We start from the raw sequence: 132,568 nt of genomic DNA, 5'->3' as shown, positions 1-132,568 counted from the left end.
TGTCTGTTCTGCCGGACAGTCGGAATCAAAGGACGCCTCCAATGAATCCGCCCAGCGCTCCACATCGCTCTGGCAACCCAGCAAATGGCCATAGCCGGCCGCGCTGCCCCCCCCCCCCCCGCAAGGGAATAAGCGGACTTCAGGCAGATCTCCACCTTGCGGTCCGTAGCATCCTTAAGGGAGGACATGGATGGCATCGGCAATGTGGCACTACGGACAAGACGTGTCACATGAGAATCCACCTGTGGAGGGGATTCCAACTTAGCAAACTAATTATCCGCGAACGGATAAGCCACCGCCAGGCACCTCTGCTGCTGGCATCGCTTGCCAGGCTGTTTCCACGCCTCCTCTAAATGGTCCACCAACTGACCCGAAAGAGGAAAGACTGTGGCGTCACCCTTCACATCCTTAAAAAAGGCATACTTGGATTTAGCCGCTGGGGGAACTTCGTCCTCAATCACCAAGGCTGTGCGGACTGCCCGAATAAGTCCAGGAATATACACCTTGGACCTGGCGTCAGCGTCCTTAGTATGGAGAGGTTCCTGATCGTAAGGTGCCAGAATCTCCCCATCATCAGACGTCCCTTCGTCATCCTCATAAGGAGCCGACAGAGACGCCACCGGCCGTTTATGTGGCCGCATCACAGCCTCCCCCTGCAACACATCCGACAAGTGCTGTACAGAACTCGTCAGGGAGTTAACCCACGCCGGCTCCTGAGAAACCGGGAGAGGGGAAATAGGGAGACTGTGGGGTACCACCAATTGTCTTGGGAAACCCTGCATGGGTGACGACACCACGGATTGCTGGAACAAACCCATCTGCGTAAACGCGGGTTGCGGAGCTAACTGGCCCACTAAGGTTGTAAGCGCCAGAGCGAAACAAGCCCAGGGCGGCTCCTGTACCGGTGCTGTAACCGTAATAGGCCGCGCCATAGACAAACACTGCCGGCAGAGGCCCTCCGCGCTACCCTCCCCCTCCGCTAAAGGTACTTTACACGTAGTACACTGTAGCCGGAGAGGAAAATCACTTTCAGACATGATGGTACAAAGTATGTGACCCCTCTCACCAATTGTTTTTGAAAAAGGCGAGAGACCACCCTGCAGCACTGCACCGCAAGGGCTTAGCAGAAAGAACAGGGACAGTAATAAGGCTGACAGTCAGAATAGAAGATACAGGCAGCAGCGCTAGCACAGTCACATACAATGCAAAGAAAATCAATTCCTGCACTAACCAGCGCTGACAAATCAACTACACAGACACAGAGTCTGGTAGAACATAGCACTGCATACACAGACCTGACCACAGCGGAGAGGTATGCAGGGGGACCCAGACCAAGATGCCTCCGTCCAGGCTTCCAGCAGCGTTCACCATGCGTTCTGGAAGATGGCCGCCGAGGAGCAGAGAGGAGGCTGGCCTGGGGAGGAGCGCTGCCACAGGGCCAGTCGGCGTGTTGCAGAGAGGGCTGTGTGCAGCGGGGGAGGCGCTGGCTGTGAGACAGGGAAGGCGCGCTCCCCTGGCATGCATTTAACCCCCGGGACGCCGCAGCGCTACCGCTCTGCTGCGGTCCGCTGTCCCAGGGGGGTAGTGGAAGCGCAGGTTATATGCCTGGCTCCACGCTGCAGCCAGTCCCCAGGGAGCCCCCTGCCTGGGGACTCTGGACCATGTAACAGCGGGGACCCACCGCGGGACCCCGCTGCTTACCTTGCTGTCCCCCTTGATTCCGGCCATGGTCCGGAACATCTGGGGTCACCGCTAGCTGCGACCCCAGATGCTCACCAGCATCCCCGGATCGGTACCGGCGTTCTGGTACCGGCGGGGGTGTAGTGAAGACAGCATGGACGTCAGGACTGACTGTCCATGCTGTACTTCCAGATGTGCAGCCACAGCTGCATGTAGAAAACTTCAGGGGCTCTTCTTAGCCCCCACTCCAACAGATGCACCCGACTCTGGCCGGGCACCAAACTAAACTGAGGTGCCTTGGCTTCGGGGCGGGGTATAGGAGGGGGACCCTAGTGCATCCTGGGAGGCTGAAAGCTTAACTCTATGGTGCCCGATGACTGACGTCACACCTATACCCCAAGGTATCCTGTGGATACCCTATGGACCCTGAAGTAGAAAGGGACATAATATAGTGCACCTGAGAGAGGGCCATGGCCTCATGGGGAAGGGCCAGGGAAGAGATAGGGGAGGCCAGGAGACGCTGGGGATAAATAGGGACAAAATATAGTGCACCTGAGAGAGGGCCATGGCCTCATGGGGAAGGGCCGGGGAAGAGATAGGGGAGGCCAGGAGACGCTGGGGATAAATAGGGACATAATATAGTGCACCTGAGAGAGGGCCATGGCCTCATGGGGAAGGGCCGGGGAAGAGATAGGGGAGGCCAGGAGACGCTGGGGATAAATAGGGACATAATATAGTGCACCTGAGAGAGGGCCATGGCCTCATGGGGAAGAGATAGGGGAGGCCAGGAGACGCTGGGGATAAATAGGGACATAATATAGTGCACCTGAGAGAGGGCCATGGCCTCATGGGGAAGGGCCGGGGAAGAGATAGGGGAGGCCAGGAGACGCTGGGGATAAATAGGGACATAATATAGTGCACCTGAGAGAGGGCCATGGCCTCATGGGAAAGGGCCGGGGAAGAGATAGGAGAGGCCAGGAGACGCTGGGGATAAATAGGGACATAATATAGTGCACCTGAGAGAGGGCCATGGCCTCATGGGGAAGAGATAGGGGAGGCCAGGAGATGCTGGGGATAAATAGGGACATAATATAGTGCACCTGAGAGAGGGCCATGACCTCATGGGGAAGGGCCAGGGAAGAGATAGGGGAGGCCAGGAGATGCTGGGGATAAATGGGGACATAATATAGTGCACCTGAGAGAGGGCCATGACCTCATGGGGAAGGGCCAGGGAAGAGATAGGGGAGGCCAGGAGATGCTGGGGATAAATAGGGACATAATATAGTGCACCTGAGAGAGGGCCATGGCCTCATGGGGAAGGGCCAGGGAAGAGATAGGGGAGGCCAGGAGATGCTGGGGATAAATAGGGACATAATATAGTGCACCTGAGAGAGGGCCATGGCCTCATGGGGAAGGGCCAGGAAAGAGATAGGGGAGGCCAGGAGATGCTGGGGATAAATAGGGACATAATATAGTGCACCTGAGAGAGGGCCATGGCCTCATGGGGAAGGACCAGGGAAGAGATAGGGGAGGCCAGGAGATGCTGGGGACAAATAGGGACATAATATAGTGCACCTGAGAGAGGGCCATGGCCTCATGGGGAAGGACCAGGGAAGAGATAGGAGAGGCCAGGAGACGCTGGGGATAAATAGGGACATAAATAGTGCACCTGAGAGAGGGCCATGGCCACATGGGGAAGGGCCAGGGAAGAGATAGGGGAGGCCAGGAGACGCTGGGGATAAATAGGGACAAAATATAGTGCACCTGAGAGAGGGCCATGGCATCATGGGGAAGGGCCAGGGAAGAGATAGGGGAGGCCAGGAGACGCTGGGGATAAATAGGGACAAAATATAGTGCACCTGAGAGAGGGCCATGGCCTCATGGGGAAGGGCCAGGGAAGAGATAGGGGAGACCAGGAGACGCTGGGGATAAATAGGGACATAATATAGTTCACCGGAGAGAGGGCCATGGCCTCATGGGGAAGGGCCGGGGAAGAGATAGGGGAGGCCAGGAGACGCTGGGGATAAATAGGGACATAATATAGTGCCCCTGAGAGAGGGCCATGGCTTCATGGGGAAGGGCCAGGGAAGAGATAGGGGAGGCCAGGAGATGCTGGAGATAAATAGGGACATAATATAGGGCACCTGAGAGAGGGCCATGGCCTCATGGGGAAGAGATAGGGGAGGCCAGGAGATGCTGGGGATAAATAGGGACATAATATAGTGCACCTGAGAGAGGGCCATGACCTCATGGGGAAGGGCCAGGGAAGAGATAGGGGAGGCCAGGAGATGCTGGGGATAAATAGGGACATAATATAGTGCACCTGAGAGAGGGCCATGGCCTCATGGGGAAGGGGCAGGGAAGAGACAGGGGAGGCCAGGAGATGCTGGGGATACATAGGGACATAATATAGTGCACCTGAGAGAGGGCCATGGCCTCATGGGGAAGGGGCAGGGAAGAGATAGGGGAGGCCAGGAGATGCTTGGGATAAATAGGGACATAATATAGTACACCTGAGAGAGGGCCATGGCCTCATGGGGAAGGGCCAGGGAAGAGATAGGAGAGGCCAGGAGATGCTTGGGATAAATAGGGACATAATATAGTACACCTGAGAGAGGGCCATGGCCTCATGGGGAAGAGATAGGGGAGGCCAGGAGATGCTGGGGATGAAATAAGAGGAAGCTACAAGTGAGAATGATAATAAACCTGGAAAACGTACAAGCCCGAACAGTGCCCCCTGCCCTGCCCCGCCCCATGGCACTGGTCGCACTACCCTAGTTACGGCCCTGCTGACATGTGACCAGACAATCACTTTATACTGTTTGTAGCAAATATGACATTTCCCACTTAAAGTAAGCAACTGTGATTATATGTTATCTCCCTGTTGATGGTGATGTCGGCTAAATGGCCGAGGGTGAAGTAACGTCTGTACGATATGAACTTTGAATTCTCTCCGCTCGTCCACCTCTGGTTGATGATTTAGCAACGAGGTTCATTCACAGACCTATGCTTTTGTAAATATTTATCTTTCACTCACAATGTAAAAGAATTCACTGGCCACATACAATGCATGAAAAACAATAGTTTAATGTCTATTTTATTACAATCCTGTGTGTGTATATATTATATATATATATATATATATTTTTTTTTTTACACATCTCACACCTACAGCGTCAAGTCAACATGATGTTCCCGATTCCAATGATTTCCTACTGAGGTTTATAGTAACTCTCAGGGCCGGATTAGCAGGGGGGCGACGGGCAGTCGCCCTGGGGCCCCCACACCCACTAGGGGTTAAAGTGGGCCGGAACGGGAGACTGAACCAGTTCCGCCTCCTCCGGCCCACTTAACCCCAGTTCAGCAGGTAGACTCCATTTGCTGGGCGCCCAGCTCCCTCTCTGCAGCGCCAGCCGGGGCTCACGTGAGCTCCGGCTTCCTCAGTGTGCAGTGCACTATGGGAGAGACGTCATGATGTCTCTCCCATAGTTCTGAGGACCGGCCAGCCGGATGGACACGAACGCGGAAGCAGGGCTTAAGGGAAGTATTGTTTTTTTTTTCGTACAGGGGGGCACTACTAATGGGGGCATTGCATAAGGGGCACCACTCCGGGGAGCACTACTACTAGGGGTACTGCATAAAAGGGCACCACTACTGTGGGCATTAAGGACCTGATTCAGACCCGCTTGCAAGATGCGATCGCTCGCTTGCAAAAAGGGGCCGGGTATGCAAATCAAGTGATCGCTCTTTGCACTGTAAGGACGCCCTCTATGTCTTAGTGAGCGACGGCAGTTAGCGTACGCTGGACTATAAAACCTCCCACCGGTCACTCACAGCACACGTCATCTCCGGGAAGTGTCTGATTAATCTGGAACATCGAGGGCCATTGGAGCTGCTCGCAGCGCTTGGAGTTGACCTAACCTACCCAAAGCACTGCGAGCAGTTCATGTTAAAAAACAATCCAGTCGTGTGCAATGACGCTACTTTGCTAATTATGCACACCCATTAAACGCCGTTCTGATGGTCAGACACGCCTGCGTTCGCACAACCACTCCCCCGTTCACAAGCACCTTCCCGTTACCACCCACAAACGGCGCAATCTGTGACTCAAAGTAGCGTCCTGTCTGTGTACTACGAGCGCTCGATTGTACATCGCAGACGCTAGTTTTCGCAAGTGCACTGCGACTTAGACGCACGCGCAGACGGGCGACAATCGCGAGCACAGCTTAGCGAGCGGATCTGAATCAGGTCCTATGTGTATTAGGGGCAGTACTACTGTGGGCATTGTGTATAAGGGGCACTACTGTGGGCATTATGTGCATTAGGGCCACAGCTGTGTGTAATAACATGAATCAGGGACACTACTATGTGGTGTAATGTGGATAAGATTGTGCAACTGGTGAGTAATATTTCATGTGGGTGCCTATATGTGTGTTGTTTTTTTCCCTGTGGGTGTATATTGTGTGTTTTTTTCCTGTGGGTGTATATTGTTTTTTTTTTTTTTCCTGTGGGTGTATATTGTGGTTTTTTTTCACTCCTGAGGGTGTATATTGTGTTTTTTTTTCCCTGAGGGTCTATATTGTTTTGTTTTTTTTCCCTGAGGGTGTATATTGTTTTTTTTTTTCCTGTGGGTGTATATTGTGTTTTTTTTCCCTGTGGGTGTATATTGTGTTTTTTTTTCCCCTGTGGGTGTATATTGTTTTTTTTCTTCCTGTGGGTGTATATTGAGTGTTTTTTTTTTTTCCTGTGGGTGTATATTGTTTTTTTTTTTTTCTCCTGAGGGTGTATATTGTGTGTTGTTTTTTTCCTGTGCATGTATATTGTGTGTTTTGTTTCCTGTGGGTGTATATTGTTTTTTGTTCCCTGAGGGTGTATATTGTTTTTTTTTTTCCTGTGGGTGTATATTGTGTTTTTTTTCCCTGTGGGTGTATATTGTGTTTTTTTTTTCCCTGTGGGTGTATATTGTTTTTTTTCTTCCTGTGGGTGTATATTGAGTGTTTTTTTTTTTTTCCTGTGGGTGTATATTGTTTTTTTTTTCCTGTGGGTGTATATTGTGTTTTTTTTTTCCTGTGGGTGTATATTGTGTTTTTTTTTTTCCTGTGGGTGTATATTGTGTTTTTTTTTACCATGTGGAGCCCATGGGCCCCATTTCACAATGAGACATAGGACCTCATTCAGACCCGCTCGCAAGCGGGTCGATGTTTAGGCCCTGCGCACGCGCCTGCGTGTGGTTTCACAAACGGAGGCGTTCCTTAAGGAACGCTTGCCGTTTTGTGGGCGGCTGCACTGACATCAGCAGTGATGTCAGTGGGGATTCAGGCTCGATCAGAGCAGGAAGCTCCCTGGGGCTTGCTGTTGCCGAGACTCAACCTTAGGGTCTCGTCGCAAGCCCCGTTGGTCTTGACCATCAACCTGGTCGGTCGCTAAAGCTGTGGGTGGTAACCCACAGCTTTGCTAGTGACCAGGAGGCTGCACTTTAAAACACAAGCGGCCGCCCACATTCAGACCGACCACTTTCGTCCATACCCCCATTTCGTCCATATTTAATAGGGGCTCCCACATGTTTGTTGCCCAGGGACCCCCAGACCCTAATCCGGCCCTGGTAACGCAGGTAAACACAATACGTATTGATGAAAAGGAAAACACATCAAGTTTTTTTCAGACAAATTACAAATGTTTCCTGTAGTAGCCCAGGCAGACATCAATTCCTCCCAAACCCTTTGTAGCATGTGGGGGTTGCAGGTCTAAGTTGGTGTTCTTCAGAACTTGCAGAGTCTGCAGCAGGTAGGGTCTCATTTGCAAATGTTTTCTGCAGGACACGAAGTTCTCGGTAGGTGGATTTCTGAGGGCTCCTTGCGAAACTTCCTCCAACGCGATGCACTGCTTCTTCTCCTATTGACGGACACCCAGCCGATTTTCGCTTGCAAATGCATCCCTTGTCTTGAAATTGTAAATACCACTTTCAAATGAAAGTGGTATATAATGGGCGAGAAAGCCTGTGCGTGCATCTGTCTGTTCGTCCTTTATGCACGATGCAAACTTGGCACGGTGGTGTAGTTTGACCACGATTAGGTTTTGCCTAGGTTTGAACTTTGGCAGGGCCACACTGTCGCACAATCCCATAAAACCTGGACACTCTTAAATTACACAGGTTCTGGGGATGAAGGGCTGGCTTCATACACACACTGTCACAGTGCCTGGAAGACTCATGAGCAGCTCAGCACTCTATACATTCAGACTGTGGCAGATAGCATAATCAATCCACAATCTTTGTTCCAGGCAAAGATTAGCATACGGAGATTACAAACAGCAGGGGAGATTGATCGCAGCCACACAATGCCACTGCGGGTGGGCCCCCTTCTGTCCGGGAACAGGACTCCAATCCCGCCAGTCTCGTACGATTGGAGCATCCTCCACGCCATAATATTCCTTTAGCTACCTGTCCCATTCACTTGTGCTCAGACTCTGCTACGTTACTATGGATAACCTAATTGCTGCAATCCGACCATAGAGGGACATACTCATCCTTCGGAAAGAGCGTCCCTTGGCCATCCAGTCATTTAGGACCCACCAAAAAGTGTCAGCCTGCCAATGCTTCTTCAGATGACTGTGTCCCTACCAGCACATCTAGTGCTTTTCAGCTACCTATCGGCTCCAAGGCTGTGCCCAGAAATTACGCAGGTGGAGATGTCACATCAACACTCCAGCTACTAACAAAGTCAGGTCACCCCATTATTTAATTTACTCTTTCTTCTAAGATTCAGATTTTATAGCCAATGTCAGTCCTGAGAGTGAGGTAACACAAGGACTGTCTGTATTACATGTGTCCTAAGAGCGAGGGGACGCCACTGCTGTCTATTATTTGTAACCAGAGAGTGTAAGGACACAGGGACTGTCTGTATTATATGTAACCTGAGAGTGAGGTGACACAGGGACTGTCTGTATTACATGTGTCCTAAGAATGTAGAAACACTGGGACTGTCTGTATTACATGTGTCCTGAGAGTACGAGGACACCAGGACTGTCTGTATTACATGTGTCCTGAGAGTGAGGGGACACCGGGACTGTCTGTATTACATGTGTCCTGAGAGTGAGGGAACTCCGGGACTGTCTGTATTACATGTGTCCTGAGAGTGAGGGGGACACCGGGACTGTCTGTATTACATGTGTCCTGAGAGCGAGGGGACACCGGGACTGTCTGTATTACATGTGTCCTGAGAGCGAGGGGACACCGGGACTGTCTGTATTACATGTGTCCTGAGAGCGAGGGGACACCGGGACTGTCTGTATTACATGTGTCCTGAGAGTGAGGGAACACCGGGACTGTCTGTATTACATGTGTCCTGAGAGTGAGGGGGACACCGGGACTGTCTGTATTACATGTGTCCTGAGAGTGTGGGGACACCGGGACTGTCTGTATTACATGTGACCTGAGAGTGTTGGTACACCGGGACTGTCTGTATTACATGTGTCCTGAGAGTGAGGGGACACCGGGACTGCCTGTATTACATGTGTCCTGAGAGTGAGGGGACACCGGGACTGCCTGTATTACATGTGTCCTGAGAGTGAGGGGACACCGGGACTGTCTGTATTACATGTGCCCTGAGAGTGAGGGGACACCGGGACTGCCTGTATTACATGTGCCCTGAGAGTGAGGGGACACCGGGACTGTCTATATTACATGTGCCCTGAGAGTGAGGGGACACCGGGACTGTCTGTATTACATGTGCCCTGAGAGTGAGGGGACACCGGGACTGTCTGTATTACATGTGCCCTGAGAGTGAGGGGACACCGGGACTGTCTATTACATGTGCCCTGAGAGTGAGGGAACACCGGGACTGTCTGTATTACATGTATCCTGAGAGTGAGAGGACACCAGTACTGTCTGTATTACATGTATCCTGAGAGTGAGGGGACACTGGGACTGTCTGTATTACATGTGTCATGAGAGTGTGGGCACACTGGGACTGTCTGTATTACATGTGTCCTGAGAGCGAGGGAACACCGGGACTGTCTGTATTACATGTGTCCTGAGAGTGAGGGGACCCTGGGACTGTCTGTATTACATGTGTCCTGAGAGAGAGGGGACACTGGGACTGTCTGTATTACATGTGCCCTGAGAGTGAGGGGACACTGGGACTGTCTGTATTACATGTGCCCTGAGAGTGAGGGGGACACCGGGACTGTCTGTATTACATCTGCCCTGAGAGTGAGAGGACACCGGGACTGTCTGTATTACATGTATCCTGAGAGTGAGGGGACACCGGGACTGTCTGTATTACATGTGTCCTGAGAGTGAGGGGACCCTGGGACTGTCTGTATTACATGTGTCCTGAGAGAGAGGGGACACTGGGACTGTCTGTATTACATGTGCCCTGAGAGTGAGGGGACACTGGGACTGTCTGTATTGCATGTGCCCTGAGAGTGAGGGGGACACCGGGACTGTCTGTATTACATGTGCCCTGAGAGTGAGAGGACACCGGGACTGTCTGTATTACATCTGTCCTGAGAGTGAGAGGACACCAGTACTGTCTGTATTACATGTATCCTGAGAGTGAGGGGACACTGGGACTGTCTGTATTACATGTGCCCTGAGAGTGAGGGGACACCGGGACTGTGTATTACATGTGCCCTGAGAGTGAGGGGACACCGGGACTGTCTGTATTACATGTGTCCTGAGAGAGAGGGGACACTGGGACTGTCTGTATTACATGTGCCCTGAGAGTGAGGGGACACTGGGACTGTCTGTATTGCATGTGCCCTGAGAGTGAGGGGGACACCGGGACTGTCTGTATTACATGTGCCCTGAGAGTGAGAGGACACCGGGACTGTCTGTATTACATCTGTCCTGAGAGTGAGAGGACACCAGTACTGTCTGTATTACATGTATCCTGAGAGTGAGGGGACACCGGGACTGTCTGTATTACATGTGTCCTGAGAGTGAGGGGACCCTGGGACTGTCTGTATTACATGTGTCCTGAGAGAGAGGGGACACTGGGACTGTCTGTATTACATGTGGACTGTCTGTATTACATCTGCCCTGAGAGTGAGAGGACACCGGGACTGTCTGTATTACATCTGTCCTGAGAGTGAGAGGACACCAGTACTGTCTGTATTACATGTATCCTGAGAGTGAGGGGACACTGGGACTGTCTGTATTACATGTGCCCTGAGAGTGAGGGGACACCGGGACTGTCTGTATTACATGTGCCCTGAGAGTGAGGGGACACCGGGACTGTCTGTATTACATGTGCCCTGAGAGTGAGGGGACACCGGGACTGTCTGTATTACATGTGCCCTGAGAGTGAGGGGACACCGGGACTGTCTGTATTACATGTATCCTGAGAGTGAGAGGACACCAGTACTGTCTGTATTACATGTGCCCTGAGAGTGAGGGGGACACCGGGACTGTCTGTATTACATCTGCCCTGAGAGAGGACACCGGGACTGTCTGTATTACATCTGTCCTGAGAGTGAGAGGACACCAGTACTGTCTGTATTACATGTATCCTGAGAGTGAGGGGACACCGGGACTGTCTGTATTACATGTGTCCTGAGAGTGAGGGGACCCTGGGACTGTCTGTATTACATGTGTCCTGAGAGAGAGGGGACACTGGGACTGTCTGTATTACATGTGCCCTGAGAGTGAGAGGACACCAGTACTGTCTGTATTACATGTATCCTGAGAGTGAGGGGACACTGGGACTGTCTGTATTACATGTGTCATGAGAGTGTGGGCACACTGGGACTGTCTGTATTACATGTGTCCTGAGAGCGAGGGAACACCAGTACTGTCTGTATTACATGTATCCTGAGAGTGAGGGGACCCTGGGACTGTCTGTATTACATGTGTCCTGAGAGTGAGGGGACCCTGGGACTGTCTGTATTACATGTATCCTGAGAGTGAGGGGACACCGGGACTGTCTGTATTACATGTGTCCTGAGAGTGAGGGGACACCGGGACTGTCTGTATTACATGTGTCCTGAGAGTGAGGGGACACCGGGACTGTCTGTATTACATGTGTCCTGAGAGTGAGGGGGACACCGGGACTGTCTGTATTACATGTGTCATGAGAGTGTGGGGACACCGGGACTGTCTGTTTTACATGTGTCATGAGAGTGTGGGGACACCGGGGCTGTCTGTATTACACGTGTCATGAGAGTGTGGGCACACCGGGACTGTCTGTATTACACGTGCCCTGAGAGTGAGGGGGACACCGGGACTGTCTGTATTACATGTGTCCTGAGAGTGAGGGGACCCTGGGACTGTCTGTATTACATGTATCCTGAGAGTGAGGGGACACCGGGACTGTCTGTATTACATGTGTCCTGAGAGTGAGGGGACACCGGGACTGTCTGTATTACATGTGTCCTGAGAGTGAGGGGGACACCGGGACTGTCTGTATTACATGTGTCATGAGAGTGTGGGGACACCGGGACTGTCTGTATTACATGTGTCATGAGAGTGTGGGGACACCGGGGCTGTCTGTATTACACGTGTCATGAGAGTGTGGGCACACCGGGACTGTCTGTATTACACGTGCCCTGAGAGTGAGGGGGACACCGGGACTGTCTGTATTACATGTGTCCTGAGAGTGAGGGGACACAGGGACTGTCTGTATTACATGTGTCCTGAGAGTGAGGGGAAACCGGGACTGTCTGTATTACATGTGTCCTGAGAGTGTGGGCACACTGGGACTGTCTGTATTACATGTGTCCTGAGAGTGTGGGCACACTGGGACTGTCTGTATTACATGTGTCATGAGAGTGAGAGGACACCGGGACTGTCTGTATTACATGTGTCATGAGAGTGAGGGGACACCGGGACTGTCTGTATTACATGTGTCATGAGAGTGTGGGCACACTGGGACTGTCTGTATTACATGTGTCCTGAGAGTGAGGGCACACTGGGACTGTCTGTATTACATGTGTCCTGAGAGTGAGGGGACAGCGGGACTGTCTGTATTACATGTGTCCTGAGTGAGAGGACACCGGGACTGTCTGTATTACATGTGTCATGAGAGTGAGAGGACACCGGGACTGTCTGTATTACATCTGCCCTGAGAGTGAGGGGACACCGGGACTGTCTGTATTACATGTGTCATGAGAGTGAGAGGACACCGGGACTGTCTGTATTACATGTGTCATGAGAGTGAGGGGACACCGGGACTGTCTGTATTACATGTGTCATGAGAGTGTGGGCACACTGGGACTGTCTGTATTACATGTGTCCTGAGAGTGAGGGCACACTGGGACTGTCTGTATTACATGTGTCCTGAGAGTGAGGGGACAGCGGGACTGTCTGTATTACATGTGTCCTGAGAGTGAGAGGACACCGGGACTGTCTGTATTACATGTGTCATGAGAGTGAGAGGACACCGGGACTGTCTGTATTACATCTGCCCTGAGAGTGAGGGGACACCGGGACTGTCTGTATTACATGTGTCATGAGAGTGTGGGCACACTGGGACTGTCTGTATTACATGTGTCCTGAGAGTGAGGGCACACTGGGACTGTCTGTATTACATGTGTCCTGAGAGTGAGGGGACAGCGGGACTGTCTGTATTACATGTGTCCTGAGAGTGAGGGGACACCGGGACTGTCTGTATTACATGTGTCATGAGAGTGAGAGGACACCGGGACTGTCTGTATTACATCTGCCCTGAGAGTGAGGGGACACCGGGACTGTCTGTATTACATGTGTCATGAGAGTGAGAGGACACCGGGACTGTCTGTATTACATGTGTCATGAGAGTGAGGGGACACCGGGACTGTCTGTATTACATGTGTCATGAGAGTGAGGGGACACCGGGACTGTCTGTATTACATGTGTCATGAGAGTGAGGGGACACCGGGACTGTCTGTATTACATGTGTCCTGAGAGTGAGGGGACAGCGGGACTGTCTGTATTACATGTGTCCTGAGAGTGAGGGGACACCGGGACTGTCTGTATTACATGTCATGAGAGTGAGGGGACACCGGGACTGTCTGTATTACATCTGCCCTGAGAGTGAGGGGACACCGGGACTGTCTGTATTACATGTGTCATGAGAGTGAGAGGACACCGGGACTGTCTGTATTACATGTGTCATGAGAGTGAGGGGACACCGGGACTGTCTGTATTACATGTGTCATGAGAGTGAGGGGACACCGGGACTGTCTGTATTACATGTGTCCTGAGAGTGAGAGGACACCGGGACTGTCTGTATTACATGTGTCATGAGAGTGAGGGGACACCGGGACTGTCTGTATTACATGTGTCATGAGAGTGAGGGGACACCGGGACTGTCTGTATTACATCTGCCCTGAGAGTGAGGGGACACCGGGACTGTCTGTATTACATGTGTCATGAGAGTGTGGGCACACTGGGACTGTCTGTATTACATGTGTCCTGAGAGTGAGGGCACACTGGGACTGTCTGTATTACATGTGTCCTGAGAGTGAGGGGACAGCGGGACTGTCTGTATTACATGTGTCCTGAGAGTGAGGGGACACCGGGACTGTCTGTATTACATGTGTCATGAGAGTGAGAGGACACCGGGACTGTCTGTATTACATCTGCCCTGAGAGTGAGGGGACACCGGGACTGTCTGTATTACATGTGTCATGAGAGTGAGAGGACACCGGGACTGTCTGTATTACATGTGTCATGAGAGTGAGGGGACACCGGGACTGTCTGTATTACATGTGTCATGAGAGTGAGGGGACACCGGGACTGTCTGTATTACATGTGTCATGAGAGTGAGGGGACACCGGGACTGTCTGTATTACATGTGTCCTGAGAGTGAGGGGACACCGGGACTGTCTGTATTACATGTGTCCTGAGAGTGAGGGGACACCGGGACTGTCTGTATTACATGTCATGAGAGTGAGGGGACACCGGGACTGTCTGTATTACATCTGCCCTGAGAGTGAGGGGACACCGGGACTGTCTGTATTACATGTGTCATGAGAGTGAGAGGACACCGGGACTGTCTGTATTACATGTGTCATGAGAGTGAGGGGACACCGGGACTGTCTGTATTACATGTGTCATGAGAGTGAGGGGACACCGGGACTGTCTGTATTACATGTGTCCTGAGAGTGAGAGGACACCGGGACTGTCTGTATTACATGTGTCATGAGAGTGAGGGGACACCGGGACTGTCTGTATTACATGTGTCATGAGAGTGAGGGGACACCGGGACTGTCTGTATTACATGTGTCCTGAGAGTGAGGGGACACGGGACTGTCTGTATTACATGTGTCATGAGAGTGAGAGGACACCGGGACTGTCTGTATTACATGTGTCATGAGAGTGAGGGGACACCGGGACTGTCTATATTACATGTGTCATGAGAGTGAGGGGACACCGGGACTGTCTGTATTACATGTGTCATGAGAGTGAGGGGACACCGGGACTGTCTGTATTACATGTGTCATGAGAGTGAGGGGACACCGGGACTGTCTGTATTACATGTGTCCTGAGAGTGAGAGGACACCGGGACTGTCTGTATTACATGTGTCATGAGAGTGAGAGGACACCGGGACTGTCTGTATTACATCTGCCCTGAGAGTGAGGGGACACCGGGACTGTCTGTATTACATGTGTCATGAGAGTGAGGGGACACCGGGACTGTCTGTATAACATGTGTCATGAGAGTGAGGGGACACCGGGACTGTCTGTATTACATGTGTCATGAGAGTGAGGGGACACCGGGACTGTCTGTATTACATGTGTCATGAGAGTGAGGGGACAGCGGGACTGTCTGTATTACATGTGTCCTGAGAGTGAGGGGACACCGGGACTGTCTGTATTACATGTGTCCTGAGAGTGAGGGGACACCGGGACTGTCTGTATTACATCTGCCCTGAGAGTGAGGGGACACCGGGACTGTCTGTATTACATGTGTCATGAGAGTGAGGGGACAGCGGGACTGTCTGTATTACATGTGTCCTGAGAGTGAGGGGACACCGGGACTGTCTGTATTACATGTGTCCTGAGAGTGAGGGGACACCGGGACTGTCTGTATTACATGTGTCCTGAGAGTGAGGGGACACCGGGACTGTCTGTATTACATCTGCCCTGAGAGTGAGGGGACACCGGGACTGTCTGTATTACATGTGTCATGAGAGTGAGAGGACACCGGGACTGTCTGTATTACATGTGTCATGAGAGTGAGGGGACACCGGGACTGTCTGTATTACATGTGTCATGAGAGTGAGGGGACACCGGGACTGTCTGTATTACATGTGTCCTGAGAGTGAGAGGACACCGGGACTGTCTGTATTACATGTGTCATGAGAGTGAGGGGACACCGGGACTGTCTGTATTACATGTGTCATGAGAGGACACCGGGACTGTCTGTATTACATGTGTCATGAGAGTGAGGGGACACCGGGACTGTCTGTATTACATGTGTCATGAGAGTGAGAGGACACCGGGACTGTCTGTATTACGTGTCATGAGAGTGAGGGGACACGGGGACTGTCTGTATTACATGTGTCATGAGAGTGAGGGGACAGCGGGACTGTCTGTATTACATGTGTCCTGAGAGTGAGGGGACACCGGGACTGTCTGTATTACATGTGTCATGAGAGTGAGGGGACACCGGGACTGTCTGTATTACATCTGCCCTGAGAGTGAGGGGACACCGGGACTGTCTGTATTACATGTGTCATGAGAGTGAGAGGACACCGGGACTGTCTGTATTACATGTGTCATGAGAGTGAGGGGACACCGGGACTGTCTGTATTACATGTGTCATGAGAGTGAGGGGACACCGGGACTGTCTGTATTACATGTGTCATGAGAGTGAGGGGACACCGGGACTGTCTGTATTACATGTGTCATGAGAGTGAGGGGACACTGGGACTGTCTGTATTACACATCTGCGTCAGCAGAAAGGGGAATAGAGCAGGAGATAGTACTCTTACGCTCTGATTTCCAGCACAGAAAGCACCAAATCCACCACTATCCACTGTTCCTGAAAAACTAAATATTTTTACAGGTTGCTGTAAAACTTAGCAAACATGGTCCAAATCCTCAGCATGGATTCCCACCGATATACTCATTTACTCCATCAGATAGTGTGAACACGTGTATCAATGCACAGGCCACCATCTTAGCCTGAAATTCTATGCACTTACCTGTGGTATCTTTCAGATTATGCTCTGTCTCTCTATATGCCCTGCCTGTAGCTGTCTCTCCTGCCTGTAGCTGTCTCTCTATATGCCCTGCCTGTAGCTGTCTCTCCTGCCTGTACCTGTCTCTCTATATGCCCTGCCTGTAGCTGTCTCTCCTGCCTGTACCTGTCTCTCTATATGCCCTGCCTGTACCTGTCTCTCTATATGCCCTGCCTGTAGCTGTCTCTCCTGCCTGTACCTGTCTCTCTATATGCCCTGCCTGTAGCTGTCTCTCCTGCCTGTACCTGTCTCTCTATATGCCCTGCCTGTACCTGTCTCTCTATATGCCCTGCCTGTAGCTGTCTCTCCTGCCTGTACCTGTCTCTCTATATGCCCTGCCTGTAGCTGTCTCTCCTGCCTGTACCTGTCTCTCTATATGCCCTGCCTGTACCTGTCTCTCTATATGCCCTGCCTGTAGCTGTCTCTCCTGCCTGTACCTGTCTCTCTATATGCCCTGCCTGTAGCTATCTCTCCTGCCTGTACCTGTCTCTCTATATGCCCTGCCTGTACCTGTTTCTCACTGCCCGGCCAATAACAATCTCTCTCTGCCTATAACTGCCGCTCTATCTCTGCCTGCCACTGCCTATAGCTGTCTCTTTCATACTGAAGCTATGTTTTTCTATCTTCTGTCTGTAGCTGTCTCTCTCAGCCTCTCCTGTCTGCAACTGTCTCTCAGCCTCTCCTTCCTGTAGAATCTATCTTTCAGCCTCTCCTGTCTGTGGCCGTCTCTCTCTCAGCCTCTCCTGCCTGTGGCCGTCTCTCTCTCTCAGCCTCTCCTGCCTGTGGCCGTCTCTCTCTCAGCCTCTCCTGCCCGTAGCCGTCTCTCAGCCTCTCCTGCCTGTGGCCGTCTCTCAGCCTCTCCTGCCCGTCTCTCTCTCTCAGCCTCTCCTGCCTGTGGCCGTCTCTCTCTCTCAGCCTCTCCTGCCTGTGGCCGTCTCTCAGCCTCTCCTGCCTGTGGCCGTCTCCCAGCCTCTCCTGCCCGTCTCTCTCTCTCAGCCTCTCCTGCCCGTGGCCGTCTCTCTCTCTCAGCCTCTCCTGCCTGTGGCCGTCTCTCAGCCTCTCCTGCCTGTGGCCGTCTCCCAGCCTCTCCTGCCCGTCTCTCTCTCTCAGCCTCTCCTGCCCGTGGCCGTCTCCCAGCCTCTCCTGCCCGTCTCTCTCTCTCAGCCTCTCCTGCCCGTCTCTCTCTCCCAGCCTCTCCTGCCCGTCTCTCTCTCTCAGCCTCTCCTGCCCGTCTCTCTCTCTCAGCCTCTCCTGCCCGTCTCTCTCTCTCTCAGCCTCTCCTGCCTGTGGCCGTCTCCCAGCCTCTCCTGTCTGTAGCCGTCTCTCTCTCTCAGCCTCTCCTGCCCGTCTCTCTCTCTCAGCCTCTCCTGCCCGTCTCTCTCTCTCTCAGCCTCTCCTGCCTGTGGCCGTCTCCCAGCCTCTCCTGCCCGTCTCTCTCTCTCAGCCTCTCCTGCCCGTGGCCGTCTCCCAGCCTCTCCTGCCCGTCTCTCTCTCTCTCTCAGCCTCTCCTGCCCGTGGCCGTCTCCCAGCCTCTCCTGCCCGTCTCTCTCTCTCAGCCTCTCCTGCCCATCTCTCTCTCTCAGCCTCTCCTGCCCGTCTCTCTCTCTCTCAGCCTCTCCTGCCTGTGGCCGTCTCCCAGCCTCTCCTGTCTGTAGCCGTCTCTCTCTCTCAGCCTCTCCTGCCCGTCTCTCTCTCTCAGCCTCTCCTGCCCGTCTCTCTCTCTCAGCCTCTCCTGCCCGTCTCTCTCTCTCTCAGCCTCTCCTGCCTGTGGCCGTCTCCCAGCCTCTCCTGTCTGTAGCCGTCTCTCTCTCTCAGCCTCTCCTGCCCGTCTCTCTCTCTCAGCCTCTCCTGCCCGTCTCTCTCTCTCTCAGCCTCTCCTGCCTGTGGCCGTCTCCCAGCCTCTCCTGCCCGTCTCTCTCTCTCAGCCTCTCCTGCCTGTGGCCGTCTCTCAGCCTCTCCTGCCCGTCTCTCTCTCTCAGCCTCTCCTGCCCGTCTCTCTCTCTCTCAGCCTCTCCTGCCTGTGGCCGTCTCCCAGCCTCTCCTGCCCGTCTCTCTCTCTCAGCCTCTCCTGCCCGTGGCCGTCTCCCAGCCTCTCCTGCCCGTCTCTCTCTCTCTCTCAGCCTCTCCTGCCCGTGGCCGTCTCCCAGCCTCTCCTGCCCGTCTCTCTCTCTCAGCCTCTCCTGCCCGTCTCTCTCTCTCAGCCTCTCCTGCCCGTCTCTCTCTCTCTCAGCCTCTCCTGCCTGTGGCCGTCTCCCAGCCTCTCCTGTCTGTAGCCGTCTCTCTCTCTCAGCCTCTCCTGCCCGTCTCTCTCTCTCAGCCTCTCCTGCCCGTCTCTCTCTCTCAGCCTCTCCTGCCCGTCTCTCTCTCTCTCAGCCTCTCCTGCCTGTGGCCGTCTCCCAGCCTCTCCTGTCTGTAGCCGTCTCTCTCTCTCAGCCTCTCCTGCCCGTCTCTCTCTCTCAGCCTCTCCTGCCCGTCTCTCTCTCTCTCAGCCTCTCCTGCCTGTGGCCGTCTCCCAGCCTCTCCTGCCCGTCTCTCTCTCTCAGCCTCTCCTGCCTGTGGCCGTCTCTCAGCCTCTCCTGCCCGTCTCTCTCTCAGCCTCTCCTGCCTGTGGCCGTCTCCCAGCCTCTCCTGCCCGTCTCTCTCTCTCAGCCTCTCCTGCCTGTGGCCGTCTCTCAGCCTCTCCTGCCCGTCTCTCTCTCTCAGCCTCTCCTGCCCGTCTCTCTCTCTCTCAGCCTCTCCTGCCTGTGGCCGTCTCTCAGCCTCTCCTGCCCGTCTCTCTCTCTCAGCCTCTCCTGCCCGTCTCTCTCTCTCTCAGCCTCTCCTGCCTGTGGCCGTCTCCCAGCCTCTCCTGCCCGTCTCTCTCTCTCAGCCTCTCCTGCCCGTCTCTCTCTCTCAGCCTCTCCTGCCTGTGGCCGTCTCCCAGCCTCTCCTGCCCGTCTCTCTCTCTCAGCCTCTCCTGCCTGTGGCCGTCTCTCAGCCTCTCCTGCCCGTCTCTCTCTCTCAGCCTCTCCTGCCCGTCTCTCTCTCTCTCAGCCTCTCCTGCCTGTGGCCGTCTCTCAGCCTCTCCTGCCCGTCTCTCTCTCTCAGCCTCTCCTGCCCGTCTCTCTCTCTCTCAGCCTCTCCTGCCTGTGGCCGTCTCCCAGCCTCTCCTGCCCGTCTCTCTCTCTCAGCCTCTCCTGCCTGTGGCCGTCTCTCAGCCTCCCCTGCCCGTCTCTCTCTCTCAGCCTCTCCTGCCCGTCTCTCTCTCTCTCAGCCTCTCCTGCCTGTGGCAGTCTCTCAGCCTCTCCTGCCCGTTTCTCTCTCTCATCCTCTCCTGCCCGTCTCTCTCTCTCTCAGCCTCTCCTGCCTGTGGCCGTCTCTCAGCCTCTCCTGCCCGTCTCTCTCTCTCAGCCTCTCCTGCCCGTCTCTCTCTCTCTCAGCCTCTCCTGCCTGTGGCCGTCTCCCAGCCTCTCCTGCCCGTCTCTCTCTCTCAGCCTCTCCTGCCCGTGGCCGTCTCCCAGCCTCTCCTGCCCGTCTCTCTCTCTCTCTCAGCCTCTCCTGCCTGTGGCCGTCTCCCAGCCTCTCCTGCCCGTCTCTCTCTCTCAGCCTCTCCTGCCCGTCTCTCTCTCTCTCAGCCTCTCCTGCCTGTGGCCGTCTCCCAGCCTCTCCTGCCCGTCTCTCTCTCTCAGCCTCTCCTGCCCGTCTCTCTCTCTCAGCCTCTCCTGCCCGTCTCTCTCTCTCTCAGCCTCTCCTGCCTGTGGCCGTCTCCCAGCCTCTCCTGCCCGTCTCTCTCTCAGCCTCTCCTGCCCGTCTCTCTCTCTCAGCCTCTCCTGCCCGTCTCTCTCTCTCAGCCTCTCCTGCCCGTCTCTCTCTCTCTCAGCCTCTCCTGCCCGTCTCTCTCTCTCAGCCTCTCCTGCCCGTCTCTCTCTCTCTCAGCCTCTCCTGCCCGTCTCTCTCTCTCAGCCTCTCCTGCCCGTCTCTCTCTCTCTCAGCCTCTCCTGCCCGTGGCCGTCTCCCAGCCTCTCCTGCCCGTCTCTCTCTCTCTCTCAGCCTCTCCTGCCCGTGGCCGTCTCCCAGCCTCTCCTGCCCGTCTCTCTCTCTCAGCCTCTCCTGCCCATCTCTCTCTCTCAGCCTCTCCTGCCCGTCTCTCTCTCTCTCAGCCTCTCCTGCCTGTGGCCGTCTCCCAGCCTCTCCTGTCTGTAGCCGTCTCTCTCTCTCAGCCTCTCCTGCCCGTCTCTCTCTCTCAGCCTCTCCTGCCCGTCTCTCTCTCTCAGCCTCTCCTGCCCGTCTCTCTCTCTCTCAGCCTCTCCTGCCTGTGGCCGTCTCCCAGCCTCTCCTGTCTGTAGCCGTCTCTCTCTCTCAGCCTCTCCTGCCCGTCTCTCTCTCTCAGCCTCTCCTGCCCGTCTCTCTCTCTCTCAGCCTCTCCTGCCTGTGGCCGTCTCCCAGCCTCTCCTGCCCGTCTCTCTCTCTCAGCCTCTCCTGCCTGTGGCCGTCTCTCAGCCTCTCCTGCCCGTCTCTCTCTCTCAGCCTCTCCTGCCCGTCTCTCTCTCTCTCAGCCTCTCCTGCCTGTGGCCGTCTCCCAGCCTCTCCTGCCCGTCTCTCTCTCTCAGCCTCTCCTGCCCGTGGCCGTCTCCCAGCCTCTCCTGCCCGTCTCTCTCTCTCTCTCAGCCTCTCCTGCCCGTGGCCGTCTCCCAGCCTCTCCTGCCCGTCTCTCTCTCAGCCTCTCCTGCCCGTCTCTCTCTCTCAGCCTCTCCTGCCCGTCTCTCTCTCTCTCAGCCTCTCCTGCCTGTGGCCGTCTCCCAGCCTCTCCTGTCTGTAGCCGTCTCTCTCTCTCAGCCTCTCCTGCCCGTCTCTCTCTCTCAGCCTCTCCTGCCCGTCTCTCTCTCTCAGCCTCTCCTGCCCGTCTCTCTCTCTCTCAGCCTCTCCTGCCTGTGGCCGTCTCCCAGCCTCTCCTGTCTGTAGCCGTCTCTCTCTCTCAGCCTCTCCTGCCCGTCTCTCTCTCTCAGCCTCTCCTGCCCGTCTCTCTCTCTCTCAGCCTCTCCTGCCTGTGGCCGTCTCCCAGCCTCTCCTGCCCGTCTCTCTCTCTCAGCCTCTCCTGCCTGTGGCCGTCTCTCAGCCTCTCCTGCCCGTCTCTCTCTCAGCCTCTCCTGCCTGTGGCCGTCTCCCAGCCTCTCCTGCCCGTCTCTCTCTCTCAGCCTCTCCTGCCTGTGGCCGTCTCTCAGCCTCTCCTGCCCGTCTCTCTCTCTCAGCCTCTCCTGCCCGTCTCTCTCTCTCTCAGCCTCTCCTGCCTGTGGCCGTCTCTCAGCCTCTCCTGCCCGTCTCTCTCTCTCAGCCTCTCCTGCCCGTCTCTCTCTCTCTCAGCCTCTCCTGCCTGTGGCCGTCTCCCAGCCTCTCCTGCCCGTCTCTCTCTCTCAGCCTCTCCTGCCCGTCTCTCTCTCTCAGCCTCTCCTGCCTGTGGCCGTCTCCCAGCCTCTCCTGCCCGTCTCTCTCTCTCAGCCTCTCCTGCCTGTGGCCGTCTCTCAGCCTCTCCTGCCCGTCTCTCTCTCTCAGCCTCTCCTGCCCGTCTCTCTCTCTCTCAGCCTCTCCTGCCTGTGGCCGTCTCTCAGCCTCTCCTGCCCGTCTCTCTCTCTCAGCCTCTCCTGCCCGTCTCTCTCTCTCTCAGCCTCTCCTGCCTGTGGCCGTCTCCCAGCCTCTCCTGCCCGTCTCTCTCTCTCAGCCTCTCCTGCCTGTGGCCGTCTCTCAGCCTCCCCTGCCCGTCTCTCTCTCTCAGCCTCTCCTGCCCGTCTCTCTCTCTCTCAGCCTCTCCTGCCTGTGGCAGTCTCTCAGCCTCTCCTGCCCGTTTCTCTCTCTCATCCTCTCCTGCCCGTCTCTCTCTCTCTCAGCCTCTCCTGCCTGTGGCCGTCTCTCAGCCTCTCCTGCCCGTCTCTCTCTCTCAGCCTCTCCTGCCCGTCTCTCTCTCTCTCAGCCTCTCCTGCCTGTGGCCGTCTCCCAGCCTCTCCTGCCCGTCTCTCTCTCTCAGCCTCTCCTGCCCGTGGCCGTCTCCCAGCCTCTCCTGCCCGTCTCTCTCTCTCTCTCAGCCTCTCCTGCCTGTGGCCGTCTCCCAGCCTCTCCTGCCCGTCTCTCTCTCTCAGCCTCTCCTGCCCGTCTCTCTCTCTCTCAGCCTCTCCTGCCTGTGGCCGTCTCCCAGCCTCTCCTGCCCGTCTCTCTCTCTCAGCCTCTCCTGCCCGTCTCTCTCTCTCAGCCTCTCCTGCCCGTCTCTCTCTCTCTCAGCCTCTCCTGCCTGTGGCCGTCTCCCAGCCTCTCCTGCCCGTCTCTCTCTCAGCCTCTCCTGCCCGTCTCTCTCTCTCAGCCTCTCCTGCCCGTCTCTCTCTCTCAGCCTCTCCTGCCCGTCTCTCTCTCTCTCAGCCTCTCCTGCCCGTCTCTCTCTCTCAGCCTCTCCTGCCCGTCTCTCTCTCTCTCAGCCTCTCCTGCCCGTCTCTCTCTCTCAGCCTCTCCTGCCCGTCTCTCTCTCTCTCTCAGCCTCTCCTGCCCGTCTCTCTCTCTCTCAGCCTCTCCTGCCTGTGGCCGTCTCTCTCTCCTCAGCCCGGGCCCCACCCTTTCCGGTACCAGGCCACGCCTCCAGCCTCTCCCCCGGGCGGTCAGGTGTTTGGGGGCGGGGCGAGGGAGCGGCCGCGCAGGCGCAGAGCACGGGAGCGGGGTGAGAGAAGATGGCGGCGGCGGGGGGAACAGCATGAGCGGCCTCACTCATTGAAAGTCTCCGCCATGGCCTCCCCGAGCGCGCAGGTAAGGAAGTGGCCGTGTGCGGCCCGGGGTCAGTGCAGGAGCCGGTGCAGCCTCCGCCAGTGTCAGGCTGAGGGGCGGGAGGGCGGCTGCACTAGGCCCGGCCTCATTTCTGCAGCCTCATTGGGGCCCGGGACTCCGGCTCACACGTGGGTACCAACCCGGGGCCGCCCCGTTCCACATGGCAGCAGCGCCCACACACGAGGCGGGGGGGACAGGGCAGTTATGGTCTAACCCCCGGGGGAGCCTACCCAGGTCCACAGGCCTCATCCCCTCCCCCACCCACATGCCCCTCACATACCCCCTCCCCCCCACCTACATTGCCCCCTCCCCCACTCACATGCCCTTATCCACAGACAGGGGATTATAGTAATAGTGAGCAGTGTGTGTGTGTCACCGGGTAATAGTGAGCAATGTGTGTGTGTCATCGGGGTAATAGTGAGCAGTGTGTGTGTCACCGAGGTAATAGCGAGTAATGTGTGTGTATGTGACCGGGGTAATATGTGTATGTGACCGGGTAATAGTGAGCAGTGTGTGTGTCACCGGGGTAATAGTGAGGAATGTGTGTGTGTGTCACCGGGGTAATAGCGAGTAATGTGTGTGTGTGTCACCTGGGTAATAGTGAGCAATGTGTGTGTGTCACCGGGGTAATAGTGAGCAATGTGTGTGTGTCACCGGGGTAATAGTGAGCAATGTGTGTGTGTCACCGGGTAATAGTGAGCAATGTGTGTGTGTCACCGGGTAATAGTGAGCAGTGTGTGTGTGTGTCACCGGGTAATAGTGAGCAATGTGTGTGTGTCATCGGGGTAATAGTGAGCAGTGTGTGTGTCACCGAGGTAATAGCGAGTAATGTGTGTGTATGTGACCGGGGTAATATGTGTATGTGACCGGGGTAATAGCGAGTAATATGTGTATGTGACCGGGTAATAGTGAGCAGTGTGTGTGTCACCGGGGTAATAGTGAGGAATGTGTGTGTGTGTCACCGGGGTAATAGCGAGTAATGTGTGTGTGTGTCACCGGGGTAATAGTGAGCAATGTGTGTGTGTGTCACCTGGGTAATAGTGAGCAATGTGTGTGTGTCACCGGGGTAATAGTGAGCAATGTGTGTGTGTCACCGGGGTAATAGTGAGCAATGTGTGTGTGTCACCGGGTAATAGTGGGCAATGTGTGTGTGTCACCGGGGTAATAGTGGGCAATGTGTGTGTGTCACCGGGGTAATAGTGAGCAATGTGTGTGTGTCACCGGGGTAATAGTGAGCAATGTGTGTATGTCACCGGGGTAATAGTGAGCAATGTGTGTGTGTCACCGGGTAATAATGAGCAATATCTGTCGTGTCACTGGGGTAATAGCGAGTAATGTGTGTGTGTGTGTCACCGGGTAATAGTGAGCAATGTGTGTGTGTCACCGGGTAATAGTGAGCAATGTGTGTGTGTGTCACCGGGTAATAGTGAGCAATGTGTGTGTGTGTCACCGGGTAATAGTGAGCAATGTGTGTGTGTGTCACCGGGTAATAGTGAGCAATGTGTGTGTGTGTCACCGGGTAATAGTGAGCAATGTGTGTGTGTGTCACCGGGTAATAGTGAGCAATGTGTGTGTGTGTCACCGGGTAATAGTGAGCAATGTGTGTGTGTCACCGAGGTAATAGCGAGTAATGTGTGTGTATGTGACCGGGGTAATATGTGTATGTGACCGGGGTAATAGCGAGTAATATGTGTATGTGACCGGGTAATAGTGAGCAGTGTGTGTGTCACTGGGGTAATAGTGAGGAATGTGTGTGTGTGTCACCGGGGTAATAGTGAGCAATGTGTGTGTGTCACCGGGGTAATAGTGAGCAATGTGTGTGTGTCACCGGGGTAATAGTGAGCAATGTGTGTGTGTCACCGGGGTAATAGTGAGCAATGTGTGTGTATCACCGGGTAATAGTGGGCAATGTGTGTGTGTCACCGGGGTAATAGTGGGCAATGTGTGTGTGTCACCGGGGTAATAGTGAGCAATGTGTGTGTGTCACCGGGGTAATAGTGAGCAATGTGTGTATGTCACCGGGGTAATAGTGAGCAATGTGTGTGTGTCACCGGGTAATAATGAGCAATATCTGTCGTGTCACTGGGGTAATAGCGAGTAATGTGTGTGTGTGTGTGTGTCACCGGGGTAATAGTGAGCAGTGTGTGTGTCACCGGGGTAATAGTGAGCAGTGTGTGTGTGTGTCACCGGGGTAATAGTGAGCAATGTGTGTGTGTCACCGGGGTAATAGTGAGCAATGTGTGTGTGTCACCGGGGTAATAGTGAGCAATGTGTGTGTGTCACCGGGGTAATAGTGAGCAATGTGTGTGTATCACCGGGTAATAGTGGGCAATGTGTGTGTGTCACCGGGGTAATAGTGGGCAATGTGTGTGTGTCACCGGGGTAATAGTGAGCAATGTGTGTGTGTCACCGGGGTAATAGTGAGCAATGTGTGTATGTCACCGGGGTAATAGTGAGCAATGTGTGTGTGTCACCGGGTAATAATGAGCAATATCTGTCGTGTCACTGGGGTAATAGCGAGTAATGTGTGTGTGTGTGTGTGTCACCGGGGTAATAGTGAGCAGTGTGTGTGTGTCACCGGGTAATAGTGAGCAATGTGTGTGTGTGTCACCGGGTAATAGTGAGCAATGTGTGTGTGTGTCACCGGGTAATAGTGAGCAATGTGTGTGTGTCACCGGGTAATAGTGAGCAATGTGTGTGTGTCATCGGGGTAATAGTGAGCAGTGTGTGTGTCACCGAGGTAATAGCGAGTAATGTGTGTGTATGTGACCGGGGTAATATGTGTATGTGACCGGGGTAATAGCGAGTAATATGTGTGTGTGTGTGTGTCACCGGGTAATAGTGAGCAATGTGTGTGTGTCACCGGGTAATAGTGAGCAATGTGTGTGTGTCACCGGGTAATAGTGAGCAGTGTGTGTGTCACCGGGGTAATAGCGAGGAATGTGTGTGTGTGTCACCGGGGTAATAGCGAGGAATGTGTGTGTCACTGGGGTAATAGATAGTAATGTGTGTGTCACTGGGGTAATAGATAGTAATGTGTGTATGTGACCGGGGTAATAGTAATGTGTGTGTCACCGGGGTAATAGTGAGCAATGTGTGTATGTCACCGGGGTAATAGTGAGCAATGTGTGTGTGTCACCGGGGTAATAGTGAGCAATGTGTGTGTGTCACCGGGGTAATAGTGAGCAATGTGTGTGTGTCACCGGTGTAATAGTGAGCAATGTGTGTGTGTCACCGGGGTAATAGTGAGCAATGTGTGTGTGTCACCGGGTAATAGTGAGCAATGTGTGTGTGTCACCGGGGTAATAGCGAGTAATGTGTGTGTGTGTGTCACCGGGTAATAGTGAGCAATGTGTGTGTGTCACCGGGTAATAGTGAGCAATGTGTGTGTGTCACCGGGGTAATAGTGAGCAGTGTGTGTCATCGGGGTAATAGTGAGCAATGTGTATGTGTCACCGGGTAATAGTGAGCAGTGTGTGTGTGTGTCACCAGGTAATAGTGAGCAGTGTGTGTGTGTGTCACCAGGTAATAGTGAGCAGTGTGTGTGTGTGTCACCAGGTAATAGTGAGCAGTGTGTGTGTCACCAGGTAATAGTGAGCAGTGTGTGTGTGTCACCGGGTAATAGTGAGCAGTGTGTGTGTGTGTCACCGGGTAATAGTGAGCAGTGTGTGTGTGTCACCGGGTAATAGTGAGCAATGTGTGTGTGTCACCGGGTAATAGTGAGCAATTTGTGTGTGTCATCGGGGTAATAGTGAGCAGTGTGTGTGTCACCGGGGTAATGCCAGGCGTTTTGCATGTGTGTGTGACACTGGGGTAATGCCAGGCCCCCTCTGTTTGTGTGTGACACTGGGGTAATGCCAGGCCCCCTCTGTTTGTGTGTGACACTGGGGTAATGCCAGGCCCCCTCTGTTTGTGTGTGACACTGGGGTAATGCCAGGCCCCCTCTGTTTGTGTGTGACACTGGGGTAATGCCGGGCGTCCTGTGTGTGTGTGTGAGACACTGGGGTAATGCCGGGCATCCTGTGTGTGTGTGTGACACTGCCGGGTGTCATCTGTGTGACACTGGGGTAATGCCGGGTTTCGTCTGTGTGTGTGACACTGGGATACTGCCGGGAATCCTGTGTGCGTGTGTGTGTCACTGGGGTAATGCCAGGCGTCCTCTGTGTGTTTGTGACACTGGGGTAATGCCAGGCATCCTCTGTGTGTGTCACCGGGGTAAGAGTGACCAATGTGTGTGTGTGTCACTGGGGTAATAGTGAGCAGTGTGTGTGTGTCACTGGGGTAATAGTGAGCAGTGTGTGTGTGTCACTGGGGTAATAGTGAGCAGTGTGTGTGTGTCACTGGGGTAATAGTGAGCAGTGTGTGTGTGTCACTGGGGTAATAGTGAGCAGTGTGTGTGTCACCCGGGTAATAGTGAGCAGTGTGTGTGTCACCGGGGTAATAGTGAGCAGTGTGTGTGTCACCGGGGTAATAGTGAGCAGTGTGTGTGTCACCGGGTAATAGTGAGCAATGTGTGTGTGTGTGTGTGTCACCGGGTAATAGTGAGCAATGTGTGTGTGTCACCGGGTAATAGTGAGCAATGTGTGTGTGTCACCGGGTAATAGTGAGCAGTGTGTGTGTCACCGGGGTAATAGCGAGTAATGTGTGTGTCACTGGGGTAATAGATAGTAATGTGTGTGTCACCGGGGTAATAGATAGTAATGTGTGTGTGTGTCACCGGGGTAATAGCGAGCAATGTGTGTATGTGACCGGGGTAATAGCGAGCAATGTGTGTATGTGACCGGGGTAATAGCGAGCAATGTGTGTATGTGACCGGGGTAATAGCGAGTAATGTGTGTATGTGACCGGGGTAATAGCGAGTAATGTGTGTATGTGACCGGAGTAATAGCGAGTAATGTGTGTATGTGACCGGGGTAATAGCGAGCAATGTGTGTATGTGACCGGGGTAATAGCGAGCAATGTGTGTATGTGACCGGGGTAATGGTGATATGTGTATGTGACCGGGGTAATAGTGAGCAGTGTGTGTGTCACCGGGGTAATAGCGAGGAATGTGTGTGTCTGTCACCGGGGTAATGGCGAGGAATGTGTGTGTGTGTCACCGGGGTAATAGTGAGCAATGTGTGTGTGTCACCGGGGTAATAGTGAGCAATGTGTGTGTGTCACCGGGGTAATAGTGAGCAATGTGTGTGTGTCACCGGGGTAATAGTGAGCAATGTGTGTGTGTCACCGGGTAATAGTGAGCAATGTGTGTGTGTGTGTCACCGGGTAATAGTGAGCAGTGTGTGTGTCACCGGGTAATAGTGAGCAATGTGTGTGTGTCACCGGGGTAATAGCGAGTAATGTGTGTATGTGACCGGGGTAATAGCGAGCAATGTGTGTATGTGACCGGGGTAATAGTGAGCAATGTGTGTGTGTCACCGGGTAATAGTGAGCAATGTGTGTGTGTTACCGGGTAATAGTGAGCAGTGTGTGTGTCACGGGGTAATAGCGAGTAATGTGTGTGTCACTGGGGTAATAGATAGTAATGTGTGTATGTGACCGGGGTAATAGCGAGCAATGTGTGTATGTGACCGGGGTAATGGTGATATGTGTATGTGACCGGGGTAATAGCGAGTAATATGTGTATGTGACCGGGGTAATAGTGAGCAGTGTGTGTGTCACCGGGGTAATAGCGAGGAATGTGTGTGTGTGTCACCGGGGTAATAGCGAGGAATGTGTGTGTGTCACCGGGGTAATAGTGAGCAATGTGTGTGTGTCACCGGGTAATAGTGAGCAATGTGTGTGTGTCACCGGGTAATAGTGAGCAGTGTGTGTGTCACCGGGGTAATAGCGAGCAATGTGTGTCACCGGGGTAATAGCGAGTAATGTGTGTGTCACTGGGGTAATAGATAGTAATGTGTGTGTCACTGGGGTAATAGATAATGTGTGTATGTGACCGGGGTAATAGTAATGTGTGTGTCACCGGGGTAATAGTGAGCAATGTGTGTGTGTCACCGGGGTAATAGTGAGCAATGTGTGTGTGTCACCGGGGTAATAGTGAGCAATGTGTGTGTGTCATCGGGGTAATAGTGAGCAGTGTGTGTGTCACCGGGGTAATAGCGAGTAATGTGTGTGTATGTGACCGGGGTAATATGTGTATGTGACCGGGGTAATAGCGAGTAATATGTGTATGTGACCGGGGTAATAGTGAGCAGTGTGTGTGTCACCGGGGTAATAGCGAGGAATGTGTGTGTGTGTCACCGGGGTAATAGCGAGTAATGTGTGTGTCACTGGGGTAATAGATAGTAATGTGTGTGTCACTGGGGTAATAGATAGTAATGTGTGTATGTGACCGGGGTAATAGTGAGCAATGTGTGTGTGTGTCACCGGGGTAATAGTGAGCAATGTGTGTGTGTGTCACCGGGGTAATAGTGAGCAATGTGTGTGTGTCACCGGGGTAATAGTGAGCAATGTGTGTGTGTCACCGGGTAATAGTGGGCAATGTGTGTGTGTCACCGGGGTAATAGTGAGCAATGTGTGTGTGTCACCGGGGTAATAGTGAGCAATGTGTGTGTGTCACCGGGGTTATAGTGAGCAATGTGTGTGTGTCACCGGGTAATAGTGAGCAATGTGTGTGTGTCACCGGGGTAATAGCGAGTAATGTGTGTGTGTTTCATCGGGTAATAGTGAGCAATGTGTGTGTGTCACCGGGTAATAGTGAGCAATGTGTGTGTGTCACCGGGTAATAGTGAGCAGTGTGTGTGTCACCGGGGTAATAGCGAGGAATGTGTGTGTGTGTCACCGAGGTAATAGCGAGGAATGTGTGTGTCACTGGGGTAATAGATAGTAATGTGTGTGTCACTGGGGTAATAGATAGTAATGTGTGTGTGTCACCGGAGTAATAGTGAGTAATGTGTGTGTGTCACCGGGGTAATAGCGAGTAATGTGTGTGTGTGTGTCACCGGGTAATAGTGAGCAATGTGTGTGTGTCATCGGGGTAATAGTGAGCAGTGTGTGTGTCATCGGGGTAATAGTGAGCAATGTGTATGTGTCACCGGGTAATAGTGAGCAGTGTGTGTGTGTGTCACCAGGTAATAGTGAGCAGTGTGTGTGTCACCAGGTAATAGTGAGCAGTGTGTGTGTCACCGGGTAATAGTGAGCAGTGTGTGTGTGTCACCGGGTAATAGTGAGCAGTGTGTGTGTGTCACCGGGTAATAGTGAGCAGTGTGTGTCACCGGGGTAATAGTGAGCAATGTGTGTGTGTCACCGGGGTAATAGTGAGCAATGTGTGTGTGTCACCGGGGTAATAGTGAGCAATGTGTGTGTGTCACCGGGGTAATGGTGAGCAGTGTGTGTGTCACCGGGGTAATGGTGAGCAGTGTGTGTGTCACCGGGGTAATGGTGAGCAGTGTGTGTGTCACCGGGGTAATGGTGAGCAGTGTGTGTGTCACCGGGGTAATGGTGAGCAGTGTGTGTGTCACCGGGGTAATGGTGAGCAGTGTGTGTGTCACCGGGGTAATGGTGAGCAGTGTGTGTGTCACCGGGGTAATGGTGAGCAGTGTGTGTGTCACCGGGGTAATGGTGAGCAGTGTGTGTGTCACCGGGGTAATGGTGAGCAGTGTGTGTGTCACCGGGGTAATGGTGAGCAGTGTGTGTGTCACCGGGGTAATGATGAGCAGTGTGTGTGTCACCGGGGTAATGGTGAGCAGTGTGTGTGTCACCGGGGTAATGGTGAGCAGTGTGTGTGTCACCGGGGTAATAGCGAGTAATGTGTGTGTGTGTCACCGGGGTAATAGCGAGTAATGTGTGTGTGTGTGTGTGTGTCACCGGGTAATAGTGAGCAGTGTGTGTGTCATCGGGGTAATAGTGAGCAATGTGTGTGTGTGTCACCGGGTAATAGTGAGCAATGTGTGTGTGTCACCGGGTAATAGTGAGCAATGTGTGTGTGTCACCGGGTAATAGTGAGCAATGTGTGTGTGTGTCATCGGGGTAATAGTGAGCAGTGTGTGTGTGTCACCGGGTAATAGTGAGCAATGTGTGTCACCGGGTAATAGTGAGCAGTGTGTGTGTGTCACCGGGTAATAGTGAGCAGTGTGTGTGTGTCACCGGGTAATAGTGAGCAGTGTGTGTGTGTCACCGGGGTAATAGTGAGCAGTGTGTGTGTCACCGGGGTAATGCCAGGCGTTTTGCGTGTGTGACACTGGGGTAATGCCGGGCGTCCTCTGTGTGTGTGCACACTTGGGGTAATAGTGAGCAATATGTGTGTGTCACCGGGGTAATAACGAGCAATGTGTGTGTGTCACCGGGGTAATAACGAGCAATGTGTGTGTCATCGGGGTAATAGTGAGCAGTGTGTGTGTGACACACTGGGGTAATGCCAGGCCCCCTCTGTGTGTGTGTGTGACACTGGGGTAATGCCAGGCGTCCTGTGTGTGTGACACTGGGTTAATAGTGAGCAGTGTGTGTGTGTCACCAGGTAATAGTGAGCAGTGTGTGTGTCACCAGGTAATAGTGAGCAGTGTGTGTGTGTCACCAGGTAATAGTGAGCAGTGTGTGTGTGTCACCGGGTAATAGTGAGCAGTGTGTGTGTGTCACCGGGTAATAGTGAGCAGTGTGTGTCACCGGGGTAATAGTGAGCAATGTGTGTGTGTCACCGGGTAATAGTGAGCAATTTGTGTGTGTCATCGGGGTAATAGTGAGCAGTGTGTGTGTCACCGGGGTAATGCCAGGCGTTTTGCATGTGTGTGTGACACTGGGGTAATGCCAGGCCCCCTCTGTTTGTGTGTGACACTGGGGTAATGCCAGGCCCCCTCTGTTTGTGTGTGACACTGGGGTAATGCCAGGCCCCCTCTGTTTGTGTGTGACACTGGGGTAATGCCAGGCCCCCTCTGTTTGTGTGTGACACTGGGGTAATGCCAGGCGTTTTGCATGTGTGTGTGACACTGGGGTAATGCCAGGCCCCCTCTGTGTGTGACACTGGGGTAATGCCAGGCCCCCTCTGTGTGTGTGTGACACTGGGGTAATGCCAGGCGTCCTGTGTGTGTGACACTGGGGTAATAGTGAGCAGTGTGTGTGTGTCACCGGGGTAATAGCGAGCAATGTCTGTCACCGGGGTAATAGTGAGCAATTTGTTTGTGTCATCGGGGTAATGCCAGGCGTTTTGCATGTGTGTGTGACACTGGAGTAATGCCAGGCCCCCTCTGTTTGTGTGTGACACTGGGGTAATGCCAGGCCCCCTCTGTGTGTGACACTGGGGTAATGCCAGGCCCCCTCTGTTTGTGTGTGACACTGGGGTAATGCCAGGCCCCCTCTGTTTGTGTGTGACACTGGGGTAATGCCAGGCCCCCTCTGTTTGTGTGTGACACTGGGGTAATGCCAGGCCCCCTCTGTTTGTGTGTGACACTGGGGTAATGCCAGGCCCCCTCTGTTTGTGTGTGACACTGGGGTAATGCCAGGCCCCCTCTGTTTGTGTGTGACACTGGGGTAATGCCAGGCCCCCTCTGTTTGTGTGTGACACTGGGGTAATGCCAGGCCCCCTCTGTTTGTGTGTGACACTGGGGTAATGCCAGGCCCCCTCTGTTTGTGTGTGACACGGGGGTAATGCCAGGCCCCCTCTGTTTGTGTGTGACACTGGGGAAATGCCAGGCCCCCTCTGTTTGTGTGTGACACTGGGGTAATGCCAGGCCCCCTATGTTTGTGTGACACTGGGGTAATGCCAGGCCCCCTCTGTGTGTGACACTGGGGTAATGCCGGGCGTCCTGTGTGTGTGTGTGACACTGGGGCTAATGCAGGGTGATTTGTGTGTGTTTGTGACACTGGGGTAATGCCAGTAGTTGTCTGTGTGTCACTGGGGTAATGCCCGGCGTCCTCTGTGTGACACTGGGGTAATGCCGGGTGTCGTCTGTGTGACACTGGGGTAATGCCAGACGTCCTCTGTGTGTGTGACACTGGGATACTGCCGGGCGTCCTGTGTGCGTGTGTGACACTGGGGTAATGCCAGGCCCCCTCTGTTTGTGTGTGACACTGGGGTAATGCCAGGCCCCCTCTGTTTGTGTGTGACACTGGGGTAATGCCAGGCCCCCTATGTTTGTGTGACACTGGGGTAATGCCAGGCCCCCTCTGTGTGTGACACTGGGGTAATACCGGGCGTCCTGTGTGTGTATGAGACACTGGGGTAATGCCGGGTATCCTGTGTGTGTGTGACACTGGGGCTAATGCAGGGTGATTTGTGTGTGTTTGTGACACTGGGGTATTGCCAGTAGTTGTCTGTGTGACACTGGGGTAATGCCCGGCGTCCTCTGTGTGACACTGGGGTAATGCCGGGTGTCGTCTGTGTGACACTGGGGTAATGCCGGGTGTGGTCTGTGTGACACTGGGGTAATGCCGGGTGTCGTCTGTGTGTCACTGGGGTAATGCCGGTCGTCCTCTGTGTGTGTCACTGGGGTAATAGTGAGCAGTGTGTGTGTCACTGGGGTAATAGTGAGCAGTGTGTGTGTCACTGGGGTAATAGTGAGCAGTGTGTGTGTCACCGGGGTAATAGTGAGCAGTGTGTGTGTGTCACCGGGGTAATAGTGAGCAGTGTGTGTGTGTGTCACCGGGGTAATAGTGAGCAGTGTGTGTCACCGGGGTAATAGTGAGCAGTGTGTGTGTGTGTCACCGGGGTAAGAGTGAGCAGTGTGTGTGTTTGTCACCGGGGTAAGAGTGTGCAGTGTGTGTGTCACCGGGGTAAGAGTGAGCAGTGTGTGCGTGTCTCACGGGTAATAGTGAGCAGTGTGTGACAATGAGGTAATACCAAGCGTCCTCTGTGTGTGTGTGTGACACTGGGCTAATGCTGGGTGTCCTGTGTCTGTGTGTGTGACACTGGGGTAATGCCGGGTGTCCTCTTTGTCTGTGACTCTGGGGTAATGCTGGGTGTCCTCTCTGTGTGTGTGACACTGGGCTAATGCCGGGTGTCCTCTGTGTGTGTGTGACACAGGGCTAATGCCGGGTGTCCTCTGTGTGTGTGTGAGACTGCGGTAATGTCGGGTGTCCTGTGTGTGTCCTGTGTGTGTGTGTGTGACACTGGGGTAATGCCGGGTGTCCTCTGTGTGTGTGTGACACTGGGGTTGTGCCGGGTGTCCTTTGTGGGTGTGTGTGACACTGGGGTAATGCCGGGTGTCCTCTGTGTGTCCTCTATGTGTGTGAGACACTGGGGTAATGCCGCGTGTCGTGTGTGTGTGACACAGGGCTAATGCCGGGTGTCCTCTGTGTGTGTGTGTGTGTGACACTGGAGTAATGCTGGGTGTCCTTTGTGTGTGTGTGACACAGGGCTAATGCCGGGTGTCCTCTGTGTGTGTGTGTGTGTGTGTGTGACACATGGCTAATGCCGGGTGTCCTCTGTGTGTGTGTGTGTGTGTGACACAGGGCTAATGCCGTGTGTCCTCTGTGTGTGTGTGTGTGTGTGTGACACTGGAGTAATGCCGGGTGTCCTCTATGTGTGTGAGACACTGGGGTAATGCCGCGTGTCCTCTGTGTGTGACACAGGGCTAATGCCGGGTGTCCCCTGTGTGTGTGTGTGTGTGTGTGACACTGGAGTAATGCTGGGTGTCCTGTGTGTGTGTGTGTGTGTAACACTGGGGTAATGCTGGGTGTCCTCTGTGTGTGTGTGTGTAACACTGGGGTAATGCTGGGTGTCCTCTGTGTGTGTGTGTGTGTGTGTGTGTGTGTAACACTGGGGTAATGCTGGGTGTCCTCTATGTGTGTGACACACTGGGGTAATGCCGCGTGTCGTATGTGTGTGACACAGGGCTAATGCCGGGTGTCCCCTGTGTGTGTGTGTGTGTGTGTGTGTGTGTGACACTGGAGTAATGCTGGGTGTCCTTTGTGTGTGTGTGTGACACTGGGGTAATGCCGCGTGTCCTGTGTGTGTGTGTGTGTGTGACACAGGGCTAATGCCGGGTGTCCTCTGTGTGTGTGTGTGTGACACTGGAGTAATGCTGGGTGTCCTTTGTGTGTGTGTGTAACACTGGGGTAATGCTGGGTGTCCTCTATGTGTCCTCTATGTGTGTGAGACACTGGGGTAATGCCGCGTGTCGTGTGTGTGTGACACAGGGCTAATGCCGGGTGTCCTCTGTGTGTGTGTGTGTGTGACACTGGAGTAATGCTGGGTGTCCTTTGTGTGTGTGTGACACAGGTCTAATGCCGGGTGTCCTCTGTGTGTGTGTGTGACACTGGAGTAATGCTGGGTGTCCTCTGTGTGTGAGACACTGGGGTAATGCCGCGTGTCCTCTGTGTGTGTGTGACACAGGGCTAATGCCGGGTGTCCTCTGTGTGTGTGTGTGTGTGTGTGTGTGTGTGACACTGGGGTAATGCTGGGTGTCCTCTGTGTGTGAGACACTGGGGTAATGCCGCGTGTCCTCTGTGTGTGTGTGTGACACAGGGCTAATGCCGGTTGTCCTCTGTGTGTGTGTGTGTGTGTGTGTGTGTGTGTGTGTGACACTGGAGTAATGCTGGGTGTCCTTTGTGTGTGTGTGTAACACTGGGGTAATGCTGGGTGTCCTCTATGTGTGTGAGACACTGGGGTAATGCCGCGTGTCGTGTGTGTGTGACACAGGGCTAATGCCGGGTGTCCTCTGTGTGTGTGTGTGTGTGTGTGTGTCACTGGAGTAATGCTGGGTGTCCTTTGTGTGTGTGTGACACAGGGCTAATGCCGGGTGTCCTGTGTGTGTGTGTGTGTGACACAGGGCTAATGCCGGGTGTCCTGTGTGTGTGTGTGTGTGTGTGAGTGACACTGGAGTAATGCTGGGTGTCCTCTGTTTGAGAGACACTGGGGTAATGCCGCGTGTCCTCTGTGTGTGTGTGTGACACAGGGCTAATGCCGGGTGTCCTCTGTGTGTGTGTGACACTGGGGTAATGCTGGGTGTCCTCTGTGTGTGTGTGTGACACTGCGGTAATGTCGGGTGTCCTCTGTGTGTGTGTGTGTGTGACACTGCGGTAATGTCGGGTGTCCTCTGTGTGTGTGTGTGTGTGTGACACTGCGGTAATGTCGGGTGTCCTCTGTGTGTGTGTGTGTGTGTGTGACACTGCGGTAATGCCGGGTGTCCTTTGTGTGTGTGACACTGGGGTAATGCCGGGTGTCCTCTGTGTGTGTGTGTGACACTGGGGTAATGCTGGGTGTCCTCTGTGTGTGTGTGTGTGTGTGTGTGTGTGACACTGCGGTAATGTCGGGTGTCCTCTGTGTGTGTGTGTGACACTGCGGTAATGTCGGGTGTCCTCTGTGTGTGTGTGTGACACTGCGGTAATGTCGGGTGTCCTCTGTGTGTGTGACACTGCGGTAATGCCGGGTGTCCTCTGTGTGTGTGTGTGACACTGCGGTAATGCCGGGTGTCCTCTGTGTGTGTGTGTGACACTGCGGTAATGCCGGGTGTCCTCTGTGTGTGACACTGCGGTAATGTCGGGTTTCCTCTGTGTGTGTGTGACACTGGGGTAATGCTGGGTGTCCTTTGTGTGTGTGTGTGTGACACTGGGGTAATGCTGGGTGTCCTCTGTGTGTGTGTGACACTGGGGTAATGCCGCGTGTCCTCTGTGTGTGTGTGTGTGACACTGGGGTAATGCCGCGTGTCCTCTGTGTGTGTGTGACACTGGGGTAATGCCGCGTGTCCTCTGTGTGTGTGTGACACTGGGGTAATGCCGCGTGTCCTCTGTGTGTGTGTGACACTGGGGTAATGCCGCGTGTCCTCTGTGTGTGTGTGTGACACTGGGGTAATGCCGCGTGTCCTCTGTGTGTGTGTGTGTGTGTGTGACACTGGGGTAATGCCGCGTGTCCTCTGTGTGTGTGTGTGTGACACTGGGGTAATGCCGCGTGTCCTCTCTGTGTGTGTGTGTGTGTAACACATCATTATTCAGTGTTGATGCTTTGGCATAATTTTGCCTTTGGACAGTAAGCACGTCATTTGTAGACTGTTCTTCCTCTGTGTGTAGTTTGTACCTGTATGGAAAGTGTAAAACACGTGGCTGCTATTATTCCTCATGTGACAATTCCCCAGCGAGATCGTTTCCGGTGCCCTGTTCCTTCTTGGCGACGCCGAGGTTACTGTATACGTCACTTCTCTCACAGTATATTTTATCTTTTTCCCTGTGATGTCCTCAGGCTTAGAATGTGGGCAGTGCCCCCTGTGTACCAGCCAGAAACGCCGTGTGACGGGGAGAGCTGGTTACTGTACCTAGCACTTGGCAAATCAATGGTCTCTTAACGTTGAAAACTATTGCGCAATACTTGCTGAAACTTTTGGTTTCCATACAGTGGCTGCGATTTGGGTGGGATCGTATGAAATAAGGAGGAAACAATGAACAATAGAAACGTGTTTAGTGTCAGCAGGTTCTAGTCCGTGTAGAATGGCGATTATTGTCCGTCAGTCCTGGTCCCCGATCATGGATCTGCTGGCAGCTATATTAATAATAATAGTATAATAATTTATTGCTTGTTTGCATTTATCTTCTTCCCTCTGTAGGAATATAATCTTGATAAGGGGCTTCCCGTCCCTGCTGGCCCAGCTGTGGCGTATTACAGCTCCTCTCTTATATGGGCCTATTAGTCACTGTTCATAGGGCCTGATTCAGACCCGGTCGCAAGCGCTGAGCACTCGCAACCGGGTCGATGGTGGCACACAGCGCATGCGCATGACGTAGCCGGCTCCGTCGTGCGCATGCGCAAGACCCGGATAGCGACGGGCAATCCGTCGCTCAGGGTCTCGCACCAAAGGGGGCATGCTGTCGATGTTGAGTGACAGCACTCTCCCTTTGGTGGGCGGGTTGGGGGCTGCCCAAACGGAGGCGTTCCTGTGAGAACGCCTGCCGTTTGGAGGTGGCCCCACTGATGTCAGTGGGAGTGCTCTCGGCTCTGATAGAGCCGAAATCTCTCTGAGGCTTGCGGCCACGAGACCCTACCACAAGGGTCTAGTCGCAAGCACGATGGTTGCGACGGTTGACCATCGCGACCATCATGGCCGCTCGCTATAGCTGTGGGTGGTCACAGGAGGCCGTTCTAAATAAAAAACTAAAGACCGGCCCTGAATCAGGCCCACAGTCAGCGACAAAGCATCTGAATGACAGCGGAGTTTATAATCTCTTATGTTAGCAAGTTGGAACAGGTAATGCCAGTATGTTATAGTATTTGTTTAGTACAGTGGTTCTCAACTCCAGTCCTCAAGTGCCCCCAGCAGGTCATGTGGGGTAATTACTGACTCCAGTGGTATTGATGAAATGACCTGGGCATGACTAAAGAAATTCGGAAAACATGAGCTGTTGGCGGTACTTGAGAACCCCTGATTTAGTATATTGCACAAATCGGTATGTAAGTGTAGTTGCGGCTATGTAACGTTGTCAGTAAAGGGTAAGAGGTGGTCCCGGCCCCCGTTTCCCCTTGGTCGGGTTTGTTTGTGTTCCTGCTGATACGTTATTACAGAACTATATGCATTGTTATCTTTTATTACTGAGATTAAGGCTAACTCTGCCGCCCATGTGAAGAGTAGGGGGCTGCCCGAATGGCCCCAGACGTGTATCCGATTCCCCATCTGTCATTTATTTACAACCAGTCATATTCAATCTCAGTGACGTGGGGATTTTGACTCTAGGTTTAATTTTGTTATCTATGTTTCACACCCCAAACCCCCCCCCCCCCCCAAAGTGACACTTGTGGTTTCAGCAAGCTCCAACAAGCATTGTGTGTAGCTTCAATATACATACTGTGCGCACTTGTCCAGATACGTATTTTGTATTATATGGAAGTTTCCCGGTGTTACCTTACCTGGGTTCTCTCTGCGGCTCTTATGGAAGCCTGTGACCTAGAGCAGCACACACCACCCACCCTCTCAGTACAGATAGTGTACTGTAGTGTCTCCTGCCGACTCCTGGGGGGGGGGGTCCTCCCATTCATTCACTTTCCGTAGCCCTTACACATTGCTGCATTGTTACTATAAGGCTTATATTGCTATAGAGGAGCAGTGACTGCAGGGGACACGTGTGTGTGGCTATGTCTGCTCTGCGTTGTGTCAGCATGATATTGTCATTGCTGCATGCTTCCTAATATTAGTGTTCCTTCGCGTTGGGCAGTGTCCAGCATGTGAAGCCCCAGAGGAACACTTGTTCTTCAGCTTTCTCTGTTGTGTAGTCTCTGGTATGTATGTTCTATAGACACTAATCGGTGGTCACTAGTTCTAGAAGATCATATCTGAAGCCTAATTTGCAGAGATGTACCCTCTACCCTCATAGACTTATTCTATTTGCGCCATTTGGCACTAAAGGCATTTTGTGAGTTGGACTCTTAGCCACGCGCAGCGAATCTTGGACTTATTTCTAAATTTAGCATCTTATTCGCCTCATAGCTACATCCAGTGGGCGGAATTCAATTGTTTCCAGCCCCCATCGCGCCTGACGGAGCTATTCAATTGTTGCTCCTGACGGGCGCGATTAGCTGCCAGCGCTCCATTTCAACTCGCAGCGCCAGAGGGGTGCAAGCTGAAATTGGTGAAAAGTGACCTGTGGGCACCCAAACGGCACTTTTTCGCGATCGCGTCCGGCACTTTTTCGCGATCGCGTCCAGCACTTTGGTCGGGGTTAGCCGATTTACACGGCTAAACCCTACCACTTTGGGCGCGATCAGCACGAAAAATGGCAGCAGTTGAATAGCGGCCCGCGATCTCCCGTCACTTTAGACCGCACATCCGGGCCGCGAAAACAATTGAATTCCGCCCAGTGTCTCATAGTTTCCTGGGCACTTGGGCTTAGTATTATGTCACATAGGGGGTGATTCAATTAAGAGCGAGGTGTATATCGCCGGGAATTTGTCCCCGGAGCTATTCAATTCACTTTGCAGTTTAGAAGGAATAATAGTACATAAGCGCCGTCATATAATAATTTAATACCAATTATATATAGATATAGTTTCAAAAGAATTATATCAGATTAAAACACAGTTGAATCACATAACAATTAACACAGATGGTCAGTCGTAATTAATATCCAAATGTAAAAAGGACAAAGAAAGGGTTCCAGTGGGTAATCTGTAATTCTGAAACTCTCTTTTTAGTGCCAACACAGTTATAATTCTGTATCCACCATGATAGTAACACAGTTATATATCTGTATCCACCATGATAGTAACAGTTATATATCTGTATCCACCATGATAGTAACAGTTATATATCTGTATCCACCATGATAGTAACACAGTTATAATTCTGTATCCACCATGATAGTAACACAGTTATATATCTGTATCCACCATGATAGTAACAGTTATATATCTGTATCCACCATGATAGTAACACAGTTATATATCTGTATCCACCATGATAGTAACACAGTTATATATCTGTATCCACCATGATAGTAACAGTTATATATCTGTATCCACCATGATAGTAACACAGTTATAATTCTGTATCCACCATGATAGTAACACAGTTATATATCTGTATCCACCATGATAGTAACACAGTTATATTTCTGTATCCACCATGATAGTAACACAGTTATATATCTGTATCCACCATGATAGTAACACAGTTATATTTCTGTATCCACCATGATAGTAACACAGTTATATTTCTGTATCCACCATGATAGTAACACAGTTATATATCTGTATCCACCATGATAGTAACACAGTTATATATCTATATCCACCATGATAGTAACAGTTATATATCTGTATCCACCATGATAGTAACAGTTATATTTCTGTATCCACCATGATAGTAACACAGTTATATATCTGTATCCACCATGATAGTAACAGTTATATATCTGTATACACCATGATAGTAACACAGTTATATATCTGTATACACCATGATAGTAACACAGTTATATATCTGTATACACCATGATAGTAACACAGTTATATATCTGTATCCACCATGATAGTAACAGTTATATTTCTGTATCCACCATGATAGTAACACAGTTATATATCTGTATCCACCATGATAGTAACAGTTATATATCTGTATCCACCATGATAGTAACACAGTTATATATCTGTATCCACCATGATAGTAACAGTTATATATCTGTATACACCATGATAGTAACACAGTTATATATCTGTATCCACCATGATAGTAACACAGTTATATATCTGTATCCACCATGATAGTAACACAGTTATATATCTGTATCCACCATGATAGTAACACAGTTATATATCTGTATCCACCATGATAGTAACACAGTTATATATCTGTATCCACCATGATAGTAACAGTTATATATCTGTATACACCATGATAGTAACACAGTTATATATCTGTATCCACCATGATAGTAACACAGTTATATTTCTGTATCCACCATGATAGTAACACAGTTATATATCTGTATCCACCATGATAGTAACACAGTTATATATCTGTATCCACCATGATAGTAACAGTTATATTTCTGTATCCACCATGACAGTAACACAGTTATATATCTATATCCACCATGATAGTAACACAGTTATATATCTATATCCACCATGATAGTAACACAGTTATATATCTATATCCACCATGATAGTAACACAGTTATATATCTATATCCACCATGATAGTAACACAGTTATATATCTATATCCACCATGATAGTAACAGTTATATTTCTGTATCCACCATGATAGTAACACAGTTATATATCTGTATCCACCATGATAGTAACACAGTTATATATCTGTATCCACCATGATAGTAACAGTTATATTTCTGTATGCACCATGATAGTAACACAGTTATATATCTGTATCCACCATGATAGTAACACAGTTATATATCTGTATCCACCATGATAGTAACACAGTTATATATCTGTATCCACCATGATAGTAACACAGTTATATTTCTGTATACACCATGATAGTAACAGTTATATTTCTGTATCCACCATGATAGTAACACAGTTATATTTCTGTATCCACCATGATAGTAACACAGTTATATTTCTGTATCCACCATGATAGTAACACAGTTATATATCTGTATCCACCATGATAGTAACAGTTATATATCTGTATCCACCATGATAGTAACACAGTTATATATCTGTATCCACCATGATAGTAACACAGTTATATATCTGTATCCACCATGATAGTAACACAGTTATATATCTGTATCCACCATGATAGTAACACAGTTATATATCTGTATACACCATGATAGTAACAGTTATATATCTGTATCCACCATGATAGTAACACAGTTATATATCTGTATCCACCATGATAGTAACACAGTTATATATCTGTATCCACCATGATAGTAACACAGTTATATATCTGTATCCACCATGATAGTAACAGTTATATATCTGTATCCACCATGATAGTAACACAGTTATATATCTGTATCCACCATGATAGTAACACAGTTATATATCTGTATCCACCATGATAGTAACACAGTTATATATCTGTATCCACCATGATAGTAACAGTTATATATCTGTATCCACCATGATAGTAACACAGTTATATATCTGTATCCACCATGATAGTAACACAGTTATATATCTGTATCCACCATGATAGTAACAGTTATATATCTGTATCCACCATGATAGTAACACAGTTATATATCTGTATACACCATGATAGTAACACAGTTATATATCTGTATCCACCATGACAGTAACACAGTTATATATCTGTATACACCATGATAGTAACACAGTTATATTTCTGTATCCACCATGATAGTAACACAGTTATATATCTGTATACACCATGATAGTAACACAGTTATATTTCTGTATCCACCATGATAGTAACACAGTTATATATCTGTATACACCATGATAGTAACACAGTTATATTTCTGTATCCACCATGATAGTAACACAGTTATATATCTTTATCCACCATGATAGTAACACAGTTATATATCTGTATCCACCATGATAGTAACACAGTTATATTTCTGTATCCACCATGATAGTAACACAGTTATATATCTGTATCCACCATGATAGTAACACAGTTATATATCTGTATCCACCATGATAGTAACACAGTTATATATCTGTATCCACCATGATAGTAACACAGTTATATTTCTGTATCCACCATGATAGTAACACAGTTATATTTCTGTATCCACCATGATAGTAACACAGTTATATTTCTGTATCCACCATGATAGTAACACAGTTATATATCTGTATCCACCATGATAGTAACACAGTTATATTTCTGTATCCACTTGATAGTAACGCAGTTATAATTCTGTATACACTTGATAGTAACGCAGTTATAATTCTGTATACACTTGATAGTAACAGTTATAATTCTGTATCCTTTTACGTGCACAAATAGTATCCACCACTTTCCTTTCTGTATAAAATCAGCATGTATCAATCAAGCTGATAAAAGCACTGAAAATCTCCAATACCAGTAATGAGCTTGTTGTTTAGTTCCTATTTATGTCTGGAGATAGGAAAACACACGTGGCTAATTCTTGGTATTTGTGTTTCTAATATATCGATCTTAGTGCATGGCTTTATAAGGCAAGAAATAGCCAAAACTTAAATGCAGTCTGCCAATTTATATACGAGTCCCGTTAATCTCAGTTATTTGAGTCACATGCAGGACACATAGAAGATGTAAAAATGATTTGAATCGTCCCTGCTAACACTTGTTGTAGGCGGCATATAGAATAAACCTCCGCAGGGTATTTGTATGCAGTGGTAGCTGGTTTGTAGCATGTAATTGTCTCGCCGCTATTAGTTATCCCATAGGGAGTCTGTGTCTCGTCCTGCGCAGGGCAGAGTATCTACGCGTTTCACCACTGTCTCCTGAGGGAGCCGCTGAGAGGATTGGAGGCGGAAAAACGCGTAGACATTCCCTGCATTTTCTTCAATCTGCTAAGTGCTGACCAGTCAACACCTTAATATAATACAGGGCGGCATTGACTCTGTGCTACACACTGAGTACGGCGGCAGTGGAAGACGGATACTCTACCCCACGCCGAACGAGACGCTGACTCCCTATTAATTATGACTGACCATCTGTGTTAATTGTTGTGATTCAACTGTGTTTTAATCTGATATATATAATTCTCTTGAAACTATTTTATATCTATATATTATTGGTATTAAATGATTATCTTTCTGACAGCACTTATGTACTATTATTCCTTCTAGCTCTTGGTGGGTGTATGTATTCCCTACTTTTTGTGGAATAAGCAGCAGTTAGAATATTGATTAAATATTAATTTCTCATTACTATTTATTTTATTTACATCCATCCAATTCATTTGGAAGGTACAGCGCCAGATTATTGTTTGTTGACCTTGCAGTTTAGTCTGACTTAAGTCGGAGAATGGCGGTTCTAGTGACTAAAGCAGGGTGTTTAGTCTCGAGAACCGGCATTCTCTGACTAAAATGCGAGCTGCGGGGCTGTTAGCGCCTCACATAGCCAGAAAGCCTAGCGGCTGGCACTTTAGTCTGATTGGGTTACGGGTATGATTTACATTTTATTTTACATTTTTTATTTTTTTAGAGACCCTTTTGTGTATGGTTTTGGGCTTTATAATGTAGCTGCTTTGGTGCCAAATATTGGTTTAGTTTCTGGTTTGAAGCCTTTGTAACTTCAGCGGGAACAGAGAGCGCACACTAGCGAATCACCCTGCGCGTCAGTTCAGTTGTGGCTAATAACGGGGGTTGTGAGTTCTATTCCTACCCGCCCTCCACATAGACAGAGCCACAGTTGTGTTGATGTGAGCTGGCAGACAATTGTACAATAGAATAAAACGACACATCTCGCCCACCCCCCAAGAAAGCAAACACTCCGGCTGCGGTGAGAGCTGCAGAACTGAGGTCAGGCTGCCGGCCGGCGAGTGCTGTGTTCGGGGCCCTGGTGTATGTTGTGTAGGTTTGTCAGGCAGCGTATGGACCCAGAAAGGTCTGCCTGTTGTAATAGGATTTGCTGGCGCTGGGCCTGTGGATTAGTCATTTGTCGGAGTCATGCTATTTCAGCAATATACATAGAATTCCACATGCTGGGGCTGCACTTTCCTCTGATTGAGCCATTGGTGTGTGGAACCATCTCCGGATTACGCTGCATTGTATAGAACACTATTATTCCTGCGCAGACGCAGCGCTGGTTTGGAGCAGTCAACTCAGGAACATTGGTTGCTTTAGTTGCTCCTGATTCTGAGAACGTGCTAAACTCATTCACAAAGCCAGGGCACTTCCAGGTGTTTATATCCACTACCACAGTATAGGCAAACGCAGGGAGGGTTTCTGGTTGCCTGGAAACCCCCCAACCCAGCCCACACCATGACGACAATAGAAATAGTAATACGAGTATAATGTAATAATGTACTAGTGCTGCATGTTCTTCTCTGTATCACAAGTGAAATAATCAGCACCACCTGTGGATCTTTAAACATGTGTTAGCCAGTAATACAACTGTGCACCAACTAGGAGATCTGGAAAACATGCACTGTTAAGGGGGCACTGCTATAGACCATCAACAGGGTTAATTATTAATATTGTATAATAATACACTATTCAGTGCATAAGGCGATCAGTATGTACATATATGCACAGGGCAGTGCTAGGTTCTTCTGCTGCTCCCCCAGACTTGCTCCAATGCTCTGCAATGGTGCCCACATCTGACATAAAAACATTCGGCGGTGCTCCCGGCAGGATTTGGGTGGGCAAGGCGCACGTGTGCGGGGACAGTATTGCGCAGCCGGACAGTGAAGTGGACACGGCCACGCCGACGTCAATGTTGGGGTCGGTGCGACCCCATTGACGTCACTAATTGAGGTGCGCCCAGCCAGCGGCGTCACTAATGGGGGCGTGCCCAGCACCTACAGAGGTGTTGGGCTTCCCCTAAGCTTTCCCTTCATGTGAATAGATGCCATGCGCACGGCATCTATTCACACGGCGACAGAACAGCAGCAGCCAGGCTGTTTAAGCAGGGCGCTGCTAAAAAGGGCATGGAGCATTTTGTTCTTTAGAAATCGGGCAGGGCCTGCTTAAACAGCCTAGTGTGAGCACTATTTCAGGTGGCCCTACTGCCACATATAATGCGTTACTGTGATCACTGGTCCTGTATATGCTGGAATTATGACACACAATACACTATGTATGACACATATAATGGGTTACTGTGATCACTGGTCCTGTATATGCTGGAATTATGACACACAATACACTATGTATGACACATATAATGGGTTACTGTGATCACTGGTCCTGTATATGCTGGAATTATGACACACAATACACTATGTATGACACATATAATGGTTACTGTGATCGCTGGTCCTGTATATGCTGGAATTATGACACACAATACACTATGTATGACACATATAATGGGTTACTGTGATCACTGGTCCTGTATATGCTGGAATTATGACACACAATACACTATGTATGACACATATAATGGGTTACTGTGATCACTGGTCCTGTATATGCTGGAATTATGACACACAATACACTATGTATGACACATATAATGGGTTACTGTGATCGCTGGTCCTGTATATGCTGGAATTATGACACACAATACACTATGTATGACACATATAATGGGTTACTGTGATCACTGGTCCTGTATATGCTGGAATTATGACACAATACACTATGTATGACACATATAATGGGTTACTGTGATCACTGGTCCTGTATATGCTGGAATTATGACACACAATACACTATGTATGACACATATAATGGGTTACTGTGATCGCTGGTCCTGTATATGCTGGAATTATGACACACAATACACTATGTATGACACATATAATGGTTACTGTGATCACTGGTCCTGTATATGCTGGAATTATGACACACAATACACTATGTATGACACATATAATGGTTACTGTGATCACTGGTCCTGTATATGCTGGAATTATGACACACAATACACTATGTATGACACATATAATGGGTTACTGTGATCACTGGTCCTGTATATGCTGGAATTATGACACAGTACTCTATGTATGACACATATTAAAGCTGGTTATGCCCTTTCCATGGACTGGCCAGACTCGCTCTAATATCAGGCATTTGTAAACCCCCCCCCCCCCCCTCTAGAAGTCCTGTTGTTGCCCCTGCCATAGGGTTACATGTAATGTTCCTATCATTGGGGCCATGTCTGGCCCAGTACCCTCGCTATGCATGGATTATCTGGGCGCAAACTCTTCCTCTTTGTCTGTCAGTTTCAGTGTTAATGGTATTTGTAGGAGATACCCAATAGGATGACGGGCACAGAACAGCATGGCAGACTTGTGTCCGGATAATACTAGGTGACGGGTGTTAGAGAATTATCATAATGTTACCAGACGCCTAATGTTTCCAGCGCGCTGCGTTGGGCTCGCTCTCCCGGCCAGGTACCCGACCTCTATGCTATTGCCTCGTGCTATCTCTTCCGTCACTCATCTTGTCCCCGTTTCCTCTTTGCAGTATATTTTTGGGGAGTTCAGCGACGATGAATTCAAGCAGTTCTTCGTCAGTGCTCGCTGCACGGTAGAGGTAAGTTCATTGCTGTCCGTCCACATTGGGAGCGTAATTCTGTTTAAGGGGAAAGCGTGTATATATGTATATATATAGCTGTATATACAGTCAGGTGCATAAATATTGGGACATTGACAGGATTTTCATATTTTGGCCTCTAGTCACCACCACAATGGCTTTGAAATGAAACAAACAAGATGAGCTTTACCTGCAGACTTTCAGATTTAATTTGAGGGTAATTACATCCAAATCAGGTGAACGGTGTAGGAATTACAATGGTTTCTATATGTGCCTCCCACTTTTTAAGGGGCCAAAAGTAATGGGACAAACTAAACAATCCTAAATCTAATGGAGCGTACACACGGTCAGATTTGTCAGACTTGTCAGATTTGTCAGATGAACGATTGAACGATTAAACGATCTGAACGATTTGAACGATTTTAACAAAGTTTTGAACGATTTGAACGATTGAACGATTTTTGACTGCATTAAAATGAATGGAATCGTCCAAGTCTGACTGCAAACCCATCAGATGTCAGAAATCGTTATCTGACCATCGGGAACGCGCATCGTTGATCGTCCATCGTTCAGACATGTCAGATATGAACGATTTTCCTTCAGATATGAACGACTGAACGATTTTTAAATCGTTATCGTTCATATCTGAAGGAAAAATCTGATCGTGTGTATGCACCATAACTTTCAGTTTTTAATACTTTGTTGCAAATCCTTTGCAGGCAATTACAGCCTGAAGTCTGGAACGCATAGACATCACCAGACGCTGGGTTTCATCCCTGGTGATGCTCTGCCAGGCCTCTACTGCAAATGTCTTCAGTTCCTGCTTGTTCTTGGGGCATTTTCCCTTCAGTTTTGTCTTCATCAAGTGAAATGCATGCTCAATCGGATTCAGGTCAGGGGATTGACTTGGCCATTGCATAACATTCCACTTTTTAGCCTTAAAAAACTCTTTGGGTGCTTTTGTAGTATGCTTCGGGTCATTGTCCATCTGCACTGTGAAGCGCCGTCCAATGAGTTCTGAAGCATTTGACTGAATATGAGCATATAATATTGCCCGAAACACTTCAGAATTCATTCTGCTGCTTTTGTCAGCAGTCACATCATCAATAAATACAAGGGAACCAGTTCCATTGGCAGCCATACATGCCCACGCCATGACACTACCACCACCATGCTTCACTGATGAGGTTGTATGTTTTGGATCATGAGCAGTTCCTTTCCTTCTCCATACTCTTCTCTTCCCATCACTCTGGTACAAGTTGATCTTTGTCTCATCTGTCCATAGGATGTTGTTCCAGAACTGTAATGGCTTTTTTAGATGTTGTTTGGCAAACTCTAATCTGGTCTTCCTGTTTTTGAGGCTCACCAATGGTTTACATCTTGTGGTGAACCCTCTATATTCACTCTTGTGAAGTCTTCTCTTGATTGTTGACTTTGACACATATACACCTTCCTCCTGGAGAGTGATCTTGATTTGGCCAACTGTTGTGAAGGGGTTTTTCTTCACCAGGGATATAATTCTTCTGTCATCCACCACAGATGTTTTCGGTGGTCTTCCGGGTCTTTTGGTGTTGCTGAGCTCTCCGGTGCGTTCTCTCTTTTTAAGAATGTTCCTAACAGTTGATTTGGCCACACCTAATGTTTTTGTTATCTCTCTGATGGGTTTGTTTTGATTTTTCAGCCTAATGATGGCTTCACTGATAGTGACAGCTCTTTGGATCTCATATTGAGAGTCGACAGCAACTGATTCCAAATGCAAAGGTCACACCTAGAATTAACTCCAGACCTTTTACCTGCTTAATTGATAATGAAATAACGAGGGAATAGCCCACACCTGTCCATGAAATAGCTTTTGAGTAGAAAGTCCCATTACTTTTGGCCCCTTAAAAAGTGGGAGGCACATATAGAAACCATTGTAATTCCTACACCGTTCACCTGATTTGGATGTAATTACCCTCAAATTAAATCTGAAAGTCTGCAGGTAAAGCACATCTTGTTTGTTTCATTTCAAAACCATTGTGGTGGTAAATAGAGGCCAAAATATGAAAATTCTGTCAATGTCCCAATATTTATGCACCTGACTGTATCTCTCTCCGGAGAGTGGGCTTGGTGCATATGATGTCGGCCCTGCTAGCCAGTCATAGATAACAAAAATATCTATTGGGGTCCGAGCCCAACTTCTGTTCTGTGTTTTTGTGTTTCCACTTCTACAGTGGGTGCAGGCAGGTCGACCTGTAGCCAATAAGCAAAGCCACAGATCTATATTATCATCATCCTTTATATGGCGCCACACACAGTACATAATCAGTATGAGCAATTCAAGAACATTGCAGGACATGGGCAGGGATTATACACATTGCTGTGTCAGCAGTCACAGTACCCAGATACACAGCAGGGCGGCAGTACCCAGATACACAGCAGGGCGGCAGTACCCAAGGGATAAGGGGCCATTGTTGGTAGTAGGAGGGAAATAATGGTATAAGTTGTGGAAGGAAGAGGGCCCTGCCCGTGAGAGCTTACATCTAAAGGGGAGGGGCAGACAGACGGGCATGAGTGGTGTGTGCCAGTTACACTAATGGTGGGAGATTGGGGGGGTCAGTACATAGTGCCATTTATAAAAGGGTGAACTGCTGAAAAGCCTGTTACACTACATTTAGCTGCTATCAAAGTTCTATGCTGGGGGGCCCCCTGGGGGCGGTGTGCTGGGGGGCCCCCTGGGGGCGGTGTGCTGGCGTGCGCTTTGTGAATATCTCTTGAATGTTTTTCTCACCCGTATAATGTTTTGGGTCAGCACAGCTCACCCGCCTCTACGACACGTCGTCCTCATCAGTATCTGTAAGTGGATTAAAGTAAAATACGTTCTCCCCTACATCACCTCGCTACATGTGCGCCAGCAGCCAAATTGCTGGAGTAGTCCCCTGTATAAGAGGTGATACATTCAGTAACTGTAACCAGCTGTTATATTATACAGTGCATCCGGGAAAGTATTCACAGCGCTACACTTTTTCCACATTTTGTTATGTTACAACCTTATTCCAAAATGGAATAAATACATTTTTGTCCTCAAAATTCTACACACAATACCCCATAATGACAATGTGTAAAAAGTAGTTTTGCGATTTTTTTTTTTTTTTTTTTTTTTTTTTTTGCAAATTTAATTAAAAAAAAAAACACGAAGAAATCACATGTACATAAGTAGTCACAGCCTTTACTCAATACTTTGTTGATGCACCTTTGGCAGCAATTACAGCCTCGAGATGTTCAATCGGATTCAAGTCTGGGCTCTGGCTGGGCCACTCATGGACATTCACAGAGTTGTCCTGAAGTCACTCCTGTGATATCTTGGTTGTGTGCTTAGGGTCGTTGTCCTGCTGAAAGATGAACCGTCGCCCCAGTCTGAGGTCAGGAGCGCTCTGGAGCAGGTTTTCATCCAGGAAGTCTCTGTACATTGCTGCATTCATCTTTCTCTCTATCCTGACTAGTCTCCCAGTTCCTGCTGCTGAAAAACATCCCCACAGCATGATGCTGCCACCACCATGTTTCACTGTAGGGATGGTATTGGCCTGGTGATGAGCGGTGCCTGGTTTCCTCCAAACATAACGCCTGGCATTCACGCCAAAGAGTTCAATCTTTCTCTCTTCAGACCAGAGAGTCCTTCAGGTGCATTTTGGCAAACTCCAGGCGGGCTGCCATGTCCTTTTTACTAACGAGTGGTTTCCGTCTGGCCACTCTACCATACAGGCCTGATTGGTGGATTGCTGCAGAGATGGTTGTCCTTCTGGAAGGTTCTCTCTCCACAGAGGAATGCTGTAGCTCTGACAAAGTGACCATCGGGTTCTTGGTCACCTCCCTGACTAGGGCCCTTCTCATCCCCCCCGATCGCTCAGTTTAGACGGCCGGCCAACTCCAGGAAGAGTCCTGGTGGTTCCGAACTTCTTCCATTTACGGATGATGGAGGCCACTGTGCTCATTGGGACCTTCAAAGCAGCAGATATTTTTCTGTACCCTTCCCCAGATTTGTGCCTCTTGACAATCCTGTCTCGGAGGTCTACAGGCAATTCCTTGGACTTCATGCTTGGTTTGTGCTCTGACATGCACTGTCACATGTGGGACCTTATATAGACAGGTGTATGCCCTTCCAAATCATGTCCAATCAACTGAATCTACCACAGGTGGACTCCATTTAAGCTGTAGGAACATCTCAAGGATGATCAGTGGAAACAGAAAGCACCTGAGCTCATTTTGAGCTTCATGGCAAAGGCTGTGAATACTTATGTACATGTGATTTCTTAGTGTTTTGGGGTTTTTTTTTAATTAAATTTGCAGAAATCTCAAAAAAACTTTGTACACGTGTGTAGAATTTTGAAGACAAAATTGAATTTATTCCATTTTGGAATAAGGCTGTAACATACCAAAATGTGGAAAAAGTGAAGCGCTGTGAATACTTTCCGGAGCCCTGGGTGTATGCACCTCACTTAGTGTGTACAATGTGGGGGTTCCCTGAGAGGTATGGAGCCCCAGGTGTATGCACCTCACTTAGTGTGTACAATGTGGGGGTTCCCTAAGGGGTATGGAGCCCCGGGTGTATACACCTCACTTAGTGTGTACAATGTGGGGGTCATTCAAACCCACTCGCAGGCGGCAGTACGCTCGCAAGTGGGTCGATGTTCCCCACTGCGCATGCGCACGACGGAGGGAGCTCCGTCGTGCGCGAGACCCGGACTGCGACAGCCAAGCTGTCGCTCCGGGTCTCGCACCAAAGGGGGCGTGCTGTCGATGGTGACTGACAGCACGACCCCTTTGGTGGGCGTGCCGGGGGCGTGCCTGCCAGACGGAGGCGTTCCCATGGGAACGCCTACCGTCTGAAGCCGGCCCCACTGACATCACTAGTGATGTCAGTGGGAGTGATTTTGGCTCTGATAGTGCCAAAATCACTCCAGGGATTGTGGCAGGGAGACCCTACCGCAGGGTCTCCGTCGCAAGTCCGATGGTCGCGATGGTCAAGACCATCGCGACCATCTTTTTGGACGCTCGTATATGCTGTGGGTGGTGACCCATAGCTATACGAGCGCCCAAGAGGACGCTCCATTTTAATGGAGGAGGGCCCTGATTCAGAGCGAGCGCTCTGGTCAGAGCGTTCGGCTCTGAATCAGGCCCTTAGTGTGTACAATGTGGGTGTTCCCTGAGAGGTATGGAGCCCCAGGTGTATGCACCTCACTTAGTGTGTACAATGTGGGGGTTCCCTGAGGGCTATGGAGTCCCAGGTGTATGCACCTCACTTAGTGTGTACAATGTGGGGGTTCCCTGAGGGGTATGGGGTCCCAGGTGTATGCACCTCACTTAGTGTGTACAATGTGAGGGTTCCCTGAGAGGTATGGAGTCCCAGGTGTATGCACCTCACTTAGTGTGTACAATGTGGGGGTTCCCTGAGAGGTATGGAGTCCCAGGTGTATGCACCTCACTTAGAGGGGTATTCAATATGAAACGTTAACTTCACTGTCGAAGTTAACGTTTCATATCGCAGTTTTTTTCTGCATTAAGTCTGGTGCGCGCTCCCGCTTATCCCCGTATTCAATATAAAATTAACGAAAACGGGAAACTCCGATGTTGGATTTGCGTAAAGTTACGAATTTTTCCTTAAAATAATTGTAAGTCCCCCCTAAAGTTGTAAAAACATGGGGGAACACTTTGGGTACCCCCGTTTTAGCCTTTAATTGAAAGTCGGGGATTTAAATAGCCGCAGCAGGTGTTTTTTTCCCGACATTGAAGAAGTGATGCAGAAGAGCACTTAGGTTATTTTTTTCGTTTTTTTAAGTGATCCCATCAAATTTGGGGTACATGAAAATGGGTACTAGCATGTTTTTAAGTCCCTAAAGTCAGTTTTTAAAAATTCTGCATTTGTGCACCTGCCGCTATGATTCTATTCTAGAAAACACGTGCCGCATACATGCAGAATAGCCCTGAACCTATTTCCCTATTGTTTAACAATTTTTCCCCATTTTTTTTTTTTTTTCACCCCAATTTTTAAGTAAATTTTTTAGGGTGTCCCTATTTTTTATATTTTTTTTACTTTTTTTGACAGTTCTCTTTTAAATGTCATTCTCAGGGGTGCAGGCTATGTTTTTTAAGCCTGCACCCCTAAACCCCAATTCTGCACTTTTTTTCGACACCTATTCAATGGTGAAAAGTTATCCCCGTTTTTTATCAAAGACTTGTCAAAACTGCGATAAGTCTTTGAAATTGAATACGGTGTAAAAGTAAAACCTGCGATAATGATGTCATAATTGCGATATTAACGCAAAAACGATGTTATCGCACCCGTATTGAATACCCCTGTTAGTGTGTACAATGTGGGGGTTCCCTGAGAGGTATGGAGCCCAGGGTGTATGCACCTCACTTAGTGTGTACAATGTGGGGGTTCCCTGAGAGTTATGGAGCCCCGGGTGTATGCACCTCACTTAGTGTGTACAATGTGGGGGTTCCCTGAGAGTTATGGAGCCAAGGGTGTATGCACCTCACTTAGTGTGTACAATGTGGGGGTTCCCTGAGAGGTATTTGATAAAAAACGGGGATAACTTTTCACCATTGAATAGGTGTCGAAAACAAGTGCAGAATTGGGGTTTAGGGGTGCAGGCTTAAAAAACATAGCCTGCACCCCTGAGAATGACATTTAAAAAAGAACTGTCAAAAAAAGTAAAAAAAAAAAATAGGGACACCCCAAAAAATGTATTTCAAAATTGGGGTGCATAAAAAAAAAATGGGAAAAAATTGTTAAACAATAGGGAAATAGGTTCAGGGCTATTCTGCAAGTATGCGGCACGTGTTTTCTAGAATAGAATCATAGCGGCAGGTGCACAAATGCAGAATTTTTAAAAACTGACTTTAGGGACTTAAAAACATGCTAGTACCCATTTTCATGTACCCCAGATTTGATGGGGCCACTTAAAAAAACGAAAAAAATAACCTAAGTGCTCTTCTGCATCACTTCTTCAATGTCGGGAAAAAAACACCTGCTGCGGCTATTTAAATCCCCGGCTTTCAATTAAAGGCTAAAACGGGGGTACCCAAAGTGTTCCCCCATGTTTTTACAACTTTAGGGGGGTCTTACAATTATTTTAAGGAAAAATTCGTAACTTTACGCAAATCCAACTTCGGAGTTTCCCGTTTTCGCTAATTTTATATTGAATACGGGGATAAGCGGGAGCACGCACCAGACTTTAACGCAGGAAAAAACTCCGATATGAAACGTTAACTTCAACAGTGACGTTAACGTTTCATATTGAATACCCCTCTAAGTGTGTACAATGTGGGGGTTCCCTGAGAGGTATGGAGCCCCGGGTGTATGCACCTCACTTAGTGTGTACAATGTGGGGGTTCCCTGAAAGGTATGGAGCCCAGGGTGTATGCACCTCACTTAGTGTGTACAATGTGGGGGTTCCCTGAGAGGTATGGAGCCCCGGGTGTATGCACCTCACTTAGTGTGTACAATGTGGGGGTTCCCTGAGAGGTATGGAGCCCCGGGTGTATGCACCTCACTTAGTGTGTACAATGTGGGGGTTCCCTGAGAGGTATGGAGCCCAGGGTGTATGCACCTCACTTAGTGTGTACAATGTGGGGGTTCCCTGAGAGGTATGGAGCCCAGGGTGTATGCACCTCACTTAGTGTGTACAATGTGGGGGTTCCCTGAGAGGTATGGAGCCCCGGGTGTATGCACCTCACTTAGTGTATACAATGTGGGGGTTCCCTGAGGGGTATGGAGCCCCGGGTGTATGCACCTCACTTAGTGTGTACAATGTGGGGGTTCCCTGAGGGGTATGGAGTCCCGGGTGTATGCACCTCACTTAGTGTGTACAATGTGGGGGTTCCCTGAGAGGTATGGAGCCCCGGGTGTATGCACCTCACTTAGTGTGTACAATGTGGGGGTTCCCTGAGGGGTATGGAGCCCAGGGTGTATGCACCTCACTTAGTGTGTACAATGTGGGGGTTCCCTGAGAGGTATGGAGCCCAGGGTGTATGCACCTCACTTAGAGGGAGATTACTAAACTCTGGAAAGTGATACATTTGGGGAGTGATAAACTACCAGCCACTCAGCTCCTAACTGTCATGTTACAGGCTGTGTTTGAAAAGTGACAGTTAGGAGCTGATTGGCTAGTGGTTTATCACTCTCTAATTTATTACTTTCCAGAGTTTAGTACAGAGGTTCCTAAACGCGCTCCTCAAGGCTCCCCAGCAGCTCAGGCGTTAGAGCTAGCTATGGCTGAGCATCAAATTGACTGAGGAACTAATTAAGCCACCTGTGCTCAGCCACGGATCTCTCTAACACCTGTGCTCAGCCACGGATCTCTCTAACACCTGTGCTCAGCCACGGATCTCTCTAACACCTGTGCTCAGCCACGGATCTCTCTAACACCTGTGCTCAGCCACGGATCTCTCTAACACCTGTGCTCAGCCACGGATCTCTCTAACACCTGTGCTCAGCCACGGATCTCTCTAACACCTGTGCTCAGCCACGGATCTCTCTAACACCTGTGCTCAGCCACGGATCTCTCTAACACCTGTGCTCAGCCACGGATCTCTCTAACACCTGTGCTCAGCCACGGATCTCTCTAACACCTGTGCTCAGCCACGGATCTCTCTAACACCTGTGCTCAGCCACGGATCTCTCTAACACCTGTGCTCAGCCACGGATCTCTCTAACACCTGAGCTGTTGGGGAGCCTTGAGGACCACGTTTGGGAACCTCTGGCTTAGTACATCTGGCCCTTAGGGTGTACAATGTGGGGGTTACCTGAAAGGTATGGAGCCCCAGGATTGTATGCGTTATACAGATGGTGGATTATGGAAGGATTGCAGCTTCCACGTCTGTACCGTGCCCTGTGCTGCAGCGTATGAGCCCGGCCACGTCTGTACTGTGCCCCTGTGCTGCAGCGTATGAGCCCGGCCACGTCTGTACCGTGCTGCAGCGTATGAGCCCGGCCACGTCTGTACCGTGCCCTGTGCTGCAGCGTATGAGCCCGGCCACGTCTGTACCGTGCCCCTGTGCTGCAGCGTATGAGCCCGGCCACGTCTGTACTGTGCCCCTGTGCTGCAGCGTATGAGCCCGGCCACGTCTGTACTGTGCCCCTGTGCTGCAGCGTATGAGCCCGGCCACGTCTGTACCGTGCTGCAGCGTATGAGCCTGGCCACGTCTGTACCGTGCCCTGTGCTGCAGCGTATGAGCCTGGCCACGTCTGTACCGTGCCCTGTGCTGCAGCGTATGAGCCCGGCCACGTCTGTACCGTGCCCTGTGCTGCAGCGTATGAGCCCGGCCACGTCTGTACCGTGCCCTGTGCTGCAGTGTATGAGCCCGGCCGGTGTTTGCAGTCTCTGCCTAGTGTCCGTGTGTGTTTGGGGAGGTTATTGTGGAACTTTGTACCTGGCAGGTTGATGCCATCTTGTCCTTCTAATGTGTCGGTGTGTGTGCGCCTGTGTGTGTGTGTGCGCCTGTGTGTGTGTGTGCGCCTGTGTGTGTGTGTGCGCGCCTGTGTGTGTGCGCGCCTGTGTGTGTGGGTGCGCCTGTGTGTGTGGGTGCGCCTGTGTGTGTGGGTGCGCCTGTGTGTGTGGGTGCGCCTGTGTGTGTGGGTGCGCCTGTGTGTGTGGGTGCGCCTGTGTGTGTGGGTGCGCCTGTGTGTGTGGGTGCGCCTGTGTGTGTGGGTGCGCCTGTGTGTGTGGGTGCGCCTGTGTGTGTGGGTGCGCCTGTGTGTGTGGGTGCGCCTGTGTGTGTGGGCGCGCCTGTGTGTGTGGGCGCGCCTGTGTGTGTGGGCGCGCCTGTGTGTGTGGGCGCGCCTGTGTGTGTGGGCGCGCCTGTGTGTGTGGGCGCGCCTGTGTGTGTGGGCGCGCCTGTGTGTGTGGGCGCGCCTGTGTGTGTGGGCGCGCCTGTGTGTGTGGGCGCGCCTGTGTGTGGGCGCGCGCCTGTGTGTGCGCCTGTGTGTGTGTGTGTGCCTGTGTGTGCGTGTGTGCCTGTGTGTGCGTGCGCGCCTGTGTGTGCGTGCGCGCCTGTGTGTGCGTGCGCGCCTGTGTGTGCGTGCGCGCCTGTGCGTGCGTGCGCGCCTGTGCGTGCGTGCGTGCCTCTGCCTGTGCGTGTGTGTGCCTCTGCCTGTGCGTGTGTGTGCCTCTGCCTGTGCGTGTGTGTGCCTCTGCCTGTGTGCGCGCGCGCCTGTGTGTGTGATATATATTGTTATAGTGCATGGAAGCTAGAGGCTCTATCAGACAATGCTGCCACAAAGTAACTGCGTGCCTGTATGTATGCGCGCCTGTGCCTGTATGTGTGTGCGCCTGTGTGTGTGTGCGCCTGTGCCTGTGTGTGTGCGCGCCTGTGTTATAGTGAATGGAAGCTAGAAGCTGTGTATCAGACAATGTAACGCTATACACTGCGCGCCTGTGTGTGATATATTGTTATAGTGAATGGAAGCTAGAGGCTGTGTATCAGACAATGTAACGCTATACACTGCGCGCCTGTGCCTGTGTGTGATATATTGGTATAGAGGCTGTGTATCAGACAATGTAACGCTATACACTGCGCGCCTGTGTGTGATATATTGTTATAGTGAATGGAAGCTAGAGGCTGTGTATCAGACAATGTAACGCTATACACTGCGCGCCTGTGCCTGTGTGTGATATATTGGTATAGAGGCTGTGTATCAGACAATGTAACGCTATACACTGTGCGCCTGTGTATGTGTGATATATTTGTATAGACGCTGTGTATCAGACAATGTAACGCTATACACTGCGCACCTGTGTGTGTGTGATATATTGGTATAGAGGCTGTGTATCAGACAATGTAACGCTATACACTGTGCGCCTGTGTGTGTGTGATATATTGGTATAGAGGCTGTGTATCAGACAATGTAACGCTATACACTGTGCGCCTGTGTGTGTGATATATTGGTATAGAGGCTGTGTATCAGACAATGTAACGCTATACACTGCGCGCCTGTGTGTGTGTGATATATTGGTATAGAGGCTGTGTATCAGACAATGTAACGCTATACACTGCGCGCCTGTGTGTGTGTGATATATTGGTATAGAGGCTGTGTATCAGACAATGTAACGCTATACACTGCGCGCCTGTGTGTGTGTGATATATTGGTATAGAGGCTGTGTATCAGACAATGTAACGCTATACACTGCGCGCCTGTGTGTAAGAGCTGTTCTCTGTCTCCACAGCTGCCCCCTTTTAATGAGAGCGGATTCTGTGGGCCTCAGTCTTCTAGTGATCTTCAGGATGGTGAGTATGTTCTTCTCCCTTTCTGTCTTTGGGTATTTTATCCACCTTCCAAGTTTGAGAAATACTTTACATGTAATAACTATTTATAGAGTATCTCCACCGGAAAAGCATTTATCCTATTCTGGGGAGGGGGGATAGGGGGCTGCAAAGTGTAAAGTATAAAGTATGTACTTACCTTCCCCGCTCCTGCCACCCACAGTGTCCCGGCTCCTATTCACCACGGTGAGCCTGTCATGGCATGACCAACGCCAAGGTAACTATTATCATTCTTCTTATTCTTATATAGCGCTGACATGTGCCGCAGAGCAGTACAGAGAATTCATATGTCTATATGGGAAATGGTGGCATTTAGTGGAATTTCCCTAAAACATCTCTCCCCACACACTCACTGACCCTCCACACACACTCACCCACCCCCCACATGTACAGGGGCACGCACACACACTCACCCACCCCCCACACATGTACAGGCACGCACACACACTCACCCACCCCCCACACATGTACAGGGGCACGCACACACACTCACCCACCCCCCACACATGTACAGGGGCACGCACACACACTCACCCACCCCCCTCACATGTACTGGCACGCACACACCCACCCCCCTCACATGTACAGGGGCACGCACACACACTCACCCACCCCCCTCACATGTACAGGCACACACGCACACTCACCCACCCCCCACACATGTACAGGCACACACACTCACCCACCCCCCTCACATGTACAGGGGCACGCACACACCCACCCCCCTCACATGTACAGGCACGCACACACCCCCCCCCCCACACATGTACAGGCACTCATGCACAGTCACCCACCCCCCACACATGTACAGGCACACACGCACACTCACTCACCCCCCACACATATACAGGCACACACGCACACTCACCCACCCCCCACACATGTACAGGCACACACGCACACCCCTCACACATGTACAGGCACACACGCACACCCCTCATACATGTACAGGCACACACGCACACCCCTCATACATGTACAGGCACACACGCACACCCCTCATACATGTACAGGCACACCCCTCACACATGTACAGGCACACACGCACACCCCTCACACATGTACAGGCACACACGCACACCCCTCACACATGTACAGGCACACACGCACACCCCTCATACATGTACAGGCACACACGCACACCCCTCATACATGTACAGGCACACACGCACACCCCTCATACATGTACAGGCACACACGCACACCCCTCATACATGTACAGGCACACACGCACACCCCTCATACATGTACAGGCACACGCGCACACCCCTCACACATGTACAGGCACACACGCACACCCCTCATACATGTACAGGCACACACGCACACCCCTCATACATGTACAGGCACACACGCACACCCCTCATACATGTACAGGCACACACGCACACCCCTCACACATGTACAGGCACACACGCACACCCCTCATACATGTACAGGCACACTCTCCCTACCAGGATGCTTGTGGGCTGCCGGAGGAACAAGCACACAGATCGTCCCTATGGCGCCCAGCGCTGAGTTATGCGTCCCTGACTATGCTGCGTCACCTGCTTAGTAATGTCATACCCCTGGCAGCATCTCTCACTGTTTATATGCACCAAATGGGAAAAATGCTTCTTGGGTGGAGATATCTGTATCTATACCAGAGCTGGCCTTTTATTTATTTATTTATTTAGTTTTCAGTTCTCTGCTGCCATTTCCCATATCTGTGATTCCGTCCTCGCTCTATAAAATCCCTACACTGCGTGTTATACGCCTAAGGCCACTCGACGGAGCACCATATTTTTTAGTCCATTGATACACCAGGAAGCAGCGGCCCCTCGGATGCAGGAAGCCGTGTGTACCCCATGTTACTTAGGGAAGCAGAGCCCCCTCGGATGCAGGAAGCCGTGTGTACCCCATGTTACTTAGGGAAGTAGGGCCCCCTCGGATGCAGGAAGCCGTGTGTACCCCATGTTACTTAGGGAAGCAGCGGCCCCTCGGATGCAGGAAGCCGTGTGTACCCCATGTTACTTAGGGAAGCAGAGCCCTCACGGATGCAGGAAGCCGTGTGTACCCCATGTTACTTAGGGAAGCAGGGCCCCCTCGGATGCAGGAAGCCGTGTGTACCCCATGTTACTTAGGGAAGCAGGGCCCCCTCGGATGCAGGAAGCCGTGTGTACCCCATGTTACTTAGGGAAGCAGGGCCTCCTCGGATGCAGGAAGCCGTGTGTTGTACCCCATGTTACTTAGGGAAGCAGGGCCCTCACGGATGCAGGAAGCCGTGTGTACCCCATGTTACTTAGGGAAGCAGGGCCCCCTCGGATGCAGGAAGCCGTGTGTACCCCATGTTACTTAGGGAAGCAGGGCCCCCTCGGATGCAGGAAGCCGTGTGTACCCCATGTTACTTAGGGAAGCAGGGCCTCCTCGGATGCAGGAAGCCGTGTGTTGTACCCCATGTTACTTAGGGAAGCAGGGCCCTCACGGATGCAGGAAGCCGTGTGTACCCCATGTTACTTAGGGAAGCAGGGCCCTCATGGATGCAGGAAGCCGTGTGTACCCCATGTTACTTAGGGAAGCAGGGCCCTCACGGATGCAGGAAGCCGTGTGTACCCCATGTTAGGGAAGCAGGGCCCTCAAGGATGCAGGAAGCCGTGTGTACCCCATGTTACTTAAAGAAGCAGGGCCCTCACGGATGCAGGAAGCCGTGTGTACCCCATGTTACTTAGGGAAGCAGAGCCCTCACGGATGCAGGAAGCAGTGTGGTGTACCCCATGTTACTTAGGGAAGCAGGGCCCTCACGGATGCAGGAAGCAGTGTGGTGTACCCCATGTTACTTAGGGAAGCAGAGCCCTCATGGATGCAGGAAGCCGTGTGTACCCCATGTTACTTAGGGAAGCAGGGCCCTCATGGATGCAGGAAGCCGTGTGTACCCCATGTTACTTAGGGAAGCAGGGCCCTCACGGATGCAGGAAGCCGTGTGTACCCCATGTTAGGGAAGCAGGGCCCTCAAGGATGCAGGAAGCCGTGTGTACCCCATGTTACTTAAAGAAGCAGGGCCCTCACGGATGCAGGAAGCCGTGTGTACCCCATGTTACTTAGGGAAGCAGAGCCCTCACGGATGCAGGAAGCAGTGTGGTGTACCCCATGTTACTTAGGGAAGCAGGGCCCTCACGGATGCAGGAAGCAGTGTGGTGTACCCCATGTTACTTAGGGAAGCAGAGCCCTCATGGATGCAGGAAGCCGTGTGTACCCCATGTTACTTAGGGAAGCAGGGCCCTCACGGATGCAGGAAGCCGTGTGTACCCCATGTTACTTAGGGAAGCAGGGCCCTCATGGATGCAGGAAGCCGTGTGTACCCCATGTTACTTAGGGAAGCAGGGCCCTCACGGATGCAGGAAGCCGTGTGTACCCCATGTTAGGGAAGCAGGGCCCTCAAGGATGCAGGAAGCCGTGTGTACCCCATGTTACTTAAAGAAGCAGGGCCCTCACGGATGCAGGAAGCCGTGTGTACCCCATGTTACTTAAAGAAGCAGAGCCCTCATGGATGCAGGAAGCCGTGTGTACCCCATGTTACTTAGGGAAGCAGGGCCCTCACGGATGCAGGAAGCCGTGTGTACCCCATGTTACTTAGGGAAGCAGGGCCCTCACGGATGCAGGAAGCCGTGTGTACCCCATGTTACTTAGGGAAGCAGGGCCCTCACGGATGCAGGAAGCCGTGTGTACCCCATGTTACTTAGGGAAGCAGGGCCCTCATGGATGCAGGAAGCAGTGTAGTGTACCCCATGTTACTTAGGGAAGCAGGGCCCTCACGGATGCAGGAAGCAGTGTGGTGTACCCCATGTTACTTAGGGAAGCCGTGTGTACCCCATGTTACTTAGGGAAGCAGAGCCCTCACGGATGCAGGAAGCAGTGTGGTGTACCCCATGTTACTTAGGGAAGCAGAGCCCTCACGGATGCAGGAAGCAGTGTGTTGTACCCCATGTTACGTGGTCTGGAGTGGTCCAAACTAAAAAAAAAAAAAATAGAAAAAAGGTGGGTGTAATAGGGAGAGGCTGCTCCCAGAAATAATTGTAAATTGTATAAGTCAGGAAGAACATTTCTTCAAACAAAACTTTGCGTTCTGTGCTCAAATGCATCGTCCTCCTTTCACCCAATATAGTTCCATCAAGGCCCCCCATATTTTGTCATTATTCCCCTTTTAGACTCGGGTCATTGAGCAAAGTACAGTCGTCTTGCCGCTGCTGGGTATTGATTTATGATGGGTCTCCCGGATGCACAGCAATGCGCTGCACGCCAGGTAGTCAGCGCACCTACAGAATGACTGCTGCTGCGTATAAGCCTATAAGAAACGCATCTCTCCTGGCAGAGCCATTCCATAACTTTAGCTCCCCCGTGCTGGGTTCGTGTGTGTGTGTGTGTGTGTGTGTGTGTGTGTGTCAGGACCGCTGGCCCGTCAGTGATAGGCTGGAATCGCTCATAAATAAAGCGCAGGGTACTATATGGCATATGGGTGTATTGTGCAGATTTATACATAGAGTAAAGCACACCTATAAATAAGGCTAAAATCTGGTGTTTCTTGGTCAAAATCTGAATATATGATAAGTTTTCTATATTATATACGGTAAGTTATAGGCCCCTATGCACAGACTCGCGCCGACAAATTCACGCAATTTTTAACATCTGTCTTTTCGTTTCCTTCAGGTGATGAATATCAGAGAATTGAATTTGGCGTCAGTGAAGTCATCGACCCGGACGCGGTCCTGCTGAACAGCTCCGAATACAGTATTTCCAGCACCCTGAACCCTCAGGCTCCGGAGTTCATCCTCGCCTGCACTCCAACCCAGAAGACCCCTGACTGCATCCTCCACGAGAACGACTGCGATGCCATCGACGGCCAATACTCGGAGTCTGCACTCCCGGACGGCAGCGGCAACGCGGACAGCGACAGTACATCTGGCATAGGGCAGCGAGAGCGAAAAAAAAAGAAAAAACGACCGCCTGGGTATTACAGTTATTTAGAAGGTGTTGGCGAGGGCATCGCCCCCATAGAGGCCCTGGTGAACGGGCACGCCAATGCGTCGGGGCTGGACAGTATAAGTACGGATGAGCCTGAGCTCGCAGATGATGGGCTTGCATCGTCGGCCTCTCCTAGGACTTGTAACAGCCCAGATCATTCTGTGGACTTAAACAGCGAAGCGGACGACGCTTTTGTTCCTAATGCACTAGACGCCACCAGGACTGCTGGTCAGCCTGAGGAATGCAGTGTTACCCGCTCACCCTGCTGCATCCCCTCAGACACTGGGCGGGAGAGCCCAGAGAGGACAGCTGTGGAGCAGCCCCCGGCTGACTCTGATACTACTGAAATCCTTGGTGTAACCAATGGACAGACACTTGAAACCTCAGAGGAAGGGCCGGCCTCTAACGGGGTGGATTCGCACTCTGAGGCCGCCGCCGCCTCGGATCAAGCCAAGCCAGAGGATACATCTGTGCCTCAGGCCGTGAGCCCGGCTTCCGCCTCTGTAAACCCACCGGCTAAGTCTTGGGCTAGTCTCTTTCACAATTCCAAGCCCTCACCAAGCTCGCCGTTGGCTTTTGTTGAGGCTAAGCCTGCCCCTCCTGCTACACCCCCCCAGGCCCCCGAGAAACAGCTGGAAGTGAAAGAGGGCCCTGTTCCTGTGTCAGAGGACCCCGTAGCAATAAAGATTGCAGGTATATTGTGTTCAGGCCACAGTTCAGTGCTATAAATAATGCTGGGTCCGTCTAAAACAGAGGTTCTCAAACTCGGTCCTCAGGACCCCACACAGGTCGCGTTTTGCAGGTCACCCAGCAGGTGCACAGGTGTACGCATTACTCACTGACGCATTTTAAAAGATCCACAGGTGGAGATAATTATTTCACTTGTGAGGAGACCTGGAAAACATGCACTGTTTGGGGTCCCGAGAACCGAGTTTGAGAACCTGTGGCCTAATAGATACAATTCTATTCCTGCGTCCCGGCTGAGAGGACGGTTTCTTCTAGGTTTTGTGGCTTTTGTATCTTATGGAGGGAAGGTGGCTCTGACTTAAGGTTTTGCACGTCAGTGTCACGAGGGCGTATAGAGACCCACATAAATCTGTGAATGTTCAGAAATGACAGACCTAGTGGATGGTTTACATTTCAAGGGAGATTCCCCCTCCCCCCTTTACACAGTTATGAAAAACTCCCCAAATCCTGTTAGATGACAGATATATTTTCTTAGAAAGCACGTGACCATGTACGTAACTTGTGCAGATGTTACTTTATATTGACAATTGCGCAACTAGAAGTTGCTCCTTACACTGTGCTGCATGTCTTGTATACACATACAGGGCACTCTGGAGCCAGTGCTAAGGCTCACCGTGAAGACACCGTTTGAGAACAGGTACCTTAGAGGATGTGCTAGCCATTTATTGAAGAGATATAATAGTTCATTTTTGCCACCAGGTGGCGATACAAATCACTTCAAAAGTGCTACAATTGTTCAGTGTGTCCTCCGTCCTCCCTAGTGATCAACAACAATTTCCATGGGAAGAACAGCAATCTCTATAGCTTTACATAACATGTAGGGTGGAATAGTCTGCACTTCTAATGCTGTCTTTCAAATCTGACAGGGTACGTATCCTTTCCGATACACCTAGTTGTTAAAAAACCCACAACCAATAGTCACATCGGGTGAGATCAGGTGATCGGTACGGACAAGATATCAGAAAGTAAGCGGCTGATGACCCGATTTTCCGTTTAGCGTTGTCTTAGCAATTGTAGCGCTCTTGTGATTTGTATCGTTTCCTGCTGTCGAATATTTATTTTGTTTTCAGTAAATGGCTCTGATGTACCTGTCGCCCATATGTCTCTCCATTGTGACCGTTGGAAATCGCTCGTGTCTGTATCTGTGAATGTTACAGGTAGCTGAGCGATCTCTGGTTACATCAGGGTCTATCTACACTCAGGGATAGGTCAGTGATCGATATCGTCTAGTGTTTGACCTTGAACTACCGGGCTGTCCCGGGTAAACTATTTCAGCATACACACTGAAGGATATCGTTCAGTGAGGTCATGCTGCCACATCCGATATCGTCAGATTGGCCTGCTAGTTCAGGCGATGGATGATATCGTTAACGATCCGCAGGAGCTTGCATTATTAATGATATTTTGCATACACACTGCACGATCTTGAACGATATGGTTATCGTCCATATTGTTCACCTGTCCAGTACAAGACTGAATGCTGGACCAAGGCAGGCACCTGGCCGTGTCAGAACAGCGAATATACAGTGTATGACGTCTCATACACAGATATGGATGGTCAGTACTGTAATAGGCCTTACCTGCTGGTATAAGGGGTGAGACCGTGCCTGTGTATGTGTGACCGCAGTATAATGTCTCATACACAGATATGGATGGTCAGTGATGTAATAGGCCTTACCTGCTGGTATAAGGGGTGAGACCGTGCCTGTGTATGTGTGACCGCAGTATAATGTCTCATACACAGATATGGATGGTCAGTGATGTAATAGGCCTTACCTGCTGGTATAAGGGGTGAGACCGTGCCTGTGTGTATGTGTGACCGCAGTATAATGTCTCATACACAGATATGGATGGTCAGTGATGTAATAGGCCTTACCTGCTGGTATAAGGGGTGAGACCGTGCCTGTGTGTATGACTGCTGTATAATGTCTCATACACAGATATGGATGGTCAGTGATGTAATAGGCCTTACCTGCTGGTATAAGGGGTGAGACCGTGCCTGTGTGTGTATGTGTGACCGCAGTATAATGTCTCATACACAGATATGGATGGTCAGTGATGTAATAGGCCTTACCTGCTGGTATAAGGGGTGAGACCGTGCCTGTGTGTATGTGTGACCGCAGTATAATGTCTCATACACAGATAAGGATGGTCAGTGATGTAATAGGCCTTACCTGCTGGTATAAGGGGTGAGACCGTGCCTGTGTGTGTGTGTGACCGCAGTATAATGTCTCATACACAGAAATGGATGGTCAGTGATGTAATAGGCCTTACCTGCTGGTATAATGGGTGAGACTGTGCCTGTGTGTATGTGTGACCGCAGTATAATGTCTCATACACAGATATGGATGGTCAGTACTGTAATAGGCCTTACCTGCTGGTATAAGGGGTGAGACCGTGCCTGTGTATGTGTGACCGCAGTATAATGTCTCATACACAGATATGGATGGTCAGTGATGTAATAGGCCTTACCTGCTGGTATAAGGGGTGAGACCGTGCCTGTGTGTATGTGTGACCGCTGTATAATGTCTCATACAAGATATGGATGGTCAGTACTGTAATAGGCCTTACCTGCTGGTATAAGGGGTGAGACCGTGCCTGTGTGTGTATGTGTGACCGCAGTATAATGTCTCATACACAGATATGGATGGTCAGTGATGTAATAGGCCTTACCTGCTGGTATAAGGGGTGAGACCGTGCCTGTGTGTGTGTGACCGCAGTATAATGTCTCATACACAGATATGGATGGTCAGTGATGTAATAGGCCTTACCTGCTGGTATAAGGGGTGAGACCGTGCCTGTGTGTGTATGTGTGACCGCAGTATAATGTCTCATACACAGATATGGATGGTCAGTGATGTAATAGGCCTTACCTGCTGGTATAAGGGGTGAGACCGTGCCTGTGTGTGTATGTGTGACCGCAGTATAATGTCTCATACACAGATATGGATGGTCAGTGATGTAATAGGCCTTACCTGCTGGTATAAGGGGTGAGACCGTGCCTGTGTGTGTGTGTGACCGCAGTATAATGTCTCATACACAGATATGGATGGTCAGTGATGTAATAGGCCTTACCTGCTGGTATAAGGGGTGAGACCGTGCCTGTGTGTATGTGTGACCGCAGTATAATGTCTCATACACAGATATGGATGGTCAGTGATGTAATAGGCCTTACCTGCTGGTATAAGGGGTGAGACCGTGCCTGTGTGTGTGTGACCGCAGTATAATGTCTCATACACAGATATGGATGGTCAGTGATGTAATAGGCCTTACCTGCTGGTATAAGGGGTGAGACCGTGCCTGTGTATGTGTGACCGCAGTATAATGTCTCATACACAGATATGGATGGTCAGTACTGTAATAGGCCTTACCTGCTGGTATAAGGGGTGAGACCGTGCCTGTGTGTGTGTGACCGCAGTATAATGTCTCATACACAGATATGGATGGTCAGTGATGTAATAGGCCTTACCTGCTGGTATAAGGGGTGAGACCGTGCCTGTGTGTATGTGTGACCGCTGTATAATGTCTCATACAAGATATGGATGGTCAGTACTGTAATAGGCCTTACCTGCTGGTATAAGGGGTGAGACCGTGCCTGTGTGTGTATGTGTGACCGCAGTATAATGTCTCATACACAGATATGGATGGTCAGTGATGTAATAGGCCTTACCTGCTGGTATAAGGGGTGAGACCGTGCCTGTGTGTATGACCGCAGTATAATGTCTCATACACAGATATGGATGGTCAGTGATGTAATAGGCCTTACCTGCTGGTATAAGGGGTGAGACCGTGCCTGTGTGTATGTGTGACTGCAGTATAATGTCTCATACACAGATATGGATGGTCAGTGATGTAATAGGCCTTACCTGCTGGTATAAGGGGTGAGACCGTGCCTGTGTGTGTGTGTGACCGCAGTATAATGTCTCATACACAGATATGGATGGTCAGTACTGTAATAGGCCTTACCTGCTGGTATAAGGGGTGAGACCGTGCCTGTGTGTGTGTGACCGCAGTATAATGTCTCATACACAGATATGGATGGTCAGTGATGTAATAGGCCTTACCTGCTGGTATAAGGGGTGAGACCGTGCCTGTGTGTATGTGTGACCGCTGTATAATGTCTCATACAAGATATGGATGGTCAGTGATGTAATAGGCCTTACCTGCTGGTATAAGGGGTGAGACCGTGCCTGTGTGTGTGTGACCGCAGTATAATTTCTCATACACAGATATGGATGGTCAGTGATGTAATAGGCCTTACCTGCTGGTATAAGGGGTGAGACCGTGCCTGTGTGTATGACTGCTGTATAATGTCTCATACACAGATATGGATGGTCAGTGATGTAATAGGCCTTACCTGCTGGTATAAGGGGTGAGACCGTGCCTGTGTGTGTGTGACCGCAGTATAATGTCTCATACACAGATATGGATGGTCAGTGATGTAATAGGCCTTACCTGCTGGTATAAGGGGTGAGACCGTGCCTGTGTGTGTATGTGTGACCGCAGTATAATGTCTCATACACAGATATGTATGGTCAGTGATGTAATAGGCCTTACCTGCTGGTATAAGGGGTGAGACCGTGCCTGTGTGTGTATGTGTGACCGCAGTATAATGTCTCATACACAGATATGGATGGTCAGTGATGTAATAGGCCTTACCTGCTGGTATAAGGGGTGAGACCGTGCCTGTGTGTGTGTGTGACCGCAGTATAATGTCTCATACACAGATATGGATGGTCAGTGATGTAATAGGCCTTACCTGCTGGTATAAGGGGTGAGACCGTGCCTGTGTATGTGTGACCGCAGTATAATGTCTCATACACAGATATGGATGGTCAGTGATGTAATAGGCCTTACCTGCTGGTATAAGGGGTGAGACCGTGCCTGTGTGTGTGTGTGACCGCAGTATAATGTCTCATACACAGATATGGATGGTCAGTGATGTAATAGGCCTTACCTGCTGGTATAAGGGGTGAGACCGTGCCTGTGTATGTGTGACCGCAGTATAATGTCTCATACACAGATATGGATGGTCAGTACTGTAATAGGCCTTACCTGCTGGTATAAGGGGTGAGACCGTGCCTGTGTGTATGTGACCGCAGTATAATGTCTCATACACAGATATGGATGGTCAGTGATGTAATAGGCCTTACCTGCTGGTATAAGGGGTGAGACCGTGCCTGTGTGTATGTGTGACCGCAGTATAATGTCTCATACACAGATATGGATGGTCAGTGATGTAATAGGCCTTACCTGCTGGTATAAGGGGTGAGACCGTGCCTGTGTATGTGTGACCGCAGTATAATGTCTCATACACAGATATGGATGGTCAGTACTGTAATAGGCCTTACCTGCTGGTATAAGGGGTGAGACCGTGCCTGTGTGTATGTGACCGCAGTATAATGTCTCATACACAGATATGGATGGTCAGTGATGTAATAGGCCTTACCTGCTGGTATAAGGGGTGAGACCGTGCCTGTGTGTGTGTGTGACCGCAGTATAATGTCTCATACACAGATATGGATGGTCAGTGATGTAATAGGCCTTACCTGCTGGTATAAGGGGTGAGACCGTGCCTGTGTGTATGTGTGATCGCTGTATAATGTCTCATACAAGATATGGATGGTCAGTACTGTAATAGGCCTTACCTGCTGGTATAAGGGGTGAGACCGTGCCTGTGTGTGTATGTGTGACCGCAGTATAATGTCTCATACACAGATATGGATGGTCAGTGATGTAATAGGCCTTACCTGCTGGTATAAGGGGTGAGACCGTGCCTGTGTGTATGACCGCAGTATAATGTCTCATACACAGATATGGATGGTCAGTGATGTAATAGGCCTTACCTGCTGGTATAAGGGGTGAGACCGTGCCTGTGTGTATGTGTGACTGCAGTATAATGTCTCATACACAGATATGGATGGTCAGTGATGTAATAGGCCTTACCTGCTGGTATAAGGGGTGAGACCGTGCCTGTGTGTGTGTGTGACCGCAGTATAATGTCTCATACACAGATATGGATGGTCAGTGATGTAATAGGCCTTACCTGCTGGTATAAGGGGTGAGACCGTGCCTGTGTGTATGTGTGACTGCAGTATAATGTCTCATACACAGATATGGATGGTCAGTACTGTAATAGGCCTTACCTGCTGGTATAAGGGGTGAGACCGTGCCTGTGTGTGTGTGACCGCAGTATAATGTCTCATACACAGATATGGATGGTCAGTGATGTAATAGGCCTTACCTGCTGGTATAAGGGGTGAGACCGTGCCTGTGTGTATGTGTGACCGCTGTATAATGTCTCATACAAGATATGGATGGTCAGTGATGTAATAGGCCTTACCTGCTGGTATAAGGGGTGAGACCGTGCCTGTGTGTATGTGTGACCGCAGTATAATGTCTCATACACAGATATGGATGGTCAGTGATGTAATAGGCCTTACCTGCTGGTATAAGGGGTGAGACCGTGCCTGTGTGTGTGTGTGACCGCAGTATAATGTCTCATACACAGATATGGATGGTCAGTGATGTAATAGGCCTTACCTGCTGGTATAAGGGGTGAGACCGTGCCTGTGTGTGTGTTGTGCAGCTGTATAAATTGCGCTATTCTCCAGCTTTCCTATGACGCATTCTCATTGCTGCCATATATTAGTCACATATAATAGTCCCATTTCCCCCAGGGGCCGGTCTCTGAATGTGCCGGGAGGCTGCTGGCCTAATGCTAGTTCGGGATAAAACTGCGCTATATGAGTGAGGCTATGAATTCAGTATTTACCAAACTTGGTGCTTTGGCATCCTGGGGTGCCATGGGGCACATGCTGGGGTGCCTCGGGTTTGTGTTTCGAGACCTAATCATATTATTAATGGTCAGTGTGGTTCGCAGCCACCAGCACTGGTTTTACCCGTCATAAAATATGTGGACACGTGGAATCCGTATCCCTGCCCTCCTCCGTATAACCGTCCCTCAATGTGACAGATAAGAACAAGTTACTTAATTTCATCATTTTTGTGCTAAATTTTTCTATAAGAATTTGGCCCAGGGGAGCCGTGAGGAAAATGCTGATAGTCCTACGGCGCCGTCATACAAAAACGTTTGGGAACCACTGGGTGGTGACTGCGAGAGTTATAGTCTGTGTCACAGGTAGGACACTTTTCATGGTTAACCACAAGGTGGCACTGTTCTGTAGTCTGTCTACAAGTGGGAACCTTATGGTGCGTTCACATGGGCAGATCTTACAGGACGATAAGAACGATAACTATATCGATCTTATCGTTCAGATTGTCCTACTTTTGGGCCCTTACAACCCCTCCAAACGATGGTCAATGCGCGGGCACGGATGGCCGTTATCGATATCGACCTTAGCCCGTGCATGCAGGCCATTAAACCTCATCACGTGCACTTGGGCTGTTAAGGCGCACTTGCCCCAGTGTAGCTGTGCCGGGTTTTCTTTGTCTCTCTGTCTGGGATGTCCTTGTTGTGTTGCTGTTTATGCTTATACTGTGTAGCGAGTGGTTTGTCTGTACTAATAATATTGTTGTGGCTCAGTATGTGCTCTAAGCTCTCAGCCTTTGTACCCACGTCGTGCAGTAAGCCATAGCGTGCAGGCAGACTAACCAGCCCTTGGGTAAGACGTGATGGGACCAGCAAGTAAAAGCCCAATCATCCAGACCAGGGGTCTTCAAACTTGGCCCTCCAGATGCTGTGGAACTACACATCCCAGCATGCAACTGCACATAGTTTTAGCATGCTGTTATATCAAAAAGGTGGCAGTGCATGCTGGGATGTGTAGTGCCACAGCAGCTGGAGGGCCAAGTTTGAAGGCCCCTGATCCAGACCATGGTGAGAGCTATGGCAGGGCATGTGTGGGGCTGATGTTGCAGTTCTGCTGGTGCAGGGCAGGAGAGTACTGACCATGTCTATAGGGGTGTGTGTATTCTACGCTTGTCACCTCGCTTTTCTCTGGAATCATTGCTGCGTAGAGTCTGAGAGCCATATTCAATTTGAGCCGAGCCGCGATACTTTTTCGCTTCCCGGACTTATCGCCTACTTTGCCTGTTTTGTAGGCGGAAAAGTATCGCGCGCCGCTGCCGCTTTACCCCGTATTCAATTTGAAAGTACGTGAAAACGGGACCCGGCGAAACTTGAACAGGCGGAAAGTACTGTCAGATTTGGGGATATCAGCCTGACACCCCCGAAAAGATGCTCTGACATGGAGGTTCACTATGGTACCCCCCGATTTGGCTCGCTGAAGGTATTTGGTGTTTTTAAACAGGCTCAATAGCTGCTAAATAGCGTTTTTCTATACGTGGTGCAGAATAGTATTCAGGAGTATTTTTTCCAGAAATAAATTTGGGGTACTTGAAAATGGGGGTCAGCATATTTAAAAGTTGCTAAAGTGAAAAAATCGTAAAATCCACCTGCCGCAAGCACCTGCAATGAAAAAAACACTTGGGGCATACTTGGGGACCCCCCCAGAGTCTAATTCACTAGTTTTTAGCTTTGTACCCCAACTTTTATTTTTTTTTGCCCCCAAATTCAAAGTGATTTTTTGGGGTATCCTTAAGTGTTTTTCTAAAGATTTGACAGATTACCTTTGGGGGACTGTCTGAAGGCTGCACAGGGGTTCCCGCAACGTTGCACCCCAAAACCCCAATTCTGCCCTTTTTACCGCCTGCCATTCATAGGCGAAACTTTTCCGCCTAGTACATTGCGTTGTCTTTCTGCCTAGGCGGAAAGTCTTCCAAATTGATTACGGGGTAAAAGCCAAACAGGCGAAAATGACGTCATTGGCGAAAAAGTATCACGGATCCGGACTTTTCGCCTGAAATTGAATATGGGCATATATCTTCCTGAAGGATGAGCCCCAGGTCTGCGCACCTAGTAATGGCGCCTTGTCCTCAGCCGGGATCATCACTTGCAGCATCTGGGGGATTGCAGGAGGGTCTGTGGGGTAGATTAATTTCTGTACTAAAGCACAGTTACATGGGCACCTGCCCTGGACTTTCGTATTCCCAAACAGCAACTACAGCGCTGTGTAATGTGTGGGGACGCCATAAGTGTAGATTAAATAACACATTTATCTTGTCCCCTTTATTTTGAGAAAAAACATGGCCACTAGATGGCGCATAGTGTACGCAGTAAGGTTTTGTGCAATGCCATAACATAACACGTGTACCGTGATCTGTGTGTGAGACCTGCAGGTTAGCTGCGCTATAACACGTGTACCGTGATGTGTGTGTGACCTGCAGGTTAGCTGCGCTATAACACGTCTACCGTGATGTGTGTGTGACCTGCAGGTTAGCTGCGCTATAACACATGTACCGTGATGTGTGTGTGACCTGCAGGTTAGCTGCGCTATAACACGTGTACCGTGATGTGTGTGTGACCTGCAGGTTAGCTGCGCTATAACACGTGTACCGTGATGTGTGTGTGACCTGCAGGTTAGCTGCGCTATAACACATGTACCGTGATGTGTGTGTGACCTGCAGGTTAGCTGCGCTATAACACGTGTACCGTGATGTGTGTGTGACCTGCAGGTTAGCTGCGCTATAACACATGTACCGTGATGTGTGTGTGTGTGTGACCTGCAGGTTAGCTGGGCTATACCACGTGTACCGTGATGTGTGTGTGTGACCTGCAGGTTAGCTGCGCTATAACACATGTACCGTGATGTGTGTGTGACCTGCAGGTTAGCTGCGCTATAACACGTGTACCGTGATGTGTGTGTGTGACCTGCAGGTTAGCTGCGCTATAACACGTGTACCGTGATGTGTGTGTGACCTGCAGGTTAGCTGCGCTATAACACATGTACCGTGATGTGTGTGTGACCTGCAGGTTAGCTGCGCTATAACACGTGTACCGTGATGTGTGTGTGTGACCTGCAGGTTAGCTGCGCTATAACACGTGTACCGTGATGTGTGTGTGACCTGCAGGTTAGCTGCGCTATAACACGTGTACCGTGATGTGTGTGTGACCTGCAGGTTAGCTGCGCTATAACACGTGTACCGTGATGTGTGTGTGTGACCTGCAGGTTAGCTGCGCTATAACACGTGTACCGTGATGTGTGTGTGACCTGCAGGTTAGCTGCGCTATAACACGTGTACCGTGATGTGTGTGAGACCTGCAGGTTAGCTGCGCTATAACACGTGTACCGTGATGTGTGTGTGACCTGCAGGTTAGCTGCGCTATAACACGTGTACCGTGATGTGTGTGTGACCTGCAGGTTAGCTGCGCTATAACACATGTACCGTGATGTGTGTGTGACCTGCAGGTTAGCTGCGCTATAACACGTGTACCGTGATGTGTGTGTGACCTGCAGGTTAGCTGCGCTATAACACATGTACCGTGATGTGTGTGTGTGTGACCTGCAGGTTAGCTGGGCTATAACACGTGTACCGTGATGTGTGTGTGACCTGCAGGTTAGCTGCGCTATAACACATGTACCGTGATGTGTGTGTGACCTGCAGGTTAGCTGCGCTATAACACGTGTACCGTGATGTGTGTGTGACCTGCAGGTTAGCTGCGCTATAACACGTGTACCGTGATGTGTGTGTGTGACCTGCAGGTTAGCTGCGCTATAACACGTGTACCGTGATGTGTGTGTGACCTGCAGGTTAGCTGCGCTATAACACGTGTACCGTGATGTGTGTGAGACCTGCAGGTTAGCTGCGCTATAACACGTGTACCGTGATGTGTGTGTGACCTGCAGGTTAGCTGCGCTATAACACGTGTACCGTGATGTGTGTGTGACCTGCAGGTTAGCTGCGCTATAACACGTGTACCGTGATGTGTGTGTGACCTGCAGGTTAGCTGCGCTATAACACGTGTACCGTGATGTGTGTGTGTGTGACCTGCAGGTTAGCTGGGCTATAACACGTGTACCGTGATGTGTGTGTGACCTGCAGGTTAGCTGCGCTATAACACGTGTACCGTGATGTGTGTGTGACCTGTAAACACCCTTTTGCAATTTTTTCTAAATATATTGCTTAACATGTATAGTGTTTCTATGTGTTGTCCGTCATGAGTTCCTCTTACCAGGCACTTGTTTGCGTGACCTTGGTTATTACACAGCTTTATTACATTGTAAACACATCAGCATGAGCATATACATACATGACCGGGTATTACACGCACGGAGCCATGAAGATACAGCAGGGTTTTTAACGAGTCGCATGTGGGTGTTAAAAAGCAAAAAAAATAGAGTGTTTAAACCTCAGGACACCAGAGGGCAGGATCACCCGTCCGAGGTTCTGCATATGTGGGCAGCGCCCTACAGTGCCCCTGGGATCGTCTTCGCCCACTATAGTGTAATCTTGCATTGTCCTATGTGTGTGTGAGCTGTAGCTGTGATTGGGGTAATGATCGGGGGAACGGTGTTGGGGTGTCCTCCCCATTGTGCACTGCTATCAGATATTGGGTTACTGATGTATATAGCATCAAGCTCATAAAGCCATGTATATGGATATACTGGTCACTGTCCGTCACAGCCAGCTCTCATACTATAGACCGATAAAGGTGCTGGCAGGTACTGTACTACTGCTGTATGTAGCTGATTACAGGGGCTGGGATAGTGTACTGCTGTATGTAGCTTATTACAGGGGCTGGGATAGTGTACTGCTATATGTAGCTTATTACAGGGGCTGGGATAGTGTACTGCTGTATGGAGCTTATTACAGGGGCTGGGATAATGTACTGTTGTATGTAGCTTATTACAGGGGCTGGGATTGTGTACTGCTGTATGTAGCTGATTACGGGGGCTGGGATAGTGTACTGCTGTATGTAGCTTATTACAGGGGCTGGGATAGTGTACTGCTGTATGTAGCTTATTACAGGGGCTGGGATAGTGTACTGCTGTATGTAGCTTATTACGGGGGCTGGGATAGTGTACTGCTGTATGTAGCTGATTACGGGGGCTGGGATAGTGTACTGCTGTATGTAGCTTATTACGGGGGCTGGGATAGTGTACTGCTGTATGTAGCTTATTACAGGGGCTGGGATAGTGTACTGCTGTATGGAGCTTATTACAGGGGCTGGCATAGTGTACTGCTGTATGTAGCTGATTACGGGGGCTGGGATAGTGTACTGCTGTATGTAGCTTATTACGGGGGCTGGGATAGTGTACTGCTGTATGTAGCTTATTACAGGGGCTGGGATAATGTACTGTTGTATGTAGCTTATTACAGGGGCTGGGATAGTGTACTGCTGTATGTAGCTTATTACAGGGGCTGGGATAGTGTACTGCTGTATGGAGCTTATTACAGGGGCTGGGATAATGTACTGTTGTATGTAGCTTATTACAGGGGCTGGGATTGTGTACTGCTGTATGTAGCTGATTACGGGGGCTGGGATAGTGTACTGCTGTATGTAGCTTATTACAGGGGCTGGGATTGTGTACTGCTGTATGTAGCTTATTACGGGGGCTGGGATAGTGTACTGCTGTATGTAGCTTATTACAGGGGCTGGGATAATGTACTGTTGTATGTAGCTTATTACAGGGGCTGGGATTGTGTACTGCTGTATGTAGCTGATTACGGGGGCTGGGATAGTGTACTGCTGTATGTAGCTTATTACAGGGGCTGGGATTGTGTACTGCTGTATGTAGCTTATTACGGGGGCTGGGATAGTGTACTGCTGTATGTAGCTTATTACAGGGGCTGGGATAGTGTACTGCTGTATGTAGCTTATTACAGGGGCTGGGATAGTGTACTGCTGTATGTAGCTTATTACGGGGGCTGGGATAGTGTACTGCTGTATGTAGCTGATTACGGGGGCTGGGATAGTGTACTGCTGTATGTAGCTTATTACGGGGGCTGGGATAGTGTACTGCTGTATGTAGCTTATTACGGGGGCTGGGATAGTGTACTGCTGTATGTAGCTTATTACGGGGGCTGGGATAGTGTACTGCTGTATGTAGCTGATTACGGGGGCTGGGATAGTGTACTGCTGTATGTAGCTTATTACAGGGGGCTGGGATAGTGTACTGCTGTATGTAGCTGATTACGGGGGCTGGGATAGTGTACTGCTGTATGTAGCTGATTACGGGGGCTGGGATAGTGTACTGCTGTATGTAGCTGATTACGGGGGCTGGGATAGTGTACTGCTGTATGTAGCTTATTACGGGGGCTGGGATAGTGTACTGCTGTATGTAGCTTATTACGGGGGCTGGGATAGTGTACTGCTGTATGTAGCTTATTACGGGGGCTGGGATAGTGTACTGCTGTATGTAGCTGATTACGGGGGCTGGGATAGTGTACTGCTGTATGTAGCTGATTACGGGGGCTGGGATAGTGTACTGCTGTATGTAGCTGATTACAGGGGCTGGGATAGTGTACTGCTGTATGTAGCTGATTACGGGGGCTGGGATAGTGTACTGCTGTATGTAGCTTATTACAGGGGGCTGGGATAGTGTACTGCTGTATGTAGCTGATTACGGGGGCTGGGATAGTGTACTGCTGTATGTAGCTGATTACGGGGGCTGGGATAGTGTACTGCTGTATGTAGCTTATTACAGGGGCTGGGATTGTGTACTGCTGTATGTAGCTGATTACGGGGGCTGGGATAGTGTACTGCTGTATGTAGCTTATTACAGGGGGCTGGGATAGTGTACTGCTGTATGTAGCTTATTACAGGGGCTGGGATAGTGTACTGCTGTATGGAGCTTATTACAGGGGCTGGCATAGTGTACTGCTGTATGGAGCTTATTACAGGGGCTGGGATAATGTACTGTTGTATGTAGCTTATTACGGGGGCTGGGATAGTGTACTGCTGTATGTAGCTTATTACGGGGGCTGGGATAGTGTACTGCTGTATGTAGCTTATTACAGGGGCTGGGATAGTGTACTGCTGTATGTAGCTTATTACGGGGGCTGGGATAGTGGTGCCTGTGTGTGTGTGTGTGTGTGTGTGTGTGTGTGATCTGTACTAGGTCATTTACTTGCTGTTATCCCTATAGTATAATATGGGGTCTGTGCTAAGGTTTATACTTTTCATATCGTTCACAGAGTTGCTGGAGGGTGTGAAGCTTGTCCATAAACCCGTCTCATTACAGCCCAGAGGACTCGTCAACAAAGGAAACTGGTGTTATATCAATGCTGTATCCTTAGTGCTGGCTGCTGGCCCTCCCGTGGGGGTTTGCTGGGACTTATAATGCCACAAACTTTGGGGGGGGGGGGGCTTCTGTGATATCTACCCCCCAGTATGGTTTATATCGGCTGTGATATCTACGCCCCCATTATGGTTTATAATGGCTGTCATATCTACCCCCCATTATGGTTTATAATGGCTGTGATATTTACCCCCCAATATGGTTTATAGCGGCTGTGATATCCCCTCCTGCTATGGTCTATAAGCGGCAGTGAGATCCCCTCCTGCTATGGTCTATAAGCGGCTGTGAGATCCCCTCCTGCTATGGTCTATAAGCGGCTGTGAGATCCCCTCCTGCTATGGTCTATATAAGCGGCAGTGAGATCCAGTCCTGCTATGGTCTATAGGCGGCTGTGAGATCCCCTCCTGCTATGGTCTATAAGCGGCTGTGAGATCCCCTCCTGCTATGGTCTATATAAGCGGCAGTGAGATCCAGTCCTGCTATGGTCTATAGGCGGCAGTGAGATCCCCTCCTGCTATGGTCTATAGGCGGCAGTGAGATCCCCTCCTGCTATGGTCTATAAGCGGCAGTGAGATCCCCTCCAGCTATGGTCTATAGGCGGCTGTGAGATCCCCTCCTGCTATGGTCTATAGGCGGCAGTGAGATCCCCTCCTGCTATGGTCTATAGGTGGCAGTGAGATCCCCTCCTGCTATGGTCTATAGGCGGCTGTGAGATCCCCTCCTGCTATGGTCTATAGGCGGCAGTGAGATCCCCTCCTGCTATGGTCTATAGGCGGCTGTGAGATCCCCTCCTGCTATGGTCTATAAGTGGCTGTGAGATCCCCTCCTGCTATGGTCTATAAGTGGCTGTGAGATCCCCTCCTGCTATGGTCTATAGGCGGCTGTGAGATCCCCTCCTGCTATGGTCTATAAGTGGCTGTGAGATCCCCTCCTGCTATGGGTCTATAAGCGGCTGTGAGATCCCCTCCTGCTATGGTCTATAGGCGGCTGTGAGATCCCCTCCTGCTATGGTCTATAGGCGGCTGTGAGATCCCCTCCTGCTATGGTCTATAGGCGGCTGTGAGATCCCCTCCTGCTATGGTCTATAGGCGGCTGTGAGATCCCCTCCTGCTATGGTCTATAGGCGGCTGTGAGATCCCCTCCTGCTATGGTCTATAGGCGGCTGTGAGATCCCCTCCTGCTATGGTCTATAGGCGGCTGTGAGATCCCCTCCTGCTATGGTCTATAGGCGGCTGTGAGATCCCCTCCTGCTATGGTCTATAGGCGGCTGTGAGATCCCCTCCTGCTATGGTCTATAGGCGGCTGTGAGATCCCCTCCTGCTATGGTCTATAGGCGGCTGTGAGATTCTCCCGGTCATTGCGTTCTCCTTAGCCTGTGCTGCAGACCCTACAAGCTCTGGTGGCGTGTCCTCCTATGTATCACCTTATGAAGTGCATTCCAATCTACACCAAGCTGCAGAGACCATGTACATCAACGCCTATGATTGACAGCTTGTAAGTACTATTTCCACTCTGTGTCCCGTCCCTTGGTGACCACATCGGTATAATATGGGTACACTGACTGCTGATTTTTGGGTTTATATTCCTGGGATTAATAAACACTAATTATCTTACAGAAAAGCCTGAAAACATAATGTGGGATTTGTGTTTTATTTCAGTGTACGACTGATGAATGAGTTCACAAACATGCCGGTTCTGCCGAAAGCGAAGCAGGGTATGTGTGCGCGCTGATACGTTATATTCTGTTGTGTAACGCTGCGTTCCCCATAGGGTATTTCATCACCACGTGTAGCCAACACTCTGATACAGCTCATATTACCGCTCATCAGTCTAATATGTCTGTTCCTGGGTATTACAGCGTATCTGTGCTGCTGGCATCATGCCGGCTTATTCTGCCAATATATACGCCATACAGTGCCATGGTCCTGTGTATTACAGCGTATCTGTGCTGCTGGCATCATGCCGGCTTATTCTGCCCATATATACGCCATACAGCGCCATGTTCCTGGGTATTACAGCGTATCTGTGCTGCTGGCATCATGCCGGCTTATTCTGCCCATATATACGCCATACAGCGCCATGTTCCTGGGTATTACAGCGTATCTGTGCTGCTGGCATCATGCCGGCTTATTCTGCCCATATATACGCCATACAGCGCCATGTTACTGTGTTTTACAGCGTATCTGTGCTGCTGGCATCATGCCGGCTTATTCTGCCCATATATACGCCATACAGCGCCATGGTCCTGTGTATTACAGCGTATCTGTGCTGCTGGCATCATGCCGGCTTATTCTGCCCATATATACGCCATACAGCGCCATGTTCCTGTGTATTACAGCGTATCTGTGCTGCTGGCATCATGCCGGCTTATTCTGCCCATATATACGCCATACAGCGCCATGTTCCTGTATTTTACAGCGTATCTGTGCTGCTGGCATCATGCCGGCTTATTCTGCCCATATATACGCCATACAGTGCCATGTTCCTGTGTATTACAGCGTATCTGTGCTGCTGGCATCATGCCGTCTTATTCTGCCCATATATACGCCATACAGCGCCATGTTACTGTGTATTACAGCGTATCTGTGCTGCTGGCATCATGCCGGCTTATTCTGCCAATATATACGCCATACAGCGCCATGGTCCTGTGTATTACAGCGTATCTGTGCTGCTGGCATCATGCCGGCTTATTCTGCCCATATATACGCCATACAGCGCCATGTTCCTGTGTATTACAGCGTATCTGTGCTGCTGGCATCATGCCGTCTTATTCTGCCCATATATGCGCCATACAGCGCCATGTTACTGTGTATTACAGCGTATCTGTGCTGCTGGCATCATGCCGGCTTATTCTGCCAATATATACGCCATACAGCGCCATGGTCCTGTGTATTACAGCGTATCTGTGCTGCTGGCATCATGCCGGCTTATTCTGCCCATATATACGCCATACAGCGCCATGTTCCTGTGTATTACAGCGTATCTGTGCTGCTGGCATCATGCCGTCTTATTCTGCCCATATATACGCCATACAGCGCCATGGTCCTGTGTATTACAGCGTATCTGTGCTGCTGGCATCATGCCGGCTTATTCTGCCCATATATACGCCATACAGCGCCATGTTCCTGTGTATTACAGCGTATCTGTGCTGCTGGCATCATGCCGGCTTATTCTGCCCATATATACGCCATACAGCGCCATGTTCCTGTGTATTACAGCGTATCTGTGCTGCTGGCATCATGCCGGCTTATTCTGCCCATATATACGCCATACAGCGCCATGTTCCTCTGTATTACAGCATATCTGCTGCTGGCGTCATGCCGGATTATTCTGCCCATATATACTCCATACAGCGCCATGTTCCTGTGTATTACAGCGTATCTGCGCTGCTGGCATCATGCCGGCTTATTCTGCCCATATATACGCCATACAGCGCCATGTTCCTGTGTATTACAGCGTATCTGTGCTGCTGGCGTCATGCCGGCTTATTCTGCCCATATATACGCCATACAGCGCCATGTTCCTGTGTTTTACAGCGTATATGTGCCTCTGGCGTCATGCCGGCTTATTCTGCCCATATATACGCCATACAGCGCCATGTTCCTGTGTTTTACAGCGTATATGTGCCTCTGGCATCATGCCGGCTTATTCTGCCCATATATACGCCATACAGCGCCATGTTCCTGTGTATTACAGCATATCTGCTGCTGGCGTCATGCCGGATTATTCTGCCCATATATACTCCATACAGCGCCATGTTCCTGTGTATTACAGCGTATCTGTGCTGCTGGCATCATGCCGGCTTATTCTGCCCATATATACGCCATACAGTGCCATGTTCCTGTGTATTACAGCGTATTTGTGCTGCTGGCATCATGCCGGCATATTCTGCCCATATATACGCCATACAGCGCCATGTTCCTGTGTATTACAGCGTATCTGTGCTGCTGGCATCATGCCGGCTTATTCTGCCCATATATACGCCATACAGCGCCATGTTCCTCTGTTTTACAGCATATATGTGCCTCTGGCATCATGCCGGCTTATTCTGCCCATATATACGCCATACAGCGCCATGTTCCTGTGTATTACAGCGTTTCTGCGCTGCTGGCATCATGCCGGCTTATTCTGCCCATATATACGCCATACAGCGCCATGTTCCTGTGTATTACAGCGTATTTGTGCTGCTGGCATCATGCCGGCTTATTCTGCCCATATATACGCCATACAGTGCCATGTTCCTGTGTATTACAGCGTATTTGTGCTGCTGGCATCATGCCGGCTTATTCTGCCCATATATACGCCATACAGCGCCATGTTCCTGTGTATTACAGCGTATCTGTGCTGCTGGCATCATGCCGGCTTATTCTGCCCATATATACGCCATACAGCGCCATGTTCCTGTGTATTACAGCGTATCTGCTGCTGGCGTCATGCCTGATTATTCTGCCCATATATACTCCATACAGCGCCATGTTCCTGTGTATTACAGCGTATCTGTGCTGCTGGCATCATGCCGGCTTATTCTGCCCATATATACGCCATACAGCGCTATGTTCCTGTGTATTACAGCGTATATGTGCTGCTGGCGTCATGCCGGCTTATTCTGCCCATATATACGCCATACAGCGCCATGTTCCTGTGTATTACAGCGTATCTGTGCTGCTGGCATCATGCCGGCTTATTCTGCCCATATATACGCCATACAGCGCCATGTTCCTGTGTATTACAGCGTATCTGTGCTGCTGGCATCATGCCGGCTTATTCTGCCCATATATACGCCACACAGCGCCATGTTCCTGTGTATTACAGCGTATCTGTGCTGCTGGCATCATGCCGGCTTATTCTGCCCATATATACGCCATACAGCGCCATGTTCCTGTGTATTACAGCGTATCTGCTGCTGGCGTCATGCCGGATTATTCTGCCCATATATACGCCATACAGCGCCATGTTCCTGTGTATTACAGCGTATCTGTGCTGCTGGCATCATGCCGGCTTATTCTGCCCATATATACGCCATACAGCGCCATGTTCCTGGGTATTACAGCGTATCTGCGCTGCTGGCATCATGCCGGCTTATTCTGCCCATATATACGCCATACAGCGCCATGTTCCTGTGTATTACAGCGTATCTGTGCTGCTGGCATCATGCCGGCTTATTCTGCCCATATATACGCCATACAGCGCCATGTTCCTGTGTATTACAGCGTATCTGTGCCTCTGGCATCATGCCGGCTTATTCTGCCCATATATACGCCATACAGCGCTATGTTCCTGGGTATTACAGCGTATCTGTGCTGCTGGCGTCATGCCGGCTTATTCTGCCATACAGCGCCATGCCTCGGAGAATGGGGGGTGTGCCATGAGCGCTGATGGACACCATGTTCCCTAGGGTCTGCGACCCATCTGCTTTATTATGGCGCAATGTTATATGATGCAAAGTACATAATGGAGATTATTGCGTTCATATTAGCCGTAGAGCAGGAACGCATGTCTGTGAGATGACAGGGCGAATGTGATTGGTTGTAGAATGAGACCCATGAGGATAGTAGTAACCAGTCCCTTTCTGTCACTAACCTCAGTGTCCTGCGATTCCTTGGCAGTCCCCGGTGACAAGCTCGTGCGAGACATCCGGCCCGGGACAGCTTTTGAACCTACGTACATCTACCGTTTGCTGACCGTCTCCAAGTCAACTCTATCAGAGAAGGTAATACGCTAGCAGAGGCGGCATCTCCCCATACAGTGTGGGGAGTACTCTCTGTCCTGCGCTACATTGTAATATCGGCCAGTGACTGTTACAGCAATGTCATGGTGCAGTATGTCAGACATGGGAGTGTACAGGATATAGGGCAGTAATGCAGTATATCAGACATGGGAGTGTACAGGATATAGGACAGTAATGCAGTTTGTTAGAAATGGGAGTGTACAAGATATAGGGCAGTAATGCAGTATATCAGACATGGGAGCGTACAGGATATAGCGCAGTAATGCAGTATGTCAGACATGGGAGAGTACAGGACATAGGGCAGTAATGCAGTATGTCAGACATGGGAGAGTACAGGACATAGGGCAGTAATGCAGTATATCAGACATGGGAGAGTACAGGATATAGCGCAGTAATGCAGTATGTCAGACATGGGAGAGTACAGGACATAGGGCAGTAATGCAGTATATCAGACATGGGAGAGTACGGGACATAGGGCAGTAATGCAGTAAATCAGACATGGGAGTGTACAGGATATAGGGCAGTAATGCAGTATATCAGACATGGGAGTGTACAGGTCATAGGGCAGTAATGCAGTATATCAGACATGGGAGTGTACAGGACATAGGGCAGTAATGCAGTATATCAGACATGGGAGTGTACAGGACATAGGGCAGTAATGCAGTATGTCAGACATGGGAGAGTACAGAACATAGGGCAGTAATGCAGTATGTCAGACATGGGAGTGTACAGGACATAGGGCAGTAATGCAGTATGTCAGACATGGGAGTGTACAGGATATAGGGCAGTAATGCAGTATGTCAGACATGGGAGAGTACAGGATATAGGGCAGTAATGCAGTATATCAGACATGGGAGAGTACAGAACATAGGGCAGTAATGCAGTATGTCATACATGTGAGTGTACAGGATATAGGGCAATAATGCAGTATGTCAGACATGGGAGTGTACAAGATATAGGGCAGTAATGCAGTATGTCAGACATGGGAGTGTACAGAACATAGGGCAGTAATGCAGTATATCAGACATGGGCGTGTACTGGACATAGGGCAGTAATGCAGTATGTCATACATGTGAGTGTACAGGATATAGGGCAGTAATGCAGTATGTCAGACATGGGAGTGTACAGGATATAGGGCAGTAATGCAGTATGTCAGACATGGGAGAGTACAGGATATAGGGCAGTAATGCAGTATATCAGACATGGGAGAGTACAGAACATAGGGCAGTAATGCAGTATGTCATACATGTGAGTGTACAGGATATAGGGCAGTAATGCAGTATGTCAGACATGGGAGTGTACAGGATATAGGGCAGTAATGCAGTATGTCAGACATGGGAGAGTACAGGATATAGGGCAGTAATGCAGTATGTCAGACATGGGAGAGTACAGGATATAGGGCAGTAATGCAGTATATCAGATGGGAGAGTACAGAACATAGGGCAGTAATGCAGTATGTCATACATGTGAGTGTACAGGATATAGGGCAGTAATGCAGTATGTCAGACATGGGAGTGTACAGGACATAGGGCAGTAATGCAGTATGTCAGACATGGGAGAGTACAGGATATAGGGCAGTAATGCAGTATATCAGACATGGGAGAGTACAGAACATAGGGCAGTAATGCAGTATATCAGACATGGGAGAGTACAGGATATAGGGCAGTAATGCAGTATGTCATACATGTGAGTGTACAGGATATAGGGCAGTAATGCAGTATGTCAGACATGGGAGTGTACAGGATATAGGGCAGTAATGCAGTATATCAGACATGGGAGTGTACAGGATATAGGGCAGTAATGCAGTATATCAGACATGGGAGAGTACAGGATATAGGGCAGTAATGCAGTATATCAGACATGGGAGAGTACAGGATATAGGGCAGTAATGCAGTATATCAGACATGGGAGAGTACAGGATATAGGGCAGTAATGCAGTATGTTAGACATGGGAGAGTACAGGATATAGGGCAGTAATGCAGTATTTCTACTTCAGGGTCCATAGGGGGTCCACAGGGTTGACCTTGGGGGTTATAGCTGGAACAGGATCCATGGGCACCACACAGTTAAGCTTTTAGCTCCCAGGATGCACTTGGGTCCTCCTCTATACCCCGCCCCCGAGCCACAGGCACCCCAGTGTAAGCTGGTGCCCGGCCGGAGTCGGTCACCGCGCAGGGGGGCTGCAGGAGCAGCCCCCAAAAGCTTTTATTTTAAGTTAAATTTTATTTATTTTTAATCTATTTTTACTACAGACGGCAGCGAAGGGCTGTCTGTACAGACGCCCACGCTGCCGCTCTGATCCCCGACTGGCGCCGCGACGCCAGTACTGATCTGGGGATCGCGGCGGGAGGGCAGAGTCCGTACTAGCCGGACTCTGTCTACCTCCCAGGACTGCTGCCGGAGTCGCCGGGGATTCAGGTAAGCCGCGCGTCGCTGGCTAGCGGCGGCGCGCGGAATGCCTTAAATGCAGTCCTTTAGCCTCCGGTCCGGGGGACAGACCGGAGGCTGCTGGCAGTGGCGGCGGGCCCCCCCCATAACCCGTGGGACCACTAGACCACCAGGGATAACCGGCAAGCGGGAAGCCAGCATCCCTGGGGTTAATGGCCAGCCAGGGGAGGAAGCCTTCCCTGTCAGCGGCTCCTCCCCTCAGCTCAGCGCGCCTTTCAGCACGCAGTCTGGCGTCGCTGAGCTGCAGATTCCTCGGCCACTCCTCCTCTGAGGTCTCCAGCGGCCATTTTCCCAGTGGCAGCGCAGATCTCAGGGAGCACGCGGACCGGTCCCCCTGTGTACCTCTCCCCTGATTAAGGACAGCGTACACAGCACTATAGCCCTCCCAGACACTGAATCTGGGCAGGTTGATTGTAGTGTAAAGGTGCAGTGAGTATATCTTCCTGCATGGTATGTGACTTTTTGCTAGTGCTGCCTGTCTGTGCTTATTTTCCGCTTACTGTCAGCTTATACCTATCCCTTTACTTCTCCTACAAGCCCTGCAGGTGTGTGGGGGAGGGGCGTTTCTACTGACCTCACTTATATAGATCACGTATTTGTGAGGTCCGTCACATACAGTTGTGTGCTACTCAGTACCATATTGTGGGCTGTTGTTCAGCACACCGGTGAGTGCGTTTTACTTCTACCCTGGTGCCAGATATATAATATATTCTGTCATGTCAGACGAGGAGGTTGAGCGCTCAGTGGCTCCGGTGTTGGCCTCCTGCGGACGCTGTTCTGCAGGAGTAGATAGGGAGGATTTGTCACAGGATGGCCTGTGTAGTCGATGCCAGGTGGCTCCTGGCCCATCCAGACCTTCTCTGGCGCAGGAACCACCGTGGGCGATGTTTTCTCAAGTGCTGGTGTCTATTGCGGACCGTCTGTCGGTCCCGACTGCTCTCCCTACTAGGGCGGTGCCCCAGCCGACCATCCCCCATTCCCCGGGTGTCCCGCAGTTATTGCGGAGTCCTCCTGGGTCTCAATCAGTTGGTCCCTTTGGGGGGTTGCCTATGTATATACAGGCTTCCCCTGTGCCGCAGCAGCCTGTGGTACCTTTTCAGGCCCCTATGGCGACGCCTCCACCATGGGTGGATGTGCTCTCCAACTCCGTGCAAAATTTGGCGGCCGCTTCCTCGGCTTTTCAGTCAATGTTGCAGACTGACATGCCTTCTAGGATTTCTAAACGCCCACTCATGGCACGGGCTGCTCAGGTATCGGACTCAGAGGGTTCCTCAGATGATGGGGAGGTCCCTGATGACACTGACTCGGACGCCTCGGTCCAGGAAATGGATACCAAGTCGTCCATTAATGTGCGAGCACTAGTTAGGGCGGTGCGAGCTATTCTTCTTATAGAGGATGAGGCACCGGTTCCTAGGTCGAAGTTTCCTAGTTTCAAAAAAACTAAGGTGGCTTCTGCGGTGTTTCCCCTGTCTGATCAGTTGACGGATCATATGGCGGTAGCTTGGCAGGCGCCCAGTAAGAGATTCCTTCCTCAGAAGCGGTTGGCTTCTAATTACCCCTTCCCTGAGGCACATTGTAAAAAATGGGAAACTCCACCGGCGGTGGATTCCCATGTCACCCGTTTAACTCGGGGCGCCACCTTACCATTACCGTCGATATCCTCGCTGAAGGATCCCACGGACAGGAAAGTTGAGACTTGCTTAAAGTCTATTTACTCCCTCTCCGGGGCGGTGGCCCGACCGTCCATGGCCATTTCCTGGGTGGCCAAGGCCATTGAGGGGTGGGCCAATGCATTGGAAGATACCTTCCCGGACGACGCTCCGGATGTCCAGCGGGCGTTGTTGGGACAAATGAGGGACGCCGCTTCTTACATTGGAGAAGCTTCTTTAGATGCTAGTCTGCTGACCTCGCGGGTATCGGCTGCAGCGGTGTCTGCCCGCCGATCCTTATGGTTGCGGTCCTGGAGAGCGGACTCTGATTCAAAGAAAGGTCTGGAGGCCTTACCTTTCAATGGGGAATTACTATTTGGTCCGGACTTGGACAAAATAGTGGACACCCTGGCTAAATCCAAGTCGGCCTTCCTCCCTTCGGCGGCACTGCCTGCTAAGGTTCGGAGTTCGGCTTTTCGTTCCTTTCGGGTTCAGGGTAAGGCGAAAGGTCAGTCCTTCCCGAGACAGTCTGCGAGTAAGACGGCCTCTAAACCCAAGAAGCAAGCCTGGAGTGCTCGGCGCCCTTCTTCCAAGCAGGAAGATAAACCTGCGGCCTGATGGGACGGGCCTCCCTCTGGGGGACCTCAGAGTGGGAGGCCGACTTCTTCTATTTGCCCAGTGCTGGCACAATACCACCACGGATGCCTGGGTTCGAGAAGTGGTCTCCCAGGGGTACGCCCTGTCTTTTCGGCACAGACCACCCCACCAGTTTTTCTGCACAAGTCCTTCTCAGGACAAGACCAAGGCGTTACAGGTTCAGGAGGCTATAGAGTCCTTGCTGAAAGCAGGGGTCATTGTTCCCGTTCCTCTATCACAACGAGGGACGGGGTATTATTCGTCTCTGTTTCTGGTGCAGAAACCCAATGGTTCTCATCGCCCTATCCTCAACTTGAAGTCTCTGAACAAATTCCTCAGAGTTCCCAAGTTCAGGATGGAAACGTTACGTTCCATCATTCTGGCGATGGAACCGGGGGATTACATGGTGTCCCTGGACATCCAGGACGCCTACCTCCATGTTCCGATAGCATCTTCACACCAGCGGTATCTGAGGTTCGCTATCCTTCAACACCACTATCAGTTCCGGGCGCTACCCTTTGGTCTCTCCACGGCACCGAGGGTGTTCACGAAGATTATGGCGGTCATGGCCGCACATCTTCGGAACCAGAATGTACGGCTGCTGCCGTACCTGGACGACCTCCTGTTGCTGGCGAGCTCCCCGGAGGTACTGCTTCAACATCTCCACCTGACGATCGCTTGCCTGCAAGCACACGGGTGGTTGATAAATTGGAAAAAGTCCTCCCTGATTCCATCACAGCGGATGGTTCATTTGGGAGCCCTGCTGGATTCGCGTCAGCAAAGGATCTTCCTGACTCCGGAGAAGGTCGCCTCACTACAGCTGCGGATACGCAGTTGCCTGAGCCGTTGCCGCCTGTCGGTCCATTCGGCTATGAGAGTTCTGGGGTCCATGGTGTCGACATTCGACATGGTGGAATTTGCCCAGTTCCATTCCCGGCCCCTGCAGGGGCTGATTCTATCAGAATGGAACGGGTTACCTCACCGGATCCGCTCTCAGGTGCTGGTGTTGTCTCCGGACGTTCGGCTATCTTTGGCTTGGTGGCTTCAGACAGCTCATCTGGTCGAGGGGCGCCCATTTTGGGTCCCGGACTGGGTCCTGCTCACGACGGATGCCAGTCTCCGGGGTTGGGGGGCAGTGACCGGCTCTTTGTCGCTTCAGGGTCGTTGGTCAGCGGAAGAAGCACTTCTCCCCATCAACATCCTGGAACTGCGGGCAGTATACAAGGCCCTGCAGTCGTCCGGCCCCGCTCTTCACGGAAGGGCGGTACAGGTGCAGTCCGACAACGCCACCACGGTGGCGTATATCAATCACCAAGGCGGAACTCGCAGTCAGGCAGCGATGTCGGAGGTGTCTCGTATCCTGTCTTGGGCGGAGGGTCACATTCCAGTGATCTCGGCGGTCTTCATCCCCGGAGTCCTCAATTGGGAGGCGGACTTCCTCAGCCGTCACGACGTGCATCCCGGGGAATGGTCGCTTCACCCAGAGGTGTTTCAGCTACTCGTGGACAGGTGGGGACTGCCGGAGCTGGACTTGATGGCCTCCCGTCACAATCACAAGTTGCCCGTTTACGGGTCAAGGACAAGAGACGCAGGTGCAAGTCTGGTGGACGCGCTGTCGCTGACATGGACGTTTCACCTGGCGTATCTGTTTCCTCCGATATCCCTGCTTCCTCGGGTTCTGCGGAAATTCAAGCAGGACGGCGGCATGCTCGTGCTGGTAGCTCCGGCCTGGCCCAGACGTCCTTGGTACTCCGATCTGAGGAGCCTCTCCATCGACGTTCCGTACCTTCTTCCTCAACGTCGGGACCTGTTGTCTCAGGGGCCCTGCCTTTACCCGGATCTGGGTCGGCTGTCTTTGACGGCGTGGCTCTTGAGACAGCCGTCTTGAGGTCTCGGGGCTTCTCCAGTTCGGTTATTGGTACGATGCTCAGGGCACGCAAGCCTGCTTCAGCACGGATTTATCACAGAGTGTGGCACACTTACTTTCAGTGGTGTGAGTCCAGACTTTATGATCCTCAGGTGTTCCGAGTTTCTAGGATCTTGGAATTTCTTCAGTCAGGATTGCATCTCTGAAGGTTCATGTGTCCGCCTTGTCCGTGTGGTTTCAACGGCGGATTGCAATACTACCAGACGTTCACACCTTTTTCCAAGGTGTTATCAGGATCCAGCCTCCCTTTGTGCCTCCGGTGGCTCCTTGGGACTTGGCGGTGGTGCTACGGGTCCTGCAGGGTCCTCCGTTTGAGCCTCTTGAGGCGGTGGAGCTCAAGTGGCTGACATTTAAGACGGTTTTTCTCCTGGCAATTGCTTCGGCCAGGAGGGTGTCTGAATTGGGGGCGCTTTCCTGTCGCCCTCCTTTCCTAATCTTTCACCAGGACAGAGCGGTGCTCCGCACTCGTCCTGAGTTTTTGCCCAAAGTGGTCTCGAAGTTCCATATTAATCAGGAACTTGTTGTGCCAGCTTTTCAGTCCCCTGATCTTTCAGCTGGTGAGACTTCCTTAGATGTGGTCCGGGCGCTTAGAATTTATGTAGACCGGACGGCTTCGGTTAGGAAGTCTGATTCCTTGTTTATCCTCTTTGGTTTTCACAAGAGGGGTTGGCCTGCCAACAAACAAACGTTAGCCCGTTGGCTTCGTTCCGTTATTTGTGAGGCTTATGCACAGGAGGGCTTACCTGTGCCAGCCTCTGTTAAGGCTCATTCCACTCGTTCTGTGGGTCCCTCTTGGGCTGCTAGACGTGGCGCTTCTGCTGTTCAGCTGTGTAGGGCGGCCACTTGGTCTTCAATTCAGACGTTTTTGAGGTTCTATGCGTTTGACACCTTTGCCTCTCAGGATGCATCCTTTGGGCGCCGGGTACTCCTTTCAGCACAGGAGCGTCCCCGCCCTTAGTTGTACTGCTTTGGGACATCCCCAAGGTCAACCCTGTGGACCCCCTATGGACCCTGAAGTAGAAAACAAGAGATATGGTAAGAACTTACCTTTGTTATCTCTGTTTCTACGAAGTCCATAGGGTCCACAGGGCGCCCGCCCTGACGCACCTGGCTTCAAATGGGCTGTGTGGCTGGTCACCGGTTTTCCGTCTCCTATTGCTGTGAGTATGGTTTCTTGTGTGTTCCAGTCTTCCTTCTCTCTGTTCCATATTCTCCTCCGGCCTAGGCTGCTTACCAACTGGGGTGCCTGTGGCTCGGGGGCGGGGTATAGAGGAGGACCCAAGTGCATCCTGGGAGCTAAAAGCTTAACTGTGTGGTGCCCATGGATCCTGTTCCAGCTATAACCCCCAAGGTCAACCCTGTGGACCCTATGGACTTCGTAGAAACAGAGATAACAAAGGTAAGTTCTTACCATATCTCTTGTTATCAGACATGGGAGTGTACAGGATATAGGGCAGTAATGCAGTATATCAGACATGGGAGAGTACAGAACATAGGGCAGTAATGCAGTATGTCATACATGTGAGTGTACAGGACATAGGGCAGTAATGCAGTATGTCATACATGTGAGTGTACAGGATATAGGGCAGTAATGCAGTATGTCATACATGGGAGTGTACAGGATATAGGGCAGTAATGCAGTATATCAGACATGGGAGTGTACAGGATATAGGGCAGTAATGCAGTATATCAGACATGGGAGAGTACAGGATATAGGGCAGTAATGCAGTATGTTAGACATGGGAGAGTACAGGATATAGGGCAGTAATGCAGTATATCAGACATGGGAGAGTACAGGATATAGGGCAGTAATGCAGTATATCAGACATGGGAGAGTACAGGATATAGGGCAGTAATGCAGTATGTTAGACATGGGAGAGTACAGAATATAGGGCAGTAATGCAGTATATCAGACATGGGAGTGTACAGGATATAGGGCAGTAATGCAGTATATCAGACATGGGAGAGTACAGAACATAGGGCAGTAATGCAGTATGTCATACATGTGAGTGTACAGGATATAGGGCAGTAATGCAGTATGTCATACATGTGAGTGTACAGGATATAGGGCAGTAATGCAGTATGTCATACATGTGAGTGTACAGGATATAGGGCAGTAATGCAGTATATCAGACATGGGAGTGTACAGGATATAGGGCAGTAATGCAGTATATCAGACATGGGAGAGTACAGGATATAGGGCAGTAATGCAGTATGTTAGACATGGGAGAGTACAGGATATAGGGCAGTAATGCAGTATGTTAGACATGGGAGAGTACAGGATATAGGGCAGTAATGCAGTATGTTAGACATGGGAGAGTACAGGATATAGGGCAGTAATGCAGTATATCAGACATGGGAGAGTACAGGATATAGGGCAGTAATGCAGTATATCAGACATGGGAGAGTACAGAATATAGGGCAGTAATGCAGTATGTTAGACATGGGAGAGTACAGGATATAGGGCAGTAATGCAGTATATCAGACATGGGAGTGTACAGGATATAGGGCAGTAATGCAGTATATCAGACATGGGAGAGTACAGAACATAGGGCAGTAATGCAGTATGTCATACATGTGAGTGTACAGGATATAGGGCAGTAATGCAGTATGTCATACATGTGAGTGTACAGGATATAGGGCAGTAATGCAGTATGTCATACATGTGAGTGTACAGGACATAGGGCAGTAATGCAGTATATCAGACATGGGAGTGTACAGGATATAGGGCAGTAATGCAGTATGTTAGACATGGGAGTGTACAGGATATAGGGCAGTAATGCAGTATATCAGACATGGGAGAGTACAGGATATAGGGCAGTAATGCAGTATATCAGACATGGGAGTGTACAGGATATAGGGCAGTAATGCAGTATATCAGACATGGGAGTGTACAGGATATAGGGCAGTAATGCAGTATGTCATACATGGGAGTGTACAGGATATAGGGCAGTCATGCAGTATGTTAGACATGGGAGTGTACAGGATATAGGGCAGTAATGCAGTATATCAGACATGGGAGTGTACAGGATATAGGGCAGTAATGCAGTATGTCATACATGGGAGTGTACAGGATATAGGGCAGTAATGCAGTATGTTAGACATGGGAGTGTACAGGACATAGGGCAGTAATGCAGTATATCAGACATGGGAGTGTACAGGATATAGGGCAGTAATGCAGTATGTCATACATGGGAGTGTACTGGCGCTGCCCGTGCCCTGCGCTCACTTGTCGGAGTGTCCCAGTAACACGGCTGCTCTAGTCTCTTACACCTGAGATATTAATACGCTAATGAGGGCTCAGTAAAGCGTTTGGTGATGGTAGAGACGCTGGTTACACCTCAGTAGGTTGTAGACAGTTATAATTGTCACTAAACTCTGCACAACTGTATCTATTGTGTTGGCTGTTCTAAATATTACATGACTGTATATATTGTGTGCCTGATATTACACACTGGCTGTACATTGTATGTGTAACGTGGAATTAGTATGATTTTCTGGCGGACAGGATGCCGGCGGTCAGAAGACGGACAGCGGCATCCCGATGTTTCAAATCCTGACATGGGTAGCCAAACCCTTCCCGGTGGTGCCTAAACATAATCTACACCCCCCCCCCATATCCCTGGCCTAAGGCTAACCCGCATGCTTACCTTCGGGATGCCGGCGTCGGAATAGTGACATCCCGTCTGCCGGCATTTTGACCGGATCCCTGTAAAGCTGTACTGTTATATTACACACTGACTATATAATGTATGTGTAATGCTGTACTGTTATATTACACACTGACTATATAATGTATGTGTAACGCTGTGCAGTTATATTACACACTGTCTATATAATGTATGTGTAACGCTGTGCAGTTATATTACACACTGACTATATAATGTATGTGTAACGCTGTGCAGTTATATTACACACTGACTATATAATGTATGTGTAACGCTGTGCTGTTATATTACACACTGACTATATAATGTATGTGTAACGCTGTGCAGTTATATTACACACTGACTATATAATGTATGTGTAACGCTGTACTGTTATATTACACACTGACTATATAATGTATGTGTAACGCTGTGCAGTTATATTACACACTGACTATATAATGTATGTGTAACGCTGTGCAGTTATATTACACACTGACTATATAATGTATGTGTAACGCTGTGCTGTTACATTACACACTGACTATATAATGTATGTGTAACGCTGTGCAGTTATATTACACACTGACTATATAATGTATGTGTAACGCTGTGCAGTTATATTACACACTGACTATATAATGTATGTGTAACGCTGTGCAGTTATATTACACACTGACTATATAATGTATGTGTAACGCTGTGCAGTTATATTACACACTGACTATATAATGTATGTGTAACGCTGTGCAGTTATATTACACACTGACTATATAATGTATGTGTAACGCTGTGCAGTTTTTCTTACACGCTGACTATATAATGTATGTGTAACGCTGTGCAGTTATATTACACACTGACTATATAATGTATGTGTAACGCTGTGCAGTTATATTACACGCTGACTATATAATGTATGTGTAACGCTGTGCAGTTATATTACACACTGACTATATAATGTATGTGTAACGCTGTGCAGTTATAATACACGCTGACTATATAATGTATGTGTAACGCTGTGCAGTTATATTACACGCTGACTATATAATGTATGTGTAACGCTGTGCTGTTATATTACACAGACTATATAATGTATGTGTAACGCTGTACTGTTATATTACACACTGACTATATAATGTATGTGTAACGCTGTACTGTTATATTACACACTGACTATATAATGTATGTGTAACGCTGTGCAGTTATATTACACACTGACTATATAATGTATGTGTAACGCTGTGCAGTTATATTACACACTGACTATATAATGTATGTGTAACGCTGTGCAGTTATATTACACGCTGACTATATAATGTATGTGTAACGCTGTGCAGTTATATTACACGCTGACTATATAATGTATGTGTAACGCTGTGCAGTTATATTACACGCTGACTATATAATGTATGTGTAACGCTGTGCAGTTATATTACACGCTGACTATATAATGTATGTGTAACGCTGTGCAGTTATATTACACACTGACTATATAATGTATGTGTAACGCTGTGCAGTTATATTACACACTGACTATATAATGTATGTGTAACGCTGTGCAGTTATATTACACACTGACTATATAATGTATGTGTAACGCTGTGCAGTTATATTACACACTGACTATATAATGTATGTGTAACGCTGTGCAGTTATATTACACACTGACTATATAATGTATGTGTAACGCTGTGCAGTTATATTACACACTGACTATATAATGTATGTGTAACGCTGTGCAGTTATATTACACGCTGACTATATAATGTATGTGTAACGCTGTGCAGTTATAATACACACTGACTATATAATGTATGTGTAACGCTGTGCAGTTATATTACACGCTGACTATATAATGTATGTGTAACGCTGTGCAGTTATAATACACACTGACTATATAATGTATGTGTAACGCTGTGCAGTTATATTACACGCTGACTATATAATGTATGTGTAACGCTGTGCAGTTATATTACACGCTGACTATATAATGTATGTGTAACGCTGTGCAGTTATATTACACACTGACTATATAATGTATGTGTAACGCTGTGCAGTTATATTACACGCTGACTATATAATGTATGTGTAACGCTGTGCAGTTTTTCTTACAGGGCCGCCAGGAGGACGCGGAGGAATATTTGGGCTTTGTACTGAACGGGCTGCATGAAGAGATGTTATCGCTGAAGAAGCTTCTGTACCCGGAGAATGACAGTACGGTTACATGTAGTCTTTCCTGTGTGCTCGCCATAGCTCAGTGACTGGTGATCAGCGAGCCTTGCGCCATATTTAATGTCTAGGAGAGTATATACCCCTGATCACTAAGCTGTAGATCGCTGTACGTTATATTCAGCCCGTGCCAACCTCTGCTTCCTACAGGAAACCAGTAACCGAGTGCCCTGACGCTGCCGGGTCTGTGTGTGCGGCACACGTGGCGCTGAGTGACTGGTTCATGCCTGGGCTGGTCGCTGATTTATGATGTGTCCGCAGTATATGGTGAACAAGATACAAAGCTAATTACACATTACCAACAAAGCCAAGTTCTTATTTCCCACTTGTCCTAGTGAGACCAGGTCCTTCCATAAAGGAGACTTCTTACTGATACAGATGATATTAGCTGGAGCCGGTGTTCTCTGTACCGGACGGCCAGTCCTCTGATGGCAGCGTGATCATTGCCCCATGGTTGATGTGATGTACGGCAGATTTGTACAGATGATATTAGCTGGAGGTGGTGTTCTCTCGCTGTGCCGGGCGGCCAGTCCTCTGATGGCAGCGTGATCATTGCCCCATGGTTGATGTGATGTACAGCAGATTTGTACAGATGATATTAGCTGGAGCCGGTGTTCTCTGTGCCGGGCGGCCAGTCCTCTGATGGCAGAGTGATCATTGCCCCATGGTTGATGTGATGTACGGCAGATTTGTACAGATGATATTAGCTGGAGGTGGTGTTCTCTCGCTGTTCCGGGCGGCCAGTCCTCTAATGGCAGCGTGATCATTGCCCCATGGTTGATGTGATGTACGGCAGATTTGTACAGATGATATTAGCTGGAGCCGGTGTTCTCTCTGTGCCGGGCGGCCAGTCCTCTGATGGCAGCGTGATCATTGCCCCATGGTTGATGTGATGTACGGCAGATTTGTACAGATGATATTAGCTGGAGCCGGTGTACTCTGTGCCGGGCAGCCAGTCCTCTGATGGCAGCGTGATCATTGCCCCATGGTTGCTGTGATGTACGGCAGATTTGTACAGATGATATTAGCTGGAGGTGGTGTTCTCTCGCTGTGCCGGGCGGCCAGTCCTCTAATGGCAGCATGATCATTGCCCCATGGTTGATGTGATGTACAGCAGATTTGTACAGATGATATTAGCTGGAGCCGGTGTTCTCTGTGCCGGGCGGCCAGTCCTCTGATGGCAGAGTGATCATTGCCCCATGGTTGATGTGATGTACGGCAGATTTGTACAGATGATATTAGCTGGAGGTGGTGTTCTCTCGCTGTTCCGGGCGGCCAGTCCTCTAATGGCAGCGTGATCATTGCCCCATGGTTGCTGTGATGTACGGCAGATTTGTACAGATGATATTAGCTGGAGGTGGTGTTCTCTGTGCCGGGCGGCCAGTCCTCTGATGGCAGAGTGATCATTGCCCCATGGTTGATGTAATGTACGGCATATTTGGACAGATGATATTAGCTGGAGGTGGTGTTCTCTGCCAGGCGGCCAGTCCTCTGATGGCAGCGTGATCATTGCCCCATGGTTGATGTGATGTCCGGCAGATTTGTACAGATGATATTAGCTGGAGCTGGTGTTCTCTCTGTGCCGGGCGGCCAGTCCCCTGATGGCAGAGGGATCATTGCCCCATGGTTAATGTGATGTACGGCAGATTTGGACAGATGATATTAGCTGGAGCCGGTGTTCTCTGTGCCGGGCGGCCAGTCCTCTGATGGCAGCGTGATCATTGCCCCATGGTTGATGTGATGTACAGCAGATTTGTACAGATGATATTAGCTGGAGGTGGTGTTCTCTCGCTGTGCCGGGCGGCCAGTCCTCTAATGGCAGCGTGATCATTGCCCCATGGTTGATGTAATGTACGGCAGATTTGTACAGATGATAATAGCTGGAGCCGGTTTTCTCTGTGCCGGGCGGCCAGTCCCCTGATGGCAGCGTGATCATTGCCCCATGGTTGCTGTGATATACGGCAGATTTGTACAGATGATATTAGCTGGAGGTGGTGTTCTCTGTGCCGGGATGCCAGTCCTCTGATGGCAGAGTGATCATTGCCCCATGGTTGCTGTGATGTACGGCAGATTTGTACAGATGATATTAGCTGGAGCTGGTGTTCTCTCGCTGTGCCGGGCGGCCAGTCCTCTAATGGCAGCGTGATCATTGCCCCATGGTTGCTGTGATGTACGGCAGATTTGTACAGATATTAGCTGGAGGTGGTGTTCTCTGTGCCGGGCGGCCAGTCCTCTGATGGCAGAGTGATCATTGCCCCATGGTTGATGTAATGTACGGCATATTTGGACAGATGATATTAGCTGGAGGTGGTGTTCTCTGTGCCAGGCGGCCAGTCCTCTGATGGCAGCGTGATCATTGCCCCATGGTTGCTGTGATGTACGGCAGATTTGTACAGATGATATTAGCTGGAGGTGGTGTTCTCTGTGCCGGGCGGCCAGTCCCCTGATGGCAGCGTGATCATTGCCCCATGGTTGATGTAATGTACGGCAGATTTGGACAGATGATATTAGCTGGAGCCGGTGTTCTCTTTGTGCCGGGCGGCCAGTCCTCTGATGGCAGCGTGATCATTGCCCCATGGTTGATGTAATGTACGGCAGATTTGTACAGATGATATTAGCTGGAGCCGGTGTTCTCTCTGTGCCGGGCGGCCAGTCCCCTGATGGCAGAGGGATCATTGCCCCATGGTTGATGTGATGTACAGCAGATTTGTACAGATGATATTAGCTGGAGCCGGTGTTCTCTGTGCCGGGCGGCCAGTCCTCTGATGGCAGCGTGATCATTGCCCCATGGTTGATGTGATGTACAGCAGATTTGTACAGATGATATTAGCTGGAGGTGGTGTTCTCTGTGCCGAGCGGCCAGTCCTCTGATGGCAGAGTGATCATTGCCCCATGGTTGCTGTGATGTACGGCAGATTTGTACAGATGATATTAGCTGGAGGTGGTGTTCTCTGTGCCAGACGGCCAGTCCTCTGATGGCAGAGTGATCATTGCCCCATGGTTGATGGGATTTACGGCAGATTTGTGCACAGACTGTTCTAGCAGAAAACCTGCCCAGTGTCCACACTTTCTGTCATGGAAGCTGATGGTCGGTGAGTGAAGCGCGTCTTGCGGACGTTGTGATCGCAGTCTACAGGTCCGCCAAGGTCTCTGATAAAACATTAGTGCCCGGCGCTGGCACTGCTGGAGGAAGTCATCGCTGTGTGTGTGATTGTGGCTGCACCCAGCTGTCTGTCCTGCTGCCCGGTATGTTACCAGGAGCAACAGATCCTCTGTGATGGGAATCCCTCGGTCGGGGCGCTGTGTAATGATTTTCCGGGTGTCTATATTTTGAGGTTCCTGAAATGTATTTTTCTTCTTTGCGATATTAATGGAGAGTGGTATGTGGGAAGTCTCTTCATTGTCTGGCCAGGGAAAACATATTGTACTGTAGCCAGTGATTCCAGGAATTGTGTCAGTGATAACTCAGTACTGATACTCCCAAATATAACAGGCTCCCGCTGGTGTCCTCTCTATGTGCTACAGGTTTCCTTGCTCTCACTACGTTACTTTCATAAATAAGATTGACACAATGTGTATTGAATTAGTATGTGTGTGCAGTACATTGTGTGTGTGTGTGTGTGTGTGCAGTACATTGTGTGTGTGTGTGTGTGTGTGTGTGCAGTACATTGTGTGTGTGTGTGCAGTACATTGTGTGTGTGTGTGTGCAGTACATTGTGTGTGTGTGTGTGCAGTACATTGTGTGTGTGTGTGTGCAGTACATTGTGTGTGTGTGTGTGTGCAGTACATTGTGTGTGTGTGTGTGTGTGTGTGCAGTACATTGTGTGTGTGTGCAGTACATTGTGTGTGTGTGCAGTACATTGTGTGTGTGTGCAGTACATTGTGTGTGTGTGCAGTACATTGTGTGTGTGTGCAGTACATTGTGTGTGTGTGTGCAGTACATTGTGTGTGTGTGTGCAGTACATTGTGTGTGTGTGTGTGCAGTACATTGTGTGTGTGTGTGTGTGCAGTACATTGTGTGTGTGTGTGTGCAGTACATTGTGTGTGTGCAGTACATTGTGTGTGTGTGTGTGCAGTACATTGTGTGTGTGCAGTACATTGTGTGTGTGTGTGTGCAGTACATTGTGTGTGTGTGTGTGCAGTACATTGTGTGTGTGTGTGTGCAGTACATTGTGTGTGTGTGTGTGTAGTACATTGTGTGTGTGTGTGTGTGCAGTACATTGTGTGTGTGTGTGCAGTACATTGTGTGTGTGTGTGTGCAGTACATTGTGTGTGTGTGTGTGTGTGTGCAGTACATTGTGTGTGTGTGTGTGTGTGCAGTACATTGTGTGTGTGTGTGTGTGCAGTACATTGTGTGTGTGTGTGTGTGCAGTACATTGTGTGTGTGTGTGTGCAGTACATTGTGTGTGTGTGTGTGTGTGTGTGCAGTACATTGTGTGTGTGTGTGCAGTACATTGTGTGTGTGTGTGCAGTACATTGTGTGTGTGTGTGCAGTACATTGTGTGTGTGTGCGCAGTACATTGTGTGTGTGTGTGCAGTACATTGTGTGTGTGTGTGCAGTACATTGTGTGTGCAGTACATTTTAGTGTGTGCAGTACCTTGTGTCTGTGTGTGTGCAGTACATTGTGTCTGTGTGTGTGCAGTACATTGTGTGTGTGTGTGTGTGCAGTACATTGTGTGTGTGTGTGTGCAGTACATTGTGTGTGTGTGTGTGTGCAGTACATTGTGTGTGTGTGTGTGTGTGCAGTACATTGTGTGTGTGTGTGCGGTACATTGTCTGTGTGTGTGTGCGGTACATTGTGTCTGTGTGTGTGTGCGGTACATTGTGTCTGTGTGTGTGTGCGGTACATTGTGTCTGTGTGTGTGTGCGGTACATTGTGTCTGTGTGTGTGTGCGGTACATTGTGTCTGTGTGTGTGTGCGGTACATTGTGTCTGTGTGTGTGTGCGGTACATTGTGTCTGTGTGTGTGTGTGCGGTACATTGTGTCTGTGTGTGTGTGCGGTACATTGTGTCTGTGTGTGTGTGCGGTACATTGTGTCTGTGTGTGCAGTACATTGTGTCTGTGTGTGTGTGCAGTACATTGTGTCTGTGTGTGTGTGCGGTACATTGTGTCTGTGTGTGTGTGTGCGGTACATTGTGTCTGTGTGTGTGTGTGCGGTACATTGTGTCTGTGTGTGTGTGTGCGGTACATTGTGTCTGTGTGTGTGTGTGCGGTACATTGTCTGTGTGTGTGTGTGTGCGCGGTATGGTGTGTGTGGGAGATAGAGGGCACTTCGGGGACCAGGTGTTTATGGCTCTAATAAGCTGCATATGTCCCTCTATTACTGAGACTGGGGAGAGTTGTTGGATGTACATTTGTTTGGTAGCAGCAGCCCATAAAGTGCCATTCAGGTGCTGTATGTCCCGGGATGGGTCTCCGGGTGCTGTATGTCCCGGGATGGGTCTCCGGGTGCTGTATGTCCCGGGATGGGTCTCCGGGTGCTGTATGTCCCGGGATGGGTCTCCGGGTGCTGTATGTCCCGGGATGGGTCTCCGGGTGCTGTATGTCCTGAGATGATTGCAGTGAGATGATGATGATGATGGGGGTCTCCGGGTGCTGCATGTCCTGAGATGATTGCAGTGAGATGATGATGATGGGGTCTCCGGGTGCTGCATGTCCTGAGATGATTGCAGTGAGATGATGATGATGATGATGGGGGTCTCCGGGTGCTGTATGACCTGAGATGATTGCAGTGAGATGATGATGATGGGGTGTCCGGGTGCTGTATGTCCTGAGATGATTGCCGTGAGATGATGATGATGATGGGGTCTCCGGGTGCTGTATGTCCTGAGATGATTGCAGTGAGATGATGATGATGATGGGGTCTTCGGGTGCTGTATGTCCTGAGATGATTGCAGTGAGATGATGATGATGATGGGGTCTCCGGGTGCTGTATGTCCTGAGATGATTGCAGTGAGATGATGATGATGATGGGGTCTCCGGGTGCTGTATGTCCTGAGATGATTGCAGTGAGATGATGATGATGATGGGGTCTCCGGGTGCTGTATGTCCTGAGATGATTGCAGTGAGATGATGATGATGATGGGGTCTCCGGGTGCTGTATGTCCTGAGATGATTGCAGTGAGATGATGATGATGATGGGGTCTCCGGGTGCTGCATGTCCTGAGATGATTGCAGTGAGATGATGATGATGGGGTCTCCGGGTGCTGCATGTCCTGAGATGATTGCAGTGAGATGATGATGATGATGATGATGATGATGGGGTCTCCAGGTGCTGTATGTTATGAGATGATTGCAGTGAGATGATGATGGGGTCTCCGGGTGCTGTATGTCCTGAGATGATCACAGTGAGATGATGGGGTCTCCGGGTGCTGTATGTCCTGAGATGATCACAGTGAGATGATGATGATGATGGGGTGTTCGGGTGCTCTATGTCCTGAGATGATGATGATGGGGTCTCCGGGTGCTGTATGTCCTGAGATGATGATGATGGGGTCTCCGGGTGCTGTATGTCCTGAGATGATTGCAGTGAGATGATGATGGGGTCTCCGGGTGCTGTATGTCCTGAGATGATGATGATGGGGTCTCCGGGTGCTGCATGTCCTGAGATGATTGCAGTGAGCTGATGATGATGATGGGGTCTCCGGGTGCTGCATGTCCTGAGATGATTGCAGTGAGATGATGATGGGGTCTCCGGGTGCTGCATGTCCTGAGATGATTGCAGTGAGATGATGATGGGGTCTCCGGGTGCTGCATGTCCTGAGATGATTGCAGTGAGATGATGACGATGGGGTCTCCTGGTGCTGCATGTCCTGAGATGATGGGGTCTCCGGGTGCTGCATGTCCTGAGATGATTGCAGTGATATGATGATGATGATGATGATGATGATGGGGTCTCCGGGTGCTGTATGTCCTGAGATGATTGCAGTGAGATGATGATGATGGGGTCTCCGGGTGCTGTATGTCCCGAGATGATTGCAGTGGGATGATGATGATGGGGTCTCCGGGTGCTGTATGTCCTGAGATGATTGCAGTGAGATGATGATGGGGTCTCCGGGTGCTGTATGTCCTGAGGTGATCGCAGTGAGATGATGATGATGGGGTCTCTGGGTGCTGCTGTACGGAAGGGCTGGTTCTAAGTGTGTTGTATGGTCTCTCTGCTCTATTTTTGCAGTCTGGAGCTGCCCTGTCATTGTGGGATTCTGGTCTGGTTGTCATTTCCCCTTCCGGCTGTAGTTTATAGCTGTAATCCCTGCCAGTTGCTGACCAGGAGGAGCTGTGCCTACTCCTCATAGCAGCAGACTTCCTGAGCACACCAGCCCACGCCAGGCCATTCCGCACAGCTGGGTCATAGCGACATAAAAGCCCTAAAGTCAATATGTGAAGTGAATACACTGATTTCCTGGAGCGTGGATGTGGGACATTCAGGGCATGTGTGTCTGGGTGAGCTCTCTGTGGCTTATCTTACGTTATCTGTTTTATTTTGTCTCTATAAAGAAATCTCTGTTTCAAATGGTCCCGAAACGCAGCCGGTGAATGAGGAAGTGGATGTGAACGACCATGAGGACCGAGGGGGAGGAAGTGACGAGGAGTGGGAGCAGGTGGGACCACGCAACAAGTCCTCGGTCACTCGGCAAGCAGACTTTGTGCAGACTTTGATTACCGACATCTTTGGAGGACACATGAGGTATTGGCCATTGCCCTGCTTTATGCTTTCTGGTCGCTGACATGAAATACCCGCGCACGAAGCATGTTCCGCCACATTCCCAGCTGGCGATGATTCTAGTCGCAACGAGCTGGTTATTGCCGAGACGATGGCACCTTGTACAGGGTCAGATTGTGACTATATATGATGGCTCTGACGTTCATGTACAATGCAATGGGTGATGACCATTAGGTGTAGTGTGATAGTAAGGAAGATATGCTGCGTGTTCTTATGCCACCATTTAGTGTCTAGGCCAGGGGTAGGCAACACCCGACACTGCCGGTGCTGTGGAACTACCTATTCCAGCATGACATGTTTCCTAGGTGTTGGCTTACAGCGTGATAAAGGCAATATCTGTTTCTGTAGTAACTCAGCTTGGTGTAATACGGCGTATTCAGTAACATAGGTGTTCCCAGAGCAATGATACCCATGCCCTCATTCATCTGCACTAGACTGGAGTAACAATCTATAGGTCCTCTTTCACACGCACAGAACAGGGCATATACAATCTATAGGTCCTCTTACACACACACACACAGAACAGGGCATATACAATCTATAGGTCCTCTTACACACACACACAGAACAGGGCATATACAATCTATAGGTCCTCTTACACACACACACACAGAACAGGGCATATACAATCTATAGGTCCTCTTACACACACGCACAGGGCATATACAATCTATAGTTCCTCTTACACACACATAACAGGGCATATACAATCTATAGGTCCTCTTACACGAACAGGGCATATACAATCTATAGGTCCTCTTACACACATAGAACAGAGCATATACAATCTATAGGTCCTCTTACACAGAGAGAACAGGGCACATACAATCTATAGGTCCTCTTATACACACAGAACAGAGCATATACAATCTATAGGTCCTCTTACACGCGCACAGGGCATATACAATCTATAGGTCCTCTTACACACAGAGCAGGGCATATACAATCTATAGGTCCTCTTACACACACACACACACACACACACGGCATATACAATCTATAGGTCCTCTTACACACACACACGCACAGGGCATTTACAATCTATAGGTCCCCTTACACACACACAGAACAGAGCACATACAATCTATAGGTCTTCTTACACCCAGAACAGGGCATATACAATCTATAGGTCCTCTTACACAGAGAGAACAGGGCATATACAATCTATAGGTCCTCTTACACAGAGAGAACAGGGCATATACAATCTATAGGTCCTCTTACACAGAGAGAACAGGGCATATACAATCTATAGGTCCTCTTACACACACAGAACAGAGCATATACAATCTATAGGTCCTCTTACACAGAGAGAACAGGGCATATACAATCTATAGGTCCTCTTACACAGAGAGAACAGGGCATATACAATCTATAGGTCCTCTTACACACACAGAACAGAGCATATACAATCTATAGGTCCTCTTACACAGAGAGAACAGGGCATATACAATCTATAGGTCCTCTTACACAGAGAGAACAGGGCATATACAATCTATAGGTCCTCTTACACAGAGAGAACAGGGCATATACAATCTATAGGTCCTCTTACACAGAGAGAACAGGGCATATACAATCCATAGGTCCTCTTACACACATAGAACAGAGCATATACAATCTATAGGTCCTCTTACACACACACACACACACACACACACAGGGCATATACAATCTATAGGTCCTCTTACACACACACACGCACAGGGCATATACAATCTATAGTTCCTCTTACACACACACAGAACAGAGCACATACAATCTATAGGTCTTCTTACACCCAGAACAGGGCATATACAATCTATAGGTCCTCTTACACAGAGAGAACAGGGCATATACAATCTATAGGTCCTCTTACACAGAGAGAACAGGGCATATACAATCTATAGGTCCTCTTACACAGAGAGAACAGGGCATATACAATCTATAGGTCCTCTTACACAGAGAACAGGGCATATACAATCTATAGGTCCTCTTACACACACACGCACAGGGCCTATACAATCTATAGGTCCTCTTACACACAGAGCAGGGCATATACAATCTATAGGTCCTCTTACACACACACACACACAGGGCATATACAATCTATAGGTCCTCTTACACACACACGCACAGGGCATATACAATCTATAGGTCCCCTTACACACACACAGAACAGAGCACATACAATCTTTCTACTTCAGGGTCCATAGGGGGTCCACAGGGTTGACCTTGGGGTATAGCTGGATCTGGATCCACGGGCACCACGCAGTTAAAGCTTTGCTGCTCCCAGGATGCACTTGGGTCCGTCCTCCTCTATACCCCGCCCCGGCCACAGGCACCTCAGTTTTAGTTGGTGCCCGGCCGGAGTCGGGTCACCCTGTCGCAGTGGGGCTGCAGGAGCAGCCCCTAAGCTTTATTTTAAAAGAAATTTTTTTTATTTTTTTCTTCTTTTTTTACACTTTTAGAGCGGCAGCATCAGACTGTCCTTTAGGACGTCCACGCTGCCGCTCCTTCTCCCCGCTGGCGCCGCAACGCCAGTACAGCTCTGGGGATCGCGGCGGGACCCCAGAGCCTGTACTAGCCGGGCTCTGGGGACTCCCTTGACTGCTGCCGGACGCGACGGGGATCAGGTAAGCCGCGGGTCGCCGCGTGCGGCGGCCCGCGGATACTTCAATGCAGTCAGGAGCCTCCGGTCTCTGGGGACAGACCGGAGGCGCTAGCGGCGGCGGCGGGCTCCCCCTCAATTGAGGAATACCCCGCGTGTCCGCTAGACCACCAGGGTATCAGGCTGGTAGCGGGACCGGCAACCCGGGGGTTAATTGCTAGCCAGGGGAGGCAGCCTTCCCTGTCTAGCGGCTCCTCCCCTCAGCTCAGCGCGCCTTTCAACTAGGAGTCTGGCGTCGCTGAGCTGCTCTTATGTCTCGGCCACTCCTCCTCTGAGGTCTCCGGCGGCCATCTTTACTGGCACATCGCAGACTCCCAGGCGGTATCAAGTGGACCGGTCCCCCTGTGTACCTCTCCCCTGCTAAAGGACAGTGTACACAGCGCTATAGCCCTCCCAGACACTGAATCTGGGCGGTTGATTGTAGCGGAAGGTGCAGTGAGTACTAACTTTTCTGCATTGTATGTGACTATTGCTAGTGCTGCCTGTCTGTGACTTATTCTCCTTACTGTCAGCTTATAACTATCCCTTTCCTTCTCCTACGGCCCGGCAGGTGTGTGGGGGAAGGGCGTTTTTCTGAGACCCTCACATATATAAAACACGTATTTGTGGGGTCAGTCACATACTGTTGTGTGCTACACAGTACCATATCTGGGCTGTTGTTTCGCATACTGGTGAGTGCGCGGGTGTTAAAACCGTAATTCCTCTGGTGATACCTATTTCTTGTGTATTTACGGTATCATGTCGGATGAGGAGACTGAGCGCTCTGTGGCTCCTGTGCTATTTTCCTGCAGACGCTGTGCTGCTGGAGTTGATGGGGAGGACTTATCTCAGGATGGTCTGTGCGGGCGGTGCCAGCTGGTACCGGGCCCCTCCAACCCCCCTGTATCACAGGACCCTCCTTGGGCGATGTTTTCACAGGTGCTGGCGTCTATTGCGGACCGGTTATCGGTCCCATCAGCGGTCCCTTCTAGGGCGTTACCGCAGCCCACCATCCCCCATTCCCCGAGGGTTCCACAAATGTTGCGGTCTTCCCCCGGGGCCCAGACTGTGGGTCCTTACTCGGGACTGCCTGTGTATGTGCAGGCTTCCCCAGGGACGTGTCAGTCTGTAGTGCCTTTGCAGAGTGTTGCTCCGACGGCTCCTCCGCCTTGGGTGGATGTTCTATCCAGCTCCGTACAGAGTCTGGCGGCTTCATCCTCGGCGTTTCAGTCTATGTTGCAAGGTGATGTGCCACCAAGGGTGTCTAAACGTCCGGTTGTGAGTTCACTAGCTGCGCAGTTGTCGGACTCGGAAGTGTCCTCAGATGATGGAGAAATCCATGAGGACTCTGACTCTGATGTCATGGGGCAGGAGGTGGAAGCTAAGTCCTCCATTAATGTTCCAGCCTTAGTTAGGGCGGTGCGGGCTATCCTACATGTTGAGGATGATGCGCCGGCTCCTAGGTCGAAGTTTCCTAATTTTAAAAAGGCCAAGGTGACCTCAACTGTGTTCCCCCTGTCTGATCAATTATCGGATCATATGGCGGCGGCCTGGCAATTACCTAGTAAGAGGTTCCATCCACAGAAGAGGTTGGCGGCGAACTATCCTTTTCCTGAAGCTCATTGCAGGAAATGGGAAACTCCGCCGGCGGTGGATTCCCACGTTACCCGCTTGATCAAAAGCGCGACGTTGCCATTGCCGTCTATCTCCTCTTTGAAGGATCCCACGGACAGGAAGGTGGAGACTTGTTTAAAGTCCATTTATTCTCTTTCCGGGGCGGTGGCTCGCCCGTCCATGGCTATCTCCTGGGTGGCTAAAGCCATTGAGGCATGGGCCAATGCCTTGGAGGATACCTTTCCTGATGAGGCTCCGGATATCCAGAGAGCGTTAGTGGGACAGATGCGGGATGCAGCTTCCTATATTGGGGAAGCGTCTTTGGATGCCAGCCTGCTCACTTCTAGGGTGTCGGCTGCAGCGGTATCTGCTCGGCGCTCCCTGTGGCTGAGGTCCTGGAGGGCTGATGCAGATTCAAAAAAGGGTCTGGAGGCCTTGCCTTTTAATGGTGATTTACTATTTGGTCCGGATTTGGACAGAATAGTGGATACTTTGGCTAAGTCCAAGTCGGCTTTTCTCCCTTCGGCCTCTGCGCCGGCTAAAGTGAGGAGCTCTGCCTTTCGGTCCTTTCGGGTTCAGGGTAAGGCCAAGGGCCAGTCCTTCCCGAGACATTCGGCGACCAAGGCCGCACCCAAGCCCAAGAAGCAGGCATGGAGTGCTCGGCGCCCTTCTTCCAAGCAGGAGGATAAGCCTGCTGCCTGATGGGACGGGCCTCTCTCTGGGGGACCCCAGAGTGGGAGGCTGACTTCTCCAATTCGCCCAGTGTTGGCACAATACCACCACGGATGCCTGGGTTCGAGAAGTAGTCTCTCAGGGGTACGCCCTGTCTTTTCGGTTCAGGCCGCCCCACCAGTTTTTTTGTACGAGTCCTTCTCTGGACAAGACCAAAGCTGGTCAGATTCAGGTAGCTATAGAATCCTTGCTACAAGCAGGGGTCATTGTTCCCGTTCCGCAGTCTCAGCGCGGGACGGGGTACTATTCTACTCTGTTTCTGGTACAGAAACCCAATGGTTCTCATCGCCCTATCCTGAATTTGAAGTCTCTGAACAGATACCTCAGAGTTCCCAGGTTCAGGATGGAAACGTTACGTTCCATCATTCTGGCGATGGAACCCGGGGATTATATGGTCTCCCTCGATATCCAGGACGCCTATCTCCATGTGCCCATAGCACCGGCACATCAGCGGTATCTGAGGTTTGCTATCCTGAACCATCACTACCAATTTCGGGCGTTGCCTTTTGGCCTTTCCACGGCTCCGAGGGTGTTCACCAAGGTGATGGCGGTTATGGCTGCCCACCTTCGGGGTCAGGGTCTACGTCTGTTGCCGTACCTGGACGATCTTCTGCTGCTGGCGAGCTCCCCGGAGGTGCTTCTTCGACATCTCCACCTGACCATTGCTTGTCTTCAGGCACACGGGTGGTTGATAAACTGGAAGAAGTCCTCCCTGATTCCATCACAGCGGATGGTTCATTTGGGAGCCCTGCTGGATTCTCGTCAGCAGCGGATTTTCCTGACTCCAGAGAAGGTCTCCTCCCTGCAGCTGCGGATACACAGTTGCCTGAGCAGTTGCCGCCTGTCGGTCCATTCAGCTATGAGAGTTCTGGGGTCCATGGTGTCGACATTCGACATGGTGGAATTTGCCCAGTTCCATTCCCGGCCCCTGCAGGGGCTGATTCTATCGGAGTGGAACGGGTTACCTCACCGGATCCGCTCTCAGATGCTGGTGTTGTCCGCGGAGGTTCGGCAGTCTTTGGCTTGGTGGCTTCAGACGGTGCATCTGGTCGAGGGGCGCCCCTTTTGGATCCCGGACTGGGTCCTGCTCACGACGGATGCCAGTCTTCGGGGTTGGGGGGCAGTGACCGGCTCATTATCGCTTCAGGGTCGTTGGTCCGCGGAAGAAGCACTTCTCCCCATCAACATCCTGGAACTGCGGGCTGTGTACAGGGCCCTGCAGTCGTCCGGCCCCGCTCTTCACGGAAGGGCGGTTCAGGTGCAGTCCGACAACGCCACCACGGTGGCGTACATCAACCACCAAGGGGGAACTCGCAGTCGGGCAGCAATGTCGGAGGTGTCTCGCATTCTTGCTTGGGCGGAGTGTCACGTTCCAGCGATCTCGGCAGTCTTCATTCCCGGAGTCCTCAATTGGGAGGCGGACTTCCTCAGCCGTCACGATGTGCATCCCGGGGAATGGTCGCTTCACCCAGAGGTGTTTCAGCTACTCGTGGACAGGTGGGGGCTGCCGGAACTGGACTTGATGGCCTCCCGTCACAATCACAAGTTGCCCGTTTACGGGTCAAGGACAAGAGACGCAGGCGCCTGTCTGGTAGACGCTCTGTCGGTGAAATGGACGTTTCACCTGGCGTATCTGTTTCCTCCGATATCCTTACTTCCTCGGGTTCTGCGGAAATTCAAGCAGGACGGCGGCACGCTCGTGCTGGTGGCTCCGGCGTGGCCCAGACGTCCTTGGTACTCCGATCTGAGGTGCCTCTCCATCGACGCTCCGTACCTTCTTCCTCAGCGTCGGGACCTGTTGTCTCAGGGGCCCTGCCTTTACCCGGATCTGGGTCGGCTGTCTTTGACGGCGTGGCTCTTGAGACAGCCGTCTTGAGGTCTAGGGGTTTCTCCAGTTCAGTGATTGGTACCATGCTTAGGGCACGCAAGCCTGCCTCCGCGCGGATTTACCACAGGGTGTGGCGCACTTATTTTCAGTGGTGTGAATCCAGAAACTATGATCCGCAGGTGTTCCGGGTTTCCAGAATCTTGGAATTTCTTCAATCGGGTTTGGACCTCGGCTTACGCCTGGCCTCTCTGAAGGTTCATGTGTCTGCTTTGTCCGTGTGGTTTCAGCGACGGATTGCTACACTGCCAGATGTTTACACCTTTTTCCAAGGTGTTCTCAGGATCCAGCCTCCCTTCGTGCCTCCGGTGGCTCCGTGGGACTTGACGGTGGTACTGAGGGTCTTGCAGGGTCCTCCTTTTGAGCCGCTTGAGTCGGTGGAGCTCAAGTGGCTGACGTTTAAGACCATTTTTCTCCTGGCAATTGCTTCGGCCAGGAGGGTTTCAGAATTGGGGGCGCTTTCCTGTCGCCCTCCTTTTCTGATTTTTCACCAGGACAGGGCAGTGCTCCGCACGCGTCCTGAGTTTTTGCCCAAAGTGGTTTCAAAGTTCCACATTAATCAGGAACTTGTTGTGCCAGCTTTTCAGTCACCTGATCTTTCGGCTGGTGAGGCTTCCTTGGATGTGGTCCGGGCACTTAGAATCTATGTGGACCGGACTGCTTCGGTTAGGAAGTCAGATTCTTTGTTTGTCCTCTTTGGTTTTCACAAGAGGGGTTGGCCTGCCAACAAGCAAACGATAGCCCGTTGGCTTCGTTCAGTTATTTGTGAGGCTTATGCGCAGGAGGGTTTACCTGTGCCAGCCTCTGTTAAGGCTCGTTCTGTGGGTCCCTCTTGGGCTGCTAGACGTGGCGCCTCCGCTGTTCAGCTGTGTAAGGCGGCTACTTGGTCTTCAATTCAGACGTTTTTGAGGTTTTATGCGTTTGACACCTTCGCCTCTCAGGATGCATCCTTTGGGCGCCGGGTACTCCTTTCAGCACAGGAGCGTCCCCGCCCTTAGTTGAACTGCTTTGGGACATCCCCAAGGTCAACCCTGTGGACCCCCTATGGACCCTGAAGTAGAAAACAAGAGATATGGTAAGAACTTACCTTTGTTATCTCTGTTTCTACGAAGTCCATAGGGTCCACAGGGCGCCCGCCCTGACGCACCTGGCTTCAAATGGGCTGTGTGGCTGGTCACCGGTTTTCCGTCTCCCATTTCTGTGAGTATGGTTTCTTGTGTGTTCCAGTCTTCCTTCTCTCTGTTTAGTCTCCTCCTCCGGCCTTAGCTGCTTACCAACTGAGGTGCCTGTGGCCGGGGCGGGGTATAGAGGAGGACGGACCCAAGTGCATCCTGGGAGCAGCAAAGCTTTAACTGCGTGGTGCCCGTGGATCCAGATCCAGCTATACCCCAAGGTCAACCCTGTGGACCCTATGGACTTCGTAGAAACAGAGATAACAAAGGTAAGTTCTTACCATATCTCTTGTTATAAGTCTTCTTACACCCAGAACAGGGCATATACAATCTATAGGTCCTCTTACACAGAGAGAACAGGGCATATACAATCTATAGGTCCTCTTACACAGAGAGAACAGGGCATATACAATCTATAGGTCCTCTTACACAGAGAGAACAGGGCATATACAATCTATAGGTCCTCTTACACAGAGAGAACAGGGCATATACAATCTATAGGTCCTCTTACACACACACACACACAGAACAGGGCATATACAATCTATAGGTCCTCTTACACACACACACAGAACAGGGCATATACAATCTATAGGTCCTCTTACACACACACACACAGAACAGGGCATATACAATCTATAGGTCCTCTTACACACACGCACAGGGCATATACAATCTATAGGTCCTCTTACACGAACAGGGCATATACAATCTATAGGTCCTCTTACACACATAGAACAGAGCATATACAATCTATAGGTCCTCTTACACAGAGAGAACAGGGCACATACAATCTATAGGTCCTCTTATACACACAGAACAGAGCATATACAATCTATAGGTCCTCTTACACAGAGAACAGGGCATATACAATCTATAGGTCCTCTTACACACACGCACAGGGCATATACAATCTATAGTTCCTCTTACACACACATAACAGGGCATATACAATCTATAGGTCCTCTTACACGAACAGGGCATATACAATCTATAGGTCCTCTTACACACATAGAACAGAGCATATACAATCTATAGGTCCTCTTACACAGAGAGAACAGGGCACATACAATCTATAGGTCCTCTTATACACACAGAACAGAGCATATACAATCTATAGGTCCTCTTACACAGAGAACAGGGCATATACAATCTATAGGTCCTCTTACACACACACACAGGGCATATACAATCTATAGGTCCTCTTACACACACACGCACAGGGCATATACAATCTATAGGTCCTCTTACACACAACAGGGCGTATCCAATCTATAGGTCCTCTTACACACACTCCGTACACACTGCTCTGCAAGACTAGGGGCATCAGTACGCCCACTCCTTACACACTGCTCTGCAAGACTAGGGGCATCAGTACGCCCACTCCGTACACACTGCTCTGCAAGACTAGGGGCATCGGTACGCCCACTCCGTACACACTACTCTGCAAGACTAGGGGCATCGGTATGCCCACTCCGGATGATAGGTATCAGTGATGGCTCTGGGAGGAAATGATGGGTATCAGTGATGAGATGACTGGCTCTGAGAGGGATCAGTGATGAAATCACCAGCTCTGAGAGGGATGAGAAACGTCCAGCTTTGTAATGCATGATGGGTATCCATGATAAAATGACCAGTTCTGATAGGGATGATAGAGCCTGTCATCTCATCACTTATCATGAAAAGGGTTGATAGATATCGGTGAGGAAATGACCGGTTCTGCAATGGTTGATAGGTATCAGTGATGTGATGACGGCTTTGGGAGAGGATGATAGGTATCAGTGATGAGATGACTGCTCTGGGAGAGGATGATGGGTATCAGTGATGAGGTGATGGCTCTGGGAGGGATGATGGGTATCAATGATGAGATGACGACTCTGGGAGGGGATGATGGGTATCGGTGATGAAATGAGAGGTTCTGGAATGGATGATGGATATCACTGATGAGATGACTGCTCTGGGAGAGGATGATGGGTATCAGTTATGAGGTGATGGCTCTGGGAGAGGATGATGGGTATCACTGATGAGATGATGGCTCTGGGAGAGGATGATGGGTATCAGTGATGAGATGGTGGCTCTGGGAGGGGATGATGGGTATCAGTGATGGCTCTGGGAGAGGATGATGGGTATCAGTGATGAGATGAATGCTCTGGGAGAGGATGATGGGTATCAGTGATGAGGTGATGGCTCTGGGAGAGGATGATAGGTATCAGTGATGAGATGACTGCTCTGGGAGAGGATGATAGGTATCAGTGATGAGATGAATGCTCTGGGAGAGGATGATGGGTATCAGTGATGAGGTGATGGCTCTGGGAGAGAATGATGTGTATCAGTGATGAGGTGATGGCTCTGGGAGAGGATGATGTGTATCAGTGATGAGATGACTGCTCTGGGAGAGGATGATAGGTATCCGTGATGAGATGACGGCTCTGGGAGAGGATGATGGGTATCAGTGGTGAGATGATGGCTCTGGGAGATGATGATGGGTATCAGTGATGAGATGATGGCTCTGGGAGGGGATGATGGGCATCAGTGATGAGGTGACTGCTCTGGGAGAGGATGATGGGCATCAGTGATGAGGTGACTGCTCTGGGAGAGGATGATGGGCATCAGTGATGAGGTGACTGCTCTGGGAGAGGATGATAGGTATCAGTGATGAGATAACTGCTCTGGGAGAGGATGGCTCTGGGAGAGGGTGATGGGAATCAGTGGTGAGATGACTGCTCTGGGAGAGGATGATGGGTATCACTGATGAGATGACTGCTCTGGGAGAGGATGATGGGTATCAGTGATGAGATGACTGCTCTGGGAGAGGATGATGGGTATCACTGATGAGATGATGGCTCTGGGAGAGGATGATGGGTATCAGTGATGAGATGATGGCTCTGGGAGGGGATGATGGGTATCAGTGATGGCTTTGGGAGAGGATGATGGGTATCATTGATGAGATGAATGCTCTGGGAGAGGATGATGGGTATCAGTGATGAGGTGACGGCTCTGGGAGAGGATGATAGGTATCAGTGATGAGATGACTGCTCTGGGAGAGGATGATAGGTATCAGTGATGAGATGAATGCTCTGGGAGAGGATGATGGGTATCAGTGATGAGGTGATGGCTCTGGGAGAGAATGATGTGTATCAGTGATGAGGTGATGGCTCTGGGAGAGGATGATGTGTATCAGTGATGAGATGACTGCTCTGGGAGAGGATGATAGGTATCCGTGATGAGATGACGGCTCTGGGAGAGGATGATGGGTATCAGTGATGAGATGACTGCTCTGGGAGGGGATGATAGGTATCAGTGGTGAGATGACAGCTCTGGGAGAGGATGATGGGTATCGGTGATGAAATGACAGGTTCTGGAATGGATGATGGATATCACTGATGAGATGACCGGCTCTGAGAGGACACTGAGCGATTGGGTTCGTCCTGCAGAGACCGGCACATTCTCAGACTGCACAATTTGCAGGATCCTGTGAAACATCTGCTGTCTGAGTGAGAAGGGTGGGGTGTGAGGATGTAACGCTGTTCCCCGACCACAGTGCCTTACTCTCTGCCATGTGGTTAATATGGACACTCTGTTCCCCCACCGTCATTAGTAAGGTGCCCACAGCTAGGCTTTTGGTAAGACAGATTGTAACTTAGGGTTTGTGATTTGGCATCACTGAGCGGGACACGAAATGTAAGAGCCCCAGAGCAAAGTCTTCTGTGTTGTCTCCTGAGACTGATTGTATTGCTGCGTCTCTCTCTGTGGCCCCCCACCTATGTGCTCATCCACGCAATGCTCAGTGGATATACATGATCCCTCTTTATAATGGAGCAGAAGATGGATCGGCCTCCTGACCACTCCATCAGTCTGATCAGGGCAGCACTGCGAATGGTTAATCTGTCCTGGGAGACTGGTTTGGAATGGATCGCCTCCTTCCGTCCTACCAGGGTGTTCCGTGCGCCTAGTCCACCAAGATGAAGTGCCGCCTGGAAAGAGAGGTGCCGTTGTGTGGGGGCATCTTCCCCCCGTACAGACAGTAATTGCCTCTGGAAAATATGAAGCTGTAAATTGCAAACCACAAACGTTTCCACGTAGGCAAGAACTGAGTGCAGTGTCCGGCCGTGGCTAGTCGCGTGCGTGGGAGCCAGGTGTGATCATACAAACACTACAAGAACCAGCCGTTTATAATGTCACAGGCTGGCATGGGCACGGCCAGGGGCTCTGCATTGATGAGGGAAATGTTTGGATGGGTACTTGTGAGTTCTGTGGTTAATAATTGCCAGATTTTATAGTTATTTGTAACTTCCACATTATTCTCATCGGTTTCCATGTGATTGCTGGTACTTCTAGTGCATTTACCAATTGTGCTGTTATAAAGTTTCTCTAAGTTGGAGCTCATTAGTATTCTGTATACAATGCCATATGCGTTACATTAATATATAATTATCTAACCTACACAGGGTTAACATGTCCAGGAGATAATCTGCCGCTGTCCCCTCACTATAGCTGTTACGTTATCACTATCAGCCTCGCCCAGGTTATCTACGTCTGCCATAGGACTCTCAGGCGTTAGACAGCAACTTGCACTTTGTCCCCCTTTAACAGCACATTAGAAATTGCGTTCTTAATGCCGCCAGCTGCGTGTAGTGCGCTATATACTTTTGCCGCACCGTCAGAGATCCTCATAGCATTACACTGACTCTTAGGCCTCCCGGGCGCTGCAGACCGCGCTGGACACACACAAAGCATTTCGTATGCTGCTTTTTTGCACTGTTGCCATTAAAGTGCGTTTACTATGATCACCGGATCTGCTGGTAAATCTCTAACATTGTATAAAGGGAGTAAGGAGTCCTGATTTGTACAATTGTGTGATGTTTGGGATTCGAAGCGCTCGCTAAGTGTCTCACAGCTGTGAAAGCAAACCCCCATTACCCCCCTCCCCCAGCCGTTGGATGGAGCCCACCGAAAACGCCTTCTCTTTTTCCCTTGCAGATCCGTGGTGTACCAGCAGAGCTCAAAGGAGTCCGCTACATTGCAGCCATTTTTCACCTTGCAGCTGGACATTCAGTCTGAGAAGATCCGCACTGTCCAAGACGCACTGGAGAGTCTGGTGGCCAGGGAAGCTGTACAGGGCTACACCACCAAAAGCAAGCAAGAGGTTTGTGTGTGTCCCCCCCTCAAAGCTACGGCCCGGGTCTCTGCACCTCTGCTCAGCAAGTGTTAGGTCATCTCCAAACCTGCCTGTATGTACTCACCAGGCATTAGCTGGGGGGGGGGGGGGACCTATCCCTGGCTGTCGGCCATTGCTCTAAACCATGAGCCCTAGTGCGGTGTGAAACTGAGGCAGTGCGTGGGTTAAACAGTGCTTCGCTTTTGGCCGAGGTTTGTTCCCCAGCTGTTTGAAGGTCGCTGCTTCATCGCCAAGTTACTTGTGATTTTAGCATGTAAGGTTTTGGTTGGTAACCTGTCATTTTTGGTATTCACAGAAAGACCACTGTTCAATTAAGGGTTTAGGAGAAATGGGTGTTCAGTTTGTGTTCTAGTGGCTCCGTCTGGTTCTTATTTTGATGTCTGGGCTGGAAATAAAATTCATGCATGATAATTAGCCGGAGACTGAGCGAAGCCCTCGCGTAACCCACTTTCATCTCACTTTCCCAGTAACGCAGGTCTGGGCCCCCACACTGCTGCCTGACGTTTGGGGAACTAGTATATTGGTCCTCTGTTGAAGGCCTTTGCATATTATGCATTGTAGCAGCACAAACCATTCCGTCCTATTTCACAATGAATGTGTCAGATAAGCAGATGTTGTGAAGATGAGCAACAGGAATAATATAATTGCTGGAATTTCAGTTCCAAGAAGTTTTCCTGCTCAGAAAGTTCCTGTTTCTATAAACAGACGTAGCGTCCTGTTCCAGCGTGTTTGGGATTATGTGCCGGCGTTACGCTAGCTCGCTAATGAGCGGTAGCCGATGTATTAATAACAAAGATAAGCCGACTACTTCAGCTACAGGCCGGCAGTGCGTCCGGTTACTACTTACCAGCCATGGATGTCAGTGTGTCCTTCTGCGCACAGCCTTGTTCCTCTGAGTGGGGTCCCCGCGTGTAATAAAAGCCGTAGATTCCTGATCCCTTCGACAAAAGTTTAGTGCTGTTTGTAGTAACTGTTCAAGTATAACCCGTATTCTGCCTCTAATAGTGTACTCTGTCCTGCGCCTCCTGCCTTATCCTGGGTGCCCGTCGCAGGACTCTACCCGGCCACCGCACCTTTTACCGGAGTATTAATTTCCGTTACTTTGTGAGACAGCCGAGGGGTCTGTGCGGCCGTGTGCTGCAGTTACTGCCGCTTCTGCCCAGTATCCTCACCGCCCCAGACGTATTGGTCAGTGGGTCTCCTGTCTTTATTAATCAAAATATCATCACGAGACAATGATCATGTTTTAGGAAAAGTGAATCCATTTCATTGGGCCTCATGAGCCGGAATACAGATGTGGTCTTCATTTGCAGTGTGGGCGAGATTTGCCCAATATAACATATCAACATAGAATATTATAGCAAAACACACATGACCATTATGAGCGTGTTCCTGCTTCCTTATCAATCCTGAAACCCCTGCCATGTTCCTTTGTCCGGATAAAAGGCAGATATTGGTAGCACATTCGGCCTGCACCAGCTATAGCGATGTACACACGCAGGTTAAAGGGCCTATAAAGCTTTTTTTCTGGTGATAATGTTGGGATCATGGTGTAAAATGAGGCGCGCACATGTTTTCAGGATAGCTTTCCTGCATCCCTCTTGCCTCTATAAACGGCACAATCTATGGTGTTTCTTCCTGCGAGAAGGGCCTGTGCCTGGTCTGCTGTCTGCACAGGACTTGGCGGCGCTGCCAGTCAGCAGTAATTGGATTGTTCTGTCCTGAGCACACTGAGACGAGCTGCTGATAATAATCCCTCTCTTCCAGGTGGAGATCAGCCGGAGAGTGACACTGGAGGAGCTGCCCCCGGTTCTCGTGCTGCACCTCAAACGCTTTGTGTTTGAAAAGACAGGCGGCTGCCAGAAGCTGGTGAAAAATGTGGATTACCCTGTGGATCTGGAGATTAGTAAAGGTAAGAGGGGGGAGACACTATTTACTGATATATGCACATGGTTTTTACGGAGTTTGTTTGCACAATCTATGGGCTCAATCCAATTACTCGCCAGTAAGTGCGGCTATAGGGGCAAGATAGGACCACGAGGGTGCCGCGTTCCAACGCCGGCATGTGCAAGCTGTTGCATCTTGCCCCCCTCGCATGTAGGGGCGAATGAGTTGGATTGAGCCCTGTATGTGGGGATGCAATCGGAAAACCGGCTGCCTTAATACCGTCAGCCGGGTTCCCGGCTGTCATATCCCGGCGAGGGTGTAATGCCGGGCTTCTAGATGTAGACGCCTGACATTTTCCCGACGCCGGGAGACAGGGATGCCGGGCGCCACGAGCGGACAGCCACGGCGGGGGGAGGGTTAGGTTTAAGGCACCCCTGGGGGGGACTTAGGGTTAGGCAGCGGGGACGGGGAGGGATTAGGGTTAGGAACTTGGGGGGGGAGGTTAGGGTTAGGCACCCCTAAGGAGGGTTAGGGGGTTAGGTTAGTTTATTACTTACCTTAGGGACGATCGGGATTTCCAGCGCTGTCAGGCTTCCACTGCTGCGAACTCTGCTTCTGTCGGCCTGCTGATACCGGGAATTGAACCGCGGTATTTCATACCGATTCCCTGTATGTGGTGTGTGTGTAATACATGGAAGCAGGACATCTTATTTTTAACCACGCCTGGTACAGTGGAGGGATTGGTGATCCCTATGATAAGTAGAGAGTCTGAATTTCATTGAGCGCACAGACAGAACATGTATTTAGACTGTTTGGTACGATGAATCTGTCACCTGACACATGAAACTGATGCAGTTTTCAGCTTCGGAGCAAAGCGCTTCGGACACGTCACTGGTTACCAGGCCGCGTTCTCATACTAATATATTGCTTCAGCCCATAGAATGGCGGTTCTGCTGTACAACTCGGGATGTACTTTTGGTCTCGCCCTTAGAAGCTTCTGATGGATTTATCTGACAAGCGAATAATCGCCGTGTTTCCTGGTGTAACACTAATTGTTTCTCTCTCCAGATTTGCTTTCTCCCGGGGTGAAAAGTAAGATTTTTAAGCCCCAAAGAACCTACCGGCTCTTTGCAGGTGAGTATTTCTCTTCTCCCGTTTCCGGTCGCTATTTCAGTGTTTTCCGATTCTACATGTCGTGGTTTTTTTTTGTTTCCCTGATTTATTTATTTGTCGCCCCCACAGTGGTCTATCACCATGGAAACAGCGCCACCGGCGGCCATTACACTACAGACGTCTTCCAGATCGGTCTTAATGGCTGGTTACGCATCGATGACCAGACTGTGAAAGTGATAAATCAGTATCAGGTGGTGAAACAGACTGTAGAGCGCACAGCATACCTCCTGTATTACCGCCGCGTCGACCTGCTGTGAACCGCGCTCTATGCTGTGTGTGTGCTCGCGCGCGCAAGATTCCTGCTTCATAGGACACAAATCACCCCCCTCCCCCACTCCCTTTTAATCCCTACTCTTTTTCGAGTGAATCCTTTTCTTCCACTCTCCCTACAATTTTTCTGTTCCCTTTTGATTTTTTTTATTTTTAGAGTCGATTAGGAATAAATGTTTAAACAATTTAACTTTTTGCTGAAGCCCCTACGAGAGCCACTGGGGAACGGGGGGGGGGGGGGGGCAATGTCGGCAGAGACTACTGTCTCCCTTTACGGGATGCAGGCATTTTAAGTATACCATGTGACTCGCGAAGATGAAGTTTAACGATTTAAGCCGTGTAATCATCCTTGCGAGATGTTTATCGTACTGCTGTAATGTTAGGCCCGCTCTCTGGAGGCGAGGGGATTTGGGGATACACCTTCATCGGGGAGATTTGCGGTGGGGCAGCAGCTTGTACGATCGCTGTTTCAGATATTGGCGTACGGGCTAAACAGGCGCGGGAGGGTTCTTATCAATACACAGAATAGATTTTTATTATTTTTTTAGCGTCTAGGCTAGAAGTGGCTGCGTCGCCTCTGAGGGCACCCACGCGCTTCGCCAAAGACTCAACGCACCAGCATTAAATATTTACATGTGAAAATTAATACAGTAACATAAAAAAAAAGAGAAGTCTTCAGTCCCTTTCTGCAAGCCATCACCCCCCGCCACACTCTGCTTTTCAGGTCACTGAATCAACAATAAATAACAGGCTGCAACTTTTGTCTCTGGTTTCTCGCGTAAACCAATTTAAAAAAATGAATAAATAGTCAAATAAAAACAAAAAAATGTAAAAAAAAAACTGGAAAAAAAAAAAAATTTACTGAAGGCTTTTTCAATGTTGCTGGGTGTCTCGGATGTGTGCGAGGTATTAGGTTTTAACTCCTTTGCCGCTGGACAAGCGCGGTAATTATCTTGCGCTCTCCAGCAGTTGAAGGACTTTAAAACGGATTCACGGATGAGGAAGATAAATCAAACTTTGAAAGGTTCATCCTGTATAGATGAGTGATTGTAACTTCTAACTCACTACACCTGAAGTGACGCTTCTGTGTACAGCCGGTTCCGGGCGCAGAGAGAACGCTAGGCTAACCAATAACCGTTGCTGTTCCGGACAGTCTGCTTCATTTAATTTTGCTGTCTCGCTCTCCTATAATGTTCAGTTCCTAATTGTACACAGTTTAGTGATATCTAGGAGTATAAAGTCATCGCCCATCAATAAAGTCACAAAGTTGGTTTAAATAAATGTCCCTTTGTATCTTTTATTTGCATAACATATACATTATATGATCCTATATTTAATGTCCGGGGTACATACACACTTACCGACCGATATGTCTGGCCACAGTAATCTGTAGTGACGACATTGTCGGCAGTTCCTGCGTCCATGGGTCGGTCAGACAGAGGCAGCTGGTATAAATCTCCCGACGTTATCAAAGTCGGGTACAATAGTATAAACAAATAAATGTGACAGTACCGCGCCTCTCTGAAGGGATATGATGTCACAATTCGGGTAAGAAAAGATGTCCGTGATCCAGATTCTCCAGGTTACACAAACTGATTCCTCTCCACAATATCACTGGGAAGAAAACACATTTCCATAGTGTAGTAATATTAGTCACTGGAAAGTAGATCCCAAATTCTAAACCACAAATAGGTTCTACTTGCTGTGCTGATATTCTTAGATGGTGATGCTCACTTTGTATGCTTACATCAGTAAATTGGTAGAAAACCCCCTATTGTACCTCAGCACACTGAATTATACCTGGCAACAATATATGAAGACTATATGGTAGTAGAAATTCAGAAATATTGGTTGCATGCATTTGCAAATCCACGGGAAGCTGCTAGGCCACGTCACGGCTTCTCTGTCACTAGCAGTCCCTAACGCTAAGGAGTTCACGTCCGGGGTGCAGTGCACCCCAAACAACGTCCAGTCCAGGGCATCACACAAAAAATGGAAGAAGGGTGGCAGTGTAAAGTACGGATGTGTGAGAATAATTAAGAAGTGTTAAAAAAAAGGGTTAAAATATATGTGAAAAAATGACATGAATAAAAAACAAACATAAAAGGTGATATGAAAAGTGTCTGTGTATTAAGTGGTGATGCCCTGAAGAGGTCCAGCCAGAGAAGCCCCGGGGGCCCTACGCCCAAACGTTCACCCCACAGGTAATATATTTACCAATTATAAGGCCTCATGATAAAGGCACATACATAAATGCATCCAAATCGAGAGCCAGCTTACCTGGGAGTCACCCCTGGGATCTCCCAAGTAGCACTACTAGAACCAGCATGCCCTCCTAATGCTGGTTCATTCATGCATCTCATAACAACAAACAGAAAATGGCAGCATCTCAAATCAATCTGGCAGTACTCTTCAGGTGCTGAGGAACAATAGGGGCTTAAACCCCCTCCCCTTTTTTCTACTTGGTATGACCCTTCCCTTCATGCACCTGAAGAGTACTGCCAGATTGATTTGAGATGCTGCCATTTCTACTTCAGGGTCTACAGGGTTGACCTTGGGGTATAGGTTGGGAACCAAATCCGGGCACCACACAGTTAAAGCTTTTAGCTCCCAGGATGCACTGGGTCCACTCTCCCTATAACCCCACCCCCCAGCCAGAGGCACATCAGTTTAAATTGGTGCCCGGCCGGAGTCGGGTCACTGTTAGCGCAGGGGGGGCTGATTAGCAGCCCCATAGCTTTCTTTTATTTTTTTAGGGACAACGTTTTTTCTAAGGACTTTGGACTTTTCAGAGCGGCAGCGTTGGACTGTCCATAGGACGTTTAAGCTGCTGCTCCGTCACCCCCGCCGGCTCTGAGACGCCAGTACAGATCTGGGGATCTCAGCGGGACCCCAGAGTCTGTACTAGCCGGACTCCGCGGGCGCCCAGGTCTGCTGCCGGATTCACGGGGAGCAGGTAAGGCGCGGGTCACCGCTTGCAGTGATCCGCACATTTCAAATGCAGTCCTGTGCCTCCGGTCTCTGGGGACAGACAGGAGGCGCCAGCAGTGGTGGCGGGCCCCCCCATACCCCGTGTGTCCACTAGACCACCAGGGATTTAACAATCGGTGCAGGGAGCCGGCATCCCGGGGGTTAATAGCCAGCCAGGGGAGCAAGCCTTCCCTGTTACAGCGGCTCCTCCCCTCAGCTCAGCGCGCCTTTCAGTGTCAAGAGTCTGGCGTCGCTGAGCTGTTTCCTCCGCAGGCTGCGCTGCTTCTGAGGTCTCCAGCGGCCATTTTCTCTGATGGTGCAGCAGCAGGTCTCCGGAGATGGCAGTGAGCCCAGTCCCCCTGCGTACCTCACCATCAGGTCAGTGTACACAGCGCTGTAGCCTTCCCAGATACTGAATCTGGGCAGTTGAATGTAGCAACATAGGCCCTGATTCAGAGCCGGACGCTCTGACCAGAGCGCTCGCTCTGAATCGGGGCCCTCCTCCATTAATATGGAGCGTCCTCCTGGACGCTCGTATAGCTGTGGGTCACCACCCACAGCATATACGAGCGTGCAAAAAGATGGTCGCGATGGTCTCGACCATCGGACTTGCGAGGGAAACCCTGCGGTCGGGTTTCCCAGCCGCAAGGCCAGGAGTGATTTTGGCTCTATCAGAGCCAAAATCACTCCCACTGACATCACTAGTGATGTCAGTGGGGCCGGGTTCAGACAGCAGGCGTTCCCATGGGAACGCCTCCGTCTGGCAGGCACGCCCCTTCGCTCGCCGGGTCTCGCGCATGCACACGACGGAACTCCCTCCGTCATGCGCATGCGTGGTGGGGACCATCGACCCACTTGCGAGCGTACTGCCGCTCGCGAGTGGGTCTGAATGTCCCCCATAGTGCAGTATATTATGTCATGCTTATGTGTGTGTGTGTGAATATATATATATATATATATATGTCTGCATTGTATGTGACTTAAGCTAGTGCTGACTGTCTGTAGTTTATTCTGTCATCTGTCAGTGTATATCTATCCCTTTTCTTTACAATCTACCCTAATACAGCTGTACTTAGGGTGGTTCTGAGACCTCACATTTATATACTTGTTAATATTTGTGAGGTTTGTCACATACTGTTGCATGCTGCACGTTGCCATATTTTAGATGGAACGGTGTGTTGCATACGGTGAAAATGGGTCTCTGCAGCTAATTTTAGCATCAGTCAGGACCAGTATAGCGCTGCTTGATATTTCCCTATTGGTCAGATATGTCTGACCAGGAGATAGAGCACGATACTGCACCCATTTTTACTTTCTACTTCAGGGTCCATAGGGTATCCACAGGATACCTTGGGGTATAGGTGATGATGTCAGGCATCGGGCACCATAGAGTTAGGTTTTCTGCCTCCCAGGATGCACTAGGGTCCCCCTCCTATACCCCGCCCCCGAGCCAAGGCATCTGTTTCGTTTGGTGCCCGGCCGGAGTCGGATGTACCTGCTAGAGGGGGGCTTAGAAGAGCCCCTGAAGTTTTCTACATTGCAGCTGTGGCTGCACATCTGGAAGTACAGCATGGACTGTCAGTACTGACGTCCATGCTGTCTTCCCTACACACCCGCCGGTACCGAACCGGGGATGCTGGTAAGCATCTGGGGTCACAGCTAGCGGTGACCCCAGATGTTTTGGGCCATGGCCGGATCTAAGGGGGACAACAGGTAAGCAGCAGGGGTCCCGCGGTGGGACCCTGCTGAACATGGTCCAAAGTCCCCAGGCAGGGGACTCCCTGGGAACTGGCTGCAGCGTGGAGCCAGGTATTAACCTGCACTTCCACTACCCCCCTGGGACAGCGGACCGCGGCAGAGTGGTAGCGCTGCGGCGTCCCAGGGGTTAAATGCATGCCAGGGGAGCGCGCCTTCCCTGTCTCAAAACCGGCGCCTCCCCGCTGCACGCAGCCCTCTCTGCACTGTGCTGACTGGCCCTGTGGCAGCGCTCCTCCCCCAGGCCGGCCTAATCTATGCTCCTCGGTGCCCATCTTCAGTAACGCATGGTGAACGCTGCTGGAAGCCTAAGATCGGAGGCATCGTGGTCTGGGTCCCCCGGCATACCTCTCCTCCGCTGTGGTCAGGTCTGTGTATGCAGCGCTGTGTCCTACCAGACTCTGTGTCTTTGTAGTTGATTTATCAGCGCTGATAGTGCAGGATTTATTTTTCTGTGCATTGTATGTGACTGTGCTAGCGCTGCTGCCTGTATCTTCTATTCTGACTGTCAGCTTTATTACTGTCCCTGTTCTTTCTGCTAAAGCCCCTTGCGGTGCGGTGATTGCAGGGTGGTCTCTCGCTATACTAACAAGTATTGGTGAGAGGGGTCACATATTTACCATCATGTCTGAGAGTCACTTTCCTCTCCAGCTTCAGTGTACTACATGTAAAGTACCTGTAGCGGAGGGGGAGGGTAGCGCAGAGGTTATTTATTGGCGCGGCCAATTACTGTCACAGCACCGGTACAGGAGCCGCCCTGGGCTTGTTTCGCCAAAGCGCTTACAACCCTGGTGGGCCAGTTAGCTCCGCAGCCCGCGTTCTCACAGATGGGATTGTCCCAGCAGTCAGTGGTGTCGTCACCCATCCAGGGTTTCCCGAGGCAATTGATGGTACCCCGCAGTCTCCCTATTTCCCCTCCCCAAGTCTCTCAGGAGCCTGCGTGGGTTAATTCGCTGACTAGTTCTGTACAGCACTTGTCGGACGTGTTACAAGAGGAGTCCGTGTTGAGGACACATAAGTGGCCGATGGCGTCTGTCCGTTCCTTATGAGGATGACGACGTGATGTCTGATAATGGGGAGATTCTGGATCTTTCTGACCAGGAACCTCTCCGTACTAAGGAGGCGGACGCTCGGTCCAAGGTGTATATTCCTGGACTTATTCGGGCAGTCCGCACAGCCTTGGTGATTGAGGACGAAGATCCTCCGGTGTCCAAATCTAAATATGCCTTTTTTAAGGATATTAAGGGTGACGCCACAGTGTTTCCTTTTTCGGGTCAATTGGTGGACCATTGAGAGGAGGTGTGGAAACAGCCTGGCAAACTGTACCAGCCGCAGAGGCGTTTGGCGGTGGCTTATCCGTTCGCGGATAATTATTTTTCTAAGTGGGAATCCCCTCCACAGGTGGATTCTCATGTGACACGCCTAGTCCGTAGTGCCACATTACCCATGCCATCCATGTCTTCCCTAAAGGATGCTACGGACTGCAAGGTGGAGAGATGCCTAAAGTCTGTTTATTCCCTTGCGGGGGCAGCTAGGCGGCTATGGCCATTTGTTGGGTTGCCAGAGCTATGGAGCGCTGGGCTGGACTGTTCGGCTGAACAGACGGAGTTGATCGGCAATCTCCGGGATGCGGCCACTTATATCAACGAAGCGGCCTTGGATATCAGTACCCTGGCGTCTCGGATTTCTTCGGCAGCTGTAGCTGCTCGTCGCACCTTATGGTTGCGATCTTGGAAGGCGGACGCTGATTTCAAAAAGGGCTTGAAAGCGTTGCCTTTTAATGGAGAAGTTCTATTTGGTCCGGACCTGGATAAAATTGTAGCCACACTGGCGGCAGCCAAATCGGCATGTCTCCCGTCTGCTGCAGTTCCTTCCGGTTCAGGTACATCGGCCTTATAGGGCCCAGGGTAGGCCTAAAGCACAGTCCTTTCCCCGACAGGCTGGCCCCAAAAAATCGGCCAAGCCCCGGATGCAGGCCTGGAGTACCAGACGTCCGGCCCCTAAGCCAGATGACAAGCCTGCGGCCTGACGGTCCGGGCCTCCCTTTGGGGGATCCCAAAGTGGGAGGCCACCTGCTGCAGTTCGCCCGGTGTTGGTCAGTCACCACGACAAACACTTGGGTTCTCGAGGTGGTTTCTCACGGGTACGCCCTCTCCTTCCGGCACAGACCCCCGTCTCGACTCTTCATCACGGGTCTGCCATCAGACCGGAACAAAGCCTTGGAACTGCGGAAGGTCTTGCACACTATGCTCCAGGCTGGAGTTATAGTGCTTGTTCCATTCTCCCAGAGGGGCCAGGGTTTCTATTCCAATCTCTTTTTGGTGCAGAAACCCAATGGGTCGTATCGTCCGATACTCAACCTCAAAGCTTTCAACAAGTCTTTGCAGGTGCCGAAGTTTCGGATGAAGACCCTCCGGTCCATCATTCTGGCGCTGGAACCTGGGGACTACAAGGTGTCGTTGGACATACAGGACGCTTACCTGCATGTCCCTAGTCTTTTACGCCATCAACAGTTCCTCAGGTTCGCAATCCGCAACGACCACTTTCAGTTCCGGTCGTTACCTTTTGGCCTGGCGACAGCACCACGTGTTTTCACCAAGGTGATGGCGGCTTCCCTGCGGCTGCAGGGAGTCCGCATGTTACCGTACTTGGACGAACTTCTCTTGGTGGCAGGATCTCCAGAGCTCCTTCTACGCCACTTGGACCTGACCATTGCGGTACTGCAACGGCACGGCTGGTTAATAAACTGGCAGAAGTCCACCCTGATCCCGTCTCAGCGGATTCTGCACCTCGGAGCCTTATTGGACTCCGGACAGCAAAGGATATTTTTGACGGGGGAAAAGATCTCTGCCTTGCAGTTGAGGGTGCGCAGTTGTCTGCAGAGCCGCCGGGTGTCTCTGCACTCGGCGATGAGGTTACTGGGCTCCATGGTGTCGGTATTCGACATGGTGGAATATGCCCAGTTTCACTCCAGACCTCTGCAGCACCTGATCCTGTCCAAATGGAATGGACTGCCTCAGACTCTAAAGTCCCAGACGATAGTGCTCACTCCGGAGGTTCGCCTGTCCCTAGCCTGGTGGTTGCAGACGACCCATCTCAGCAAGGGTCGTCCGTTCTGGGTGGCGGATTGGGTCCTGTTTACAACGGACGCCAGTCTTCGGGGCTGGGGAGCAGTCTCTGGTCCACACTTGTTCCAGGGCAGGTGGACTCAGGCAGAAACAGTTTCCAATAAACATTCTGGAGCTCCGCGCGGTGTTCAATGCTCTCCAGCAGGCACATCGGGTTCTCCAAGGTCACCCAGTGCAGGTCCAGTCGGACAACGCTACCACCGTGGCCTACATAAATCGGCAGGGAGGAGCCCGAAGTCGGGCGGCTCTCATAGAGGTGTCCCGAATCCTGGTATGGACGTAGCGCAATCTCCCGGCCATATCAGCAGTATTCATCCCGGGAGTGCTAAACTGGGAGGCGGACTTTCTCAGTCGCCAGGACGTTTTTCAACTGCTGGTGGACAGGTGGGGTCTTCCAGAGATCGACCTCATGGCGTCCCGGCACAGCAACAAGTTGCCGGTGTACGGGTCTCGCACAAGAGACGAAAAGGCGTCTCTGGTGGATGCTCTGTCCGTCCGGTGGACGTTCCGGTTCGCTTATCTGTTTCCTCCGTTTTCCCTTCCGCGGGTAATCCGGAAATTCAAACAAGAAGGAGGGACGCTTCTGTTGATGGCTCCCGCATGGCCCAGACGGCACTGGTTCTCAGACCTTCAGGGTCTGTACGTGGACAGTCCTCTGCGGTTGCCGCTATGACCGGACCTTCTGTCACAGGGTCCCTGTCTTCACCCGGACCTGACTCAGCTGTCTTTGATGGCGTGGCTGTTGAGACGGCCATGTTAAGGTCCAGGGGGTTTTCCAGCTCTGTAGTGCGTACCATGTTACGAGCTCGGAAACCGTCTTCCGCGAGGATATACCATTGCGTGTGGCATACGTTCTTCCAGTGGTGTCGACCGAGAGGTTATGCACCTCGGGAATTTCGTCTGTCTAGAGTGCTAGCCTTCCTACAAGCGGGACTGGACCATGGGCTTCGCCTTGCTTCTTTGAAGGTGCAGGTTTCTGCCCTGTCTGTCTGGTTCCATCGTAGGATTGCTACAATCCCTGATGTGCGCACCTTTATGCAAGGTGTTCTGCGAATTCAGCCGCCTTTTGTTCCGCCTTGGGACTTGGCTGTGGTCCTGAGTGCTCTCCAGGGACCGCCGTTTGAACCACTGGGCTCAGTGGATCTTAAATGGCTAACAGCGAAGACTTTTCCTTCTGGCCATAGCTTCGGCCAGACGTGTTTCTGATATAGGGGCTCTCTTGTAGACCCCCTTTCTTGATTTGTCATGGGAACAGGGCAGTGTTGCGCACTCATCCTGAATTTCTTCCCAAAGTTGTTTCCCGGTTTCATATTAAAGAAGAAATCATTGTGCCGGCTTTTAACTCACCTGGCCTTTCTGTGGGTGAGGCCACTTTGGATGTTGTGCGGGCCTTAAGGATTTATGTTGACCGCACTTCTTCATTTAGGAAGTCGGACGCCTTGTTTGTCCTCTATGGCTTCCGTAAAAAGGGTTGGCCTGCTTCAAAGCAAACTTTGGCAGCCTGGATCCGTATGGCTATTTCTGAAGCTTATCTTCATGAAGGCCTGCCGGTTCCACCTTCTGTGAGGGCTCATTCCACTAGGTCTGTGGGTCCTTCGTGGGCCGCTCAACGTGGTGCTTCTGCAGCTTTGCCTCTCAGGATGCTTCCTTCGGGCGGCGGATTCTCCTTTCTGCACAGGAGCGTCCCCACCCTTAAAGGATACTGCTTTGGGACATCCCCAAGGTATCCTGTGGATACCCTATGGACCCTGAAGTAGAAAATATGAGAGATGGTAAGAACTTACCTTTGTTATCTCTGTATCTACGAAGTCCATAGGGTTCCACAGGACTCCCGCCCTGTCGCACCTGTGCTGCAGATGGGCTTTGCTCTGGTCACCGGTTTTTCCGTCTCCCTCTGGTGAGAATGTGATTCTTGTGTGTCCAGATCTTTTTTCTCTCTTCCTTCTCCTCCGGCCTATGGCTTGGTACGTAACTGAGATGCCTTAGCTCAGGGGCGGGGTATAGGAGGGAGACCCTAGTGCATCCTGGGAGGCTAAAAACTTAACTCTATGGTGCCCGATGCCTGACGTCATCACCTATACCCCCAAGGTATCCTGTGGAACCCTATGGACTTCGTAGAAATAGAGATAACAAAGGTAAGTTCTTACCATATCTCATATTATCCTGCAAACCATGTGCTGCAGGTGTTAGTGCGGAGGATTTGTTTCATAAAGGGTTCTGTGTGTGGCGTCATCTGGTGCCGGCCCCTTTCACGACCCCCTTGGGCGGTTTGTTTTCTCGGGAGCCTCTCAATTGCCGATCGCTGGGCGGGCCCCGTTGTTGTACCTCACTTGGGGTTACTTCACCATACTGCCCTTTTCATCTCAGGGTATCTCGCAGTTTCTTGCACTCTACTCCTGTGACACAGACTATCGCTCCCTGCAGGGGTTTTCGCAGTATATGAATTCTCCCTGGTGCCACAACAGTCTGTCATTCCCCTTGCAGGGATTACCACATGGATGTCGTATTTCTACGAAACGCAAAGTGGCGTGGTAGACGGCCTGTGGTTACTTCCTAGTTGGCTCTGCCGTGCACTGGATACTGTTTTGGGCTCTTTCCCTCTTACACGGGGGGAAGCCTATTTCAGGTATTATCCCTGTTTTAGGGCTGGTAGCAGGTCCATTCTGGTTAGAGTGAATGTTGACCTGCACCTGCATCATACACCCTCAGTCTTGCGTGCCTTTGGGTTCCCTGTTGCTGACTAGCGGGTGGATCGCATGGCGGGACTCTGGCTATTGCCAGATACGAGGTATTACAACAGCGTTTGGCCTCCTGTCCCAAATTCCCTGAGGGTCATCACGAGCCCCTCTTTGGGTGGATGGGTGTGTTACTCGTCTGATTACAGACGTTACTACGCCTCCGATTCCTGCGTGGTCGGATT

General features: G+C 50.4%; 1 protein-coding gene across 6 annotated transcripts; it reads left to right on the top strand.

The window, feature by feature from the left end:
* The first annotated feature begins 23,486 nt into the window (after positions 1-23,486).
* On the top strand, positions 23,487-123,078 carry USP10 (ubiquitin specific peptidase 10). Of its 6 annotated transcripts, none has more exons than XM_088466340.1 (15): positions 23,487-23,607; positions 48,049-48,117; positions 59,325-59,385; positions 59,585-59,638; positions 64,105-65,112; positions 79,168-79,259; positions 80,656-80,765; positions 80,930-80,985; positions 84,878-84,981; positions 97,409-97,520; positions 105,035-105,224; positions 118,267-118,432; positions 120,233-120,377; positions 121,421-121,486; positions 121,595-123,078. In XM_088466340.1, exons 1-15 carry the CDS (start codon positions 23,587-23,589, stop codon positions 121,780-121,782), a joined length of 2,442 nt encoding a protein of 813 aa, XP_088322466.1. In that variant the 5' UTR covers positions 23,487-23,586; the 3' UTR covers positions 121,783-123,078. The 6 variants fall into 6 exon arrangements, with proteins under 6 accessions (XP_088322466.1, XP_088322465.1, XP_088322462.1 ...); XM_088466339.1 differs by having other exon boundaries at positions 84,857-84,981; XM_088466336.1 differs by having other exon boundaries at positions 23,491-23,607; positions 97,421-97,520.
* The last annotated feature ends 9,490 nt before the right edge of the window (positions 123,079-132,568 follow it).

The sequence above is a fragment of the Taudactylus pleione genome, unplaced genomic scaffold (assembly GCF_031769625.1).
Source record: "Taudactylus pleione unplaced genomic scaffold, aTauple2 ptg002854l, whole genome shotgun sequence".
In the NCBI taxonomy this organism is placed as follows: domain Eukaryota; kingdom Metazoa; phylum Chordata; class Amphibia; order Anura; family Myobatrachidae; genus Taudactylus; species Taudactylus pleione.
The sequence above is the reverse complement of the archived record's forward strand: the minus strand, read 5'-3'. Positions and strand labels throughout refer to the sequence as shown.

What these genes read in the sequence shown, in the direction of transcription:
- USP10 (XM_088466339.1), top strand. Translation starts at nt 23,587, where the DNA reads ATGGCCTCCCCGAGCGCGCAG. An exon ending in TCTGCCGAAAGCGAAGCAGG is followed by an intron (nt 80,986 to 84,856) that starts GTATGTGTGCGC and finishes CACTAACCTCAG; the next exon opens with TGTCCTGCGATTCCTTGGCA. An exon ending in GGATCTGGAGATTAGTAAAG is followed by an intron (nt 120,378 to 121,420) that starts GTAAGAGGGGGG and finishes TTCTCTCTCCAG; the next exon opens with ATTTGCTTTCTCCCGGGGTG.